Below are 144179 nucleotides of genomic sequence, written 5' to 3'. Positions count from 1 at the left end.
ACACATTCAGACATAACATACTGTATTAGAACACATTCAGGCATAACATACTGTATTAGAACACATTCAGACATAACATACTGTATTAGAACACATTCAGGCATAACATACTGTATTAGAACACATTCAGGCATAACATACTGTATTAGAACACATTCAGGCATAACATACTGTATTAGAACACATTCAGACATAACATACTGTATTAGAACACATTCAGGCATAACATACTGTATTAGAACACATTCAGACATAACATACTGTATTAGAACACATTCAGGCATAACATACTGTATTAGAACACATTCAGGCATAACATACTGTATTAGAACACATTCAGTCATAACATATTGTATTATAACATTTTCAGACATAATATACTGTATTAGAACACATTCAGGCATAACATACTGTATTAGAACACATTCAGACATAACATACTGGATTAGAACACATTCAGGCGTAACATACTGGATTAGAACACATTCAGACATAACATACTGTATTAGAACACATTCAGGCATAACATACTGTATTAGAACACATTCAGGCATAACATACTGTATTAGAACACATTCAGGCATAACGTACTGTATTAAGGCACATTCAGGCGTAACGTACTGTATTAAAACACATTCAGGCATAACATACTGTATTAGAACACATTCAGGCATAACATACTGTATTAGAACACATTCAGGCATAACATACTGTATTAGAACACATTCAGGCATAACATACTGTATTAGAACACATTCAGACATAACATACTGTATTAGAACACATTCAGACATAACATACTGTATTAGAACACATTCAGGCATAACATACTGTATTAGAACACATTCAGACATAACATACTGTATTAGAACACATTCAGGCATAACATACTGTATTAGAACACATTCACGCATAACCTACTGTATTAGAACACATTCAGACATAATATACTGTATTAGAACACATTCAGGCATAACGTACTGTATTAAGGCACATTCAGACATAACATACTGTATTAGAACACATTCAGACATAATATACTGTATTAGAACACATTCAGACATAATATACTGTATTAGAACACATTCAGGCACAACATACTGTATTAGAACACATTCAGGCATAACATACTGTATTAGAACACATTCAGACATAATATACTGTATTAGAACACATTCAGGCATAACATACTGTATTAGAACACATTCAGGCATAACCTACTGTATTAGAACACATTCAGGCATAACATATTGTATTATAACACATTCAGGCATAACATACTGTATTAGAACACATTCAGGCATAACATACTGTATTAGAACACATTCAAACATAATATACTGTATTAGAACACATTCAGACATAATATACTGTATTAGAACACATTCAGGCATAACATACTGTATTAGAACACATTCAGACATAACATACTGTATTAGAACACATTCAGACATAACATACTGTATTAGAACACATTCAGGCATAACATACTGTATTCAACACATTCAGGCATAACATATTGTATTATAACACATTCAGACATAATATACTGTATTAGAACACATTCAGGCATAACATACTGTATTAGAACACATTCAGACATAACATACTGGATTAGAACACATTCAGGCGTAACATACTGGATTAGAACACATTCAGACATAATATACTGTATTAGAACACATTCAGACATAACATACTGTATTAGAACACATTCAGGCATAACATACTGTATTAGAACACATTCAGACATAACATACTGTATTAGAACACATTCAGGCATAACATACTGTATTAGAACACATTCAGGCATAACATACTGTATTAGAACACATTCAGACATAACATACTGCATTAGAACACATTCAGGCATAACATACTGTATTAGAACACATTCAGGCATAACATACTGTATTAGAACACATTCAGGCATAACATACTGTATTAGAACACATTCAGACATAACATACTGTATTAGAACACATTCAGACATAACATACTGTATTAGAACACATTCAGGCATAACATACTGTATTAGAACACATTCAGACATAACATACTGTATTAAGACACATTCAGACATAACATACTGTATTAGAACACATTCAGACATAACATACTGTATTAGAACACATTCAGGCATAACATACTGTATTAGAACACATTCAGACATAGCATACTGTATTAGAACACATTCAGGCATAACATACTGTATTAGAACACATTCAGACATAACATACTGTATTAGAACACATTCAGGCATAACGTACTGTATTAAAACACATCAAATTATACTGACAAGACCAAACTGGTAGTGCGAGTGGGGAAGATTTTTTTTCTCCATTAAAAAAAAGAGGTTTCACAGACTTGACAAGGAGAGCCTTGGACCGAAAACAAACAAAAGACACTGCAATTAAGGAACATACCTGGGTTTAAGTAGTATTTGTAGTTTTCTTTCAAATACTTGAAAGGATCCTGAGGCTAGTCTGGCGCAACAGAGCCAATGGAATGCTGTTTTTATTTTATTAGGTCAATCAGTTATGAACAAATTCTTATTTTCAATGACAGCCTAGGAACAGTGGGTTAACAGCCTTATTCAGGGGTAGAACAAAAAACGTTTAAGTTCTCAGCTTGGGGATTTGACCTTTACAACCTTTCGGTTTCTAGTCCAACGTTCTAACCACTAGGCTACCTGAACCCAGGTCTGCATTTGTGAGACAATGAACATTCTTACTACCCAGTCTTACTAACGACATACAACACACACAACAACGAGAGTGGAGATTGACTAGGAGAACCCTTGACTAGGAGAACCCTTTGACTGAAATGTTTCTCACGTCTAGGTTCTTACAAACTTCACAAGTTTATTCAATGAGAATAACAGGACATGAAGAGACCTAAACATGTCGAGGTCTGGTGGCTTTCAGTAAGGACACAAAGACTGTCAAACTCTGTTACGCAATAGTATTAATATGACTATTTTAGCCCTAAATGTATAATCATCAACTCTGCCAGACAGACACTTGCTTTCCACTCCATAGTCTTTTTCCATGAGACCCTGACGGTTTTATAGTGTAATTATGTAAATGTCTGACAGTTAAATCACTGAAAAATGAGACCTTGAATGCTTTTTATTCTTTGTTTAACATTCTATTGGTGTGGCTTAAAAGGGTCAAGTGAGAGTTGGTTTCAGCTTTATATCAACTGTCATCACCCCAATCTGCTAATAATATTAATAATAACAACAACAACAACAACAACAACAACAACAATAAAAATATCACTAATAACAATACAAAAAATAATAATACTAATAATAACAACAATCATAATAAAAATAATAAAAATAATAACAACAATAATAATAACAATAATCATAATAATCATGATAATAATAACAACAACAATAACAATATCAATAATAACAATACTACTAATAATAATACTAATAATAACAATAATCATAATAAAACATTAATAATAATAACAACAATGATAATAATAACAACAATAACAATAATAACAATAATTATTATTATTTATTCAGCTTGTATAACGCTCTTCATTACATAAATAATCTCAAAGCGCTTTCAAGCAACAACAAAAAAGACAATCAATTTAGAAAAACAACATCATTCATAACGCTCATAATGCCATTTCAAACTCCTCTTCAGTAGCCCCGTTTATACCTGGTGCTAACATGGGTCCTTTGTCCTGATCCTGTCTACATTCTGATTGTGCCCACATTTAAAGAAATTTGATATTAAAATGTGTTTGTTATCAGTCCACTGTGTCTGCATTGTGACTAGATTTTCTGGTCGCTTCCTATATGCATTTTATATCACATTTGATGTCCCCTTCACTACTAGATATGTCTGATGTCCCCTTCACTAATAGATGTCAGTCTGATGTCCTCATCACTAATAGATGTCAATCTGATGTCCTCACCACTAATTGATGTCAGTCTGATGTCCTCATCACTAATAGATGTCAGTCTGATGACCTCACCACTAATAGATGTTAGTCTGATGACCTCATCACTAATAGATGTCAGTCTGATGTCCTCACCACTAATTGATGTCAGTCTGATGTCCTCATCACTAATAGATGTCAGTCTGATGACCTCATCACTAATAGATGTTAGTCTGATGTCCCAGTCACTAATAGATGCCAGTCTGATGTCCTCACCACTAATTGATGTCAGTCTGATGTCCTCATCACTAATAGATGTCAGTCTGATGTCCTCATCACTAATAGATGTTAGTCTGATGTCCCAGTCACTAATAGATGCCAGTCTGATGTTCCTGTCACTAATAGATGTCAATCTGATGTTCCTGTCTCTAATGATGCCAGTTTGATGTCCCGGTCACTAATAGATGTCAGTCTGATGTCCTCATCACTAATGTATGTCAACCTGATGTTCCTGTCACTAATAGATATCAGTCTGATGTTCCTCACCACTCATAGATGTCAGTCTGATCTCCCTGTCACTAATAGATGTCAGTCTGATGTCCTCATCACTAATAGATGTCAGTCTGATGTCCTCATCACTAATAGATGTCAGTCTGATGTCCTCATCAGTAATAGATGTCAGTCTGATGTCCTCATCAGTAATAGATATTAGTCTGATTTCCTCATCCACTTTAACTCATAAAGGAGCAGCAGAAACCAGATCCGTTCCCAATGCTACACGGCACTCCACACACACAGGGGGACAAAGAGATGGATACAAGAGTGGAAGAAGGGTGGGGATAGTGTAGGAAAGAAGCACAGGAAAGAAAGAATCAGCAATGAAAACTGAGAAAATACGACAATGAAAGACAAGGACGATGGTCTAAACAGAGAGTGGTACTGGAATAGTTTGGATAAAGTTTGGGGTTAATCCACTTGACTCCGGGGAAGAGTTGGAAATGTTCCTTGAAAATTCACAAACGGTGATTTGTGCCTGGATCAAATTAATGACACCAGTTACCCAATAAAGACATCAGAATGCACCTGACCATGTGCTCTCTTTGACACCTGGGTTCACTTGAGTTCAACATGGGTTCAACATGGGTTCACCTGGGTTCAACATGGGTTCACCTGGGTTCAACACCACTTTTATCTGACAACAACATTATCAGCTACTTTACTCCTATACTTTTTTTGTAATGTTTAAGATTCTAAAGCCTGACGCACCCACCATGGGTTCAACCTGGGTTCAACTTGGATTCAACAATAACATTGTCTGCGACATACTCGTTTGAATTAATATACTTTTTCTTTCTTCTTTCAAAGACAAACATACAGCTATTGGCACCAAAAATGCTTTGTAGCCAATGTACCCAATACAGACAAGCAGACAGGCAGACAGACAACGCCCCCAAAACACAGTAAGTACCAATACACACAAACGAGAACCAACTTGTTTCTTCAAAAGAGGGTTATGCGAAGGTCATCTCTTCAGTCTCAAAAGCACTAGTTCAGACAGATAATTAAATTGGTGCTGAAGTGAACACTACTATCGTGTGCATGCACCATATCTGTGGCAATACCCCAGAGACTTGCTGACGTCACAACCAGAAACACCAGATAATAGCCAAGCCACAGGGTTCGTCACAACTAGTCCTGCCACTCTATCAGGGCTGAAGTCACAACCAGAAACACCAGGGTTCGTCACAACTAGTCCTGCCACTCTATCAGGGCTGACGTCACAACCAGAAACACCAGGGTTCGTCACAACTAGTCCTGCCACTCTATCAGGGCTGACGTCACAACCAGAAACACCAGGGTTCGTCACAACTAGTCCTGCCACTCTATCAGGGCTGACGTCACAACCAGAAACACCAGGGTTCGTCACAACTAGTCCTGCCACTCTATCAGGGCTGACGTCACAACCAGAAACACCAGGGTTCGTCACAACTAGTCCTGCCACTCTATCAGGGCTGACGTCACAACCAGAAACACCAAGGTTCGTCACAACTAGTCCTGCCACTCTATCAGGGCTGACGTCACAAGCAGAAACACCAGGGTTCGTCACAACTAGTCCTGCCACTCTATCAGGGCTGAAGTCACAACCAGAAACACCAGGGTTCGTCACAACTAGTCCTGCCACTCTATCAGGGCTGAAGTCACAACCAGAAACACCAGGGTTCGTCACAACTAGTCCTGCCACTCTATCAGGGCTGACGTCTCTCTTGGTTTTAGGCCTGAACTCTATATCTGTCCCCCATTGGTGGGTGCATCAGGCTTTAGAATCTTAAACATGACCAAAAAAAAGTATAGGAGTAAAGTAGCTGATAATGTTGTTGTCAGATAAAAAGTGGTGTAACGAATCACAAAGCATTGTCCCAAAGCATTGTTTTTCTGCTGGTTGCTAAAAGCTGATAGGTCCTCTTTCTGTAGTTCTTTAATACCCAAAATCTCCCACATTGTTGCTGTTTGTAACATTGTCGATAATACAGTATCTAAGATCTTAAACTGAAAACTCAAACCGGAGTTGTGTACCAAGACACACTGAGAGGAACAGGAATCCTAGACACAAGGTACATAACAAATTGGTTCTTAGGTGTGAGCCAGCAACATGCTTTGCCCCTAACTCAGGGTTTAAAATAACATAAAAATGCCGTGACTGAATCTCAAGTCGATCTCAGATCGATTGTCTGGGGCCAAATTAACCTGCCCTTTCATGTCAGAAAGTCGTGACCATCATGCTTTTAGGGAAAATGCGCGTTTGACTAAGTCCAGTCCCCTTGCTTAGGTGATCCGGAGTCCTCCCCGGGATCATTTTTAGAAAGAAGTACCGAGAAGCTCAGTTCTGGTGACTTTTTAAAGTCTTATTACTCCAAAATGAATTAAAATGAAATGATGCCGACACCAAATGAAAATATAATTAGCATCTCCAGAAATGAGCCCAAAAACATATTGGTAAAAATGAAGGGGAGGAGACAGGTTAAAGATGCTGAAACTGTGTTTACATATTGGACCATATGGCCTATTGGTCTATTATCAGAGTTGCTATTAGTAACAAGCATTATCACCTGTAGCCCAACTGATGCAGCATAGTGGCTTAAAATGCACGTAGGGCGAAGCATGCCGTTGTTCCATCTGCATTTACCCCACTGGGAACAACATCCTGATTGATATTATTATTAGTAATTATTGTTTCATTATAAATATAAATAATAATTATTCACTCAAAGAAAAAAAAAGAAGAAAAAAAAATGGTTTCTATTACAAAGTATGTAATTCCCCTTTTAAACGCCATTGTCCCCTTGAGCTCTGTTCTGTAGTGAGTATTTTCTGTGAGCCGGATCATTTGGCTCCATTCACCTACAAGAGCCATGTTCATTTGGCTCCATTCACCTACAAGAGCCATGTTCATTTGGCTCCATTCACCTACAAGAGCCATGTACATTTGGCTCCATTCACCTACAAGAGCCATGTTCATTTGGCTCCATTCACCTACAAGAGCCATGTTAATTTGGCTCCATTCACCTACAAGAGCCATGTTCATTTGGCTCCATTCACCTACAAGAGCCATGTTCATTTGGCTCCATTCACCTACAAGAGCCATGTTCATTTGGCTCCATTCACCTACAAGAGCCATGTTCATTTGGCTCCATTCACCTACAAGAGCCATGTTCATTTGGCTCCATTCACCTACAAGAGCCATGTTCATTTGGCTCCATTCACCTACAAGAGCCATGTTCATTTGGCTCCATTCACCTACAAGAGCCATGTTCATTTGGCTCCATTCACCTACAAGAGCCATGTTAATTTGGCTCCATTCACCTACAAGAGCCATGTTCATTTGGCTCCATTCACCTACAAGAGCCATGTTAATTTGGCTCCATTCACCTACAAGAGCCATGTTCATTTGGCTCCCAAACGGCTCTTCGTTCAGTAAGGCTTAAAATGGAAGGAAAAAAAAAACATGAAAAAAGTGAAATGTGCCATTCAAATAGATTCTCACCTGAACACATTATTAGATGTCCTGCAATTGATTTTATTATGCAGTGAAAAAATGAGCGTGGACCAGAATGATGATCTCTCCTCACTATGTTGTTCCTCAAATCAAATCGAATGTTATTTGTCACATGCCCCAAATACAACATGTGTTGACCTTACTGTAAAATGCTTACTTTACAAGCCCTTAACCAACAATGGAGGGTTTAAAAAAAAAAATAAGTATGAAAAATGTGCAAAATAAACTACAGGAAAAATAGTACTACAATAAAATAACAATGAAGAGGTACAGAGGCAATGTGCGGGGGTACAGGTTAGTCATGGTAATTGAGGTAATATGTACACGTCGGGGTAAAGTGACTATGCATAGATACTAAACACAGTGTAGCAGCAGCATATGTGAAAAGTGTGAAGGAATGTGAATGTGTGCGTGTGTGGGTAGAGTCCAGGGAGTGTACATTGAGACTGTACAAGACAGTCAGTGTTGAAAATACAATAAAAAATAATAAAATAAGGGGGTCGATGTAAATAGTCCGGGTGGCCATTTAATTAACTGTTCAGCAGTCTTATGGCTTGATGGGTAGAAGCTGTTCAGGAGCTTGTTGGTCCTAGACTTGGAGCTCTGGTACTGCTTGCTGTGCGGTAGCAGAGAGAACAGTCTACGACTAGGGTGGCTGGAGTCTTTCACAATTCTTAGGGTCCTCCTCCGACACCGCCTAGTATAGAGGTCCTGAATGGCAGGAAGCTCGGCCCCAGTGATGTAGTGGGCCATACGCACTACCCTCTGCAGTTGGCATACCAAGCGGTGATGCAACCAGATGCTCTCATTGGTGAAGCTGTAGAACTTTTTGAGGATCGGAGGTCTGAGGTCTCTTTTCTTTTCAGCCTCCTGAGGAGGTAAGAGGCGTTGTCGTGCCCTCTTCACAACCGTCTTGGTGCGTTTGGACCATGATAGGTCCTTAGTGATGTGGACACAAAGGAACATGAAGCTCTTGACCCGCTCACTACAGCCCCGTCAATGTGAGTTCTTCAGTGATGTTCCGGACCAGTTTGTGAAGAAATACTTTTGCTGGGACTTTGGCAGCAGCAGCCCCAAGTGGATTTGTTATTGTATTATTTTGGTGTGCCACCACTGCTGGGAGACGGTTTCATGCTCCCAGACTTTGGTAATAAGCAGAATGTGCGGGGAGCACGGGTTTGGACATCTCAGCAGGGATGCTGTCAGGGCCAGGGGTCTTGTTGTTCTTCGGGGATTTGTCTGCAGATCTTAAAGGTTGGTGAAATCTACAGGTCTTGGCCACAAAAAGGCATAGTATAGTATACTCTAGTATTAGAACAGTACTGCATAGGGGTCTTGATGCAGGAGAGGCTCAGTGCTGACAAGGGGAGACTCACCATAAAGGCTAGTGCCCTCTGCCCTCCTTTCTCTCAACCTCCCACTCGTTTTCTCCTTTTCTATTCTTCTCTCTCTCTCTCTTCTCCTACTTCCACCTGTTTTTTTTTATACCTACCTTTCATCTCCTCTCTATTGTTCCAGTCTCCACTGCTTCTCTGTTCGCTTCGGCATGACAAAAGACTGAGGAAATTGTAGGGGTGCTGTGTGACTGTCATTTTTCATGGTTTATTCTTGTCTTTCTGAATAAAAGGCTTACTATTTGAACATCTTTCAATCAGAAGAATATCCACCAGTCCCACCACTGAAGAAAACAAAATGGAGGACGCTCCATGAGGTTGGTGAATGGTGAATGTCTTTAGAAAACATCTCTGGAAAAAATAAATATTCCAAGAACTGCTACACAATTTACAGAAACACTTAATTGAAATATACATATGCTTCTGCATATGCTTGTTTTATTGTGCTATAGTATAGGTTATATTTAAATACCCAGAACCGTACAGAAAGGACATGCATCTCTTTGTCCATGTTAAAAGGAGGTAAGTAGCCTTGACCCTCGGAGGAGCAGATATCCTGTTTCTGTAGCATGACTAATCTTGATGTACACACTCTGGACAGGATGCTAGCCTGTCGCAGGGCCTTACTCCTAATCTACATTGACACATTTTAGTCATTTAGCAGATGAGGACAATTCCTTCGACCTTATTTTGCTTTGACATGCACTGTCAACTGTGGGACCTTATATAGACAGGTGTGTGTCTTTCCAAATCATGTTCAATCAATTTAACTTACCACAGGTGGACTCCAATCAAGTTGTAGAAACATCTCAAGGATGATCAATGGAAACAGGATACACCAGATCGGAATTTTCGAGTCTCTTACCAAAGAATCTGAATACTTATGTAAATACGTTTTTTTTGTTTGTTGTTATTAATAAATTAGCAAAACATCTCAAAAACCTGTTTTCACTTTGTTATTGTGGGGTATTGTGTGTAGATTGATGAGGAAAATATTTAATTGAATCCATCGTTGAATAAGGCTGTAACGTAACAAAATGTGGACAAAGTCAAGGGGCGTGAAGTCTGAATACTTTCCCGGGTGTATCTCCTTAATGCCAAACAGAGACGTATTGGACTCCATGTTTACAGTCGTTGGTATCACTTGACCTGGGATCAAACTCACAACCTTCCAATCTCAGGGCAGACGATTTAACCACAAGGCCACCGAGTTGGGGAGCAGGGCCAGCCCTGTGTCGTAAGCAACATAGGTAGCTACCAAATTTAAAAAAAAACTTGGTGGGTCATCAGCAGTTTTCCTCTTGTTATGTCAGTCACTGACAGTCACTCAATTAGCCCGTGTCAGCTAAAATGTTTTGGATTGGTAAATTAGTCTACCCAGCTATCTAAATCATGGCTGAATTACAGACCGGACGTGAAGGACACGTGCCCAGGGGCCCTGACCTCCAGGGGACCTCCATTGATTTTGTTATTCATTCTCACTCTGCTATCATACTAACATGGCATAAGAGATAGCATCAGAAATGGCTAAATGTGTAGAATTGCAGATAATTAGATTTAAAAGTACAAATGTTTCTCTCCGCCCCATGGCAAAATGTGTAGAAGTTTAGGAAATGAACTTAACTTCTTAGGGCTAGGCCCTTTTCTTCTCCACTTCCTGTCTGAATGACGTGCCCAAAGTAAACTGCCTGAAGCCAGGATATGCATATAATTGGTAGCATTGGAAAGAAAACACTTTGAAGTTTGTAGAAATGTTAAAATAATGTAGGAGAATATAACACAATAGATATGGTAGTAGAAAATCCATAGAAAAACAAACCTGAACTTTTTTTTATGAGAGACCATCCTCTTAGAAATGCAAGAAAAAGGTCATATACAAAATTAGCTCCCTGGATGCAATTCCTATGGCTTCCACGTGGTGTAAGCAGTCTATGTTCAAGGTTTCAGGCTTTTTACTTCAAAAATAAGAGTTTAAGGGAAGATTTTCGGATTCCTTTCTCTGCAAGTTGAACGAGAGGATTACTCAAATCGATGGCGCCAACTAAACTCACTTTTTGGGATATTAAGAAGGATTTTATCTAACAAAACAACGCTACATGTTATAGCAGGGACCCTTTGGATGACAAATCAGAGGAAAATTTTCAAAAAGTAAGTGAATATTTAAATCGTTATATTTGAATGTAAGAAACCTGTGCCGGTGGAAAAATATTTTGATGTGGGGCGCAGTCCGCAAACAACCGCATGGCATGTTTTCGCTGTAATAGCTACTGTAAATCAGACAGTGCAGTTAAATTAACAAGAATTGAAGCCTTCAGCCGATATAAGACACTTATATGTACATAAATGTTTACAATCCATAAAATGTATGATTATTTATTTGAATTGCACACCGTCCAGCGGGACACAGATACTAAAAGTTTATTTTTCAACCAAATCTCGCAAACGGCTAGGGCCCTATTACGGAGCTTATAATGATCACCCTGTTGTCAGAGACTTATTGTATTTGCATTTTTAAATGTTCTGTGTATTTGAGTTATAAAAAGGCTCGTAACAATTTACATTTCCAATTAAAAATGTCAGACTTGATTTGCGAGAATATATTTTTTTCCCATCAACCCCTCCAAAAATGTCCATTAATTATAATACGCATAATAATTCACATTTCCTGTAGCTGTAGGATTATTTTCCTGCTGTGAGAAAATTGTCAAATTAAGATCCTGTGTGTCATATCTGTATCTCTCTCTCTCTATTCCATAAAATAATCTTGCATTGTAAGATCATGTGGTCATATTTTAAAATTTGTCACTCTGAGTTTCACATCCCCCTTTCCCTATTCGGTGGTGAGTGGAAAGCCCCCAGTGGTTGCTTGAGGTTTTAACCACACGTGTAATCTGTGTTTCCCCTTTTCTCCGTGGTGGGTTGACACTGTGCCAGTTCCAGCCTGTTGTTTCAATAGTGTGTCAGGAGGTCGGGTGCTGTGACAGTAAAAATAAGAGATTTGTTGTTGTACAATGGATTGATAAACATGTATGTGGGAGGGGACTTCTACTTTATAACTCCTAATGAATGATGTTCAATAAATGTGTTATGGTGGTTGTTATGAATGATACTGCAAAAGTAAATGTGTTATGACTGTTTTTTTAGAAAGGTGTTATGTAAACCACTTCATATAAAGTGTTACTCAACAAGCGTTATAATTTATAACCTATAATTGGTAGCAAAAAGCTGTGTTGAAGCAATGCAAGTTACGTCAGACTGCAGATGACAATGTTGGTTTGGTGTTTGTAGCTTAGCCGGTTCAAGAGCAGTGGCGAATCCCCCCCAAAAATGTACCATTGAAGCCATTAAAGGAGCTTTTATGCAAATGTTTGAAATGGTTCTAGTCAAAACGCATCGTATGTAGTATCAAAAAGCATTTTGAAAAACAATGTTTGACAAAATATACATACCGTACAGAACAAAAACAGAATAGAAAGTCAAGAGCCATAAAAATCAACCAAATCAAATGTTATGGGTCACATACACATGGTTAGCAGATGTTAATGCGAGTGTAGCGAAATGCTTTTGCTTCTAGTTCCGACCATGCAGTAATAGTTGTCACGAGATTCTTCCTGGGAAGGAGAGGCGGACCAAAATGCAACGTGGTTGAAGTTCATGTTTTTTAATAAGAAAACTAAACATGAACATAAACCAAAACAGCCCTATCTGGCGCAACAAACACAAAGACAGGAACAATCAGCCACAAAACCCAACACCAAACAGGCTACCTAAATATGGTTCCCAATCAGAGACAATGACTAACACCTGCCTCTGATTGAGAACCATATCAGGCCAAACACAGAAACAGACAAACTAGACACACAACATAGAATGCCCACTCAGATCACACCCTGACCAACCAAAACATAGAAACATACAAAGCAAACTATGGTCAGGGTGTGACAATAGTCTAACATATCCTCTAACCTTGCAGTAATATCTAACAAGTAATCTAACAATTTCACAACAACTACCTTATACACACAAGTGTAAAGGAATGAATAAGAATATGTACATATAAATATATGGATGAGCGACGGCCGAACGGCATAGGCAGGATGCAGTAGATGGTATAGAGTACAGTATACATATGAGATGAGTAATGTAGGGTATGCAAACATTATATAAAGTGGCATTGTTTAAAGTGACTAGTGATACATCCAATGTTTAATTATTAAAGTGGCTAGAGATTTGAGTCAGTGTGTTGGCAGCAGCCACTCAATGTTATCGATGGCTGTTTTAACAGTCTGATGGCCTTAGAAGCTATTTTTCAGTCTCTCGGTCCCAACTTTGATTCACATGTACTGACTGACCTCGCCTTCTGGATGATAGCGGGGTGAACAGGCAGTGGCCCGGGTGGTTGTTGTCTTACAACCATAGCATAGCTAACAGCAGCATCAATCAAACAGCATTAATGAACAGGCAGTGGCCCGGGTGGTTGTTGTCTTACAACCATAGCATAGCTAACAGCAGCATCAATCAATCAGCATTAATGAATACATACGGTACCACAATACAACATAGTAGAACCAGTAGCATCAAACATTGAATCAATAAACCCACAATAACAGACAATTACCATCATGAGATCACTAATACAAAAATTGGCATCCTTAGAAATCAGTCTAGTGTACATAAATCAACATATGGTCCATCTCATAGATTCATTAAAGAATCTCTCTGCACAGCACCTTAACAGAATAAGACGGCCGCTGATGGTGCTTTGCGGCTGCACCTGGGTATGTTCGGCAGCATGAGTGAAGGATGCTTTGTTGCGAAATAGGAAGCCGATTCTAGATTTAATTTTGGATTGGAGATGCTTAATGTGAGTCTGGAAGGAGAGTTCAGTCTAGCCAGACACCTAGGTGTTTGTAGTTGTCCACATATTTTAAGTCAGACCTGTCCAGAATAGTGATGCTGGACGTACGGGCATTGATCGGTTGAAGAGCATGCATTTAGTTTTACTTTCAATTAAGTTAGAGGCTACGGAAGGAGAGTTATATGACATTGAAGCTTGTCTGGAGGTTAGTTAGCACAGTGTCCAAAGAAGGGCTAGAAGTATACAGAATGGTGTCGTCTGCGTAGAGGTGGATCAGAGAATCACCAGCAGCAAGAGCGACATCATTGATGTGTACAGAGAAGAGAGTCGGCCCGAGAATTGAACCGAGGCACCCCCATAGAGACTACCAGAGATCCGGACAACAGGCCCTCCGATTTGACACACTAAACTCTGTCTGAGAACCAGGCGAGGCAATCTTTTGAGAAACCAAGGCTGTTGAGTCTGCCGATAAGAATGTGGTGATTGACAGAGTCCAAGGCCTTGGCGGGGTGGTTGAATAAGCCTGCACGGTATTGTCTTTTATCGATGGCGGTTACAATATCGTTTAGGACCTTGAGCATGGCTGAGGTGGATCCATGACCAGCTCGGAAACCAGATTGCAAAGCGGAGAAGGTATGGTAGGATTCGAAATGGTCGGTGATCTGCTTGTTAACTTGCCTTCCGAAGACCTTAGAAAGACAGGGCAGGATGGATATAGATCTGTAACAGTTTGGGTCTAGTGTCTCCCCCTCTGAAGAGGAGGATGATCGTGGCAGCTTTCCAATTTTTGAGGATCTCAGAGGATACGAAAGAGAGGTTGAACAGGTTAGTAATAGGGGTTGCAACAATTGCAGAAGATAATCTTAGTAAGAGAGGGTCCAGATTGTCTAGCCCAGCTGATTTGTAGGGGTCCAAATTTTGCAACTCTTTCAGAACATCAGCTATCTGGATTTGGGTGAAGGAGAAATGAGGAGGCTTGGGTAAGTTCTCTCTTTTAATAAATATTTTGGGGATATTTTAAAACCATGCGTCTTTTAAAGCTTGGTGTGTTATGCAAAGTGAATTTTAAACTGCATGAGTAAACTGATTTTTAATGGCTGCGTTTAGTTAGGCAGCCAAATTCTGATCTTTTTTCCACTAATTGGTATTATGTTTCACTGAACACATCAAATGTGTGGCCGTCACATTTATCACGACAAACTTATGACTGTGTTTCTTTGATGGCTTTGGTGTCTACATGGCACAGGGTCACTGAAGAACCAACCCAAAGCCTAAACCCTGGGTAAAGAGGCTTAGTGAATTTGGCTTGGAACGTGTGCAGTAGAGTTGCTGTGTCCGAGGAGATGCTGTAGAAGGACAGAGTGCCAGCCGGCCAGTCCAGATACACTCCTACTCTGTTGGAGCAAGGGACCGGTATGAAAGTACACTTATTATTGTACAAGGCAGTGTACTTCTGATCAGAGCACAACATTCTCCAGGACTTGTCATTAAATCCAAACCCACAGTCTTTCCCTACTCCTTTCCTGCTGATTTCTTTATACGTTACTGCTATATCAACCACATCCCCGCTCCACTCCGCCTCCCAGTAGCAGCGCCCAGTCAGACCTTCTCTACAAAGCACCTGTGTCCAGTCCATAAATCTGTCTGGGTGATCAGGATACAGCTGCTCTTCTATCTCCCATGTCACCTTTCTGTTGTCCTCAGACAGAGAGAGATGTCTGTATGTTGTGTTCGGGTCCAGTGTTAGCTCACATGCAACTACTGAGGCTAAACAAGGAAGAACAGAGTATGGAAAAGTCATTATGCAATGCGCTGTAAGTATCCAGAACAATCTTCTAAATATTAGTGAAGACGGACAACCGACTTCATCCGTAAAAAGCCCGATAAAAACTACATGAAAAAAATGTGTTGTTCCTTCATACACTGCAGTGAAAAATGACTGTCATGGTTGGCCGTCCGCCTTCACCAGTGTGCTGTTCTTTCATACTTTTTGGATACTTAGTAATATGCCCTATTCAAGATATAAAAGCTTCATTTAACAGCAAATAACTTACATCTCTGAAACAGCAAAAACTCTTCACCGTGGCCACTGCAAGAAAAGCACAAGGACATGAAGTGACTCTGAAAACCTTATTGTATATTGTACATTTATATACATTTTACAGATTAAAAAAACAGAACTGTTTTACCTGACTGTTTTGAGATGATATTGAGGATCCTCCAGGGCAGCAGTGAGCAACTCTACTCCTGGGTCACCTAGATCTCCTGGGTCTCCTAGATCTCCTGGGTCTCCTGGCTGACTGTAACTCAGGTCCAGTTCTCTCAGGTGGAATGAGTTTGAGCTGAGAGTTGAGGAACATTCTTCCAAGTTTTTCTTTGTGATGTTACATCGGTCCAGCCTAAAACAAAATTTAAAAAATGAAAGCTACATCCTAGTGGCTAATGTAAAGTGGAATTGTAATGTATTGGGGGCGGCCACTAACACTAGAGTTATCAGGAGTGAACTATTGTCACGACTTCCGCCGAAGTCAGTCCCTCTCCTTGTTCGGGCGGCGTTCGGCAGTCAACATCACCGGTCTTCTAGCCATCGCCGATCCACCTTTCATTTTCCATTTGTTTTGTCTTGTTTTCCCACACACCTGGTATTCATTCCCTCATTACATGTCGTGCATTTAACCCTCTGTTCCCCCCATGTCTGTGTGTGTAATTGTTTGTCAGGTTGGCACTCTTCCGGCTGGTTTGCGCCGGGTTCTATTTTACACCCATGCTTTTTGACAGCCTGTACTTTGTACCTTGTTATTTTGTACTTAGTGCTGCCTCACCTATTCTGATGGCATTTGTTTTTGAGACGCGGTTGCCTTCTATTCTTATGATGTTGCCTCAGTAAAGTTGCCTTGTCCACTCATCTCTGCTCTCCTGAGCCTGACTTTCATTGCACCAGCTACACCCCACACCTTGACAACTATTTACAGAGATATTTGTTTTCTAAACAAATGGTTTCATATTCAGGACGATATATTTGACAGTTGCAATATAATTATTATTAAATGTTTTATATTATTAGACAGTAGTTTCCATATTATTTAATTGTTAATATTATTAGACAGTAGCAGCCATATTTATTATTTAATTGTTAATATTATTAGACAGTAGTTGCCATATTGTTCTTGTTACTAAGTATTGTTTTGTTGTTTCCATTTGGACTCTTGAAAATGAGATGGCGCATCTCAAGAGATTTCATCCTGCAAAATGTCTAATAAATAAATAAAACGTTTTTTTTAAAGTCAGTTCAAGCCCTCTGATTTGATCATACATGAATTCACTTCATAAATCTGACCTGAAGGTTCACGTGCATGCAGCCTGAAATTAACATAATGACATGCCCAACATCACCATATTTGGGTAGAAGAATCCACTGTTGTATGAACAGTAGAGCAGAGAAGATATATCATGTACAGACGTTCACTTGTTCACCAGTAAAACTGACTGTACGCACATCTCAGAGCAGACGTGGGGTTAATTCGAACACACCATATGACCACGTTGATATTGATAAATGTCCATTTTATGATCAGTCACGTTCATTTAATAAATGAGGGCCAAAGTTAATATATGGTTGTAAAGTCAAGTTGCTAAATAATTCACCTCAGTGTCTCCAGTTTACATTGCAGACTCCCCAGTCCAGCAGACAGCAGCTCCACTCCTGAATCCTGCAGGTCATTGTCACTCAGATCCAGTTCTCTCAGGTTTGAGTTTGAGATGAGAACTGAGGCCAACTGTTCACAACAGCTTTCTGTGAGTTTACATCTATTCAACCTAAAAGAAAACAAGTTGGACAAAACAAATGGAATCAAAATTCACCTGTATTTGCACAGTGTAACACCAGACCTCCCTGAATTTATGTTTATTTCAAAAGCTTTCAAATAAATATTATAAATTAAGGAATTCAACAAGGTTCTGCTCTTCAACGATGCCAGTAATACTGACCTCAGTGTCTGTAGTTTACAGGTTGGACTGCCCAGTCCGGCAGAGAGCAGCTCCACTCCTGAATCCTGCAGGTCATTGTCACTCAGATCCAGTTCTCTCAGGTTTGAGTTTGAGATGAGAACTGAGGCCAACTGTTCACAACATCTCTCTGTGAGTTTACAGCTATTCAACCTAAAATGAAACAAGTTGGACAGCACAAATTGGATAAGAATCATCCACTACTTAGATTCTACTCATAAAAGTAACAGGCCATTATCACTTCCGAGGCATAACAATAGACTCATTAACCACATTTCCATTCACAGTTTTCATGTGAGAAAAGTCATACAGTATAAAAAAATAATCATAACCGCTGTAATGGAAACAGGAAGTTTTGGTACTATTTTATAAATGCCAACAGATCATTTGTTCTCGTGCTATTTGACATATTTTGCCATGAGACTGAGAAAAAAAGTTGCTGTTTGAAGGACGGGACAATCAACATTTCTCTTAAGGCCTTAAAACACTTGGTGGACTATAATTTAAAAAACGCCTTTTATGGTGTCTGACAAAGTCGACATGAATCCAGTAATTTGCGTCTTATGTGTTTTATATTTTTCTACAAAATTAAGTTGTTCCATTACATGGTATGATAGCTGATACCTTGGTCTATCAAAATATATATTTAAAATATTGTTAATATTGATTGTTTAATTCTAACATTAGATGATTCAACTATGTAATAAAAAACTCTGAACTTATATTTATTTTGTTTTATAGTACTATTAAATGCTTCAGGGTTAACCCTATTACAGGGGCTGAGTCACTGGCTTACTGGTGCTTTTCCATGCCGTGCCCAGGAGGGGTGTGTCACTTGAGTGGGTTGAGTCACTGACGTGGTCTTCCTGTGTGGGTTCGCCTTGGTTTGTGCCGTGGCGGAGATCTTTGTGGGCTATACTCGGCCTTGTCTCAGGATGGTAAGTTGGTGGTTGAAGATATCCCTCTAGTGATATGGGGGCTGTGCTTTGGCAAAGTGGGTGGGGTTATATCCTGCCTGTTTGGCCCTGTCCGGGGGTATCATCGGATGGGGCCACAGTGTCTCCTGACCCCTCCTGTCTCAGCCTCCAGTATTTATGCTGCAGTAGTTTATGTGTCGGGGGGCTAGGGTCAGTCTGTTATATCTGGAGTACTTCTCCTGTCTTATCTTGTGTCCTGTGTGAATTTAAGTATGCTCTCTCTAATTCTCTCTTTCTTTCTTTCTCTCTCTTGGAGGACCTGAGCCCTAGGACCATGCCTCAGGACTACCTGGCATAATGACTCCTTGCTGTCCTCAGTCCACCTGGCCGTGCTGCTGCTCTAGTTTCAACTGTTCTGCCTGCGGCTATGGAACCGTGACCTGTTCACTGGACGTGCTACCTGTCCCAGACCTGCTGTTTGCAACTCTCAAGAGACAGCAGGAGCAGTAGAGATACTCTTAATGATCAGCCATGAAAAGCCAACTGACATTTACTCCTGAGGTGCTGACTTGTTGCACCCTCAACAACTACTGTGATTATTATAATTTGACCATGCTGGTCATTTATGAACATTTTAACATCTTGGCCATGTTCTGTTATAATCTCCACCCGGCACAGCCAGAAGAGGACTGGCCCCCCTTCATAGCCTGGTTCCTCTCTAGGTTTCTTCCTAAGTTTTGGCCTTTCTAGGGAGTTTTTCCTAGCCACCGTGCTTCTACACCTGCATTGCTTGCTGTTTGGGGTTTTAGGCTGGGTTTCTGTACAGCACTTTGAGATATCAGCTGATGTAAGAAGGGCTATAGAAATACATTTGATTTGATTTGAGTTAGCATTTTGGCATGTTTTTTTTCTAGATTTAGGACATAATACAACATATACAAAGCAAACACTATCTCTTAAGTCTAACACAGAAAATACTTCAATTGTTTATGTATATCTTGCAGAAGAGTGATTTAAAAAAAAAATATTTAGCAGAAAATATTCTATATATTCAATAGACCAACGAAATCAATCTGAAGGTGGTTAGCCATCAGTGACGGAGTCGACAAAAAGCAATAGTGTGATACGCAGGACTCGTAATCCACGAGTGGCAGTGGTTCAGATCCAACAAAGGTGCGTGCCTGATTTATCAAAGTTTCGTATTTGACGGATCTGATTGTTAAATCAGAGTTCAATGTTTACCTGCATGCGACATGAAACTAACATAATCACACACCCTTACGTCGCGATATTTGGGTAGGAAAATCCACTTTATGATCATATCTGTGCACCTTCATTTGATAAGGGCCAATGTAAATAACCTCACCTCAGTGTTTCCAGTTTGCACTGTGGATTCCCGAGTCCGGCATACAGCAGCCCCACTCCCGAATCTTGCAGGTCATTGTCACTCAGGTCCAGTTCTCTCAGTTGTGAGGAGTTTGAGCTGAGAGCTGATGCCAACTCTTTACAGCATCTCTCTGTGAGTTTACATCTATTCAACCTGAATAGGACATCAATTGAAATTGAATCAACATAATGAACATTTTCAAACATAACTGCCAAAATATTAAGTCTAACGCACCCAGCCAAGTTATGAAACCGTTATAAGTACTTACAGAGCTGTTCTGGAGGCTTTGACCACTGGCAGCAGCCTTAGAAGACATTCCTCTGTACTGGAGAATCTATTTAGGTCAAGAACATCAAGCTCCTCTTCTGAAGTCAGCAACACAAAGGCCAGAGCTGACCACTCTGTAAGTGACAATTTGGCTTCTGAGAGACTTCCTGAGTTCAAGTAGCTTTGCATCTCCCACACTAGATAGTGGTCATTCAACTCATTCAGACAATGGAACAGATTGATGCATTTCTCTGGTGAGGGATTCTCTCTTATCTTCTCGTTTATGTATTTGACTGTTTCCACATTTGTCAGTGAGCTGCTCTCTGTTTGTGACAGTAGGCCTCGTAGGAGAGTCTGATTGGACTCAAGTGAAAGGCCCAGAAGAAAGCGGAGGAACAGATCCAGGTGTCCATTCTCGCTCTGTAAAGCTTTATCTACTGCACTGTTGTAGAAGTCGATCGTAGATTTGTGTCCGATTGATGATTCCTGGTCCCTGAATGAAGATCTCTTTTTGACCAGTGGATTCTCTCTGCTTTGGTTGAATGTGAGAAACACATATAACGCAGCCAGAAACTCCTGGATGCTCAGATGCACAAAGCAGTACACATTCTCCTGGTACAGCCCACACTCCTCTCTGAAGATCTGTGTGCACACTCCTGAGTACACTGATGCTTCTCTGACATCAATGCCACACTCCCTTAGGTCTTCCTCATAGAAGATCAGATTGCCTTTTTCCAGTTGTTTGAGGGCCAGTTTTCCCAGAGAGAGAATTATCGTTTTATCCCAGTGTGGATCTCGGTCATGGTCTTCAAGATACTTCTGAATCCCTTGTTTGGTCTGAAATACCAGGAAGTGTGTGTACATTTGAGTCTGATTCCTGGGCATCTCTCCACTCTCTGCCTGACACAACAGTCTCTCTAGAACAGTGGCCGTAATCCAACTGAAGACTGGTATGTGGCACATGATGTGGAGGCTCCTTGATGACTTAATGTGTGTGATGATTCTGCAGGCCAGGTTCTCATCACTGATTCTATTCTTGAAGTACTCCTCCTTCTGTGGGTCGTTGAATCCTTGTACCTCTGTCACCTGGTCAACACACTCTGGAGGAATCTGATTGGCTGCTGCTGGTCGGGATGTTATCCAGACAAGAGCAGAGGGGAGCAGATTCCCCTTGATGAGGTTTGTTAGCAGCACATCCACGGAGGTTGACTCTGTGACATCACAGCAGCTCTTGTTGTTCTTGAAGTCTAGAGGAAGTCGAAACTCATCCAGACCATCAAGAACAAACATAACTTTGTAGCTGTCAAAGTTGGAGATTCCAGATTCTCTAATCTCAATGAAATAGTGATCTATAAGTTCATTCAAACTGATTTTTTTATTTTTCATCAAATTCAGCTCCCGAAAAGGAAGTGGAAATATGAATTGGACATCCTGATTAGCTTTTCCTTCAGCCCAGTCCAGAATGAACTTCTGCACAGAGACAGTTTTTCCAATGCCAGCAACTCCCTTTGTCAGCACAGTTTTGATCGGTTTGTCTTGTCCAGGTGAGGGTTTAAAGATGTCGTTACATTTGATTTTTGTCCCTTGTGCTGCTGATTTCCTGGAAGCTGTTTCAATCTGTCTCACCTCATGTTCATTATTGACATCTCCGCTTCCACCCTCTGTGATGTAGAGCTCTGTGTAGATCTTATTGAGAAGTGTTGAGTGGCCTTGTTTAGCTATTCCCTCAAATATGCATTCATGTCTCTTCTTCAGGGTAGATTTGAGTTGGTACACCAGATGAAGTTCATCTATTTGATGAAACAAGTATTATAAATAGCAAAATCCTTAACTTTACAGATGTAGTTTAACAGATATTTCAATGTTCCCTGATAATTATTTTTGGGGGAATGCAAATTACAAATACATTTTCCATAATCCTGAAACCATTCTTTTCACAGTTACATTTATAATTTTCAGCATCAGTGGTCAAAGAAATGTATTAGGAGGAATGACACGCAGTCCTATGGACTCTCAACATTAGAAACACTGATATGAAGGATGATAACTCCTCATTTTGATTCGTTAGCTCTAGCAGTATAGAGGGTAATTAAAGGGATATTCCACTCAAAACACAATCTCATATGATTTGTCCACTTACCTTGGCTATTTTTGGATATGCATTTTTTTCCACAGAGGCGGTTGAGCACAAAAGTGTACATCTGATTTATCAAAGTTTTCTATATGACTGATCTGAGCGGAAACAAGTTCACTGCATAAATACATTTTACATGATCATTTGATGGCGCGCAAACTAACATTCACATAATTACAGACCCCTACATTGGCCAGATATGAGCAGAATATTCTGCTCCATACTTGAGAAATCCACTTCAGTTTGCAGAATTCTGGGTGACAGTAGAGTAGAGCGCGAAAGTCAAGCAGCACCCAGGAGTCGGGACGAGAGAAAATATAGGATAGGAGCCCTCGTCAGACTACAGTAATACAAGAGAGGAGCCCTCGTCAGACTACAGTAATATAGGATAGGAGCCCTCGTCAGACTACAGTAATACAAGAGAGGAGCCCTCATCACACTACAGTAATGTAGGAGAGGAGCTCTCGTCAGACTACAGTAATGTAGGAGAGGAGCCCTCGTCAGACTACAGTAATACAAGAGAGGAGCCCTCGTCAGACTACAGTAATGTAGGAGAGGAGCCCTCATCAGACTACAGAAATACAGGAGGAGCCCTCATCAGACTACAGTAATACAAGAGAGGAGCCCTCGTCAGACTACAGTAATACAGGAGGAGCCCTCGTCAGACTACAGTAATACAGGAGGAGCCCTCGTCAGACTACAGTAATAAAGGAGAGGAGCCCTCGTCAGACTACAGTAATACAGGAGAGGAGCCCTCGTCAGACTACAGTAATACTGGAGGAGCCCTCGTCAGACTACAGTAATACTGGAGGAGCCCTCGTCAGACTACAGTAATACAGGAGAGGAGCCCTCATCAGACTACAGTAATATCGGAGAGGAGCCCTCGTCAGACTACAGTAATGTAGGAGAGGAGCCCTCGTCATACTACAGTAATACAAGAGAGGAGCCCTCGTCAGACTACAGTAATGTAGGAGAGGAGCCCTCGTCAGACTACAGTAATACTGGAGGAGCCCTCGTCAGACTACAGTAATACAGGAGAGGAGCCCTCATCAGACTACAGTAATATCGGAGAGGAGCCCTCGTCAGACTACAGTAATGTAGGAGAGGAGCCCTCGTCATACTACAGTAATACAAGAGAGGAGCCCTCGTCAGACTACAGTAATGTAGGAGAGGAGCCCTCGTCAGACTACAGTAATACAAGAGAGGAGCCCTCATCAGACTACAGTAATGTAGGAGAGGAGCCCTCGTCAGACTACAGTAATACAAGAGAGGAGCCCTCGTCAGACTACAGTAATACAAGAGAGGAGCCCTCGTCAGACTACAGTAATACAAGAGAGGAGCCCTCGTCAGACTACAGTAATGTAGGAGAGGAGCCCTCGTCAGACTACAGTAATACAAGAGGAGCCCTCGTCAGACTACAGTAATGTAGGAGAGGAGCCCTCGTCAGACTACAGTAATATAGGAGAGGAGCCCTCGTCAGACTACAGTAATGTAGGAGAGGAGCCCTCGTCAGACTACAGTAATGTAGGAGAGGAGCCCTCGTCAGACTACAGTAATGTAGGAGAGGAGACATCAGACTACAGTAACCATTTGCTGTCCTCCACACTGACACTGTTTACTGAATAAATGATGGCATCATGTTTCACTGCACCATAATTTGTGTGAAAATGAAGTCTTTACATGATTGGGGTGTCGACTGGGGCGTCGCGACAACAGTAGGTCTTTTAGCTGCTCCACTGTGTCGTAGCAAAGTGTTATCGAAACACACACAACAACTTTCCTGGGGATCGACTACAGCCAAGACAAGTTGGAAAACATCATGAAGCTGTATTTTGAGAGAACTATCCCTTGAAAACAATGTATCATTTATCAATGATTTAATTTAAACAATCATAGTCCATTCCTTATGAATTGATACCAAGAAAGGCCTAAAGCTGGCCAATCAGTGAACAAGTGTACTGACCACTCGGAATCTCTGACTCTGACCTCTGCTCTTGGTCACCAATTGTTCTGAAAAAAAGAAGAAGCAATTCAGAATATTTTTTTGCAGAACATGTTTTGCTTTCAATTGTTTAGAAAAATATGTTTTCATTTGACTCTTATCATGAAAACAAAATGTCAGGCAACCATGGCCTATTTTACAGTACATATGGAGTGGCTGTGAGACCTGTGTTCAGGATACCCTTTCATGTGCACTAAACAACCCTGCACTCTGCACATGTAGGTGTTTCTTGAATTATGGTGGCATTTAGGCATGGCAATTTGTAGAAGCTTAATTACTTCAAATATTTTTTTGACCAATATGATAACATTGTGCCATCAGTAGGAGTAGTAACACCAACGATGGTAACACCAATGAGACATTTTAGGAAAATTAGGATTTTCTTTAATGGAGGCCACAAATTCTAAAATCTAAGGTCATCAATGTTTAAAAAATAATTGACTAAATGTTATATGATTAATCATTTTGCTCAAATTGTTATTTCACTTAATTAAATTGAGTAACACTAAATTACATTTTGCATTTAGAAAAGGCATAGTTTCAACAGAACACAAACATTTATAACACACTAAAAGGGTGTGATTAACTAATCATTTTCTTTAATACAGACCCCTCTCCTGGTAACAATTTGCACACTGGAGAAAATGCTCAAGGCGCTTGTATATTTTTGTAATGAGTGATTTTCAAGGTGGTAACACCAATTACATAAAACTGACAAACAGTGATTATACAGCATACCACCCTGCATACCACTGCTGGCTTGCTTCAGAAGCTAAGCAGGGTTTGTCCTGGTCAGTCCCTGGATGGGAGACCAGATGCTGCTGGAAATGGTGTTGGAGAGCCAGTAGGAGGTACTCTTTCCTCTGGTCTAAAGAAATATCCCAAATGCCCCAGGGCAGTGTAGGGTGCTGTCTTTTGGATGGGATGTTAAACGGGTGTCCTGACTCACTGAGGTCATTAAAGATCCCATGGCACTTATTGTAGGGGTGTTAACCCCGGTGTCCTGGCTAAATTCCCAATCTGACCCTCAAACCATCACGGTCACCTAATAATCCCCAGTTTACAATTGGCTCATTCCTCTCCCCTGTAACTATTCCCCAGATCGTTGCTGCAAATGAGAATGTGTTCTCAGTCAACTTCCTGGTAAAATAACAAATAAATACTGTACTTGTAAAGATGTTTAAATAGCCTTCTTTATTTTTATTGATCTATACAATATACTTTTATTCACTTTCTAGCATCAGAAATAGATAGATATCTCAAAATCCTCTTGTCACTGGAACTCTACACTTCTGGGGCAAGCCAATTTGCTTTCCTTAAATACTTGAGAATGCTAAGAATTGTTTTATGATGGTCATACCATGAATCATTTATGTAGCTATTTGATTTTGAATTTTAGAACCCTTGTACAGTGCATTCAGAAAAGATTCAGACTCCTTGACTTTTTCCACATTTTGTTACATTACAGACTGATTCTAAATTGTACCCCACAAAGCAAAAACAGATTTTTTGAAATTTTAGCCCAAAAAAAAAAAAAACTGACATATCACATTTACGTGGGTATTCAGACTTTTTACTCAGAAATTTGTTGAAGCATCTTTGGCAGGGATCACAGCCTCAAGTCTTCTTTGGTATGATGCTACAAGCTTGGCACACCTGTATTTGGGGAGTTTCTCCCATTCTTCTCTACAGATCCTCTCAAGCTCTGTCAGGTTGGATGGGGAGAGTAGCTGCACAGCTATTTTCAGGTCTCTCCAGAGATGTTTGACCGGGTTCAAGACCGGGCTCTGGCTGGGCCACTCAAGGACATTCAGAGACTTGTCCCGAAGCCACTCCTACATTGTCTTGGCTGTGTGCTTAGGGTCATTGACCTGTTGGAAGTTGAACCTTCGTTCCAGTCTGAGGTCACGAGCGTTTTCATCAAGGTTCTCTCTGTACTTTGCTCCGTTTATCTTCCCCTCAATCTGACTAGTCTCCCAGTGTTGCAGATGCTGCAGAGATGGTTGTCCTTCTGGAAGGTTCTCCACAGATAAACTCTGGAGCTCTGTCAGAGTGACCATCGGGTTCTTGGTCACCTCCCTGACCAAGGCCCTTCTCCCCCAATTGCTCAGTTTGGCCAGGCGGCCAGCCATAGGAAGAGTCTTGGTGGTTCTAAACTGATGGAGGCCACCGTGTTCTTGGGGACCTTCAATGCTGCAGACATTTTTTGGTACCCTTCCCCAGATCTGTGCCTTGACAAAATCCTGTCTCGGAGCTCTACGGACAATTCCTTTGACCTCATGGCTTGGTTTTTGTTCTGACATGCACTGTCAGCTGTGGGACGTTATATAGACAGGTGCGTGCCTTTCCAAATCATGTCAAATCAATTGAATTCACCACAGGTGGATTCCAATCAAGTTGTAGGATAATCAATGGAAACAGGATGCACCTGAGCTCAATATCAAGTCTAATAGCAAAGGGTCTGAATACTTATGTAAATAAGGTATTTGTGTTTTTAATTTTTAATATATTAGCAACAATTTCAAGAAAACTGTTTTTGATTTGTAATTATGTGGCATTGTCTGTAGACTGGTGAGATTTTTGTTGTTGTTGAAACATTGGATTTGGCCTTAATGCTATTAGCCTATGGAAACACATTGGATAACATATTCATACATGGAAAAACATTGTTTTTTAATCTGGATGCTGTTTTGTGGTATGTTCAACTGCGATTTAAGGAATACCACTTTACTGTAGAGGAACATTTCTCTCGAAAAATCACATTGTCAGATGTTTCCAGCCGGGTTGGGGTCAATTCAACTTGTAAGCAGTCAATTCAGGAAGTGATTTTCATTTAATTAAATAAAGTTTTAAAAAAAATGTACATAAATAGATTCTATTCCTCAGTCATTGAAAATATATAGGCTTTTTTCTAATGTTGAATTGTTACTTCCTGAATTGACTGCCTTCAACTCAAATTGACCCCAGTCCTCCCACTGGGTAACCTACATCATGTTAATGTGGATAGTTGAGTAATATTTAGTTGAAATATAAGTTGTTTTTAGATGCTTTCAACCATCTAAAAACACAACCATATTCCAATGCACAAACAATGTCAGATTTTTGGTTTAATTGTCACCCACATTTTTATCTCTGCGCTTTCAACCATTTAAAATCACAGTGAGAAGTGAGAAGACAATGTCAGATATTTTGTTTATTTCTACATCAGATTAATGTGTTATCACTGTGCTTCGTCTAATAGCAGAACCAAACAACCTGGACTGCATGGTGATCAATGGCGTTTGAGATTCTGACAGATTATTACAGCAATGTGAAGATCTCCACTGACATGCGGCGACCCTTGCATGCTGTCTTGTACATGCACGCTTTATATGATTACATAAGAAGACGTTTATAGTTACAGTAACCTCAAAATGTGGCCATGGATGTGTTACTCATTTTAAGGTTGAATGTTACATTAGTTTGTAAAACAGCCTTCATTTTAGGCTATTTACTGTCTTACAAAATAAATATTAAATTGTGTTTGGTTGACAACGCAAACAAATATCAACATTTGGAGTAGATTTATCTTCTGCTTGGATCTGAGACACTAATTTACTCTGGCTTTAATTCCAGTTTGTTAGTCTGGCTTTAATTCCAGTTTGTTAGTCTGGCTTTAATTCCAGTTTGTTAGTCTGGCTTTAATCCCAGTTTGTTAGTCTGGCTTTCATTCCAGTTTGTTAGTCTGGTTTTCATTCCAGTTTGTTAGTCTGGCTTTAATTCCGGTTTGTTAGTCTGGCTTTAATTTCAGTTTGTCTACAAATTAATAATGTATGTTGGATTCACATCTCCCTCTTTACCAAAAATCTATGTTATAGAATAGGACTAAATAAAATAAATGTTTTTAAGCACTTTAAAATACAAATTTGATTTGATTTAATCCTATTCTTTATCTTCGATTTTTGGTTGCAATGGAGAAGTGAATTCAACATATCAATTATTAATTTGTGGAAAAACTGACATTAAAGACAGACTAAGTCAGACTAAGTCAATGGTACAGATGGAACCATCCAAGCAGAAGATACATTATCTTCAAATGTTGATATTTGGTTGCGTTGACAATGAAACACAATTCAAGATCACTAAATATCATTGAATTTTAAATCAACCAGAGCTTGAAACCCAAGGCTTATGCTATTGACAATTTTTGTTGTTGAATTCTGGGTTGAATTTAACAATTGCTGTTGATGTCTTTGCAAATGCAATATTGTCCTAAATAGCATCATTGATGATTGATAAAGCATGGTCATATTTAATTTGCTCTGTTAAACCTACCCTTTGAGATTACTTCTATAGACAACAGGGAATCTATTTTGTTTTTAAGTGGAGATCTCTCAACAATCATTCTCACGATATCACGTCGGTATTGATCAGGGACAAATATCATAGCTAAGCAGGGCTGGGAATGGTTAAAGCCTTGGGTAGGAGACCAAACCGTAGCTATAGATCAATTCTCCCCTAGGAGGTGTAGCCCAACCTACTGTTTTTTTTCTTCTGATTGTAGATATAACGTTGAAAATCTGACATTGTTTTAAAGGTACACATTCAACATATTTTGTGTAAGGTTTTGTCTATGTTGAAATGTGGTTACCCTGATGACATAATCCTGTGGTTGAAATTTCACCCTCAAAACAACAGGTGATTTTTTCAAATCCAATATTTTTTCCACGTAGATGCCATGTCACAATACGTCAACAAATTAGATTGAAACAACGTTAATTGAACCAGTTTGTTCCCAGCGGTCTGGTTTTCAGAGTCTATGTCAAGTTGAGTCCATTTGTTTTGCAGTGGTGTAAAGTACTTAAGTAAAAAATACTTTGAAGTACATCTCAAGATGTTTTTTGGGAGTATCTGAACTTTACTATTCATATTTTAGACAACTTTTACTTTACCTTCACCACATTCCTATAGAAAATGATATACTTTTTTACCTGGCGCCCAAAAGTCCTCGTTACATTTTGAACGCTTAGCAGGAAAGGAAATTGGTCTAATTCATGCACTTATCAATAGAACATCCCTGTCACCCCTACTGCCTCTGATCTGGTGGACTCACTAAACAGATTACATCCCTGGTCATCCCTCCTGCCTCTGATCTGGTGGACTCACTAAACAGAGAACATCCCTGGTCATCCCTACTGCCTCTGATCTGGTGGACTCACTAAACAGAGAACATCCCTGGTCATCCCTACTGCCTCTGATCTGGAGGACTCACTAAACAGAGAACATCCCTGGTCACCCCTACTGCCTCTTATCTGGAGGACTCACTAAACAGAGAACATCCCTGGTCACCCCTACTGCCTCTGATCTGGTGGACTCACTAAACACACATGCTTCATTTGAAAAGATGTCTGAGTGTTGGAGTGTGCCCCCTGGCTAAAAAGAAAACAAGAAAATAGTGAAGTCTGGTTTGCTTCATGTAAGGAATTTGAAATTATTTTTTACTTTTGATGCTCAAGTATATTTTAGCAATTACATTTACTTATGATGTACGAAGGGCTTATCCGCTGATGTACGAAAGGCTATATAAATAAATTTGATTTGATTTGGATTTGATGATACTTAAGTATATTTAAAACCAAATACTTTAAGACTTTTTCTCAACTGGTATTTTACTAGGAGACTCACTTGAGTCATCTTCTATTATGGTATCTTTACTTATACTCAAGTATAACAATTGGGTACTTTTTTCCACCACTGCTGTTTTCGTACAACGGATGACTGAAAAAACCTGACTATGTGACTTCGATTTTTTGTGTAATTCATTCATTGCAAATATATAGTCATATATATTGTTTTACTGTACCTTGGTTCATGGGTAAAGTCTCCACCACTGAAGTCGATTGGCAGATATATAGAATTTTCACTCTTCATAGATACACAGCTGGGTACAGGTGAGCCGGGTCTCTCCTGATGGACCCTGATAAAAACAAAGACACTAGGTTCATTCTATTTGAAGTTGACACAGTGGAGACATTTTCCATCTGGATTCTGTTTTGTGCGATGTCGAATTGCAATTGGAGGAATGCCACTTCAAGTTAAAAGGCACGTTACACTGCAACATCACATTCTGCAATGTTGTGGTTGATATTTATGGTCATGAATCTTGTCCTGGAGGCAAAACTGAGCGATTGTTTTTTACGCTAAATGGGCCAGCTGCAATGTCAAAATTGGCTACATCGTAAATTTTAAGTTAGGGTTAAGCATTAGGGTTAGCAGTGTGGTTAAGGTTAGGGTAAGGTTTAAAATCAGATTGTATGTGCCAGCTAGTGACCACTCTGCAGCATGGCCACCAGGGCAAGATTCATGACAACCTGCACATTTTGAGACCTGAGTTTTGTACATCAGCGGTCTGAAAACTTCTGAATATGTGATTTTGGAGTGTAATTTATTTAGTCATTTAGTTTTACACTTCAGCATGCAACATGCATTTTTTGTTAATATATTTGAATGAATAAGTACAATGTAATGAGTAATATAATGAAAAGGGACATTGATGTGCATTTTTTTTTTAAAACAACATTCCTACCACCAACATGTCTCCTTGCCCCTAACCACAACACCACGACACAATAAATAGCTTTAGCCCTGATTTAATGATCATACTGATAGTGGCCCGGCTGTTATTATATTAAAACACACACATTTAGAAACAAGCATGGATTTGAGCACAGAAACGGCAGTGTGCAAGAAGTCTGATGTATCACCGTTTCGTAATTTAGCTCATCTGGCCATGTGAGTTTCATTTAAAGTTACATTTCTGTTTAATTAAATCTGTAATACATCCACTTTTTGGGTGACCAAATTCAAAAAGACATTTTTATTACTATTATACAGTAGATCTGTCATTCTTATTCATTTGTTCTTTAACTGACTTGCCTTGTTTAATAATTATTAAATAAAACATTATTGAAAGCAAGTCTAAGAAGTGGTAGATCTGTTTTATCTGCTCTATTTTTATGCTTCCTGTTAAGTTACATTTAGTTTTTTTGTATCTTTTACTTTCTGTTTTGTACACCAGCTTCAATCAGCTGAAAATACTATATTTTTGGTTATGGAAAATATATTCAAAAGTGGTTTAGATGGTACAATGATTACCTAGACTACAATTGCTTGTTTTGTCACAAACTGAAATTAGGCAAACTATTCGAAGTTCAGCAACAAGCAAATGAGTGATTTCTGCATAGTGTACCTTTAATAAATCGGACTGATATTGTGTCTGCATGCTACTTGAAATGATTATCAGATACGAGTAGACAATTCATGATCCATTCCTTAACATTAAAAAATATATATATTTAGTTTGGAGATTGACACAGTAGAGCAGATTATGTGTTATGGTATTTTTCATCATCTTGACTTGCCAAAAGTCTGACCAAGATTATGTTTGTTGATTTCTCACACACACACACACACACACACACACACACACACACACACACACACACACACACACACAAACTTACAGTGGAGATCTATGGCCACAACCACCTTCTCTCTTCCTCTCCATCTTGCTCCTCTGGTGAGGTGAAAGGAAAAAGAAAGATGTCACTGGAAGACCTTTTGGGGCATTTTCTCATTTTCCTGAGCATAGCGCAGATATTTGGCAACACACTTCCCAAAATCTACCCATTTTGGATTGGCGAGCGTATCTCCGAAAGTAGGTGATCCAGATTTCATACACTGAGGATAGCACACCCTCTTTACAAAAATCACACCCCTCTGGTGGGCTACAGAAACAAATGCAGGGTTCAAATTAAGATAACCTTTTGAACAGAGTCCCTGTAACTTTTTCTCAAGTAGTAAAAGCTACACTAACCAGTCAAGCTTCAAGACGGCTCACTACTGAGGTCTACCAGGGCCCGGCCCTCACTACTGAGGTCTACCAGGGCTCGGCCCTCACTACTGAGGTCTACCAGGGCTCGGCCCTCACTACTGAGGTCTACCAGGGCTCGGCCCTCACTACTGATGTCTACCAGGGCTCGGCCCTCACTACTGATGTCTACCAGGGCTCGGCCCTCACTACTGATGTCTACCAGGGCTCGGCCCCTACTACTGATGTCTACCAGGGCTCGGCCCTCTCCTCTTCTCTCTATACACCAAGTCACTCATGAAAACAATATATATATATATATATATATATATATATATATATATATATATATATATATATATATATATATATATATATATATATAAAAATGCTTTTTAATTATTTATTTTTTTATAATTTACAAATATATTGGCAACTTGGTATTTGTAGTCAACTTTGTTCTGAAGTTATCATGGTCACATAGAGATGGATAAACCATGTGATTCTATGTTGAGTGGAGATCTGTGTACAAAGTGACGCATGGAGGGCAAAAAAAGCATCAAACGACACACTTAGCTTTTCTACGAGTGGTCTGAGGTAGGTGTTAGATTACGAGCATTGGAGTTGATGACAAAGTAGAGACTGTCAGTAACCTACAAAACTTGAGACCAACACATGCAGAATTAAGCCATGGAACTAATTGATTGGCCAGTGAGTGGCCAAGCCTTCCTCACACATACAACTTGCTAATTCATCAAATCCCAGCTCCTTCACCCCACCGACAGCTATTGCACTCATAATTCCGGCTGTGAAAATAGCAAATATATTTCTTACACACCCGCTAGACCTATAGCAATACTACAAAACAGGACTACTTTCATTTTCATATCTCCTACATCCATACTATGAATACACAGGAATGTTGCCATCATGTGTTCATCTAGAAGTGATTCGAACACGATTAAAACCAACCCCAGAGTCATGCAGCCTTTTGGGGTGCCGATAACTAGGACATTGTCTGCATAAATATCAGACGAGAATATGCGCCGCAATGGAACTAATGAGACAAACCCCTGAACCAACCTCAAATCTAAGGGTTCAGACACACCAATAGCGTTTGCTGGCCGAGAGTACTTAGCACCTCTGAACAAAGTACAGTGTTGGCTATAATTTGCTAACCGAGTGCTCACAGATTTTACATGTAGAATCGGGTGAAAATGTAGGCAGTCAGATTTCTACAGCGGATGGTCCCTAAAACACGGTTTGGTGAGGAATCACAAAATATTAAAGCTTGAGATCACGAAACACAATAGTGTTGATTCAAATCACATAGCAACGTTGTTGATGTTCAGGTTAAATGGGTGTGTTTTTTCGATAACTGGGTAAACAGGATGTAAGAGAGCGGGACAGAATGTAAGCAAACAAGGGTTCACATATTCCTCACACTGGGTTCCCCTCTTATTATCAAGAACAGATACACCACAGCAGCCACCGAAAACAATCAGGAACATCAATAAACTATTAAAAATAGTATAATGGGACTGTAAAAATGTGGATTTAAAAAAACAGACTTACAGGTTTGGTGTATTTACTGTTGGTCTTGGAACCACCCCATTGCATTTGACACAGAAAATGGCACTGGTTATTAGGTAGCTTTAAACCAGAGAGGAAGAGGTATGCGAGAGGTTTCACTTCGGCCAAAATCTATCCTCAAAAATAATCGCACAAAGTGAGGAGTTTTTGTACGGAGTCAAATGAGAGTGTTGAATTTGGTAACAGTCAAATTTGGTAACAGAAAAATGTATTGCGAATTTGCTACGTGAGGCTTATTTTACCGAATATACATTTTGTAATGGTTGAGTTGTTACGAATACACTGATATAAGTAGAGGAAAGTGGCATTTCGGCAACTTTTAAAAAAAAAGACTATATCTTGTGCCAGTTGTCATAGAGAGAGGACTGGTCATGGATATAATCTGTTTTAGCATGGACATTGCCATTGAGGGCTTCCACCATTTTAAAGCAGTACAGTGGGTGGGGGTTTCCTATGATTTGGGAGCAATCAGCCAATGAAGAAGAACAACATTTACTTCTTTAAAAATGGAGATAGCCTCAATGACGCTGCCCATATTGTCAGACACTATAATGGCACAGATACAAAGATGAGCCCTCTATCAATTCAATTTTCCATTTAAGGGGCTTTATAGGCATGGGAAACATGTTTACATTGCCAAAGCAAGTGAAATTGATAAACAACAGTGAAATACAAACAAAAATGAACATTACACTCACAAAAGTTAAAAAATCTTAAATATATTTCAAATGTCCTGTTATGTCTATATACAGTGTCTATCTCCATGGCCTGCTGTTCACACACGCATCTGTCCTCTCATTGGCTAGAATAGTCCCACCTGATCTCGCCTTCTCCTGCCTGTCTTCCATCTGAGGACATGTATTTCCATATTTAGAGCGGTTACTTGACTGTCTTGTCAATTTAATAGACAATCTTTGCTTAAACTGGTTTCCTAGAAGTCTGGTTTCCTGTTAAACAGCAAAAAACAGGAAGTGGTCAAATGCGGTAAGATCACGGGTTGGTTTTAGGTCAGGCGCTGGCACAGTTAGTTGCATGCTGCATGCCTCACTTCTGACAACTTTAGAGATTCCGGTTTGTTAACAGTCAAAAGACTACAATAGCCAAAAGGCTGTTGACAACCAATTGGCAACCATGGCTGCAATTGTTTAACGCTAGAACAGCTGCCGATGTCTTTGGAACATATTTAAAATGTTAATGTCTTTACAATTTTAAAGTCATGTCCACCTCCGTCCTTGACATTTTTCTAAATAAGTCTATCAGTGGCATCCACAGTTTCACAGTCCCCCCAGAAGGTCTGAGCGACCACTGGCCCATCATAATTATAGATGTAGCCTAAATTGACAATAGTCTGATGGGTGACAATATTATAAATTGTCTCGTGATAGGAAGAGACTGATGAACAGCACAGCGTGTGTAATTGACAAAGAAGGGAACGGAGTTTACCAAAAAGCTACTCTTTAAAATCATCCTACAGATGTTCACGCAGGTCAGACGTTTTGATTTCTTTGTTTTGAACCTAACCTAATAGACAGGTTGGGTGGTCTTGGTGAGTTAGCGTAAGGGCAGACGGGGAAATTCGAACTTACTCTAACGGGCCGGGTGCTTATCATGATTGGCAGTTAGCGTCCGGGCAGATAGAGCTGACAACCTGCCCTAAAATCATTTTCATGTCATTATTTCATAACGCATTTAAAGTTTTAAAACATTTGCGAAATTGAAAACAGTGATTTTTTTTATCGAACTGAAACGTGAAGTGACCTCAAAAACACTAATCGCTCAGCACTAGTGTGTGGATGACCTTGAGCCTCTGTGCGCGTTTTAAGTGCGGGTGAGAAGGCTGTCACACTGAATCGACAAGAAAGCGGCTCTCTAATCTAAATCTGAGTTGATCGGTTCTTGTTCAATAGTTAAGTCTCAACTTTGGTAAACTCATTTTGGAATATAAGTTGAATCATTTACGGTTTCAAACTTTGGTAATTGTGAATATACAGTAGCTGTAAGCTTCAAGAAATACCGTGTTGGGTCTTAGTAGTATGTTAGATTGTGTGTTGTAGTTTAGGAGTTCTGACAGGCAAAACAAACGTATTTTCACGATTTCAATAATATCATCAAAATCAATAAATCATACCACATGTTTTGGGCTCATTCAGTAGTTTTTACTGGATTAAATAGAATGCTGTTGAAAAATTGTTACAGTTGCCGTTTATATTCTGTTGTCGTGTATTTTGAGTTATAGCCGAGTGTCAAAACACTGGTTTTAAATGTCTAAATTCATAATCAATATGCTGAAATAAGCTGTGATATTTTGAAGACGAAGGCATAAAAATGACTCCCGACACACTCATGTGTCAAACTTGTGTTCATGGGTACTGCGGGAGCAGACGTGACCGTAGAGCACCACCCGGCCTCCCACCTGGGCGAACCAGCCGAGACATGGGCGCTGGGCCAGCCGGTTGAGGCGTGGAAGCCCGACCAACCGGCAGGAGCGTAAGAGCCTGGCGAGTTGGCTGAGGCATGGGAGCCTGACGATCCGGCTGCAGAGAGGAAGCCCGATGATCCGGTGGTGCGTGATGAGGGATGGGATGCCGCGGAGCTGACGGAGGCAAGGAAACCTCTCGGGCCAGCCAGGGCGTGGATGCCCGACGGGCTGGCTTAGGTACCCCCGGTTCCATCCGTGGCGGAATGCACCCCGACGTCACCAACAAAACAAAACAAAAAAGCTCCTGTACCGGCTGGGCGAACAAAAACTGACGATCTGGCTGAGACGAAGCAGGTACGGGGAGTCAAACATTTAATAAATAACGGATATGACACGAGACAGGAACAGATACAAAAGACAATCAATACAGAGCTGGGGAACGGACAAATATAGGGAAGGAAATAAATAGATCACGGGTGAGTCCAACAACACTGATGTGCGTGACAAGGGAAGGCAGGTGTGCGTGATGCAGGGCAGCCTGGGGGTGGATACGTGACAAACAGGGGTCGGTTTTCATTTTAATGATAGCTTAAAAACATTCATACGAGGAGCCGTAAAATTAAAAAATTAAAAAGATTGCCTCCATGGTCTGAAAATCACAGCGGAGTTCAAAGATCATCTAGGTGCACATGAGAAAAACACTGGAGCTAAACCAAAGATATTGATCTGTTTTAAGCAATCGATTTCGTGAGATTGTGACGACTGTAAAACTTTTATACAAACATCACTAATCTGAAGTAAAAAGGGATCTGTATTTCCTGTAGTTATTGTGGTGAAAACGTTAGTCAGTGTAATGTAGCAACACTCTGTTCTGTCCGCCATAGGGAAATTAAAATAAACCATGTTAAAATAGTTCAGTATTTCTATTCACATGCCTTGTTCAAGGGCACAGCGGCAGTCGGTTTGGAATCGGACACCAGTATAGAGAATGTGAGGTGTCCGATTCCAAACCGACTGCCGCTGTGCCCTTGAACAAGGCAATTATCCTGTTGGATTGTGTCTAGAAAGCCCCCTCAAAAAACTGAATACGAGTGCTTAGAAAATGACAATGGTTGTAAACAAACCACAAACCAGAAGTTTCATATTGAGAACCTAAAGAATACATCATTAATACTATTATAAATTGGTGGGTTTTATTCTACAAGTGTTTGGTTTCCTTTCATCTTCATAGATAAGAACTACACATTCATTTCATTGCCTTAGTTAGAAAGTAGGGCAGGGTAGCCTAGTGGTTAGAGCATTGGACTAGTAAGCGAAAGGTTGCAAGTTCAAATCCCCGAGCTGACAAGGTACAAAATCTGTCGTTCTGCCCCTGAACAGGCAGTTAACCCACTGTTCCTAGGCCGTCATTGAAAATAAGAATTTGTTCTTAACTGACTTGCCTAGTAAAATAAAGGTAAAAAAAAAACAGACAATGCTGTTACTCTGAATTCTGTTTGTAGTCTGTATGCAAATATTCAAACTTCCTCTGTCATATACAGGTCTTCAATAGACAGGGAGTGACACAGAGTTATTACACAGACAGGACCTCAGCACCAGTCTACAGTAAATACACAATGTGGGTCTTGTTGCTCTTAATTGTGACTGTAACCTCAATAGTCTCGGGACCTTCTTGTTCAGTCAACAACAATCCTCGTCATATTTATGTCCCTGGGGACATTGTTGTGGGTGGACTTTTTCCTGTTTACCTGCAGGTGAAAACTAATGGATCCACGATTCCTCCGCAAAAGACATGCATTGAGTGAGTATACAGTGAACATCAATGAGCGTCATCAATAAGTGCTGTGTCTTTGTAGGTAATGTGTACCTTTGCTGTCAAAACTAGAATGCTATTAACTAGAATTCCATGTAATTAGAAGACTGCAACTACTGTAGCATGCTATGTAACTAGAATGCTATGTAACTAGAAGACTGCAACTAGAATGCTATGTAACTCGAATTCTATGCAACTAGAATGCCATGTAACTAGAAGACTGCAACTAGAATGCTATGTAACTAGAATGCTATGTAACTAGAATGCTATGTAACTAGAATTCTATGTAACTAGAAGACTGCAACTAGAACGTACAGTCCGCTATTCCAAACCATTCTAATTGTATAATGTTTGCAGTTACGACGTGCAGATGTTTCTCCGATCGCAAGTGATGATTTATGCCATCCAAGAGATAAACAGGTCTCAGATGTTGCCCAATGTGAGTGTCGGATACGAAATATACGACACCTGTGGGGATGTAACAAATGCCATCAGAGCAACACTGAGCATGATGGAGGACATCCAGGGGCAGGGGGTGGAGCCTAATGTAACCACACCACATGTTAAAGTGGTAATTGGGGAGAGGTATTCGGAGAACTCAATAGCTGTTGCCCGTCTACTAGCTCTACCTTTAGTGGCTCAGGTATGCTAACCCTAACCTTTCATGTAGTGACTAACCCTAACCTTTCATGTAGTGACTAACCCTAACCTTTCATGTAGTGACTAACCCTAACCCTTGATGTAGTGACTAACCCTAACCTTTCATGTAGTGACTAACCCTAACCTTTCATGTAGTGACTAACCCTAACCTTTCATGTAGTGACTAACCCTAACCTTTCATGTAGTGACTAACCCTAACCCTTGATGTAGTGACTAACCCTAACCTTTCATGTAGTGACTAACCCTAACCCTTGATGTAGTGACTAACCCTAACCCTTGATGTAGTGACTAACCCTAACCCTTGATGTAGTGACTAACCCTAACCCTTTATATAGTGACTAACCCTTTATATAGTGACTAACCCTTGATGTAGTGACTAACCCTTGATGTAGTGACTAACCCTTGATGTAGTGACTAACCCTTGATGTAGTGACTAAACCTTTATCTAGTGACTAACCATAACCCTTTATCTAGTGACTAACCCTTTATCTAGTGACTAACCCTAACCTTTTATCTAGTGACTAACCCTAACCCTTTATCTAGTGACTAACCCTAACCTTTTATCTAGTGACTAATCCTAACCTTGTATCTAGTGACTAACCCTAACCTTTTATCTAGTGACTAATCCTAACCTTTTATCTAGTGACTAATCCTAACCTTGTATCTAGTGACTAACCCTAACCCTTTATCTAGTGACTAACGCTAACCCTTTATCTAGTGACTAACCCTAACCCTTTATCTAGTGACTAACCCTAACCCTTTATCTAGTGACTAACCCTAACCTGTTATCTAGTGACTAACCCTAACCGTTATCTAGTGACTAACCCTTTATCTAACCCTTTATCTAGTGACTAACCCTTTATATAGTGACTAACCCTAACCTGTTATCTAGTGACTAACCCTAACCGTTATCTAGTGACTAACCCTTTATCTAACCCTTTATCTAGTGACTAACCCTTTATGTAGTGACTAACCCTAACCCTTTATCTAGTGACTAACCCTAACCGTTATCTAGTGACTAACCCTTTATCTAACCCTTTATCTAGTGACCAACCCTTGATGTAGTGACTAACCCTAACCGTTATCTAGTGACTAACCCTAACCCTTTATAAAGTGACTAAACCTAACCCTCTATCTAGTGACTAACCCTAACCCTTTATCTAGTGACCAACCCTTGATGTAGTGACTAACCCTAACCCTTTATGTAGTGACTAACCCTTGATGTAGTGACTAACCCTTGATGTAGTGACTAACCCTTGATGTAGTGACTAACCCTTTATCTAGTGACTAACCCTAACCGTTATCTAGTGACTAACCCTTTATATAGTGACTAACCCTTTATATAGTGACTAACCCTTTATCTAGTGACTAACCCTTTATCTAGTGACTAACCCTTGATGTTGTGACTCACCCTTGATGTAGTGACTAACCCTTGATGTTGTGACTCACCCTTGATGTAGTGACTAACCCTTTATATAGTGACTAACCCTTGATGTAGTGACTAACCCTTTATATACTGACTAACCCTTGATGTTGTGACTCACCCTTGATGTAGTGACTAACCCTTGATGTAGTGACTAACCCTTGATGTAGTGACTAACCCTTGATGTAGTGACTAACCCTTGATGTAGTGACTAACCCTTGATGTAGTGACTAACCCTTGATGTAGTGACTAACCCTTGATGTAGTGACTAACCCTTGATGTAGTGACTAACCCTTGATGTAGTGACTAACCCTTGATGTAGTGACTAACCCTTGATGTAGTGACTAACCCTTGATGTAGTGACTAACCCTTGATGTAGTGACTAACCCTAACCCTTCATGGAGTATAACTTTGCTTATAAATGATTTATGAAGAGTTGTGTTGTACTTATGAAAACGTAAATAATCTTAATAGCCTTTATGAGTGCTCTATAAAGCCTTTATTAATGCTCTATTAAGTCTTTATTAATGCTCTGTAGAGCCGTTAATGCTCCATAAAGCCGTTATTAATGCGCTATAAAGCCTTTAATGCTCCATAAAGCATTCAATGCTCTATAAAGCCTTTATAAGTTAGGTTTAATTTCAAGTGGGAATACATAATGACCAATTGTCACTGTAACTTCTGCTCTAGCGCTGTTCAATGCTTTGTTCCTCATTTTTGCAGATCAGTTATTCATCAACAAGTGAGTTGCTCAGTAGGAAGTGCAAGTTCCCCTCGTTTCTGCGAACGGTCTCCAGTGATGAGCATCAGACCATTGCGATCGCTGAGTTGGTGAAGCATCTCGCCTGGGAGAGCGTGGGAGTGATAGGCAGTGACGATGAGTTCGGCAAGTATGGCGCAGAGAGGCTGATCGATCACTTCAATGACAGGAAACTGTGTGTGGACTTCAAGGAGATCCTATCAGCAAACTTTTTACTCAACGAGACCAGAACACAAACAGAATTGGCCATGCTCATGTCAAAGATTCGCAATTCGTCTGCCGAGGCCATTGTCATTTTCACAGCTGAATTGAAAGTTAGGATCATCCTCAAAGAGGTCCTTAGAATGGGGATCAGCAGAATTTGGATCGCATGTGACACTTGGGCCACCAACAAGGAGCTTTCTGAAATGGCCGATATTCAAAAGGTTGGGAGGGTATTTGGATTCATTCCAAAGAGAAACAAGGTGCCGGGTTTTCATGAGTACGTCCGTGACTCTATGTTCCAAAGTAAAGCCCATAACAGCTTTATCCATGAATTTATGTGTCATTATCCTCCATGTCCCGATTCCTTGGTAGATGAAAGTGTGCTGAACTGTACATTACCCGACACCAAATCCCAGTCGGAGAGTGGTGGAAGGACATGCCTGGACAGAAGGTGCTTGTTGAAGTACATTGACGAGGATGAGTCTTATTACATCTATCTAGCGGTCAAAGTCATTGCTCAGGGGCTGAGAAGCCTGCTGAACTGCGACAATGTAAGGTGTAAACGAAATGCCAGTTTTGCTGTTTGGGAGGTAAGCCACTGCACTGTGTGGGTTGACGTAATCACTAACACTTTAAAATCACTAATTACAAAATCAGTTCCAAAAAATAGGTCTTGGTTTTCAGACCTCTAAAGATTCTATACTATCTGTAGGCTAGTGTAGACGCAGCTATGTGCCTCGGCCCCAAATTAATGGAAAAGATTGGCACTAATTTCCTCGTTGTATTCGGTGTCTATCTTTTCCATTAATTTCAGATTGATGCATATACTGTACATACTTTTATTTGATTTATTTTTATTTCACCTTTATTTAACCAGATAGGCTAGTTGAGAACACCTTTATTTAACCAGATAGGCTAGTTGAGAACACCTTTATTTAACCAGATAGGCTAGTTGAGAACACCTTTATTTAACCAGATAGGCTAGTTGAGAACACCTTTATTTAACCAGATAGGCTAGTTGAGAACAAGTTCTCATTTATAAACTGCGACCTGGCCAAGATAAAGCATAGCAGTGTGAACAGACAACAACACGGAGTTACACATGGAGTAAACAATAAACAAGTCAATAACACAGTAGAAAAGTCTATATACATTGTGTGCAAAAGGCATGAGGAGGTAGGTGAATAATTACAATTTTATAACACTGGAGTGATAAATTATCAGATGGTCATGTACAGGTAGAGATACTGGTGTGCAAAAGAGCAGAAAAGTAAATAAATATAAACAGTATGGGGATGAGGTAGGTAAATTGGGTGGGCTATTTACCGATGGACTATGTACAGCTGCAGCGATCGGTTAGCTGCTCAGATAGCAGATGTTTGACTCCTCTCGATATTAGTCTACTTTGGGGATCTGGAAATTTACATTTTCTTTTTGTTATTCTAGAAAAATAATCTTACATTTGAATGGACCTTTTATTGTGATACTGTTGTTAATTAGGATTGATTCATAGGGTTGACTGTATTTTAGACATACAATCTCTCCTACATAACACCACAGAGTAAACTATAAAGATGCTGCCCACTGTTCATATTTAGCTGGTTGTGTCCACAGCTTCTTGAGGAACTCAAGCGGGTTAACTTCATAGTGGACAATACCACACACATAGCTTTCAATGAAGATGGTGACCCTACTACAGGATATGACATCGTAGAGTGGAACATGTCGGTTTCAGAAAATCGGATAATAACCGTCGGAGTGTATAGGCCTGATGAACCCATCCGCATCAGAGAGCATCTCATCAGAGAGTTCGAAAATGTTACAGTAAGCCATCCTATCTTAAATCAGTATTCTTAACTTTACAGTAAGCCTTCCTATCGTAAATCAGTGTTTTAAATGTTATAGTAAGCCTTCCTCTCTTAAATCTGTGTTTTTAAATGTTACAGTAAGCCTTCCTATCTTAAATCAGTATTCTTAACTTTACAGTAAGCCTTCCTATCTTAAATTAGTATTCTTAACTTTACAGTAAGCCTTCCTATCTTAAATCAGTATTCTTAACTTTACAGTAAGCCTTCCCATCTTTAATCATTATTCTTGGATGTGGGTTCACTTAGCCTCCTATTAATTTGAGGTTGGGGCAAAGATCTACAGTACACAATAGATAGCATTGGACATGAAGTGTACTTGACATTAGTTGTTACTCTACTATTACCATATTATTACTACTTTATTCCATGATGCAATGTAAAGTGCTACCTAAAATCTTCTCTCTTTTTTAGGTGACTTTTGCCAACTGCTGTAAGACATGTAATCCGGGATATGAGTTCATTTTAAAGATAAACTCATGCTGCAAGGAGTGTTCTCTTTGCAGTCGTGGATACATTTCTACCGGAGGTGGTAAGTACAGTAAAATATCAAGATGCTTATTGATTTTGATGTAAATAGAAAAATCATCAGACAATATCCAAAGCAGGTCAGTTTCCATACCATTGTCTGAGGGGATTTTTGCAACTAATCTGATTACAGTTCTATATGGCCACAATTTATTTTTACTTTAGGTCTGTAACTGATCTGAGGGCATGTTGAGTCTATTGTCTAAATGTTTAGTCTGTATTTTGTTGAATGTACAAATACAAAACATTAAGTACACCTGGTCTTTCCATGACATAGACTGATGTCCATGTCGCTTGTTAAATACGCTTCAATCAGTGTAGATGAAGGGGAGGAGACAGGTTAATAAACAGGGATTTTTAAGCCTTGATACAATTGAGACATGGATTGTGTGTGTGTGCAATTCAGAGAGTGAATGGGCAAGACAAAATATTTAAGTGCCTTTGAACGGGCTATTGTAGTAAGTGCCAGTCGCACCGGTTTGTGCGACAAGAACTGCAACGCTGCTGGGTTTTTCACGTTCAACAGTTTTCTGCGTGCATCAAGAATGGTCCACCACCCAAAGGACATCCAGCCAACTTGACACAACTGTGTGAAACATTAGAGTCAACATGGGCCAGCATCCCTGTGGAATGCTTTAGACACCTTGTAGAGTCCATGGCCTGATGAACTGAGGATGTTCTGAGGGCAAATTGGGTCTCTAAGCAAATAGGTAATTTGCATAAGTGTGGTTACTGTGGACTGCGTCAAATAGTGTCATAATACCAGACAACGCCTGTTTCTCACACAACTCTATTCAAAGCCAAACGTCCTCATGTAAATATATCCTGCATACTCCTCAAACAAGTACATGATTATTATCACAAATATCACATGCTGTCTATTTGATTCAACCCTCAGGTAAGAAGTGCGTGGCCTGTCATCCACAAAGGGAGTACACATCCTCAGACATGGACAGATGTTTGATGAAAACCATTGAGTACCTGGGGTGGACTGACGCTTTCACCACTGTTCTGGTCTCATTTGATGTCTTGGGGATTGTTGTCAGCCTTCTGGTGGCCATTTTGTTTGCTGTGGATCGAAGAACACCCATAGTGAAATCCACTGGAGGCTACCTCAGCTTCCTGGAGCTGCTGTCCCTGCTGGCCTGCTTCTGCTGTATCATTATGTTCCTGGGGGAGCCAACAAAGACCACCTGCATGGCGGGTCTCCCACTCTTTGGCATGGCCTTCACTGTCTGCGTCTCCTGCATCCTGGCCAACCTGCTCCAGATCTTTGTGGGCTTCACTTTCGATTTGAGGGTTACAGTCGGCGAAACACTGAAGCGCCTCAACCGACCTATCGCCGTGGTAACGTGCTGCTCGGCGGTCCAGGTGGCCGTGTGCGTGCTGTGGATGACCTACGCCCCACCGTTCATGGTCGAAAGCAGCAGGTTCGACGAGGCCACCATCCTTCTGGAGTGCAACAAAGGTTCCAAGATGCTCTTTGGCGCCATGTTGACTTACATTGCCCTGCTGGCAGTGGTCTGCTTCCTGTTTGCGTTCAAAGGGAAGCAGTTGCCAGATTTGTATAAGAACGCCAGTTTTGTCTCCATCAGCATGATGATTTTCCTGGTGGTTTGGATCGTCTTCATCCCTGTCTACATCAACATGTCGGGGAAGTACCAGCGGGCCATCGAGGCGGCGGCCATCTTGGTGTCCAATTACAGTGTCCTCTGTTGTCACTTTGCTCCCAAGTGCTACATCATGCTCTTCAGGAAAGAGCTCAACAACGAGAATGCCATCACAAATTACATCCGGAAACACTATGAAAAGAAGGGCATGGCTGTTGTCGGCAAATAGTTTGTTGATAGTAGCGATACGAGGTATTTGAGGCAGATATGTACATGAAGGTAGGGTAAAGTGACTAGTCATCAGGATAGATAATAACAAGGTATTTGAGGTAGATACGTACATGAAGGCAGGGTAAAGTGACTAGGCATCAGGATATATAATAATGAGGTATTTGAGGCAGATATGTACATGAAGGTAGGGTAAAGTGACTAGGCATAAGGATAGATAATAACAAGGTATTTGAGGTAGATACGTACATGAAGGCAGGGTAAAGTGACTAGGCATCAGGATAGATAATAATAAGGTATTTGAGGTAGATATGTACATGAAGGCAGGGTAAAGGGACTAGACATCAGGATAGATAATAATAAGGTATTTGAGGTAGATATGTACATGAAGGCAGGGTAAAGTGACTAGTCATCAGGATAGATAATAATAAGGTATTTGAGGTAGATATGTACATGAAGGCAGGGTAAAGTGACTAGGCATCAGGATATATAATAATGAGGTATTTGAGGTAGATATGTACATGAAGGCAGGGTAAAGTGACTAGACATCAGGATATATAATAATGAGGTATTTGAGGTTGATATGTACATGAAGGCAGGGTAAAGTGGCTAGGCATCAGGATAGATAATAATGAGGTATTTGAGGTTGATATGTACACGAAGGCAGGGTAAAGTGACTAGACATCAGGATATATAATAATGAGGTATTTGAGGTTGATATGTACATGAAGGCAGGGTAAAGTGGCTAGGCATCAGGATAGATAATAATGAGGTATTTGAGGTTGATATGTACATGAAGGCAGGGTAAAGTGACGAAGCAGAAGGATAGATAATAATAATAATAAGAGCTTCTACAGAAGGACAATCTGAATTTTTCAAAGTGTGACCCATGATAAGACTGTCAAGCACCAGTGAAAGTTATTGGAAGCATGGAACTTGGCATAAACCTATTTGTATTATGGGAACATGAACCCAAGCAATAGAGGAATCATTTTTCTCCAGAATACAGTACATACATTATGTCCCCCTAGCTATGCTATACAGTAATGCTATACTGATTAGTAGTTGTTTATAATTTATTTCAAATCAAATCAAAGTTTATTTGTCACGTGTGCCGAATACAACAGGTGTAGTAGACCTTATAGTGAAATGCTTACTTACAGGCTCTAACCAATAGTGCAAAAAAGGTATTAGGTGAACAATCGGTAAGTAAAGAAATAAAAACAACAGTAAAAAGACAGTGAAAAACAGTAGAGAGGCTATATACAGTAGTGAGGCAATAAAAGTAGGGAGGCTACATACAGACACCAGTTAGTCAGGCTGATTGAGGTAGTATGTACATGTAGATATGGTTAAAGTTGCCATGCAGTAGTAGAGAGAACAGTCTATGACTGGGGTGGCTGGGGTCTTTGACAATTTTTAGGGTCCTGGATGGCAGGAAGCTTAGCCCCAGTGATGTACTGGGCCGTACGCACTACCCTCTGTAGTGCCTTGCGGTCGGAAGGCCGAGCAATTGCCGTACCAGGCAGTGATGCAACCGGTCAGGATGCTCTCAATGTTGTAGCTGTAGAACCTTTTGAGAATATCAGGACCCATGCCAATTAGTTTTAGTTTCCTGAGGGGAATAGGATTTGTCATGCCCTCTTCACGACTGTCTTGGTGTGTTTGGATCATTCTAGTTTGTTGGTGATGTGGACACCAAGGAATTTGACGCTCTCAACCTTCTCCACTACAGCCACGTCGATGAGAATGGGGGCTTACTTGGTCCTCCTTTTCCTGTAGTCCACAATCATCTCCTTAGTCTTGGTTACGTTGAGGGATAGGTTGTTATTCTGGAACCACCCGGCCAGGTCTCTGACCTCCTCCCTATAGGCTGTCTCATCGTTGTCGGTGATCAGGCCACTGTTGTGTCATCTGCAAACTAAGTCATGGTGTTGGAGTCGTGCCTGGCCATGAGGTCCTGGGTGAACAGGGAGTACAGGAGGGGACTGAGCACGCACCCCCGGGGGGCTCCAGTGTTGAGGATCAGCATGGCAGATGTGTTGCTACCTACCCTCCCCACCTGTGGGGCGGCCCGTCAGAAAGTCCAGGATACAGTTGCAGAGGGAGGTGTTTAGTCCCATGTTTCTTAGCTTAGTGATGAGCTTTGAGGGTACTATGGTGTTGACCGCTGAGCTGTAGTCAATGAATAGCATTCTCACATAAGTGTTCCTTTTGTCCAGGTGGGAAAGGGCAGTGTGGAGTGCAATAGAGATTGCATCATCTGTTGATCTGTTTGTGCGATATGAAAATTGTAGTGGGTCTAGGGTTTCTGGGATAATGGTGTTGATGTGAGTCATTACCAGCCTTTCAAAGCACTTCATGTCTACGGACGTGAGTGCTACGGGTCTGTAGTCATTTAGGCAGGTTGTCTTTGTGTTCTTGAGCACAGGGACTATGGTGGTCTGCTTGAAACATGTTGGTATTACAGACTCAATCAGGGACATGTTGAAAATGTCAGTGAAGACACCTGCCAGTTGGTCAGTACATGCCCAGAGCACACGGCCTGGTAATCCGTCTGGCCCCGCAGCCTTGTGTATGTTGACCTGTTTAAAGGTCTTACTCACGTCGGCTATGGAGAGCGTGATCACACAGTCGTCCGGAACAGCTGATGCTCTCATGATGCATGCCTCAGTGTTGCTTGCCTCGAAGCGAGCATAGAAGTGATTTAGCTCGTCTTGTAGGCTTGTGTCACTGGGCAGCTCGGCTGTGCTTCCCTTTGTAGTCTGTAATAGTTTGCAAGCACTGCCACATAAGACGAGCATCGGAGCCGATGTAGTATGATTCAATCTTAGCCCTGTATTGACGCTTTGCCTGTTTGATGGTTCGTAGCAGGGCATATCAGGATTTTGTGTAAGCTTCCGGGTTAGAGTCCCGCACCTTGACAGCGGCAGCTCTGCCCTTTAGCTCAGTGCGGATGTTGCCTGTAATCCATGGCTTCTGGTTGGGGTATGTAAGTAGAGTCACTGTGGGGACGACGTCCTCAATACACTTATTGATAAAGCCAGTGACTGATGTGGTGTACTCCTCAATCTCATCAGAAGAATCCCGGAACATGTTCCAGTCTGTGATAACAAAACAGTCCTGTCGTTTAGCATCTGCTTCATCTGACCACTTGTTTTTATAGACCGAGTCACTGGTGCTTCCTGCTTTAATTATTGCTTGTAAGCAGGAATCAGGAGGATAGAGTTGTGGTCGGATTTACTAAATGGATGGCGAGGGAGAGCTTTGTACGCGTCTCTGTGTGTGGAGTACAGGTGATCTAGAATTTTTTTTCTCTCTGGTTGCACATTTAACATGTTGATGGAAATTTGGTAGAAGTGATTTAAGTTTCCCTGCATTTAACCAAATTCCAGTGGCTTCAAGAGTTTGTTAATAACAGATTTGTACTAATAATATATACTGAACAAAAATATAAACGCAACATGCGACAATTTCAAAGATTTGACTGAGTTACAGTTTGCATAAGGAAATCAGTCAATTTACATAAGTAGGCCCTAATCTATGGATTTCACATGACTGGGAATACAGATATGCATCTGTTGGTCACAGGTACCTTAAAAAAAAGTAGTGGGGCGTGGAACAGAAGACCAGTCAGTATCTGGTGTGACCATCATTTGCTCCATGCAGCACACATTTGCTTGATATTGGCAGGAACTGGAACAGGTTGTCGTACACGTCAATCAAGAGCATCCCAAACATGTTCAATGGCTGACATGTCTTGTGAGTATGCAGGCAATGGAAGAACTGCCACATTTTCAGCTTTCAGGAATTGTTTACAAATCCTTGTGACATGGGGCCGTGCATTATCATCAGTGGCGACCTGTAATTCAGGGCAGGTGGGGCTCTGTTTTGAGCACCAGAGTTTTTGCAAAAATGTTTTTTGTTTGTTATTTTTGTTTTTTTGGGCTTGCCTGTTTTGCATGTTATTTTGTCATTAATACTTGTCACATATTAGTTTGCAAACAGGGTAAAAAAAAAAAAGATTTATATAATTGAGTTAATAAAGCTACATACAAACATGGTCTCTATTTTGTTTTCCTGAGAAAGGCAGCTCCAAAATGCAGATGTTTCAGCCTAGCTCAGTGCTTTCTGTGGTGGTGGAGCAAGCCAGCAGAAAATACAGAGCATTGCACCGTGATTGGCTCAGTGTTCTGTCACTTATGGGGACACCACGTCACCTCCAAGTCTAAGGATAGAGATAGAAAATTCTAGCCTCTGGGTGCTGCCATAGAGTTACAGTATAAGTGCCCATCCAAGAAGGCTCAAGGTCATTCGCCACAGATAAAATGATGTCAAATCATGTTTTATGTACAGTAGCTTTGATTGGACTGATCATGTCATCATCTTACTTTCAAAATCTAGCAGTCATCAATAATCCTTGTCATATGAAGAGAAAGAATGAAGAGAAAATATTGAAAAAACGATAAACATTACACAACAAGTTGGAAATCGCAAATTCAACAATGAGTGGTTTGGAAGGATCAGTGACAGTAGCTAACTGCAAGCATTGCAATGTAATCACTAGCCTGCTATTCAGTCGAGTGGCTGTGTGGTCCCAAATCTGGGATTAATAACCTCTTAAGGATCTAACCCTTTTTTTCAATTTTCGCCTAAAATGACATACCCAAACCTAACTGCCTGTAGCTCAGGACCTGAAGCAAGGATATGCATAATCTTGATACCATTTGAAAGGAAACACTTTGAATATAATTTTCTATATCATATTTGAAATGCAAGAGAAAGGCCACACAGTATTCTTGCAGTTCAGGCGCAATGTAGATTCTGGCCACTAGATGGCAGCAGTGTATGTGCATCATTTTAGACTGATCCAATGAACCATTGCATCACTGTTCAAAATGTCTGCCCAAATGTGCCTAATTGGTTTATTGATACATTTTCAAGTACATAAGCATGGTATTATTTCACTGTAATAGCAGGGGTGTAAAGTACTTAAGTACTTTTAAGTAAAAATACTTGAAAGTACTACTTAAGTCATTCCTAAAGAAAATGATGTACTTTTTACTCCATACACTTTCCCTGGCACCCAAAAGTACTTGTTATATTTTGAATGCTTAGCAGGACAGTAAAATGGACTGATTCAAACACTTATCAAGAGAACATCTCTGGTCATCCCTACTGCCTCTGATCTGGCGAACTCACTAAACAAATGCTGCATTTGTAAAGTATGTCTGAGTGTTGGCGAAAGCCCCTGGCAATGCTTAAAAAAAATATATGAAAATAGTGCCATCTGCTTTATTTAATATAAGGAATCTGAAATTATTTATACTTCTACTTTTGATACTTACGTGTATTTAAAACCAAATACTTTTAGACTTTTATTCAAGTAGAATTTTACTGCAGGACTTTTACTTGAGTCATTTTCTATTAAGGTTTTTTACTTTTACTCAAGTATGACAATTGGGTACTTGTTCAACCACTGTGTAAGCTACTGTAAATTGGACAGTGCAGTTAGTTTAACAAGAATATAAGCTTTCGGCCCATATAAGACATGTCTATGTCCTGGGAAATGTTCTTGTTACTTACAGTGTCATGCTAATCATATATCTCCCATGGGAGAGGACATCGATCCCGTAGAGGTTTTAAGGGGTTATTTTCCAAGTTTTGAATAATAAACTTTCAACATTGGCCATGCTGTCAATGAAGCATGAGTTGTGCCGCACTCAAAATACTATTAACTCAGAACTACGAAAACGTGACTTCAGTGAGTTCAAGACAACTGTGAAGTCGGGAAAAAACGAGCTCCAACTGGAAAAATACATTCAACTCGGTCACTCAACAGTCATTCAACTCGGAATTCCAAGTTGGGAACTCGGGCCTCCTCCTAGAGCTCCAAACTGAAGATCAATGACCTTATTATTCAACCATGTTTTTTTCCGAGTTCCCAGTTGTCTTGAAAGCACCATCAATCCAGAGAATGCCAGACTTTGATGACAAAGTTTGATGACAAAATTTCCCCACCTTCCTGTTCAAGTGAGCACAGCACAATAAGGTGAGTCCAAAAATGTCTTGGAAGCTGCTGCATAAATTATGTAATATGCCAGGGAGATATGTATACTGTTGCTAAGAAAGTAATACTAAGTGTATGCTGTGAAGTAAGCTGTTAGTAGCCCATGTGGCTCACCCTAATCATCGTGTCCCCTTTCCTCTCCTAACTTAGCCAACTGTTCTGACTTACTGGTGCATATGTAGCCTATAGCCTGTTTTAGAGAAATGTCATCATTGAATATTGTAAGAGCTTTTATGGTCTACTTTTAAGCCCCCTTTATTTATCCTACAGTTCTGACTTGGTGTACAGTGTTGAACAAGATCAAGTAAAACTTGACTTTACTCCTCTGTTTGGTCTGAAAAACCAGGAGGTGTGAGTACATTTGTTTCAGAGTCTTGCCATCTCTCCACCCTCTGCTTCAACCAACAGTCTCTCTGTACCAGTGGCCGTAATCCAACTGAAGACTGGTATGTGGCACATGATGTAGAGTCTCCTTGATGACTTAATATGTGTGATGATTCTGCTGGCCAGGTTCTCATCACTGATTCTATTCTTGAAGTACTCCTCTATCTGTGGGTCGTTGAAACATCGTACCTCTGTCACCTGGTCCAAATACTCAGAAGGGATCGGATTGGCTGCTGCAGGTCGGGAAGTTGTCCAGAGTGGAGCAGTTTCCCCTTGATGAGGTTTGTCAGCAACATCTCCACTGAGGTTGACTGTTTGACATCACAGCAGCTATCATTTTTCTTGAGGTCTAGGGGCAGTCAGCACTCATCCAGACCATCAAGGACAGACATAACGTTGTACTTGTCAAAGTTGGAGATACCAGAATGCTTCACATACACAAAACAGTTTTCCACAACTTGAATCAAACAGTGTTTTTTCTCTATCATCATGTTCAGCTCCCGAACAGGAAGTGGAAATATGAAGTGGATATCCTGATTAGCTCTTCCTTCGGCCCAGTCCAGAATGAACTTCTGCGCAGAGACTGTTTTACCAATGCCAGCGACTCCCTTTGTCAGCACAGTTCTGATAGGCTTGTCTTGTCCAGGTAAAAGCTTGAAGGTGTCATTGCATTTGATTGGTGTCTCTTGCGTAGTTTGGTTTTTGCATGCCATCTCAATCTGTCTCACCTCATGTTCACGACTGACCCCTCCACTTCCACCCTCTGTGATGTACAGCTCTGTAAAGATCTTATTGAGAAGACTTGGGTTTCCTAGGACAGCTATTCCTTCGAACACACACCAAAACTTCTTCTTCAGGTTGGATTTGAGTTTATGTTGTCAAGAAGCACATCTAAAGACAAAACCGTTTATAAAACATTAATAAACAGACTTCTGTTTCATGTTCCTCAGGAAGTGAATTGTGATCTTCAGAGCCCCCTCTCTGGCCCTGCTCTCCTGCTTCTCATCTTCAGCATCCTCTCTCTGACTCTCTAAGCATTCTGGGAGATCTGGACTCAGAATCCTCTTGAAACTCTTCAGTTCTTTCTTCACTAAAGTGATGACAGTCTCTTCAAGTGACTGAGAAAGAGATGTTAAGATAAGTGTTTTATTTTTAATTTTTTTACATTTAGGTGTAATTCATTCTGCACAAGCAACTGAAACCAACCAATACAAAAAAAAGTTAATTAAAATTATATTTGGCCTTCTTTTCAGCAGTTTTTACATTTAGGTAAACCCATTGGGAATTCAGACAAAAAAATTAATTTCAATTCTATTTTTATGTATGACATCTCACCATGAATGTTTTATTGTACCTTTATTTAACTAGGCAAGTCAGAACAAATTCTTATGTTCAATGATGCCTTGTTCAGGGGCTGAATGACAGATTTTTACCTTGTCAGCTCCAGGATTCGATCTTGCAACCTCTCAGTTACTAGTCCAACGCTCTAACCACTAGGCTGCCTGCCGCCCCATGAGGAATATCGAGTCCAGGTCTGTTGTATGACTTTGGGAAGACTGACCACTGGAAATATCTGCTTCCGATCTCTCCTGTTGGTCTCTGTAAGAAAAAGAAGTTGACTACAACTGATCAACCAGCTTCACCCCAAAACAATGACACAATACTTCTTATCCCTGTTTAGTAGAGAAGTCTCCCTCTCTGAGGTTTACTGGTTTTCCCATAGACTGTTCACTCTTCATCAACAGACAGCTGGGTACAGGGGAGTCTGGGCTCTTGTGTCTGTGCATCAAAGCTGGGACCGAGTGACTGAAAAACAGCTTCTATCTCAAGGTGATCAGACTGTTAAAACAGCCATCACTAACATTGAGTGGCTGCTGCCAACATACGGACTCAAATCTCTAGCCACTTTAATAATACAAAAATTGATGTAATAAATGTATCACTAGTCACTTTAAACAATGCCACTTTATATAATGTTTACATACCCTACATTACTCACCTCACGTGTATATACTGTACTCTATAGCATCTACTGCATCTTGCCTATGCCGCTCATCCATATATTTATATGTACATATTCTTATTCATTCCTTTGTTATTGTGAAATTGTTAGATTACTTGTGAGATATTACTGCATGGTCGGAACTAGAAGCACACGCATTTCACTACACTCGCATTAACATCTACTAACCATATGCATCCAATAAGATTTGATTTGATTTGTTCTTGTTGCTCTGTATATGTCATTCTGTATTATGTTTTGTGTTCTGTGTGGACCCCAGGTAGAGTATCTGCTGCTTGTGCAACAGCTACTGGGGATAATAAAATACCAAGTCGCTCTTTCAGTTTTAATTCTGAGTGTTGTTTTTCTTTGACAGTGATTTTTATTTTCAATAAGACCAAGTTCTTACCATGCAACATCAGTTACAATATATATATATATATATATATATATTATTTAACCTTTATTTAACTAGGCAAGTCAGAACAAATTCTTGTTTACAATGACAGCCTACTGGGGAACAGTGGGTTAACTGCCTTGTTGTCACGGTTTTCTTCCTGGGAAGGAGAGGTGGACCAAAACGCATATAGTTCATGGTTTTTTAATATGAAAACTAAACATGAACAGAATACAAAATAATAAACCTGAAAACCGAAACAGTCCTAACTGGTGCATAAAACACAAAGACAGGAAACAACCACCCACAAAACCCAACACAAAACAGGCTACCTAAATATGGTTCCCAATCAGAGACAATGACTAACACCTGCCTCTGATTGAGAACCATATCAGGCCCAAACACAGAAACAGACAAACTAGACATCCAACATAGAATGCCCACTCAGATCACACCCTGACCAAACAAAACATAGAAACATACAAAGCAAACTATGGTCAGGGTGTGACACTTGTTCACGGCCAGAACAAAATATTTTTAACTTGTCACCTCAGGGATTTGATCCAGCAACTTTTTGGTTACTGGCCCAAAGCTCTAACCACTAGGCTGCTGCTTGAAATTATACATGTCAATACCACAGGCGGTCTGCTGGTAACTTAATTGGGGAGGACGGGCTCGTAGCAGCATTACTAGGAGCCGTCCATCCCTCAGCAGCCTTCTGTGGTTATTATTCATGTCAATACCAAAAGACCCGGACCCTTCAGGTCTTACCCTTGCTAGTAGAGGAGTCTCCAACACTGAAGTTTATTGGTTTCCCCATAGACTGTTCACTCTTCATGGATACACAGCTGGGTACAGGGGAGTCTGGTCTCTCCTGATGGATTTTTGCCAAAACACCTTCGATCACTGATTTGTTCCCGATTGAGAAAAATTGGCTGAGCACTTTAAGTGGATACATTTCAGCACAGGAAATTGCCTAATAATACAATAGAAATCTCTCACCCCACAGCTTCAATGTGTAGGTCGTTCTCATTTTAGAGGCAGTGGTCCCCTCCTCTCTCTCCCCAAAGACACTCATTTTAGAGGCAGTGGTCCCCTCCTCTCTCTCCCCAAAGACACTCATTTTAGAGGCAGTTGTCCCCTCCTCTCTCTCCCCAAAGACACTCATTTTTTTTGCCAACCTTTCTAAAAATTAAGTTCTTAAAAAGGATAATCCGAGTTATTTTCAGGGAGTAGCCATTCCATAAGGGAAATATGCAAATACATGCTGAAACAGGCCAATAGAATCTGGCTTCCTTGTGCTTGGCTCTGCCCACCTTCTTCCTAGTTTGGCTCACTGTGTGAGAGTCGAGGTGCAGGAACCAGTTGGTCCACATTGTGTCACCACTGATACACTTCCTCCCTGTATGAACGAACACAAATCAGACCTGCAGCGCTCAAATGCGACCACTTGGGCAGCCCGGTCTCATAGAGTTGACGTAACATAGTAAATGTAAATATGGGACATTCAAATCAGTATGATATGTTATGTTTGGTATGGTTACATAAGACAGATGGTTACTTAAGGCAAAATGAAAGAAGAGTGGTTGGCTGGGGTGGATTGGTAGGTGTATAATGCTAATGTCTAGCAACTCAAAGACTGTGAGTTTGAATCTCATCACAGACAAGTTTAGCATTTGAGCTAATTAGCATCCCAAAAGTTGTGAGTTCGAATCTCATCACGGACAACTTTTGCATTTTAGCTAACTACTTAGCATGTTAGCTGAACTCGAACTCTTTTAGCTAACCCTAATCTTAACCCTAACCCTAACCTTAGCCAGCCAGCTAACATAAGCCACCTAGCTAGAATTCGGAACATATTGTACATTTTTCAAATTCTTAATATGTAAGATGAATCATAATTATTAACATAACATAAGAAATAGGTGATTGAAAACAACAAATGAATACATACCATATGAAACATAACATACAAAATAAATTAGCTCGCTCAGATTTACGTAAAGAATAATACGAAATTCTCAGACATCAGGTTGCAGCCAGCTAGTCAGCCAGCTGATGACGCTATGCCAGTGCAAGAAAGCGCAACACAATTCAATAATAAATCAAGAGCAGCCTTGTAACTTTGCCCTCCCTAAGATCCTCATCCCTGCCCACCTCTACCGTCTTGCTTTCTGCTAAAATAATAATATGCATTATGGGAAAGATTATTTGAATTTGGTTCAGGATTTTCCATAAACAAAGTAAAATGATACAGTTGTTTTAATATGAGTACAAGCATTTCAGAGGTACAGTTTTGGCCAGAATACATTTGTTATGTTCAACTAATGATTTTAGTCTTTATTTTATTTAACCAATTTAACCAAATTCCAATGGCTTCTGTTTTTGTGAACAAGTTTGTTCATGATTTACACTATTAATATTCATTAACAATCGAAAAATGTCAGCAAATACATTTATAGTGTTTTAAAAATAAAACGTTTTTATTTTTTTATTGTAACGGCAAAGTATTTCAGTTTTTAATTACAACTGTCGGTTTTAATAACCTGTAATAAAGCTGAAAGACCAATATACTAAAACGAATATTATTATACATCAATTGTAGCTATACTAGATGTGTTTTAGTTGTATTTGTTATAATAAAAATAATTTATGCATATCAAATTGAGAATAAAACTGATCTCACGAATACGCTTGTATTTGATTGTATGTGACGCTCGGGGTCGCAGTTTGCATGAACAATGGGAAACAAAATTGCATCCTCTCCAAACCCATCGCATCGTTTGCCTAGCCTAGTGTGCGTAAAGCAGGTCACACACCTGCCCCGAACCAACACCGAACTGCGATCCTTTCTTCCCACGTCTAATTTTCGATTGGACAACTTTCTCCCACGTGTGTTGGCCGGAGATGCTTAAATATGCCCCCAGAGAGCAAATTATTGTACTCGTGGTTTAGTATTATGAATTGCTTCTTGATACGGACCTATTAAAAGAACCAACTGCCTGCCACAGGATGACATCGTTAATCGGAGGACTCGTCTGTTGTATTTCCTTCCTTTCCCTGGAAGTCCAAGCAACATACCGACTTTATGGAGGATACCATCCTCGGCAGCATCAGGCAGACAGCCCTATCGTGCCACGGCAAACGTTTCAGCAGGGCTTCCAACAGCAACAACCATTTCAAAGTGTTCAGCAAGGTCAGCAACAATCATTTCAGAGTGTTCAGCAACCAGCTCAGTTGTCTCAGAATCAAAGAACTATTGATTTGGGAGGTTGGTTCATTTTCATGCATTGTCTATTATTCTGTAGACAGGCTTATGCTTTCTGTCTATAGTGCGCAGACAGCGGTAGCCGATATTTGGAATAGTCAGCGCAGACTGCTGTTTATATTAAACTATATTTGAGATTATAGTATATTTAAATTAATAGTTTGCAATTGACGTCCATGTATGATGTGCATTAAAGTTTCGAATGTAGTCTAATCTCCCGTATTGGCCAGTCGTCTGGAATTACAGAATAAAGGATTCTCTAAATGATTTGATACTGTACATATACATTCTTACCTTGACAGACAATAACATACATGTAGAAATGCATTAGTAGGAACATGTTACCAAATAGCACATCAAAGGAAGGACTGTCAAAGGAAGGACTGTCAATGTGTAGGCTTGTCAATGTGTAGGCTAATTTACTCAGTCCTTTGAGCTAAATTAAACATTCCGGCTATTATATTTCAAAGTTAAATGTTCAGAACCCATCAACGTTACATTGTGAGAAATGGAAAACAAGATACTGTATGATGTCGATTACTACTGTAGAAGTTGTATTTTTTATGTTTATTTTTCATCAGCTTTTTTGCATCTGTACTCAATTGCTAGCAGACAGTATCGATTCTTAAGGTTAGCAGCCAGCCTCTTACTGATGCTTAAGGCTATAAGCGTTGTTTTTGTACTTCATGTCATCACCATGTAAGCCATAGGCGCTGGACCAAAAACAATAACCAATGCTCTACTGCACCTTCCTCCCTCGTGGTGGCCCAAAGCACATGGCAATGATCACTAGTACTAGCAGCCACACAGGAAATGGCCACCAGTCATGTACCTCCAGCTCACTGCACCACCCCTTCGACCTGCACCCCCACCCCTCCCTTCTGTGGGTGCTTTTACACCATTATTTTCCCAATCTCTTATCTTGTTCAATGATTGAGCACGTGCTGTGGTAAAAGTCACTATTGTTTTTTTAATGTCCTCTGTAGGTGAATCTTGAGAGAAATAGGATAAACATGTGCTTACTATACTACATTTGATGAATTGCCTTTCAAGTTCAAATGTAACCTTCATTTAGCTAGGTAAGTCAGTTAAGAACAAATTCTTATTTACAATGACGACCTACCCGGGGAACAGTAGAACGACAGATTTGTGTTTTTTTACTTTGTCAGCTGAGGGATTCAAACCTGCAACCTTTCGGTTACTGGCCCAATGCTCTAACCGCTAGGCTATCTGCCGTCCCAAGTTACCATGTTTACTTCCCTGAGAATAGGTCAGAAACAAAGCTTTGTTTCATCTCGTATCCATTCCTAATCCACTTTACTTCAGATTCAGATTCCTTTATTACTTCAGATTCCTTTATTACTTCAGATTCCTTTATTACTTCAGATTCCTTTGTTACTTCAGATTCCTTCATTACTTCAGATTCTCTCATTACTTCAGATTCCTTTATTACTTCAGATTCCTTTATTACATCAGATTCCTTTATTACATCAGATTCCTTTATTACATCAGATTCCTTTATTACTTCAGATTCCTTCGTTACTTCAGATTCCTTCATTACTTCAGATTCTCTCATTACTTCAGATTCCTTTACTACTTCAGATTCCTTTATTACATCAGATTCCTTTATTACATCAGATTCCTTTATTACTTCAGATTCCTTCGTTACTTCAGATTCCTTCATTACTTCAGATTCTCTCATTACTTCAGATTCCTTTATTACTTCAGATTCCTTTATTACATCAGATTCCTTTATTACATCAGATTCCTTCATTACTTCAGATTCCTTCATTACTTCAGATTCTCTCATTACTTCAGATTCCTTTATTACTTCAGATTCCTTTATTACTTCAGATTCCTTTATTACTTCAGATTCCTTTATTACATCAGATTCCTTTATTACTTCAGATTCCTTCGTTACTTCAGATTCCTTTATTACTTCAGATTCCTTTATTACTTCAGATTCCTTTATTACTTCAGATTCCTTCATTACATCAGATTCCTTTATTACTTCAGATTCCTTCGTTACTTCAGATTCCTTCATTACTTCAGATTCCTTTAGACTTGTATTTCTACTGCTTTGTTTTGTAGCATATCGTTGCTGTGTGTAAAGAAGCGTGCACGATCGCCCGCTTAAAAACTAACGTTCCCGTCCAATCTTTTTTTTAAATAGTAGCACATGTTAAGGTGACTTGCTAAAACCTTAAGCAACTCCAGGCCTGAATGTGAAACCTGAATGTGTTTGATATATACTGAATGTACAAAACATAGGGAACACCTGCTCATTCCATATCATAGACTGACCAGGTGAATCCAGGTGAAAGCTATAAATCCTTATTGATGTCACTTGTTAAACCCACTTCAACCAGTGTAGATGAAGACTTGAGACAATTGAGACATGGATTGTGTATGTATGTGTGCCATTCAGAGGGTGAATGGGCAAGACAAAATATTTAAGTGCCTTTGAACAGGGTATGGTAGTATGTGCCAGGTGCACCAGTTTGAGTGTGTCAAGAACTGCAACGCTGCTGGGTTTTTCCATGCTCAAAAGTTTCCAGTGTGTATCAAGAATGGTCCACCACCCAAAGGACATCCAGCCAACATGACACAACTGTGTCAACATAGCATCCCTGTGGAACACTTTCAACACCTTGTAGAGTCCATACCCCGATGAATTGAGCCTGTTTTGAGGGTGGTGCAACTCGATATTAGGAAGTTGTGCCTAATGTTTTGTGCACTCAGTGTATATGACAGAGGAACTCTGGCTAGCAGTTCCCAGTTAAAGTGTGTAGAGCAAACCATTTCACCCTCTGTGGTAAAAACCTATGTCACATTCTTTTCCCTTGCAGAAACCCACTGCAAAAGCCGCCCCCTAGATCTGGTGTTCATCATCGACAGCTCCCGTAGCGTACGCCCCCAAGAATTTGAGAAGGTCAAAATATTCTTGGCTGACATGGTCGACACCCTTGAGATTGGCGCAGACGCCACACGGGTGGCCGTTGTGAACTACGCTAGCACAGTGAAGATTGAGTTCCTGCTCAAGACGCACTTCGACAAGCCGGGCCTGAAAGCAGCGTTGGCACGCATCGAATCCTTAGCGGCTGGCACCATGACTGGGCTAGCCATCAAGACGGCCATGGAGGAGACCTTCACCGAGGGATCGGGCGCCCGGCTAACCAACAAGAACATCGCCAAGGTGGCCATCATCGTGACGGACGGGCGGCCCCAGGACACGGTGGAGGAGGTTGCCGCGGCGGCGAGGGCGGCAGGCATCGAGATCTACGCAGTCGGGGTGGACAGGGCGGACATGAAGTCCCTGCGTCTCATGGCCAGTCTGCCATTGGACGAACACGTGTTCTACGTGGAGACCTACGGCGTCATCGAGAAGCTCACGTCCAAGTTCAGGGAAACGCTGTGTGGTAAGAGAATGAGGCTAGTGCTAAGGCTTAGGTGAGAGATAAGACATGTTTGCAAGACCTCCTATAATAGGGGTGCACAATTGAATAAGAGCCTCAGTCCTTCTGGTTTCAGTTTCTTTCAGTCCTTGACACCTACTAATGTTACTGACCACCCAGGAAACATACCTGGTTTCCCAGTTCTAAACTAGTTGTTGGATTCCCAGGTCTAAGCTAGTTGTTGGATTCCCAGGTCTAAACTAGTTGTTGGATTCCCAGGTCTAAACTAGTTGTTGGATTCCCAGGTCTAAACTAGTTTTTGGATTCTCAGGTCTAAACTAGTTGTTGGATTCCCAGGTCTAAACTAGTTGTTGGATTCCCAGGTCTAAACTAGTTGTTGGATTCCCAGGTCTAAACTAGTTGTTGGATTCCCAGGTCTAAACTAGTTGTTGGATTCCCAGTTCTAAACTAGTTGTTGGATTCCCAGGTCTAAACTAGTTGTTGTTTAAAAATCAAGAATGGAAACCAGCAGATGCGGCTCTCGAGGACTGGTGTTGTGCACCTGTACCCAAAAAACATTGACTAATAATAATACTTCTTTCAATATTTAATGTGAAACAGTGATTAAAAAAAGATTACGTATGATAACCCTCAATTGACCAATTAGAAAGTAATTCATAATTTACCTGAATTTATTCTAACCTGATTAATCCTGTTCAAGGTGACGATGTTGTCAGACTAAACCAATCAGCTGTGAGGATGTTTGTTTACAGGTGTGGACGCCTGTGCCCTGGGACACGACTGCGACCACATATGTGTCAACAACAACAACAACAACTCGTACGCCTGCAAGTGTCGGGAAGGCTATACACTGAATGCAGACAAGAAAACATGCTCACGTAAGGACCACAAGCCTCTATCGGGAATGTGGATAGCACTTTGTTCGATAGGTACCTACATAAGGACTTCATAACACATTCATAACCCATGAATAACCCATATATAAGCAAGCATTTCCCAACAACCACAGGTTGATTTTTGTGATACTTATACTGCAGATTTCAACGATTGTTGACATAAGTATTTATGAAATGCTCATGTACTGCTTGTGAAGGTGTTATGTTATGTATGAGTTATGAATGTATTGTGAAGTCCTTATGTAGGTAGCCTTCAAATAAAGTGTTACCGGAAAGTTTTTGTGTGTAGGGGACATATTTTTACTGTATTTATTGTGTAATACAGACATGGGAGGATAACAAAAACAAGCCTTGTATTTAGGGGCAAAGGTCAATATTAATGTGAAAGATTTTGTCTTATGTTTACACTTGGCAGCAGGTTCTTTGCAAAACCAAAACCAAAACCAGAACCAGAACCAAAACCAAAACCAAAACCAAAATGGATCAGGTTCCAACGGTTGGTGCACCTTTATTTCAGAATTCATAGGCTAGAAATCCTAAGTGATGCTGTTATGGTATGCATGCCCAGTGCTTGAAGTGGACTGAAATAGATGCCACAGTCATTCTGGCTGCTGGTACTGTTATATTTATTATTCTACAAGAGGTGCAGAAACTCATGATGTGGAACATTTAAGGTGCCCCCCCCCGGGAACTCAGTCCCTGTGTGTTCCTGCCAAAGTCAAGCACTGTGCATGCCACTATCCAATGCGTTTACGCCATCTTCGCTAGCTAACATTGCTTTGTCCCCTCTTCACCTTATACGGCCAATAGATGGTGAGTTTGTTGTGATGCGTCGGCTTGGCTTATTCAGCATTAAAACCCACAGAGCTGCAGAGTAGCCCATGGCTGCAGAGCTAAAGCTCTCGACCTGCCTTGGTTATCGACGGTTCCAAGAGCGTCCGCTTGGACAACTTTGAGCTGGTGAAGAGTCGGCGCTGGCACTGTCCAGGTTGGCCTGATCCGGGTACACCAGCTGAGTCCGGACCTAGTTCACCTTAAACCACCACCAAGGCTTTGAAGAAGGCAGTGAGAGGTGTTCAGTACATGGGTTCCATGACCGTGCTGGCCCTGCTCCACCTGCTGGACAGGAGCTTCGCACAGGGAGAAGGCACCAGGCCAAAGTGCCCCGGGTGGACATCGTGCTGACGGATGGACAGTTGCAAAAGGACATCTCGGAGCATGCCAGGAACCTTAAAGAGCAAGGTGAGAGACCTTTTTCTTAAACAGTATAATGTAACACCATTTTATTGAGTTGAACATATCTGAAGTGGTAAGATGACAACTCCAAACTCTAAAATGACTCACTTTTTTTTTGTTTGTTCATCCAGTAAAAGTTCATTATATGAATGCATGTTTCCTCCTACCGTAGCTGTGTAATACTTAAACATCCAATCCCATGTATATCATGCACCCTATCGCAGTTTTGAGTTTGTCAAAAGAGTGACCTTTGCCCTGTCCTGTCTTCCTTCTCTCTTTCCTCAGGTGTGGAGATGTACGCGGTGGGTAAAACGGAGGAGAACGAGCTCCTGGAGATAGCCTCTGAGCCCCACAGACAGCATTACGTTCACTCGGCTGACTTTAGCACCGTGGAGCAAGTTCTGCCACTGTAAGGAAGAAGGAAATGTATGAGCGAAGGTGCAGCTGCTAGGGAAACAACAGCTAGATCCAGGAGAAGGACCCAAAGGAGCCTGGTCGACTGACTTGTGTTTGGCCTCATACGTTTGTTGGACTGATGCCTGGGTATTTCAAATTGCATGCAGTCACCTGTGGTTTGTTTCACATCTACGGGAGACCTTGAAAATCAAAGTATACATGATGGGTTTGTGTTATGATGAACAAGTGCTTGATTGAAGGGCTTGTCTACTGCCTTGGTTAAAGCTTGAATGAATGGCTGGCCTACTGCCTTGGTTAAAGCTTGAATGAATGGCTGGCCTACTCCCTTGGTTAAAGCTTGAATGAATGTCTGCCTACTGCCTTGGTTAAAGCTTGAATGAATGGCTGGCCTACTGCCTTGGTTAAAGCTTGAATGAATGGCTGGCCTACTCCCTTGGTTAAAGCTTGAATGAATGGCTGGCCTGCCTTGGTTGAAGCTTTGAAGTGATTGTTAACCTTTTGCAAAACCCAATTTATTTACCATTGACTTCCCTTCAATGATCTAAAAAAACTTCACCTGATCTTTGACTAACTACTTGACATCACTTGACTGTATGCATTGTCTGTATTGGAAGTTTTGACTTTACATGAAGTCAACTAGTTGTAACACTTTACATTAGGTTGCTCACAGTAACAGGGAATTGTAATATTTGATTGCATTGTGCAATGTGCAACTACACAATTTGTTTCCTTGTATCCACAATGGAAGATGATTTTAATAGATCCCTAAGTGTGGAAGAAGTGACACTTTATGGGGGGCTGCTGAGGGGAGGACGGCTCATAATAATGGCTGGAATGGAGTGAATGGAATGGCATCAAACCCATGGAAACCATGGAAACTATGTGTTTGCTCTATTTGATACCATTCCACCTATACCGCTCCGGCCATTACCACGAGCCCATCCTACTCAACCAACCTGTGCGTAATACTGAGTAGCCTATCCTATTTAGACGACCCAAATAATACAGGAAAAGCTAACAGATAAGTTGTTTATTGGTAACAGCAGTAACTTAACGTCAAGTTTTTTTCATAAAAAATATATAGCATTTATTCATTATTGCCATTGATGTCTTTTTTCAGAGGACGCGAATGAGATGAGTGGGAATGAGCTGAGTGAAGACGCCTGTATGTGTGAGGCTCAGATTGCGTTCCAGATGAAGATGCAGTCCACCATAAAGCAGCTGACCAACAAACATATCCTTTTAAACTCACCAGTCCTTTTTATAATGGGTAAGGGTGGTATTTACATAGGGCTTAACACAAGATCTCAAAGCCACTACCACCAGCTAACAATGTTGTATGGCCATGTGTATACTGGTCTACTTTAAACTGTTACACTTTCCCTATTACACTTCAGTATATGCATTGAAGAAGACAAGTCATTTCCTTGACTGTTATTTCCACTTGATGACCTATCGAGGAAAGTGACCCGGTTTGGAGGCAGGCGTTGATTCTAAAGAAGAGGACGCTGCCAAGAGACCATTCAGAGCTCACCCAGTTAACCTCAATCTAAAGTGGCTGTATAGTTTCCCTCTTTTATCGACAACAGTCCATTTTGGAGTCATCGTACTGTATAACCTCCTTCAATATATGTGTTTTTTTTTTAGCTCTAAAACAATGTATTTAAACAATAATGTTCAATTTGCTCACAACAGATGTCCCCATTTCATTTTTAAAGTTAGGAACAAAGACCAAAGTTGACTTTTTTTTTTTGCACAATATTTGTCTCCCCATGGTGGCACCTTTCCAGTTTAACAACATACCATCTTCCACCACATCAGCTATAATAAAGAGGAAGCAATAGAGGCTCCGTCACTGACCAGTGATTTGTTTTCTTATTGTGGTGCAGGATAAATGTGGTGCAGGATAAATGTGGTGCAGGATAAATGTGGTGCAGGATAAATGTGGTGCAGGATAAATGAAAGACAAGACACACGAAATGTCATTTCTGTCAATATATGGTGTTCTATTGTTCTATTTTCTAGTGTTCTATTTTGGATATTTGTACAAATGTACACATTAAATACATATTTTGAACAAATCTCATATTAACATTGTTTCTGTCTGTATTTTTTTGTCATAAAGATTAAAGTGCTACATGCATGTGCTGTATATATACGTCAAGCACAATATAAAAAAAACATAAGAAATACATTTGCTGGCTGTCTCCAAGTCCACCAGCTACTAAACAATTTGTATGGAGAATAATTAACCCCCCTAAAAAAAGGAGAGACTGAAAAGTGATTGTCAAGTGTATATATGGCATTTCGCAGACACTTTTATCCAAAGCAACTTTAGGTCATGCTTGCATACTTACATCCAAAGTGAATACAGTTGTAACTACATTTTCATGTATGGGTGGTCGTGTGAGTCAAACCCTCAACCCTGGTGTCAAGCACCATGACCTACCAACTGAGAGCCATACATGACCAAGGAATTTTACAGACTAGCTGAATGATTAAAAAGGATGCACATAATGTTGCCAAACATTTCCCAGACTGAGCCATACTGTAGATATTCTAATACATGGCTCTGGCATTTCCCGTTTCAGAAGTGTTAACATACACAAATGGGAACAGTGCATGGAGATAATAAACTTGGAATAAAGAGACAAACATGCCGAAGGGAGCGCAACGAACAAGGACTACAACACAACACAGATATAAATAATGATGGACTACAATTACCACAATGTTGAGAGCGGAAGCCCCGATGAAGAGCTTTCCGGTGTGTGGTTACCAGGGATACCGATGAAAGCGACGTCGATGTTCTGCAACGAAAGCTGGCTTGTGAATTTAGTTTATGAAGGAAACCCATAGTTATGAGATGCAATATATTCTCACCTATGAATGTATTTTGCGCGGAGTTTGCTAGCTATATTCTACAATAGTTTGTTTGTCAACGGTGACTGAATCTCCAGCTAGCTAACGTTACTTCAATAAGCTAGCTAGCAAGTTGCTATCGTTTGCTCTCTAACATTGCTAGCTGGCTAATGTTAGCTTTAGCAAGCAAATTCTAGTGAACGTGTGTTGGGTCACTTGGCAGCAACGATGTTTATTTATCTCAGTAAGAAGGTAGGCATCCATTTCGGTGACATTTAGCTGTCAGATAGTTTTGTTGATACGCGTGAAGCTTCCATACGTCTCTCACTTGTTGTTGCCTATCAAGACGAGAACCGCATCAACATGCCATTATGATTAATATTCTATTCATCACCATCATGCACATAGTCTCTTGCATGCTTGAGCCAGCCATTTACTGCTAGCTAGCTAGTTATGAGACCGGCAAACTAACGTTAGTCATACAAACTAACGTTAGTGCATGTTACTACTTACTACCTGTGATAGCAGACACATTTTTCAGAGCCTGTTGGCATAAGCAATACAATCAATGTCCCTTTTGCCTACAACAGTAACAACCAGTTATAATCAATTTGATCTAAATGTACAATCCTCTTCCCCTCTCAGATTGCCATCCCCAACAACATACGGCTGAAGTGTGTGTCATGGAACAAAGACCAAGGCTTTATAGCCTGTGGAGGGGATGAGGGTCTTCTCAAAGTCCTGAAGCTGGAGACACAGACAGGTGAATTGGCTTTCCAACACAAGTTACCTCAAGTTGAGATTGGATAGTACCACCTGAGCTATGTTATGCAATGTTTACAAACCCATTTGATTCAGATTAATTTTAGTTATTTAGCAGACACTTTTATCCAGAGTGACTTACAGGAGCAATTAGGTTTAGTGGCTCAATGCTCTCAACCGTGATGCTACCTGCCTCTCAGATTCCAAATGTTTGTGAAACAGAGCTAGAGTAGCTAATTGTGTGTGAAAAACAATTTAAAACCGAAATGAGCTTGGCAACAGTAGACATACTCTGCCAGCAGTATTATGTCAATTAGAAAGTAGGAGGGTGAGTTTCTATCTGAGCTTTACCCCCGTGTGTTACCTAAAGGGCTCAGACGTTTCTGTTTCCATTGGCACGAATGTCTCATGGGACCATGGCCCTGGCGGACTTGCTCTGACTTGGCTAACTGTGGACTTTTAATGCCTTGTCACAAAGCAACTGTCTTTGTGATGCAGAGGTTGTTGATTCTACTCACCCCAAGTCTTTAGTGTCACACTCCCGATGGAAACACAATTATACTAGAGCCCACAATAACATAAAACACTGGTGTGGGGTAAGTCTTAGGTGGAAGTGCAGCATAATGGTGTTAGGAACTAATTTGTTCGGGCTTCTCTGTATTAGGCTACTTTAGAGCTATGGTATGATTCAAGCAGCTTGTGATGTTGACAGGCTTATTTAACTCACTATAGGCTAGATAATCAAATCAAATGTTATTGGTCACATACACGTGTTTAGCAGATGTTATTGCGGGTGTAGCGAAATGCTTGTGCTTCTACTTCCGACAGTGCAGTAATATCTAACAATTTCACGACAGATACCTAATGCACACAAATCTAAGTAAAGGAATGGAATTAAGAATATATAAATATATGAATTGGATATGTAAATATATGGACGAGATTGGCTTGGTTTAGGCTTGAGCATTTCAAATCATGCAAAAATGTGCACCTTTTGTATCCAGAGAAGAAGAAACACTTAAGGAATAATTACTTAGTGTTAGGAATTACTGTACTAGTATCCTATAAAGGAATTAGGAGTGTCCTATATATGTAATTAGCCTAAACAATAGTGTTGTAATTGTACAAACACACACAAAAAAAAAACATGACCTCTTGTTCTCATTGGCGCTGTGAACTTTCAACAGACGATGCCAAACTCAAAGGACTTGCAGCACCCAGCAATTTGTCAATGAATCAGACACTTGAAGGCCACAGTGGTAAGTAAAGCGCTATGTATGCCTCTTTCTGGGAGCCAGTGGGACCTCTGAACTCTGTTTGTTGTTTGGTATGACACAGGTGCAGTCCAGGTTGTGACGTGGAATGAGCAGTACCAGAAGCTCACCACGAGTGACCAGAATGGTCTCATTATTGTGTGGATGCTCTACAAAGGTAGGCTACACTGTATAGTCACATTTACTGATAATAATGCATGGGGGGGGGGTTGGTAAAACACAAGATCCATCAGGATGCCTGTGGTCAGAAAGACTGTAGGCGTGTTACACTTGAAGGATATGTCAAGTCAGAGAAACACTTCAGCCATCTTGAAGCCATCTCAGTGTTGTCCATTTCTGTTGACTATTATGACATAATGATATGGTGTGGGACTATGTGATGATTATAATGATTGTGGGACTATGTGATGATTATAATGATATGGTGTGGGACTATGTGATGATTATAATGATTGTGTGACTATGTGATGATTATAATGATATGGTGTGTGACTATGTGATGATTATAATGATTGTGGGACTATGTGATGATTATAATGATTGTGGGACTATGTGATGATTATAATGATTGTGGGACTATGTGATGATTATAATGATATGGTGTGGGACTATGTGATGATTATAATGATATGGTGTGGGACTATGTGATGATTATAATGATATGGTGTGTGAATAGGCTGCTGGTACGAGGAGATGATTAACAACAGGAACAAGTCCGTGGTGAGGAGCATGAGTTGGAATGCAGACGGCCAGAAGATTTGTATTGTTTACGAGGACGGGGCAGTCATTGTTGGATCTGTAGATGGTAAGTGCTCCTCTCTTTAACACGTCTGTCTGGACAGTTTGGTTCGTTTTCCCAAACAGAGATTAAGCCTAGTCTTGGGCTAAGAAACACTTCCATAAAGAGGATGACCTAAGAATTGTTTTTCTAATTCATGCACTGGGCCCATCGGGTTATTTCAGTTTTAACAGTCAGAACAAGTTGTCATTGGATTGCCGTTGCTTTCTCACACCCATTGTATTTATTTTTAAAAATTGTACCTTTATTTAACTAGGCAAGTCAGTTAAGAACAAATTCTTATTTTCAATGACGGCCTAGGAACAGACGGCCTAACTGCCTGTTCAGGGGCAGAACGACAGATTTGTACCTTGTCAGCTTGGGGGTTTGAACTTGCAACCTTCCGGTTACTAGTCCAATGCTCTAACCACTAGGCCACCCTGCCGTATAATGGTAATGAGAAAAGCATCATGACGAATATGGCACGTGGTTGTTTTATAATGGATCTGTTTTGTCTTTTTAGGTAACCGAATCTGGGGGAAAGAGCTCAAGGGAATTCAGCTCGCTCACGTGGCCTGGTCGCCAGATAGCAAGATCCTCCTTTTTGGGATGGCCAATGGAGAAATCCACATCTACGACAATCAGGGAAACTTCATAGTAAGTCTGGTAGCCTTTGAAAAAGATAGCAACTCCCCAAAAGTAACGATGGATAGCGCTTTTTGTACACTTAGTAAAGGTGCACATTTTAATTGTTCTAGAGTGTTTAATGCAACCCCACTTCTGAAGAGTGGATAACATAGTTCTAGGAGACTTAGAGATACTCATTATGTTGCAGATGAAGATGACGGTCAGCTGTCTGCACAACGTGACTGGAGCCATCAGTATCGCAGGGATCCACTGGTACGCAGGGTCAGAGGGCTACGTGGAGCCAGACTGCCCCTGCCTGGCCATCTGCTTCGATAACGGACGGTGTCAGGTCATGCGATACGAGAGTGATGAAAGTGAGTGAATTGGTCAAGAACTTTTGTGAAACAGCACAGTTAAAAATATATGGCAAATAGAAATCAAACTGGATGGACATCAGAAAAAGATGGTTGAGGGTAGAGGAAGGACAAAATAGAACTATTGTTAAATAGATTGTGTTCATAAAATATATATAGTATGTATAAGCTGGAAGTAGAAGCCTGGGTGTTGTTGTTCATTAGTTTGTTCCAATGGGTAGAAGGGTGGTTAAGGTAGTGGAAAATAATTAAGGAAAATATAATAAATACGTTTAAAAAAAAATATATGTATGTGTGTATGTACAGTTGAAGTCGGAAGTTTACATACACTTAGGTTGGAGTCATTAAAACTTGTTTTTCAACCACTCCACAAATTTCTTGTTAACAAACTATAGTGTTGGCAAGTCGGTTATGGCATCTACTTTGTGCATGACACAAGTAATTTTTCCAACAATTGTTTCAATTCTAATTCACTGTATCACAATTCCAGTGGCTCAGAAGTTAACATACACTAAGTTGACTGTGCCTTTAAACAGCTTAGAAAATGATGTCATGGCTTTAGAAGCTTCTGATAGGCTAATTGACATAATTTGAGTCAATTGGAGGTGTACCTGTGGATGTATTTCAAGGCCTACCTTCAAACTCCGTACCTCTTTGCTTGACATCATGGGGAAATCAGCCAAGACCTAAAAAAAAAAAGATTGTAGACCTCCACAAGTCTGGTTCATCACTGGGAGCAATTTCCAAACGCCTGAAGGTACCATGTTCATCTGTACACACAATAGTACACAAGTATAAACACCATGGGACCACACAGCCATCATACCGCTCAGGAAGGAGACGCGTTCTGTCTCCTAAAGATGAACGTACTTTGCTGCGACAATTGCAAATCAATCCCAGGACAACAGCAAACGACCCTGTGAAGATGCTGGAGAAAACAGGTTCAAAAGGATCTTGGTACAAAAGTATCTATATCCAAAAAATAACTATTTGGCCATAATGACCATCGTTATGTTTGGAGGAAAAAGGGGGAGGCTTGCAAGCTGAAGAACACCATCCCAACCGTGAAGCACGGGAGTGGCAGCATCATGTTGTGGGGGTGCTTTGCTGCAGGAGGGACTGGTGCACTTCACAAAATAGATGGCATCATGAGAAAGGAAAAGTATGTGGCTATATTGAAGCAACATCTCAAGACTTCAGTCAGGAAGTTAAAACTTGGTCGCAAATGGGTCTTCCAAATGAACAATGACCCCAAGCATACTTCCAAAGTTGTGGCAAAATGGCGTAAGGACAAGTCAAGGTATTGGAGTGGCCATCACAAAGACCTGACCTCAATCCTATAGAAAATGTGTGGGCAGAACTGAAAATGGGGAGGGGGTGGAATGGGGAGTTAGAAAGGGAAATGGGGTGGAATGGGGAGTTAGATAGGGGGAGGGGGTGGAATGGGGAGTTAGAAAGGGGAATGGGGAGGGGGTGGAATGGGGAGTTAGAAAGGGGAATGGGGAGGGGGTGGAATGGGGAGTTAGAAAGGGGAATGGGGAGGGGTGGAATGGGGAGTTAGAAAGGGGAATGGGGAGGGGGTGGAATGGGGAGTTAGAAAGGGGAATGGGGAGGGGGTGGAAAGGGGGAGGGGGTGGAATGTGGAGTTAGAAAGGGGAATGGGGAGGGGGTGGAATGGGGAGTTAGAAAGGGGAATGGGGAGGGGGTGGAATGGGGAGTTAGAAAGGGGAATGGGGAGGGGGTGGAATGGGGAGTTAGAAAGGGGAATGGGGAGGGGGTGGAATGGGGAGTTAGAAAGGGGAATGGGGAGGGGTGGAATGGGGAGTTAGAAAGGGGAATGGGAAGGGGGTGGAATGGGGAGTTAGAAAGGGGAATGGGGAGGGGGTGGAATGGGGAGTTTGAAAGGCGTGAGGGGAAAATTGAGGGGGTGGAATGGGGATGAGGGGGTGGAATGGGGAGTTAGATAGGGGGAGGGGTGGAATGGGGAGTTAGATAGGGGGAGGGGTGGAATGGGGAGTTAGAAAGGGGAATGGGGAGGGGGGGGAATGGGGAGTTAGAAAGGGGAATGGGAGGGGGTGGAATGGGGAGTTAGAAAGGGCAATGGGGAGGGGGTGGAATGGGGAGTTAGAAAGGGGAATGGGGAGGGGGTGGAATGGGGAGTTAGAAAGGGGAATGGGGAGGGGGTGGAATGGGGAGTTAGAAAGGGGAATGGGGAGGGGGTGGAATGGGGAGTTAGAAAGGGGAATGGGGAGGGGTGGAATGGGGAGTTAGAAAGGGGAATGGGAAGGGGGTGGAATGGGGAGTTAGAAAGGGGAATGGGGAGGGGGTGGAATGGGGAGTTAGAAAGGGGAATGGGGAGGGGGTGGAATGGGGAGTTAGAAAGGGGAATGGGGAGTTTGAGTGGCGTGAGGGGAATATTGAGGGGGTGGAATGGGGATGAGGGGGTGGAATGGGGGGTGAGGGGAATATTGAGGGGGTGGAATGGGGATGAGGGGGTGGAATGGGGGGTGAGGGGAATATTGAGGGGGTGGAATGCGGAGTTAGAAAGGGGTGAGGGGAATATTGAGGGGGTGGAATGCGGAGTTAGAAAGGGGTGAGGGGAATATTGAGGGGGTGGAATGCGGAGTTAGAAAGGGGTGAGGGGAATGGGAAGGGGGTGGAATGGGGAGCGAGCTGAATGCGGCGGGAGCAAATGGAGCTATGTAGAGATTGCAGAATCCTTGACAGTCAAATGTCGGCTGTAATGACTTATTGTCAAATTATGCCAGAACCTCAAGGTCTAAACTGTAAAAGAGATATTTACATGTTTTCATTTTAACATCATTCCAATCAGTTTTGCCTGCTGGGTGGAAACCCCTGGCTAAGTTGGTTACATTTGAGTAAGTTTGGGGTAATATCGTGATAATGACAATGAAGGTCCTCGCTCCACCGCCAATTCCCCTTCCTTGTAAACCCTTTCTCCTGACCATCTCCAGGCCCAGTGTTCATAGACACACTGATGAACGTGGCCAGTATCCAGTGGAACCAGTGTGGCAGCGTGCTGGCTGTGGCAGGCTCCCTGAGGGGCATGGAGAAGGAGGTCAACGTGGTGCAGTTCTACACCCCATTCGGAGAGGTGAGAGAGCCAGGACATCCTAGACGCCAACCTCTCTCATAGCATAGCTTTCAGATGTTCCCTGGCAATGTGGAAAGTTGCAGGCAAACATGACTTGTTTTTAGTTTAAGTCAACCGGCTTTCTGAGTTAGACTGAATGATACTCACCGAAATAAATTAAGTTTGTGTAAATAAAAAGTTATTTAATAAGTTGTATGAATACAAAGTTGTGGCAGATTGGCATTGATGTCAAAAGGATTCTATGTGACTCCAGTTGCGTAGATCTCCAGTTAGGATTCGGCCCCTACAGAGTACACAATATTGTCATTAGGCTATATGGCGTTTGACCAAAGCAATTTTTACTCCCTTTTGCATAGCATTTGCGAACATTGAAGGTACCTGGCAAGCAGATGACAGAGGTGGCTTGGGAAGGGGGAGGACTGAGGATTGGACTGGCTGTTGACTCCTACATTTACTTTGCCAACATAAGGCCCGATTACAAGGTAAAACAATCATCTGGTTAATAATCGGCTCTGCTCGAAGGGGTAACAGGGTTTCTTGTACTTTGGTTAAATTCTCTGTGTTTTAAAAACTGTTAACACAAGCCGTTAGTAAATGGAGATTAATATGAAAATGAAAATGATTTTAGTGTGAGAGGTAGGCCCGTTTAGGGTCTCATAAAATCGGCGATGCGGAGAATGCAGACGGAATCACAGAATACAGACGTTAAAACAGAATTCAACAGTTTAAGCAGTTTGATGCTTAGAACACATAGTGTGGCTGTTTTAAAACATTTATTAAACGTATTGCAACATTTTTATTTAAGTTTCTCATAATACATGAACAGAATGCATCAGTGATTTAGTATTTGATACCATTGAGGAAGCAACGTCATGCCATGAGAATGCTATCTAACGACAATGTCTTCTGGTAGATGGAAAGGCTTTCCTGAAAACCTTCTCAATTAAATGTTAACTACAACAACAACAAAAAAGCCTTCATGTCAGAATCATATCATGATTATATGCATCAATCCGGTAGGCATTTACAGGAACACCTCTAGCCAAACACAGCAGTCGACACAGAATGATAGAGAAACGCCCTTACACCACACAGACGGAAATGGGAAATATTGTATTAGGTTTAGCTTTTTAAGCCACTAAGCCACAACGTCAATGTTGTGTTGATTAGATAGTAGCTGAGAGCTTGCGGAGTCTTGATACTTTTGAGATGTATTTATGACAGTTTGCGGTAGAACAAGTGAAAATTGCATGCACTTTCAGAATTGTTTGGGGAGCGACTCATAGGTGGTCTGCGAGCTACTGGTAGCTATCGACCTGTTAGAGACCCCTGAGTTAAAGATACTAACAAAATGAACACTAGCAGAGATGACACAGCTCTGTTGTAACCAGTACTTACTGTACCTACTGTAGTATTCTTTTAAAAATGCTTTTATTCTGTCCAGTAGCAGTGCATGGGTACAATCACTGGGGAAGCCAAGCCATATTGCAACCTGTGATGTGATAATTGTGTTGTTTGCTCTGTAACCCGTTCGTTAATACGCCACCGTGATATACAACAAGGCAGAATAAATTCAACCACACATTTGTTTCATCACAAAACCGGAGAGTCCGGTGAAGTCCACAAAGCAACTATAGCATTTAACGAATAGTTGCATGACCTGCAGCATGGGCAAGCAAGTTAATCCGTTAAACAACTGATTTACAACCCCGGAGAGTTATTGCAAGTCAGCACATAAACAACAGGAGCACTACCTCCAGCACCGTTTCAACTTCAAACATTATTACATTTTTTAATCCTTTATTTAACTAGGCAAGTCAGTTAAGAACAAATTCTTATTTTCAATGACGGCCTACCGGGGAACAGTGGATTAACTGCCTTGTTCAGGGGCAGAACGACAGATTTTTACCTTGTCTGCTCAGTTACCTTTCGGTTACTGGCCCAATGCTATAACCACTAGGCTACCTGCTGCCCCAGGTTAAAGAGTGACTGCCTTTAAAAAGCAACAAATCACTTTGAAAATGGGCTATGTGGCATCGATATGAGTCAGGAAAAAGTTATTCTAGTTGACAAAATTGACTACAAAGTGTAAATAGGATAATTTAGGTCATAAAGTCAGTCTCGTCTAAACTCATCTGACTCTGTCGTACAGTAGTACACGCTTTAACTTTTTGTTGTGATAGGCTCCCTAGATAAAATGCCTACTAGCCTAGCTTCCTCTCATGGGAAACAATGAACCAGCTAAGTTAGCTAGCTAGTTAACGTGGGTCTACTAGGCTAATCGTCTCAGGCCGGTGGCACAATATATTAATTTATAGTTAGATCAGAATCACCTTTATACTCATTGGCCTGTATGGAGAATTCAGTCCAAATCGCCATCTCCGTACATGGCTTGGGAAAGGGACGATTTAGCTAGCTAGCTACTGCAGGACATCAACACAAGCACACCAGAAACAATTATGTTTTGCTTTTCATGTGATTTGGTTGGTGTAGTGGTTAAATTGTCCAATACAATTGTCCCAATACAATTTCCATTCTGATCCTTTAGCCACAATGGAGAGTGGTGAAATGTTTGTCTTGACGCAGACATATCCAATGTCCAGAGTTTGATTCAAGTTGAAAATAATAATGCATCTATTTGTTGTTCTTCTGGATACAAAACATTTATAGAATTCTACCAAAACATATTCTGATCATTAAACTAAAGAAACAAACAGCATGGTAAAAATGGTGTTGTATGGTCAAAAGACTGTGCTGCCATTCCAGTCACTCCCAGTAGGCCATGGAGCAGGTAACTGTATTCTCCATTGGCCAGAAGAGGGGGAACACAGACTTGACAGGGGATCAATGGCAAACACACAAACAACAGGAATGCATCATGAATTGGAAACATGCAAATATACAATATGATCTATTTGGCTCCTACAGTTGGTGTGACTCCAAATCCAAAATGGCCTCCCTCTGGGGTGTTTTGCAGCACCAGGACTAACCACAGTTGAGCTAATAGGCTAATAGTTTATTTATTTCAATGTTAAGGGAGGTCAAATGCTTTCTGGCATCAATCAAATGTGACGATGGCAACATGTCATGTTCTTTTTGTCCAGACAGCATCAGATACATGATCTACACATACTGAGACAGAGAGGTGCTGTTTCACTGTCCAGATAGCATCAGATTCATGGTCTACACATACTGAGACAGAGAGGTGCTGTTTCACTGTCCAGATAGCATCAGATACATGGTCTACACATACTGAGACAGAGAGGTGCTGTTTCACTGTCCAGACAGATACATGGTCTACACATACTGAGACAGAGAGGTGCTGTTTCACTGTCCAGACAGCATCAGATACATGGTCTACACATACTGAGACAGAGAGGTGCTGTTTCACTGTCCAGATAGCATCAGATACATGGTCTACACATACTGAGACAGAGAGGTGCTGTTTCACTGTTCAGACATATACATGGTCTACACATACTGAGAGAGAGAGGTGCTGTTTCACTGTCCAGACAGCATCAGATACATGGTCTACACATACTGAGACAGAGAGGTGCTGTTTCACTGTCCAGACAGCATCAGATACATGGTCTACACATACTGAGACAGAGGGGTGCTGTTTCACTGTCCAGATAGCATCAGATACATGGTCTACACATACTGAGACAGAGAGGTGCTGTTTCACTGTCCAGACAGCATCAGATACATGGTCTACACATACTGAGACAGAGAGGTGCTGTTTCACTGTCCAGATAGCATCAGATTCATGGTCTACACATACTGAGACAGAGAGGTGCTGTTTCACTGTCCATATAGCATCAGATACATGGTCTACACATACTGAGACAGACAGGTGCTGTTTCACTGTCCAGATAGCATCAGATACATGGTCTACACATACTGAGAGAGAGAGGTACTGTTTCACTGTCCAGACAGCATCAGATACATGGTCTACACATACTGAGACAGAGAGGTGCTGTTTCACTGTCCAGATAGCATCAGATTCATGGTCTACACATACTGAGACAGAGAGGTGCTGTTTCACTGTCCAGACAGCATCAGATACATGGTCTACACATACTGAGACAGCGAGGTGCTGTTTCACTGTCCAGACAGCATCAGATACATGGTCTACACATGCTGAGACAGAGAGGTGCTGTTTCCTTCTCTTGTGTGATTTCTACTGTGAGATACTGTAGATTCAGCAAAGTAATGAAAACACAGAAAGACGAAAGATCATTTTAAAAATATATATATATTTGTTTTATTGGTCAAGTATTTGGGGAAAGCCTGGCTTCCATTGGCATTCATGAATACACACCACTGATTTACTCTCCGTCTCATCTCTCTCTGTCTCTGTTTCTCTGTCTCAACAGTGGGGCTACTGCTCCAACACAGTGGTGTATGCCTATACCAAGCCTGACCGGCTGGAGTACTGTGTGGTGTTCTGGGACACCAAGAACAACGAGAAGTTTGTCAAGTACGTCAAGAGCCTCATGTCCATCACCACGTCTGGAGACTTCTGCATCCTGGCCACCAAGGCAGATGACACACACCCACAGGTACACACACTGGTACACACACTGTCTGGTACACACACACTGATACAGGTACACACACTGTCTGGTACACACACACTGATGCAGGTACACACACTGGTACACACACTGTCTGGTACACACACACTGGTACAGGTACACACACAGAAGTACATACCCTGGTACACACACTGTCTGGTACACACACACTGATACAGGTACACACACTGGTACACACACTGTCTGGTACACACACAGAAGTACATACACTGGTACACACACAGGTACACACATTGTCTGGTACACACACACACTGATACAGGTACACACACAGAAGTACATACACTGGTACACACACTAGTACTGGTACACACGCACACACCCAGGTACACACACTGGTACACACACACTGGTACACACACTGTCTGGTACACACGCACTGGTACAGGTACACACACAGAAGTACATACACTGGTACACACACTGTCTGGTACACACACTAGTACTGGTACACACGCACACACCCAGGTACACACACTTGTACACACACTGTCTGGTACACACACTAGTACTGGTACACACACACCCAGGTACACCCACAGGTACACACACTGGTACTGGTACACACACACATCCACAGGTACACACACTGTCTGACACACACAGGTACACACACACTGGTACATACACAGGTACACACTGGTACAGGGCTCCCGAGTGGCACAGTGGTCTAAGGCACTGCATCTCAGTGCCAGAGGCGTCCCTACAGACACCCTGGTTCGAATCCAGGCTGTATCACAACCGGGCCGTGATTGAGAGTCCCATAAGGCGGCGCACAATTGGCCCAGCGTCGTCTGGGTTTGGCCGGAGTAGACCGTCATTGTAAATAAGATTTTTTTTTTCTTAATTGACTTGCCTTGTTAAAATAAAAGTTACACATACACATCTACACACACCGACACAGGCAGAAGGACTGGCAGCCTCGCCGGGTCGCTAGGCACTAACTTACAACTATGTTGAATGGAATCAAGATGACATTTACAAAGGGAGTAGTTGTTGATATAGGAGAGGCCTAATACTGGACTTGAATGACCCGTCATAATGAACTTGGCTTGACCAAACATCCACATTATTATGTTCAAAGCATCCAACCGTTTTGAACAGTTCCAAGTAAAGTGTTACTCAAATCTGACAAGCAGTAAGAGAAAGTAGAACTTGGAAGTACTGTAAGAAACAACTTGTAGCTTGATCAGTCTCATGTCAGTATCTCTCTGCGTGTCATGCCTTCTCTTGTTTTCAAATTCATTGCCACAAAGGAGGATGCTGACGTAGAGTCGGGAAATAATGCCATGGTAATGTACACCCTCTAAATATGACCCTGTATGTCAATGTACACCCTCTAAATATAACCCTGGATCGTAATGTAAATCTCTCTAACTATAACCCTGTGTGGTAATGTAAATCCCTCTAAATATGACCTGGTGTGGTAATGTAAATCCCTCTAAATATAACCCTGGATGGTAATGTAAATCCTCTAAATATAACCCTGGATTGTAATGTAAATCCCTCTAAATATGACCCTGGTAATGTACACCCTCTAAATATTACCCTGTATGTCAATGTCCACCCTCTAAATATAACCCTGTGTGGTAATGTAAACCCCTCTAAATATGACCCTGGATGGTAATGTACACCCTCTAAATATAACCCTGGATGGTAATGTAAATCCCTCTAAATATAACCCTGGATGGCAATGTAAATCCCTCTAAATATAACCCTGGGTGGCAATGTAAATCCCTCAAAATATAACCCTGGATGGTAATGTAAATCCCTCTAAATATAACCCTGGTAATGTACACCCTCTAAATATAACCCTGGATGGTAATGTAAATCCCTCTAAATATGACCCTGTGTGGTAATGTAAATCCCTTTAAATATGACCCTGTGTGGTAATGTAAATCCCTCTAAATATAACCCTGTGGTAATGTAAATCCCTCTAAATATAACCCTGTGTGGTAATGTAAATCCCTCTAAATATAACCCTGTGTGGTAATGTAAAGCCCTCTAAATATGACCCTGTGTGGTAATGTAAATCCCTCTAAATATAACCCTGTGTGGTAATGTAAATCCCTCTAAATATTACCCTGTATGGTAATGTAAATCCATCTAAATATAACCCTGTGTGGTAATGTAAATCCCTCTAAATATGACCCTGTGTGGTAATGTAAATCCCTCTAAATATAACCCTGTGTGGTAATGTAAATCCCTCTAAATATAACCCTGTGTGGTAATGTTAATCCCTCTAAATATAACCCTGTGTGGTAATGTAAATCCCTCTAAATATAACCCTGTGTGGTAATGTAAATCCCTCTAAATATAACCCTGTGTGGTAATGTAAATCCCTCTAAATATAACCCTGTGTGGTAATGTAAATCCCTCTAAATATGACCCTGTGTGGTAATGTAAATCCATCTAAATATAACCCTGTGTGGTAATGTAAATCCCTCTAAATATAACCCTGTGTGGTAATGTAAATCTATCTAAATATAACCCTGTGTGGTAATGCAAATCCCTCTAAATATAACCCTGTGTGGTAATGTAAATCCCTCTAAATATAACCCTGTGTGGTAATGTAAATCCCTCTAAATATAACCCTGTGTGGTAATGTAAATCCCTCTAAATATAACCCTGTGTGGTAATGTTAATCCCTCTAAATATAACCCTGTGTGGTAATGTAAATCCCTCTAAATATAACCCTGTGTGGTAATGTAAATCCCTCTAAATATAACCCTGTGTGGTAATGTAAATCCCTCTAAATATAACCCTGTGTGGTAATGTAAATCCCTCTAAATATGACCCTGTGTGGTAATGTAAATCCATCTAAATATAACCCTGTGTGGTAATGTAAATCCCTCTAAATATAACCCTGTGTGGTAATGTAAATCTATCTAAATATAACCCTGTGTGGTAATGTAAATCCCTCTAAATATAACCCTGTGTGGTAATGTAAATCCCTCTAAATATAACCCTGTGTGGTAATGTAAATCCCTCTAAATATAACCCTGTGTGGTAATGTAAATCCCTCTAAATATAACCCTGGATGGTAATGTAAATCCCTCTAAATATAACCCTGTGTGGTAATGTAAATCCCTCTAAATATAACCCTGTGTGGTAATGTAAATCCCTCTAAATATTACCCTGTATGGTAAAATACACCCTCTGAATTTGACCATATATGATGAAGGTGATTGAGTTTTGTATGACTGTTGAAGAAATGAATGACTTTGTCTTGTTTTCCAGTATGTGCTGGTTCTCTGTAACTCCATTGGGACCCCACTGGATTCAAAATACATTGACATTGGTGAGTGATTTTTTTTAGAAAGATAAGAGAATATTATGTTTAAAGCAGGTTTTAATAAACTGGAACAGTGTGTTGTTTCACAATGTATCAACGATAGTTTAGTTCAATTTCCCTGATAACACTTCAAAAGTGTAGATGTCAGAAATGTCAAGAAGTGCACGTCAGTGGAGAGACACCTTGCCGTTTTGGACAATGTGAATACTTTAAACACTTTGGCAGGTTTTGTACCAGATTCCTCTGGAATGAGAAAGCCCGGCACTTCCTACCGCTGATCTGTCACCCAGTTTCAAAGAGCTGCTGTCTCGTCTGGGGTTCTACCCGCCAACAATCCTTCCCTTTCATGGGTTTGTTCATGACATACACCCTGAAGATTCCCCCCCATCTATAGGTCTCCTACACATTCTGTAATATTCCTTCTGCCCGCGTTGCAAGCCAAGTCTGTGCTACTGGCCAAACGTTTACCCAAAGACCATAGCGGAGGCAGTTCAAAGTCTGTCACCTGAGAGGGCTGGGAGAGCCTCAATGAGATCCAAGTGTCTGAGCATGCTGAATCAACAGTAAAGAATGTATACTTCCTCTTTGTGGTGAATCTTCCTCACTGACCCGAGGAGACCTCTTCGTGGGCCTGGAGCGTTGCATTGAAAGAATGTGCCTGTCACTATTTTTGTTTCTGGAAATTATAATGTAATTGTTTATTTAGTCAGAATATTATTTTAGCTGTGAAGTTTTTCACTGATTTTATGAATGATATAATTACATTTTTGGTTTCTGTTGCTACGTTTAGCTCCGGTGTGTCCCACTGAACACGACCCTTGGTTACAGATTTTGATTGAATTTAGGATCCTTAGTTTACTGAAATAACCTTGGACCATGTCACCTCGGACAGATCCTCTGTTCGTGACCATGACTAAGACCCATGTGATCGCTGCGTCCAAGGAGGCTTTCTACACCTGGCAGTACCGCGTGGCCAAGAAGCTAACTGCCATGGAGATCAACCAGGTGTCCAGGACCAGGAAGGAAGGTAGGGAGAGGTGAGTGCTGCCGGTACCGGGCCTGTTCAGAGGATAGAATAGGGAATCATGTCAACTCTATTCATTCTGTTTCTATCCATAAAGTTCAGGTGGCAAGGTTCAGACACTTTGCACAAGAGCAACAAACCAGATTAAGATCTTCTGTCATTTATGAGAAAATATCCAGAATGAAACCAAATAAACTGAACGGAACCACCCCTCGACATGACGTTATTCTGAACTGTTGATTTGGCCTGTGGCACTAATATCATGAAACAAGTGAGTTTTGCAGATTTTTAAGGGGGTCAGAAGATGGTTAAGATTAAAACCAATCAATAAAATTTATTTATAAAGCCCTTCTTACATCAGCTGATGTCACAAAATGCTATTACAGAAACCCAGCCTAAAACCCCAAACAGCATGCAATGCAGGTGTAGAAAATCACTTTATTTGTGAATTGTACACGAGGTCCAACCAAAATTGTACTTCTGCTTAATCCCAACCCCTCTAAAAAAGACACATACAGTGACTTGCGAACATATTCACCCCCCTTGGCATTTTTCCTATTTTGTTGCTTTACAACCTGGAATTAAAATAGATTTTTTTAGGGGTTTGTATAATTTGATTTACACAACATGATTTACACAATAAGCTTGGCACATCTAGCCACTAGGATTTTTGCTCATTCTTCAAGGCAAAACGGCTCTAGCTCCTTCAAGTTGGATGGGTTCCGCTGGTGTACAACAATCTTTAAGTTATACCACAGATTCTCAATTGGATTGAGGTCTGGGCTTTGACTAGGCCGATCAAAACATTAAAATGTTTCCCCTTAAACAACTCGAGTGATGCTTTAGCAGTGTGCTAGGGGCATTGTCCTGCTGGAAGGTGAACCGTCCCAGTCTCAAATCTCTGGAAGACTGAAACAGGTTTCCCTCAAGATTTTCCATGTATTTAGTGCCATCCATCATTCCTTCAATCCTGACCAGTTTCCCAGTCCCTGCCAATGAAAAACATCCCCATAGCATGTTGCTGCCACCACCATGCTTCACTGTGGGATAGTGTTCTCGGGGTGATGAGGTGTTGAGTTTGCGCCAGTTTTTATTGATGGCCAAAAAGCTCAATTTTGGTCTCACTTGACCAGAGTACCTTGTTCCATATGTTTGGGGTGTCTCCCACATGTCTTTTGGTGAACACCAAATGTGTTTGCTTATTTTTTTCTTTAAGCAATGGCTTTTTTCTGGCCACTCTTCTGTAAAGCCCAGCTCTGTGGAGTGTAGTGTTTAAAGTGGTCCTATGGACAGATACTCCAATCTCCGCCTTGGAGCTTTGCAGTTCCTTCAGGGTTATCTTTGGTCTCTTTGTTGCCTCTCTGATTAATGCTCTCCTTGCCTGGTCTGTGAGTTTTGGTGGGCAGGTTTGTTGTGGTGCCAAATTCTTTCAATTTTTTAATAATTGATTTAAAGTTGCTCCGTGGGATGTTCAATGTTTCTGATATTTTTTTATAACCCAACCCTGATCTGTACTTCTCCACAACTTTGTCCCTGACCTGTTTGGATAACTCCTTGGTCTTCATGGTGCCGCTTGCTTGGTGGTGCCCCTTGCTTAGTGGTGTTGCAGACTCTGGGGCCTTTCAGAACAGGTGTATATATACTGAGATCATGTGACAGATCATGTGACACTTAGATTGCACACAGGTGGACTTTATTTAACTAATTATGTGACTTCTGAAGGTAATTGGTTGCACCAGATCTTATTTAGGGTCTTTTTTTAGAATTTATTTAAACAAGTAATTTTTTTCCATTTCACTTCATCACTTTGGACTATTTTGTGGATGTCCATTACATGAAATCCAAATAAAAATCTATTTAAATTACAGGTTGTAATGCAACAAAATAGGAAAAACACAAAGGGGGATGAAGTTGGAGTGGAGGACTGCCGGATTGTGCACTCATGAAGAACTTGTTGTGGAGGTTAAGTGCCTTTGCATGGCAGTCAATGGCATCTTGGATTGCCAGCTCACTTCCCGACAGATTTTTCTGGTCAGACCCGGGATTCGAACTGGTAACCCTCCGGTTGCTGGCTCGCCTCTCTAACCGCTAGGCTACCTGCCACCCTAGTCTCTGGCTTGTTTGATCCTGTGCAAGGTGTTGACATTGAAATGAAAAATGTCCATTCATCTGCCTGAACCAGTAGACAGACAGTAGACGGCGGGTTGACCAGTGAGTCAGTGATACTGACCTCAGACAGACAGGCAAGAGTAGGGCCTACTGTCCTGCCAGGGATGTTCCTGTCGGCATGCCAACACATCAGCTTGAAGGAAAGTCTAATATGCTCTCTCTCTGTCTCTCTCTCCTGCTGTCTGTCTCTGCCCACCCAACGCCCTCTCTCCCATCTCTCTCTGCACCACTATATCTACCTGAACCCGCCCCACCCATTTCTGTCTGGCTGTTTCTCTCTTTCTCTCCCTGTCTGTCTGTCTCTCTGACCCTCCCCATCTCTGTCTATGTCTGTCTGGCAGTCTCTTTCGCATCCTGTCTGTCTTTCTCTTCCTGTCTGTCTCTCTTTCTCTCCCTTTCTGTCTCTCCCTGTCTCTCTCTCTCTCACGCTCTCTCTCTCACTGTCTCTCTCTCACTGTCTCTCTCTCCCTGTCTGACAGACAGACAGACAGACAGACAGGATGCGAAAGAGACTGCCAGACAGACAGAGATGGGGAGGGTCAGAGAGACAGACAGACAGGGAGAGAAAGAGAGAAACAGCCAGACAGAAATGGGTGGGGCGGGTTCAGGAAGATATAGTGGTGCAGAGAGAGAGGGCGTTGGGTGGGCAGAGACAGACAGCAAGAGAGAGACAGAGAGAGAGAGAGCATATTAGACTTTCCTTCAAGCTGATATCAGGAAGATATCTCTCTCTCTCCCTGTCTGTCTCTCTCTTTCTCGACATGTCTGTCTGTCAATTCAATTCAAGGGGCTTTATTGGCATGGGAAACATATGTTAACATTGCCAAAGCAAGTGAAGTAGATAATATGCAAAAGTGAAATAAACAATAAAAAATGAACAGTGAACATTACACTCACAGAAGTTACAAAATAATAAAGACATTACAAATGTCATATTATACATATACAGTGCCTTGCGAAAGTATTCGGCCCCCTTGAACTTTGCGACCTTTTGCCACATTTCAGGCTTCAAACATAAAGATATAAAACTGTATTTTTTTGTGAAGAATCAACAACAAGTGGGACACAATCATGAAGTGGAACGGCATTTATTGGATATTTCAAACTTTTTTTAAAAGTTCAAGTATTTTTAGCCAGATCCTAATTGGCATGTTCAATTTTATGTTACTTTTGATGGCATAGAATGCCCTTCTTGCCTCTCAGATTGTTCACAGCTATGTGGAAGTTACCTGTGGCGCTGATGTTTAGGCCGAGGTTTGTATAGTTTTTTGTGTGCTCCAGGGAAACGGTGTCTAGATGGAATTTGTACTTGTGGTCCTGGCGACTGGACTTTTTTTGGAACACCATTATTTTGGTCTTACTGAGATTCACTGTCAGGGCCCAGGTCTGGCAGAATCTGTGCAGAAGATCTAGCTGCTGCTGTAGGCCCTCCTTGGTTGGTGACAGAAGCACCAGATCATCAGCAAACAATAGACATTTCACTTCAGATTCTAGTAGGTTGAGGCCGGGTGGTGCAGACTGTTCTAGTGCCTTCGCCAATTCGTTGATATATATGTTGAAGAGGGTGGGGCTTAAGCTGCATTCCTGTCTCACCCCACGGCCCTGGTGAAAAAATTGTGTTTTTTGCCCATTTTAACCGCACACGGCTTTTATAATGTCGTATGTTTTACCCCCAACACCACTTTCCATCAATTTGTATAGCAGACCATCATGCCAAATTGAGTCGAAGGCTTTTTTGAAATCAACCAAGCATGAGAAGACTTTGCCTTTGTTTTGGTTTGTTTGTTTGTTAATTAGGGTGTGCAGGGTGAATACGTGGTCTGTCGTACGATAATTTGTTAAAAAGCCAATTTGACATTTGTTCAGTACATTGTTTTCACTGAGGAAATGTATTTGTCTGCTGTTAATGTTAAAACAGGGGATTTTCTCGGTCTCTCTCTGTAGGGTTTATCATATTGATGATAGTCCATCTGGGACCACTGAGGGCCCCCTGGACTTTGCCAAGGCCTTCACTGTGAGTTGCATTTTTGGAAGCACACAAACACCCACTTTGTTAACACAAGCTGAATATGTCACCCTCGGTTACAATGCCTGTTAAAACTCCCAAGATAGAGCTCTCAAAAATACATTCAATAAAGTTGCATGGAAATTGTTAATTCTTAACCTAATGCCTCATATATTTTCTTTTTTTGTTTTAGGCAACTCGAGACCCCATTTGTTGCATCACAGCAACAGACAAGACACTGATTGTGGTAGGTATTTCTCTCAGGATTTTAATTGAGTATTAAGTTCTATCAATGATCAGAAAAGTTCAGTTTGGAAATGTTTTTTTTTTTTACCGTGTTTGTCTGTTTGTGATCAAAGGGCCGTGAGTCTGGTACCATCCACAAATACAGCCTCCCTAACGTTGCTCTGGTGCAGAAATACTCCTTGAACTACCGGGCCTACCAGCTCTCACTCAACTGTACCTCCAGGTCAGGACTGTTGGCTGGTTACTGTAATATGACACCATACGTGGTGTTTCAGTAGTAGATCTTGATAAGAGATTATAACAATGAAGCTTATTGCTTGCAGTACAGAAGTACAACCGACATAGCATTGCTATGAACCATCTGAACAGTTATTGCCTGGTTCAAAAGCTGTTTGGTGAACTTAATGCAAGAAACAAAGTGACGTTATTTTTTAAAAATTATTGTAAAATCTTGTATTGATAAAAACCCATGTTTTTCTTTAGCCGCCTGGCTATTATTGATATTTCGGGAGTGCTGACGTTTTTGGACCTGGAGGTGCGTTCGTCTTCGGATGATGGCTCTGGAAGCCAGGCGGGGACAGGCGACCCCTCCAAGTTTGAGCGTAAGGACGTCTGGGACATGCTGTGGGCCAATGACAACCCTGATCTGTTTGCCATGATGGAAAAGACCAGGATGTACGTGTTCAGGAACCTGGACCCAGAGGTGTGTCCCTCTGACATACAGTACCAGACAAAAGTTTGGACACACCTACTCATTCCAGGGTTTTTCTTTATTTTTGATATTTTCTACATTTGTAGAAGACATCAAAACTATGAAATAACTCATATGGAATCATGTAGTAACCAAAAAATATATTTTACATTTGATATTCGTCAAAATATCCACCCTTGAAAGCTTTTCACACTCTTGGCATTCTCTCAACCTGCTTCACCTGGAATGCTTTTCCAACAGTCTTGAAGGAGTTCCCACATAGGCTGAGCACTTGTTGGCTGCTTTTCCTTCACTCTGCTGTGTTTTGTTTTGTTGACATACAATTTCTCATGATTTTAATATTCCATATTAATCAGGAACCCATTCAAACGTCTGGATACATTTGCAACTTTGAAGACCTGGAAATCAAATCGGTCCTGCTAGATGAAATCATGAAGGTAACCTTCTTTTCTTCATATGCAAAAGTCACACTTTCCGTAATACCGGTAATATGACAGCAAATAAAGTTAGGCAGTTAGCTGTACGGGAACAGATGTTTACTATTGCTATTGGAATACATACAGGCTCCCAGCAGAACACAAATGAATGTGCACAACAACAGCAAAGACGTGTCTATTTCTGTTAGTTATGTAAAGTATACTTTGCTAAATGAAGTCGGATGCCAAAAGGTCCGGAATATCCATGATGCAATGGGAATGTGGAGTGATCTTAGATTTCCTCTTAGGATCCGGAGAGGCCGAACAAGGATTACCTCATCAACTTTGAGATCCGCTCCCTCCGCGACAGCCGCGCGCTGATCGAGAAAGTGGGCATAGAGGACGCCTCCCAGTTCATCGAAGACAACCCTCACCCCAGACTCTGGTAAATACATGGACAGTCATCTTGTTCCCGGCCCCCTTTGGGGAAAAAGCCTGCGGATGAGGTTACATAGACAGTAACCCTGCATGTCACGGAGTCACTTAAAGGGACAGTTCATTCCAAAATGATAGTTTCAGAACACCTCATAAGTTGTCTTCGGTTGAGATATGTCCAGGTCCCTGGCCATCTGATGTGTGCATCCAGCTATATGCTGACCTTGCCATCTGATGTGTAGATCCAGCTATATTCTGACCTTGCCATCTGATGTGTAGATCCAGCTATATGCTGACCTTGCCATCTGATGTGTAGATCCAGCTATATGCTGACCTTGCCATCTGATGTGTAGATCCAGCTATATGCTGACCTTGCCATCTGATGTGTAGATCCAGCTATATGCTGACCTTGCCATCTGATGTGTAGATCCAGCTATATGCCTCAAAAATAAACACAATATCCAGTTTTTTTTTGTGTTTAATTTGGTTTTGAGGCATGCAGCTGGATCTACACGATTGATGGCTTGTGATTCTTCTTGACATTAGACTACTTTTAAAGTCTGAAAATGACTTATCATTTGATATTGGAGTGAACAGTCTCTTTAAGGCCTTTCAATAATCTATTCTGTCAGTCAGTCCTCCATTCTTACCCAGTTTGAATGAACTCTTGTATTGACATCAATGTCTACCCTGAGCCTTTGCAGCCTTTCCAGTAGGCGCTCACACCCAGCAAGCATCAGTTTGCTCAGAAAACGTGCCACACAGACGTTTGGGTCGGGGGTCAAAATATATTTGTAGGACCTATGTGACGTCAGAAAGTGGGAACTCAATGCTTTTTACAAGTGTATGGTCTGTTTAATGATGTTCTCCTCAAAGAACAAACAGAGGAGAAACTGTGGCATGTGTAACATGTGGAATGTCTTGCAACACAGAGATTTACAGAAGGAGATTTGGCCTATTCTTAAAATATCAGTCCTAGTCACATTTTCAGTGTAGTTGTATGCTCGTATTTGAAGAACATAATTTAAGGTGAGCCTGGGCTTTCCATCCCTGATACAGGTTGAAAGCATCACTGTCCTTTTTTATATTTTTATCAAAGGCTAATATTCATCTGGTTATGTGGGAGAATCCCCACACTGGCGCGACGGAGTATGGTTGATTTATCTCGCTGTTTTGGTAGCACTCGGCTAAAGGATTCTGGTTGAAAGAGGACTTCGGCTCCCCATGTCATTTTTCACACCGACTCGAGGAATTTTGGAACTTTTGGGGAAGAAATGTCCCTTTCCTCCCCTTGGTGCTGAAACCAACCTGTCAGGGGTGAGAAGTCCCTTCGATTGACTGAACAAGGTGTAGTGGTTGAGACCTGATGTGCCACAGATATTTTGACATGCCTGTATTGCCCGCAAATGTTCCATTTCTAAGGTGCTCCGTGTACAAGATGCATGCCAACGGTAACGAGTCATTTTCAGGATCAGGAGTTCAGGTGGAGCAAAAGTTGTAAGAACAACCTTCGTCACTCACTCACGCGCGCACACACACACACACCATCCCATCACCCCCAGTCTGATTCAGGATACTCCATCCCAACACTCCAGTCTGATTCAGGATACTCCATCCCAACACTCCAGTCTGATTCAGGATACTCCATCCCAACACTCCAGTTTGATTCAGGATACTCCATCCCAACACTCCAGTTTGGTTCAGGATACTCCATCCCAACACTCCAGTTTGATTCAGGATACTCCATCCCAACACTCCAGTTTGATTCAGGATACTCCATCCCAACACTCCAGTTTGATTCAGGATACTCCATCCCAACACTCCAGTCTGATTCAGGATACTCCATCCCAACAATCCAGTTTGATTCAGGATACTCCATCCCAACACTCCAGTCTGATTCAGGATACTCCATCCCAACACTCCAGTCTGATTCAGGATACTCCATCCCAACACTCCAGTTTGATTCAGGATACTCCATCCCAACACTCCAGTCTGATTCAAAACACTCCACCTCAACACCCCCAGTCTGATTCAGAACACTCCACCCCAACACCCCCAGTCGGATTCAGACCACTCCACCCCAACTCTCCCCAGTCTGATTCAGGATACTCCATCCCAACACTCCAGTTTGATTCAGAGCATTCCATCCTCTGCCATCTCCTCATTGGTTATACCCACGTGGGTGATTGAAAGACTACATTTTTTGACGGTTGTCGTGGTACAAGTGTAGATGCCAATCACCATATAAGTTCAAAGATGAAGAAGCCTGGAAGGAGGAGAGATGACTATAAACGATTCGGTTGGCCGTTTTATGTGTGGATTAATTGTTGGAGTAGAAGACCTTGTGCATTTCAGGTAAAATAACAACTCTATGTTTATATCCCAATACAAATTAGCTAGCAACAGCAAGCTAGCTAAATAGGACAAATTAGCTAGCAAGTGCAAGCTAACTAGCTAAATTGCCATACATGTTTAATGATTTTCGACCTGTCCCCAAATTAATGTCATTGGTTCAGAGTTTGTTTTGATATTTTAACCTGCTTGTCGTGACCGCGTTTGGTGTAGGGGACAAAATCAATGTATGCACGATGGCGCACACGCGTAGCCGGTTTGTGTTCCGACAGCTGCGCCACTCTGGAGTCTTATTTTGACATACAACTGAAGTCGGAAGTTTACATACACTTAGGATGGAGTCATTAAAACTAGTTTTTCAACCACTCCACAAATTTCTTGTAACAAACTAGTTTTGGCAAGTCGGTTAGGACATCTACTTTGTGCATGACACAAGTAATTTTTCCAACACTTGTTTACAAACAGATTATTTCACTTATAATTCACTATATCACATTTCCAGTGGGTCAGAATTTTACATACACTAAGTTGACTGTGCCTTTAAACAGTTTGGAAAATTCCAGAAAATTATGTCATGGCTTTAGAAGCTTCTAATTGACATCATTTGAGTCAATTGAAGGTGTACCTGTGGATGTATTTCAAGGCCAACCTTCAAACTCTGTGCCTCTTTGCTTGACATCATGAGAAAATCAAAAGAAATCAGCCAAGACCTCAGAAAAATTGTAGACCTCCACAAGTCTGGTTCATCCTTGGGAGCAATTTCCAAACGCCTGAAGGTACCACGTTCATCTGTACAAACAATAGTACGCAAGTACCATGGGACCATGCAGCCGTCATACTGCTCAGGAAGGAGACGAGTTCTGTCTCCTAGAGATGAACGTACTTTGGTGCGAAAAGTGCAAATCAATCCCAGAACAACAGCAAAGGACCTTGTGAAGATGCAGGTACACAAGTATCTATATCCACAGTAAAACAAGTCCTATATCAACATAACCTGAAAGGCCGCTCGGTAAGGAAGAAGCCACTGCTCCAAAATGCCATAAAAAAGCCAGACTACGGGTTTGCAACTGCACATGGGGACAAATATCGTACTTTTTGGAGAAATGTCCTCTGGTCTGTTGAAACAAAAATAGAACTGTTTGGCCATAATTACCATTGTTATGTTTGGAGGGAAAAGTGGGAGGCCATCCCAACCGTGAAGCACGGGGGTGGCAGCATCATGTTGTGGGAGTGATTTGCTGCAGGAGGGACAGGTGCACTTCACAAAATAGAGGACATCATGAGAAAGGAAAAGTACATGGATATATTGAAGCAACATCTCAAGACATCAGTCAGGAAGTTAATGTTGGTCGCAAATGGGTTTTCCAAATGGACAATGACCCCAAGCATACTTCCAAAGTTGTGGCAAAATGGCTTAAGGACAACAAAGTCAAGGTATTGGAGTGGCCATCACAAAGCCCTGACCTCCATCCTATAGAACATTTGTGGGCAGAACTGAAAAAGCGTGTGCGAGCAAGGAGGCCTACAAACCTGACTCAGTTACACCAGCTCTGTCAGGAGGAATTGGCCAAAATTCACCCAACCTATTGTGGAAAGCTTGTGGAAGGCAACCCAAAACATTTGACCCAAGTTAAACAATTTAAAGGCAATGCTACCAAATACTAATTGAGTTTGTGTACACTTCTGACCCACTGGGAATGTGATGAAAGAAATAAAAAATAATTATCTCTACTATTATTCTGACATTTTACATTCTAAAAATAAAGTAGTGATCCTAACTGACCTAAGATAGGGAATGTCTAGGATTAAATGTCAGGAAATGTGAAAAACAGAGTTTAAATGTATTTGGCTAAGGTGTATGTAAACTTCCGTCTTCAACTGTGTGACAACACTAAAGTGTGGACCTTTTTCAAATGTGTGTTTTTTCAGGAGGGGTTTTGTTGGTTTACCACAGGTTATGATTGTATTGCATTTGCATGTAGGGTTGCAAAATTACAGTAATCGTGGTTGGAAGATTCCCAGAATCAGGAGCGAATTCGGATTCCTTCAACCACGATTTCTGGTAAACCTGGGGATTTTGGGTAAGTTACTGAATTTTACAACCCTAATCACATGTAGTGAGCCTGTGTAAATGTTCTGAACCTTCTCAAGAGACATTTCACAACATTATAGTCTTCGCCATGCTATTGATCTGCTCCCAGGCGCCTATTGGCCGAGGCAGCCCTCCAGAAGCTGGACCTGAAGACGGCTGAGCAGGCTTTTGTCCGCTGTAAGGACTACCAGGGCATCGAGTTCGTCAAGAGCCTGGGCAACCTGCAGAGCGAAGCCATGAAACAGGCCGAGGTGGCGGCCTACTTCGGCAGGTTCGAGGAGGCCGAGAGAATGTACCTGGACATGGATCGCAGGTAAGGTGTTGGATGTCATGTAGGATGTTGTGCTTTACCTGTATGGCTTATGCTAAGTATTGAAGATAACAAAAAACAAGGGTATCCTTTATTGTTTAGTATGTTTTAGAATGTTAAAGCAATGTTCACTTGTTGATTAAAGTTGGTAAAATGGTGTTGAAGTTTTTCACTATTGACTTAACTTCCATGATGTGATGCTGTCCTAATATGGATGCTGTACCTTACAGCTAACGACAGATAACATCTCTCTCTTTAGGGACCTGGCTATCAGCCTGAGGATTAAGCTGGGGGACTGGTTCCGCGTCCTTCAGCTCCTGAAGACGGGATCAGGTGACTGTGATGATGCCCTGCTGGAGCAGGCGTACAATGCCATCGGGGACTACTTTGCAGACCGACAGAAGTGGTACGGGCCTTTCACTATTTATATTTCAAGATGGTGAATGGTATTTTACCCCTTTTTCTCCCCCAATTTCATGATATCCAATTGCGATCTTGTCTCATCGTTGCAATTCCCCAACGGGCTTGGGAGACACGAAGGTTGGGTCATGCATCCTCCGAAACATGACCCGCCAAATTGTGTTTCTTAACACCCGCTCGCTTAACCTGGAAGCCATCTGTTGGGTGAAATACTGTTCAACTGATGACCTAAGTCAGCCTGCAGGCGCCCGACCCCGCCACAAGCATTCACTAGAACACGATGAGCCAAGTAAAGCCCCCCCGGTCAAACCCTCCCCTAACCCGGATGTCGCTGAGCCAATTGTGCGCCGCCCTATGGGACTCCCGGGTCACGGCCGGTTGTGACACAGCCTGGGATCCAACCCGGGTCTGTAGTGACGCTTCAAGCACTGCGCTGCAGTGCCTCAGAACGCTGCGCCACTCGGGAGGCCATCCTTGCACGTGTAATTCTAGACAACAGAACAGAGTCCAGTGGTCTGCCAGGATCCTTTCCCTCAGCATTTTGTCTCTTATGTCGACATTTACAATTTTGACACTTGTGGTTTCATAATATCGTGTGAGTGTACTAGTATTGTAGTCTGCAAATGCTTTGTTGCCAATGTTCCTCTCCAGGGTTAATGCGGTCCAATACTACCTTCAGGGGCGCAACCAGGAGAGGCTGGCAGAGTGTTACTACATGCTGGAGGATTACGACGGACTGGAACGACTGGCTAGTTCTCTACCGGAGAACCACAAACTGCTACCGGTGAGGGCTGTAGAAAAGAGAGGACATGAGATAAGTGTCCAGTAGTGCTTTTATACCTACGTTACAGTTAAAAAAGCGAGTGCAGGGGCCACTTCTTGTCCTCAGTATTCAATGAGGTCTGGAGGGCCGCACTGAAAATTGGTGCTATTTCGTCACCATCAAAATGTGCAAAAACATAGTCCTCTATCCATTGGTTAATTGTTTTGGGAATGTTTGAAGTTTCTCTGATTTGTTAACGAGCTGGATAGAGTGAAGAGACTGTAAATGTCTGTCCGCCACCCCTCAGCTAGTGTTTTGTGTTGGTTCTCCACTTTCTCTGACTCACCTCTGCTACCCGTCCGTCTGGCTTCCATCAGCATGTCAATAAATACAGTGTGTTTAGTAGGTTTCTACCACGGTTGGGTTCAATTTGGTTTTCGTTTTTAACCCAATCAATTCAGGAAGTGATACCTGAAATTCAAGAACAATGGGCAATTTTCAATTGATGAGTTGAATTTCACTTCCTGACTAAATGGACTCAAATCCATAAATATCTCCTTAACTTTAAAGGCTTCAATTGTAATTTCCCCCATTCTGCCATTTCCACGTGGACAAAGAAAACCTTTTCCCCTCATCTGTCTTTTATGTTTGCACGTCGTAGGACATCGGCCAGATGTTTGTCACCGTAGGCATGTGTGAGCAGACGGTGAACGCCTACCTGAAGTGCAACCAGCCCAAGGCTGCTGTCGACGCCTGCGTTCATCTAAACCAGGTGAGAGACGGACAAACGAGACGGTCAGAGACCTCCAGAGGGGCTGTGGTTCTGAGCTTAGGACAGTTTATCTATTCAGTGCTGATTCCAAATTGGAAAGTGTAAACTGGCAGTCCCCGCTGTCCTCCACCAACTAGGTTTTGACATCACTACACCAGATGATATCACTGCACCAGTGGCAGACCACAGTAGGACTTTCTGTTCTGAGGATTGCACTGTCAATTCTGTTGTCATTGCACTGTGAATGGTTTTTACTACTGAAGTGTGGTTTTTTCAGATGTCTTCGGCATGAGCACGACAGACATGAGCAACACTATTTTCTTTAATGTGCCACGTTTCTTTTGAGGCATCGTACTACTTTGCTGATTTTGAGTGTAACTGAAGCTTGGCATCATAACAGAATTGCTTGATGTAAATGTGACCAGGAGAGAAGTGTTAGGATATGTGATAGATCATTTAGCTCAAGGGCAGTTTATTAAAAGCATGTTATTTTGGACACAGTTTTCCTGATACACATGCTTTAATCATGATGCTTTTCTCCCCATTTCCTGTTGTGTTGAAAACCACGTATGGCCAGGACCTCCAGCATTAGGCTCACACCAATAGCTTTTAAATTATCTTTCAACTGGTTATTTTTTCCAAAGCCCAAACATATTGTTTTTTCAATCTAATTTCTACATATTAGAAAATATACAGTACCAGTCAAAGGTTTGGACACACCTACTCATTCCAGGGTTTTTCTTTATTTTTTGTATTTTCTACATTTGTAGAATAATAGTGAAGACATCAAAACTATGAAATAATACATATGGAATCATGTACTAACCAAAAAAGTGTTAAACAAATCAAAATATATTTTATATTTGAGATTCTTCAAAGTAGCCACCCTTTGCCTTGATGACAGCTTTGTACACTCTTGGCAGGCGTGTCCAAACTTTTGACTGGTATTGTATATTAAACAATTATTTATTCACAAAACATACCAACCTATCACAATTACCCAACAACAAAACACTACTTTCCACCCCACATGTAAACACAAAGACACAACATTGTTCTGACTCACACTTATACATTCATATCAGGTGCATTTATTAGTGCATAACTGTTTCTGCTTTTTCACAGTGGAACAAAGCTGTGGAACTGGCCAAAAACCACAACATGAAAGAGATCAACTCTCTTCTGGCCAAGTATGCCTCTCACCTGCTGGAGAAGAACAAGCCTTTGGAGGCCGTGGAGTTGTACCGTAAAGCCCATCATTTCCTAGAAGCAGCTAAACTCATGTTCAAGGTACTGCCAACGATTATGCCTTAACACCATGCAAAGTCACATTCTTGTTTTGAAGTGGCTTCAGGCGTTAAGAAGGCAAATGTTGGAATGTAATTGGTAGGGCACACATAAAGGGACATGATCAACCAATAGAATATCTGCAACACTTCCATTGATGAATACCACACTTCACCACTACAGTCAATACCATACTTCACCACTACAGTAAATACCATACTTCACCACTACAGTAAATACCACACTTCACCACTACAGTAAATACCACACTTCACCACTACAGTAAATACCATACTTCACCACTACAGTAAATACCTCACTTCACCACTACAGTAAATACCACACTTCACCACTACAGTAAATACCACACTTCACCACTACAGTAAATACCACACTTCACCACTACAGTAAATACCTCACTTCACCACTACAGTAAATACCACACTTCACCACTACAGTAAATACCACACTTCACCACTACAGTAAATACCTCACTTCACCACTACAGTAAATACCTCACTTCACCACTACAGTAAATACCTCACTTCACCACTACAGTAAATACCTCACTTCACCACTACAGTAAATACCTCACTTCACCACTACAGTAAATACCACACTTCACCACTACAGTAAATACCTCACTTCACCACTACAGTAAATACCCACACTTCACCACTACAGTAAATACCACACTTCACCACTACAGTAAATACCTCACTTCACCACTACAGTAAATACCACACTTCACCACTACAGTAAATACCACACTTCACCACTACAGTAAATACCACACTTCACCACTACAGTAAATACCACACTTCCCCACTACAGTAAATACCTCACTTCACCACTACAGTAAATACCTCACTTCACCACTACAGTAAATACCACACTTCACCACTACAGTAAATACCTCACTTCACCACTACAGTAAATACCACACTTCACCACTACAGTAAATACCACACTTCACCACTACAGTAAATACCACACTTCACCACTACAGTAAATACCTCACTTCACCACTACAGTAAATACCACACTTCACCACTACAGTAAATACCACACTTCCTCACTACAGTAAATACCACACTTCACCACTACAGTAAATACCACACTTCACCACTACAGTAAATACCACACTTCACCACTACAGTAAATACCACACTTCCCCACTTCAGTAAATACCTCACTTCACCACTACAGTAAATACCACACTTCACCACTACAGTAAATACCTCACTTCACCACTACAGTAAATACCACACTTCACCACTACAGTAAATACCTCACTTCACCACTACAGTAAATACCACACTTCACCACTTCAGTAAATACCACACTTCACCACTACAGTAAATACCACACTTCCCTACTACAGTAAATACCACACTTCCCCACTACAGTAAATACCACACTTCCCCACTACAGTAAATACCACACTTCCCCACTACAGTAAATACCACACTTCCTCACTACAGTAAATACCTCACTTCACCACTACAGTAAATACCTCACTTCCTCACTACAGTAAATACCACACTTCACCACTACAGTAAATACCACACTTCCCCACTACAGTAAATACCACACTTCACCACTACAGTAAATACCACACTTCACCACTACAGTAAATACCACACTTCCTCACTACAGTAAATACCACACTTTCCCACTTCAGTAAATACCACACTTCACCACTGGGGCGGCAGGGTAGCCTAGTGGTTAGAGCGTTGGACTAGTAACCGGAAGGTTGCGAGTTCAAACCCCCGAGCTGACAAGGTACAAATCTGTCGTTCTGCCCCTGAACAGGCAGTTAACCCACTGTTCCCAGGCCGTCATTGAAAATAAGAATTTGTTCTTAACTGACTTGCCTGGTTAAATAAAGGTAAAATAAATAAAAAATAAAAAATACCACACTTCCCCACTACAGTAAATACCACACTTCCCCACTACAGTAAATACCACACTTCACCACTTCAGTAAATACCACACTTCTCCACTACAGTAAATACCATACTTCACCACTACAGTAAATACCACACTTCACCACTACAGTAAATACCACACTTCCCCACTACAGTAAATACCACACTTCCCCGCTACAGTAAATACCACACTTCCCCACTACAGTAAATACCACACTTCACAACTTCAGTAAATACCACACTTCCTCACTACAGTAAATACCACACTTTCCCACTTCAGTAAATACCACACTTCACCACTTCAGTAAATACCACACTTCCCCGCTACAGTAAATACCACACTTCCCCACTGCAGTAAATACCACACTTCACCACTACAGTCAATACCACACTTCACCAAATACCACACTTCCCCACTACAGTAAATACCACACTTCCCCACTACAGTAAATACCACACTTCCCCACTACAGTAAATACCACACTTCCCCACTACAGTAAATACCACACTTCCCCACTTCAGTAAATACCACACTTCCCCACTACAGTAAATACCACACTTCCCCACTACAGTAAATACCACACTTCCCCACTACAGTAAATACCACACTTCCCCACTACAGTAAATACCACACTTCACCACTACAGTAAATACCACACTTCCCCACTACAGTAAATACCACACTTCCCCACTACAGTAAATACCACACTTCCCCACTACAGTAAATACCACACTTCCCCACTTCAGTAAATACCACACTTCACCGCTTCAGTAAATACCCACACTTCACCACTACAGTAAATACCACACTTCCCCAGTACAGTAAATACCACACTTCCCCACTACAGTAAAATCTAATACTTATCTTCCAATTCAGTCCTTAGCTAATAACCTTCAGAGGTATTTAACTATATTGTGCTTCGGAACAGATTAGACAAAGACCCCTGGCTGAGCTCTTATTATTCTCCTGTACACTGGTGTCAAGAGACCCATCTGTCATCTGCTGTGTTAACTTGTCAGATAGCGGATGAGGAGGCTAAGAGGAGGACCCGGCCATTGAGGGTGAAGAAGCTGTATGTGCTGGCAGCCCTGCTAGTGGAGAACTACCACAGCCAAGTGAAGACCTCCCAGCAGAACAAGGCCAAAGGGAAGACGTCAGAGGTACACAACCCACACAGTCATTAAGACATACAATCCTTTAGGTCCTATGTGTCGTTGTGGTTTGTTGGCTGCTATCAAATCAAATGTTATTTGTCACGCGCTTTGTAAATAACAGGTGTAGACTAACAGTGAAAGGCTTTCTTACGGTTGCTTTTCCAATAATGCAAAGTAAAAAATAAAATAAAAATGCTATTTAATGCTAACAGTAATGTCATTTACAATTTGTTGGAGTTGTTGGCTACAAGGGTCTGATTTATATAGTGTTTACACCAGTGCAAAGGGAGCTCTTGTTATTTTCCAAAAGTGAATACAGATTAAGCATATCAATAGTTTGGTGTTTAATTCCCCTCTGATAACAGATGTACTGATACTATAGCTTGGTGTTTAATTCCCCTCTGATAACAGTAAATTCCCCTCTGATAACAGATGTACTGATACTATAGCTTGGTCTTTAATTCCCCTCTGATAACAGTAAATTCCCCTCTGATAACAGATGTACTGATACTATAGCTTGGTCTTTAATTCCCCTCTGATAACAGATGTACAACAGTGTTCATTCATCAGTCACTCCCTTCTCTTCCGTCAGGCTACATCTGCTCTAGCTGGCCTGCTGGAGGAGGACGCCACCTCCTCAGACAACCGGATGGTGGACAGCGCCTGGCGTGGGGCCGAGGCCTACCACTTCTTCCTGCTGGCTCAGAGGCAGCTGTACGAAGGCTACATGGTGAAAGCCATGAAGACAGGTACCCCTCTCTCTATATGTTACATTTTCTATCCTTCTTTCTTCTCTCTGCTGTTCCTGACAACCTTCTCGCTTCACCAGGTATGAATAGACACGGGAAAAATAACAAAGACAGCCCTCTCTTTTAACAAGTGTCTATTAAAGGGTATGTAGGCCTATGCCTTCTCCGAGGTATGACTGTGCCCTTTAACCCTTTCTCATTCATCCTTGAGGGGGTGTTTTTTTTTTACTAGCCCTCTTTTCATACATTCAAACTGTTAAATCACTCTGTAGCTCAGTTGGTAGAGCGTGGTACTTGCAACGCCAGGATAAGTGGGTTTGATTCCCGCGACCACCCGTACGTAAAATGCTCTGGATAAAAAGCGTCTGTTAAATGGCACATCATATTTCTTATTAGATTGTTTATCTCCCCTCTTTCTGAAGGCACACAAAATTAGCAAACTAAATCTCAATGGAGACCATGACAAAAGCCTATACCGGAGTAAATGTCTGTTTTTATTAAGACCACCTTGATATGCTTCTTTTTTTTAGGAGCTTGGTTTAACTGAACAGGTTCCTGTATTCCCTACCAATAGGTGCACTTCTTTGCAAGGCTTTGGAAAACCTCCCTGGTCTTTAATTTAATTAGGCAAGTACGTAACAGTTCTTAACTGCCATCTCTTGGAGGAGGGAACGCAACTGTTATATCTCAACTCACCGTGGAGTGAAAAAGTATGTGATCGTAGGTGCGGGGAAGGACGACAGAGGCAGAGAAAAATAGTTTACAGGGAATTTATTATTCTTTCACACGGTAAAGTGGGGAAAAGGGTCTGGACGGAACCAAAGAAAGTTAAAGTTAAAGAGTCCCCTCTCCTACCTTACCTGCCTTCCTACTTCTAACCTAACCTTTAGCACCACCTGGTGCACTAACCAAAATACAGGGGGTGGTCCGCCCAGGTCTTACCTAGTGTGCATAGACAGATTAAATACTACTGGTTATGTATGCCCGTAGGCCTCTCGCCTAAACACTCCCAAGGTGCATTCCCCTCCCCCCCTGGGAACAAATTACCAATAATTTACGTGAACAATTTAAATGAACCAAAAACACTAAATCCTATTGGCATACACATACCTCGGAAGGAGCGGCTACAAAATAATAGCCACAAAACTTTTACTGACCGCCACGGGGAAGGAATGCTGGCTTTTATCCAGCTGGAGAAGGAGTTGGTTATTGCAAAGACCGCTGTATCCCCTGACGAGAGGGAGGGTTCAGAGCTCCAATCAGCAATGGGGCTGACCAATCAGGTACTTCAGGAATCCAGGAAACCATTTCCTGAAATACACACACATACAACGTAACAACGTAACAAGAACACACACATAGAATGTAACAAGAACAAATTCTTATTTACAATGACGGCCTAACAAAAGGCCTCCTGCGGGGACGCGGGCTGTGATTAAAAATATATAAGTATAGGACAAAACACACATCACGACAAGAGAGACAACGCTACTTAAAGAGAGACCTAAGACAACAACATAGCAAGGCAGCAACACAACATGACAACAACATGGTAGCAACACAACATGGCAGCAGCACAAAACATGGTATAAACATTATTGGACACAGACAACAGCACAAAGGGCAAGAAGGTAGAGACAACAATATATCACGCAAAGCAGCCACAACTGTCAGGAAGAGTGTCCATGATTGAGTCTATGAATGAAGAGATTTGAGATAAAACTGTGTTTGAAATTCACCGCTCGACTGAGGGACCTTACAGATAATTGTATGTGAGGTTACAGAGATGAGGTAGTCATTCAAAAATCATATGCAACTCATTATGTGACTTAAGCACATTTTTACTCCTGAATTTATTTAAGCTTGCCATAACAAAAGGGGTTGAAAACTTATTGACTCAAGACAGTTCAGATTTTTATTTGTAATTAATTTGTAAAAACTTTAAAAAAAACGTTGTTCCACTTTGACGTGACAGTGACACAAAATCTCAATTTAATTCATTTTAAATTCAGACTGTGACACATGAACATTTGGAAAAAGTCAAAGGGTGTGAATACTTTCTGAAGGAAATGTATTCAGGGTGTGATTAGCTTGGTGTAGCTGAACAGCTATCTGTATTCAGGTTGTGATTAGCTTGGTGTAGCTGAACAGCTATCTGTATTCAGGTTGTGATTAGCTTGGTGTAGCTGAACAGCTATCTGTATTCAGGGTGTGATTAGCTTGGTGTAGCTGAACAGCTATCTGTATTCAGGGTGTGATTAGCTTGGTGTAGCTGAACAGCTATCTGTATTCAGGTTGTGATTAGCTTGGTGTAGCTGAACAGCTATCTGTATTCAGGGTGTGATTAGCTTGGTTTAGCTGAACAGCTATCTGTATTCAGGTTGTGATTAGCTTGGTTTAGCTGAACAGCTATCTGTATTCAGGTTGTGATTAGCTTGGTTTAGCTGAACAGCTATCTATATTCAGGGTGTGATTAGCTTGGTTTAGCTGAACAGCTATCTGTATTCAGGGTGTGATTAGCTTGGTTTAGCTGAACAGCTATCTGTATTCAGGGTGTGATTAGCTTGGTTTAGCTGAACAGCTATCTGTATTCAGGGTGTGATTAGCTTGGTTTAGCTGAACAGCTATCTATTCGGGTTGTGATTAGCTTGGTTTAGCTAAACAGCTATCTGTATTCGGGTTGTGATTAGCTTGGTTTAGCTAAACAGCTATCTGTATTCAGGGTGTGATTAGCTTGGTTTAGCTGAACAGGTATCTGTATTCTAAGGGTGTTTGCGGAATGTGGTCACATGTCAGTTTCTTGGAAAATAGTTGTGTAGGTTACCTATTCATGTATAAATTACTTGTACAATGTTTTACCAGCACTGACCTTAACCCTTGTGTTGTCTTAAGGGTCAAACATGACCCGCCACTATGTTTAACAGCAGAGAAATCCCCCTAAATTATATTTTTTCAACAAAAAATTGATGTCTTTTCCTAGAGTGACCCCAACATTAGAAAAAGTGAAACATCGCCTTGTTCATATTTCCATGAAAGCTGTACACCACCAGGGTACAAAGATTATTTTTTGACCCGGTAGTTATAAAGAAATGGACTGAGGTGGCACAATGTCACGTGTGACAATTTCTTCGCCTCTTTTGAACTCAGCCAGCAGCTCCTGAAGAGGAAGATCGCCATGGTTGGCACAGTTCGAAAGAACAAGCCTGAGCTCCCCCCTGCACTCCTCGCAACAAGGGGGAGTGAAGCCTTCTCATCAAAGTTTGCCTTCACCCCCACCACTACTCTAGTTTCTTACCTCCCAAAGAGGAACAAGAATGTGGTCCTCCTGAGCACACTGCACAAAACGTCTGAGATCGTTGATCGTGAGGACAGGAAGCCAGCCATCATCCTGGACTACAACCACAAGAAAGAAGGCGTGGATAACCTGGACAAGGTGATTGGAACTTACAGCTGCAGGAGGATGACTGCCCGCTGGCCCCTGGTCATCTTCCATAACATCATTGATGTGTCCTCATACAATGCCTTCATTATATGGAACAAGATCAACCCTACCTGGATGCCTGATAAGCAGAACAAGAGGAGGGTGTTCCTGGAACAGCTGGGAAAGGCACTTGTAACACATTCAATGAAGGGAGCGCCTCCCCTGTACAGCAGCCTCTGCAGCGCTTGTGAAAGCTGTTCAGGGGGCTGAATCTTGTCCTGATCCACCTGAGGCTGCAGCTGGGGCAGGCAAGTGGAGGAGATGCCAATTATTCCCCCCAAAGGACTGTAAAACAAATACTATGTGCTGTACATGTGAGAAATACATCTGCAAAGTCCATGCACACACACTTGCATATTGTTCTACATGTGCTAATTAGAGTGGATTGATTTATGTTCTTCACGTTTTTGTTTTGTATCTATATATCTTATTTTATTCTTATTTATTGTTGTTGTTTATACACCTTGTGGGTGAGGGCAATGGTTTTTTTTTTTAAATGGGAGAAGACTAGTATTTTGTAGTTGAATTCCTCATTGTACAGTACATAATAATATATCACTATGTTGCCAAAAAAGTAAGACTGTTATTGTTTCCCTTCAATAAAATTAATTAAAAACTACTTTCTGCACATTTCTGCTACTTTCTTAGGCTATACAAGTGCTATCTCTTTCTAAAAAATAAATGTTTACACCTATGCAGTACCTTTAGCAATAATAATAGTAATAAACCTCTACCTTAGTAAAGAAAACAATTATGGCAGGTGTGTTGTAATAAAGTGTCCACTGTGTCCACTAGTGTCCACTGATTAAATGCAGTTTTTCTGCATTGTGAAGAGGGGAAACCCTCAGATATTCACACAGTTTTGTGATGAATGACAGGTTGTTTCTTCATGCAAAATAGATTTGCGGTTTAAAATTCAATTAAGCTGCTTTATTTTAGGGGTTTAGTGAAGGCGGGTAAAAAATGTTTACCCTTAGGACAAGGGGAGTATACACAAGGTGTTAAAATGAACTGTAAATACTCAACTAATCTCCCCTCCAGCTCTCCACCTACGGGACTACGAGGACATCATCCCAGTGGTTGAGATCTACTCCCTGCTGGCCATCTGCTCGTCAGCCAACCGGGCTTTCAGTACGTGTTCCAGAGCTTTCATCAAGCTGGAGTCCCTGGAGAGCCTGAGCCCTGAGCAGAGACAGCTCTACGAAGACCTGGCTCTGGAGATCTTCACCAAACACAGCCCCAAGAACAACCACATGTCTGGACTGGACAACGCTCCTGAGGGGTGAGGGCCATGACCACTGCATTACAGGCCTGGGTTCAAATAGGATATATATTTAACTTCTTATGGATCAAATCCCTTTAGCGGGATCGATTTGACAACATGAAATCACATGAAATCACACATGCAATACACCAAATTAAAGCTACACTTGTTGTTATTCCAGCCACAGTGTCAGATTTCTAAAAGGCTTTACGGCGAAAAACCCTGCTATTATCAGCACCCCATCAAACAAACACAGACAATCATAATTAAACCCGCCAGCCGCGACACAAAACTCAGAAATAAAGATATAATTCACGCCTTACCTTTGACGAGCTTCTTCTGTTGGCACTCCAATATGTCCCATAAACATAACAAATGGTCCTTTTGTTTGATTAATTCCATCGTTATATATCCGTGCTTCTACACCTGCATTGCTTGCTGTTTGGGGTTTTAGGCTGGGTTTCTGTACAGCACTTTGAGATATCAGCTGATGTACGAAGGGCTATATAAATACATTTGATTTGATTTGATATCCAAAATGTCAATTTATTTGGCGCGTTTGATCCAGAAAAACACTGGTTCCAACTCACACTACATGACTACAAAATATCTCATAAGTTACCTGTAATCCTTGTCCAAACATTCCAAACAACTTTTGTAATACAACTTTAGGTATTTTGTAACGTAAATAATCGATACAATTTAAGATGGGATAAACAGCGTTCAATACCGGACGAAAACAAAGAGGTCGTGCGCACCAAATCATTAGAGTGCACCTGGGGTGACACAGGAAAATAACAGGGCTACTTCTTCATTTCTCTAAAGAAAAACATCAACCAATTTCTAAAGACTGACATCTAGTGGAAGCTATAGGAACTGCAAGGATATTTCTATTAAAACGGCCTTGCCATAGAAAACCAATGGAAAACAGATTGACCTCAAACAAAAAATTTCCCTGGATGGATTGTGCTCGGGGTTTCGCCTGCCAAATCAGTTCTATTATACTCACAGACTTTATTCAAACAGTTTTAGAAACTTTAGAGTGTTTTCTATTCAAATATACCAATTATATGCATATCCAAGCTTCTGGGCCTGAGTAGCAGGCAGTTTACTTTGGGCACACTTTTCATCCGGATATGAAAATAGCGCCCCCAAGCCATAATTAATGAATATTTTAGCTGTGCTTGATTGAGCTTGCCTGCCGGCTGGCTTAATGGGTGAGAGCTAAACCCTGTCCATCTTGAACCCTGGTCTGGACTGCTAAACCCTGTCCTTCTTGAACCCAGGTCTGGACTGCTAAACCCTGTCCATCTTGTACCCTGGTCTGGACTGCTAAACCCTGTCCATTTTGAACCCCGGTCTGGACTGCTAAACCCTGTCCATCTTGAACCCTGGTCTGGACTGCTAAACCCTGTCCATCTTGAACATAGATCTGGACTGCTAAACCCTGTCCATCTTGTACCCTGGTCTGGACTGCTAAACCCTGTCCTTCTTGTACCCTGGTCTGGACTGCTGAACCCTGGCCTGGACTGCTAAACCCTGTCCTTCTTGTACCCTGGTCTGGATTGCTAAACCTTGTCCTTGAACCCAGGTCTGGATTGCTAAACCTTGTCCATCCTGTACCCTGGCCTGGACTGCTAAACCCTGTCCTTCTTGTACCCTGGTCTGGATTGCTAAACCTTGTCCATCTTGTACCCTGGTCTGGACTGCTAAACCCTGTCCATCTTGTACCCTGGTCTGGACTGCTAAACCCTGTCCGTCTTGTACCCTGGTCTGGACTGCGAAACCCTGTCCATCTTGTATCCTGGTCTGGACTGTGGTACCCTGGTCTGGACTGCTAAACCCTGTCCATCTTGTACCCTGGTCTGGACTGCTGAACCCTAGTCTGGACTGCTAAACCCTGTCCATTTTGTACCCTGGTCTGGACTGCTAAACTCTGTCCATCTTGTACCCTGGTCTGGACTGCTGAACCCTAGTCTGGACTGCTAAACCCTGTCCATCTTGTACCCTGGTCTGGACTGCTAAACTCTGTCCATCTTGTACCCTGGTCTGGACTGCTGTACCCTGTCCATTTTGTACCCTGGTCTGGACTGCTAAACCCTGTCCATCTTGTACCCTGGTCTGGACTGCTAAAACCTGTCCATTTTGTACCCTGGTCTGGACTGCTAAACCCTGTCCATTTTGTACCCTGGTCTGGACTGCTAAACTCTGTCCATCTTGTACCCTGGTCTGGACTGCTAAACTCTGTCCATCTTGTACCCTGGTCTGGACTGCTGAACCCTAGTCTGGACTGCTAAACCCTGTCCATTTTGTACCCTGGTTTGGACTGCTAAACTCTGTCCATCTTGTACCCTGGTCTGGACTGCTAAATCCTGTCCATCTTGTACCCTGGTCTGGACTGCTAAACTCTGTCCATCTTGTACCCTGGTCTGGACTGCTGTACCCTGGTCTGGACTGCTGTACCCTGTCCATCTTGTACCCTGGTCTGGACTGCTAAACTCTATCCATCTTGTACCCTGGTCTGGACTGCTGTACCCTGGTCTGGACTGCTGTACCCTGTCCTTCTTGTACCCTGGTCTGGACTGCTAAACTCTATCCATCTTGTACCCTGGTCTGGACTGCTGTACCCTGGTCTGGACTGCTAACCCTGTCCTTCTTGTACCCTGGTCTGGACTGCTAAACCCTCCTCCTTGAACATAGAGCTGGACTGTTGTACCTCTGATAGCTACAGTTACACTCTTTTTCTCTCTCTCTTTCCTTTTCTCTCTTTCTCTCTTTTGCTTTCTCTCCTTTCTCTCTCTCTCTCTCTCTGCTGATCATCAGGGATTACTAATATACATTGTGGTCATTTCCCCTTCTTGGAGAAAGCCCTGCGCGGGTTCCAACCGTGTCTTGTGTAATTGCTCTGTCCAAGTAATATAACAGGCTGTCTCATTGTAGTACTTACTTAGTTAAATGGTAATTACCTGATCATTCTACACTTGGGTTTATTTTGAGCTTCAGTGACACAAGCATCCCTGGGTAACAATTGGTACTATGTAGATACTGATTGAGTTGAATCCTTTCAGGTAAGTACCAGATAGTATTTATTGTTGCCACATAGTGTCTTAGTTAGTACTATATACATACCAGGAAGGTACCAGCTTTAACCGGTCAAACAGGGTATTAGCAAAATGTACACTGTTCCACATGACAGGCCTGTAGTTAGTAAAGCTTAATCTTCTCCAACCATCATTCTGCTCTCTTCCAGGGCTGAGGGGAAGCTGCCCACCTGCATCGTGACCGGCTGGACCATCTCAGAGTACCAGTTCTGGATGTGCAGCGTGTGTAAGCACTGTGCACTGGAAAACGAGATTGGCAGCCACAACTTCTGCCCTCTGTGCCACAGCTCACTGGCATAAAGTCCAAGATCTTTAAGTCAATCAGTACTGCAAACTTTTGAGTTTCCAAGGATAAGCCCCAAGAACAGGGCAGGTACGACGCATACATTGGCTCACACTACACTCAGGCTAACTAAATACGGTGCTTTCAGAATTAATTTATAGCCCTTGATTTATTCCACATTTTGTTGTTACAGCCTGAATTCAAAATGGATTTAAAAAATTCTCACCCATCTACACACAATACCCCATAATGACGAAGTGAAAACTGTTTTTTTTAGACATGTTTGCTAATTTATTGAAAGTGAAAAACAGAAATATCTAATTTTACATAAGTATTTACACCCCTGAGTCAATACTTTGTAGAAGCACCTTTGGCAGTGATTACAGCTGTGAGTCTTTCTGGGTACGTCTCTAACAGCTTTCCACATCGGTACTGTGCAGCATCTGGCCATTTTTTAAATTGTTATTCTTCAAGCTCTGTCAAAATGGTTGTTGATCATTGCTAGACAACCATTTTCAGGTCTTGCCGTAGATTTTCAAGTAGATTTGAAGTCAAAACTGTACCCCGGCCACTCAGGAGCATTCAGTGTCTTCTTGGTGAGCAACTCTCGTGTAAATTTGGCCTTGTGTTTTAGGTTATCGTCCTGCTGAAAGATTCATTAATCTCCCAGTGTCTGGTGGAAAGCAGACTGAACCAGGTTTTCATCTAGGATTTTGCCTGTGCTTAGCTCCATTTTCTTTTTTTTTATCCTGAAAAACTCCCCAGTCCTTATCGATGACAAGCATACCCATAACATGATGCAGCCAGCACTATGCTTGAAAATATGAGGAGTGGGACTCAGTAATGTGCTGTATTGGATTTGTCCCGAACATAAGGCTTTGTATTCAGTACAAAAAGTGAATTGCTTTGCCACATGTTTTGCAGTATAACTGTAGTGCCTTGTTGCAAACAGGATGCATGTTTTAGAATATTTGAATTCCTTCTTTTCACTCGGTCAATTAGGTTAGTATTGTGGAGTAACTACAATGTTTTTGATCCATCCTTTTCTCCTATCACAGTCAATAAACTAACTGTTTTAAAGTCTCCATTGAACTTATGGTGAAATCCTTGAGCAGTTTCCTAGCTGTCCGTCAACTGTATCTTTGTAGTGACTGGGTGTATTGATACACCATCCAAAGTGTAATTATTAACTTCACCATGGTGAAAGGGATATTCAATGTCTGCTTTTTGATTTTAAACCATCTACCAATAGGTGCCCTTCTTTGCGAGGCATTGGAAAACATCCCTTGGTCTCTGGTCTTTGTGGTTTGAAATTCCCTGCTCGACTGAGGGATCTTACAAATAATTGTATGCGTGGGGTACAGAGATGAGGTAGTCATTCAAAAGTCATGTTAAACACTATTATTGCACCCAGAGTAAGTCCATGCATCTTATTATGTGAATTTTAAGCAAAGTTTTCCTCCTGAAATGATTTAGGCTTGCCATAACAAGGGGGTGAATACTTATTGACTCGAGACAGCTGTTCATTTTTTTTTTATTGATTTGTAAAAATGTCGAAAACACAATTCCGCTTTAACATGATGGGGTATTTTGTGTAGGCCGGTGACCCAGAAAATCTTAGTTTAATCCATTTACAATTCAATCTGTTACACAACTAAACGTGGGAAAGTCAAGGGGTGTGAATACTTCCTGAAGGCACTGTAATTCCGTCCTTATTGCAGTGTATTGGAGATCTGTGTATCTGACACACACCATCCATGTCAGCCAGTCCAGTAGTCAGTACTTCATTTGTTTTGCATAACAAATGTATTGATTATGGATTGGCATGGGGTGTCAACATGATGGAGCTCTGTCTATTAGATGAAATACTTCAAATAGTAGCCTGATACAGAACTCAAAATGTTATTATATTCATCCATTTATTTAAACTTGTTTTCCATTTATCTAGCACTAAGGTTTCCAGGGTGTTTTTTATGTTCATGTGGTTTGCTACATTTGTTTGTTGACAGTACATATCACACATCTATTTTTTGTATTACTCTTATTAAGCAGTGATGTTCTCTTCATTTTAAAGATTTTAAAGACTAAAATGTTTTTTGTGACATGTCGACGCATACACATTTTGTGCAACTGGTTTCATAAAACTGTTTCTCTTCATTTTTACTGAACAAAATGTTGAAAAGGGACCAATTTTAGTATATTGTCTTTACATAATTACATGGAATGTCATTTTTATATTGATAAAAATGTATATTAAATGAAATAACATATGAGTCTTTTTGTTGCATGTTTTATTTGTTCCACTTTTATTTGTTAATTGGAAAGAGGTTTATAATGGACTTACCAGGAGACTTTGAAATCCACCTTTACCTGCTGGTAGAGCACTTATGCTAATCAGAGAGATTGTCTTAATGTCAATGATATTAACCACCATTGTTGAAGGAATTTCATCTCCCGGAATGAGCTTGGTCTGAGTTTGCCAAACTTTCTTATAAACTCTGTCTAGGGTGGCAGGTAGCCTAGTGGTTATAGTGTAGAGGTGGCAGGTAGCCTAGTGGTTATAGTGTATAGGTGGCAGGTAGCCTAGTGGTTATAGTGTAGAGGTGGCAGGTAGCCTAGTGGTTATAGTGTAGAGGTGGCAGGTAGCCTAGTGGTTACAGCATTGGACCAGTAACCAAAAGGTTGCTGGATCGAATCCCCGAGCTGACAAGGTAAAAATCTGTTGTTCTTCCCATGAACAAAGCAGTTGTCATTGTAAATAAGAATTTGTTCTTAACTGACTTAAATAGAAATTTGGTCATGTAATTAATGTCAACAAGCACGCAATGGAAAATGATTGTTTCATACAGGTACTCCCTCCCTGTTTTCTTTTGTTTGTTGCCTTGGAAACACAGCCAACTTCAAATCGGGTTGATCAAGGTCAGGCTGGCAACAGGAGTGGGATGTTTCGCTTGTGTACAGTCTATTTCTGCCATCTATGGTCCACAATTGGTATCACACAGAGAGCAATAGATAACATCATTTTTTTTAAGCAGGAGAAAGGGGGATATCTAGTCAGTTGTCCAACTGAATGTAATTCAACTGAAATGTGTCTTCTGCATTTAACCCAACCCCTCTGAATCAGAGAGGTGCGGGGGGCTGCCTTAATCGACATCCACGTCTTCGGTGCTCAGGGAACAGCCTATATTTGAAGTGTATATCCACTAATGTAGAAGACTAGGTCAAATCATTTTAATTGTTGAGTCCATTTTCCTCCAGGTCTCAAAAAGCAGAAATCAGTCACGAGAGTATTTCTGGAGAGAGATGTGCTTTTTCTTTATCCTACTGGGTGAGGAAAACATGAAATGCATAAAATATGGTTAATTGGTATTTGATTGTGTGGGTAAATTTGATTTATTATTTACATGGGTAAAAATATGACCAGGGTTATTCAATTCCACAGAACAGAGACCACACAAAAAGCTAGAATCAAAAATGATTGCCCCATGCAGCACAAGAAGATCTGGAATATCAAGTAAGTTAAACATAACATTATGACACAGACAATAATACTTTTAAAAGTGAAAAACATACATTTATACATACAGTACCAGTCAAAAGTTTGAACACACCTACTCATTCAAGGGTTTTTCTTTATACTGTGTTCTACATTGTAGAATAATAGTGAAGACATGAAAACTATGAAGTAACACACATGGAATCATGTAGTGACCAAAAAAAGTGTGTTAAACCAATCAAAATATATCTTATATTTCAGTTTCTTCTAAGTAGCCACCCGTTGCCTTGATGACAGCTTTGCACACTCCTGTCATTCTCTCAACCAGCTTCATGAGTAATGATTTTCCAACAGTCCTGAAGGAGTTCCCACATATGCTGAGCACTTGTCAGCTGCTTTTCCTTCACTCTGCGGTCCAACTCATCCCAAACCTTCTCAATTGGGTTGAGGTCAGGTGATTGTGGAGACCAGGTCATCTGATGCAGCACTTCGTCACTCTCCTTGGTCAAATAACCCTTACACAGCCTGGATGTGTGTTAGGTCATTGTCCTGTTGAAAAACAAATGATAGTCCTACCAAGCGCAAACCAGATGGGATGGTGTATAGCTGCAGAATGCTGTGGTAGCCATGCTTCTTAAGCATGCCTTGAATTCTACAGTGGCAAGAAACAGTATGCGAACCCTTTGGAATTACCTGGACTTCTGCGTAAATTGGTCATAAAATGTGATATTATCTTCATCTAGGTCACAACAATAGACAAACACAGTCTGCTTAAACTAATAACACAATAACAATTATACATGTTCATGTCTTTATTAAACACACCGTGTAAACATTCACAGAGCAGGGTGGAAATAGTATGTGAACCCTTGGATTTAATAACTGGTTGACCCTCTTTTGGCAGCAATAACCTCAACCAATTGTTTTCTGTAATTGCGGATCAGATCGGCACAACGGTCAGGAGGAATTTTGGATCATTCCTCTTTACAAACTGTTTCAGTTCAGCAATATTCTTGTGATGTCTGGTGTGAACCGCTTTCTTGAGGTCAAGCTACAGCATCTCAATTGCGTTGAGGTCAGGACTCTGACTGGGCCACTCCAGAAGGCGTATTTTCTTCTGTTGAAGCTATTCTGTTGTTGATTTACTTCGGTGTTATGGGTCGTTGTCCTGATGCATCACCCAACTTCTGTTGAGCTTCAATTGGCGGACAGATAGTCTTAAATTCCCCTGCAAAATGTCTTGATAAACTTGGGAATTAATTTGTGCAGGTCCTGAGCCAGCAAAGCAGCTCCAAACTACGATGTTCCCTCCACCATATTTTACAGTTGGGATGAGGTTTTGATGTTGGTGTGCTGTGCCTTTTTTTCTCCACATGCAGAGTTGTGTGTTCCTTCCAAACAACTCAACTTTAGTTTCATCTGTTCACAGAATATTTTGCCAGTAGCGCTGTGGAACATCCAGATGTTCTTTTGCGAACTTCAGAAGTGCAGCAATGTTATTTTTTTGGACAGCAGTGGCTTCTTCCGTGGTATCCTCCCATGAACACCATTCATGTTTAGTGCTTTACGTATCGTAGACTCATCAACAGAGATGTTAGCATCTTCCAGAGATTTCTGTAAGTCTTTAGCTGACACTAGGATTCTTAACCTCATTGTAACCCTTTCCAGCTTTATACAAGTCAACAATTCTTAATCTTAGGTCTTCTGAGATCTTTTTTGGTCGAGGCATGGTTCACATCAGGCAATGCTTCTTGTGAATAGCAAACTCAAATTTTGTGAGTTTTTTTTAATAGGGCATGGCAGCTCTAACCAACATCTCCAATCGCATCTCAATGATTGTACTCTAGGTTAGAAGTCATTAGCTTAGGGTTTCACATACTTTTTCCAACCTACACTTTGAATGTTTAAATGATGTATTCAATATAGACAAGAAAAATACAATAATTTGTGTGTTATTAGTTTAAGCACACTGTGTTTGTCTGTTGTTGTGACTTAGATGTAGATCAGATCTAACTTTATGACCAATTTATGCAGAAATCCAGATAATTCCAAAGCATTCACATACTTTTTCTTGCCACTGTTAATAGGATTCAAGTCAGCACAGCATCCCCACACTGTCACCTCCTCCTCCAAGCTTCACGGTGGGAACCACACATGCGGAGATCATCCGTCCACCTACTCTGCGTCTCACAAAGACACAGCAGTTGGAAACAAAAATCTCAAATTTGGACTCATTAGACCAAAAGGACAGATTTCCACCGGTCTAATGTCCATTGCTCGTGTTTATTGGCCCAATCAAGTCTCTTATTATTATTGGTGTCCTTTAGTAGTGGTTTCTTTGCAGCAATTCAACCATGATTCACACAGTCTCCTCCGAACAGTTAATGTTGAGATGTGTTTGTTACTTGAACTCTGAAACATTTATTTGGGCTACAATCTGAGGTACAGTTAACTCTGATTAACTTATCCTCTGCAGATTAGGTAACTCTGGGTCTTCCTTTCCTGTGGTGGTCCTCATGAGAGCCAGTTTCAATAGCACTCAATTGTTTTTGCGACTGCACTTGAAGAAACTTTCAAAGTTCTTGACATTTTCTGGATTGACTGAGCTTCATGTCTTAAAGTAATGATGGCCTGTCGTTTCTCTCTGCTTATTTGAGCTGTTCTTGTCAGAGTATGGACTTGGTCTTTTACCAAATAGTGCTATCTTCTGAATACCACCCCTACATTGTCACAACACAACTGATTGGCTCAATCGCATTAAGGAAAAAAAAATCCACAAATTAACTTTTAACAAGGCAAACCTGTTAATTGAAATGCATTCCAGGTGACTACCTCATGAAGTAGGTTGAGAGAATGCTGTCATCAGGGCAAAGGGTGGCTACTTTGAAGAAACTCAAATCTAAAATATATTTTGATTTGTTTAACACTTTTTGGTTACTACATGATTCCTTGCGTGTTATTTCATAGTTTTCATGTCTTCACTATTATTCTACAATGTAGAAAATAGTACAAATAAAGAAAAACCCTTGATTCAGTAGGTGTGTCCAAACTTTTGGTGCTGTACGTTAGGCTGACCTGCTTAAGTTTCAAATGTCTTTTTGGAGGTATGTTTTCACAATAGAATTTATTTTCTGTAGTTTTTCAACAGTATTTGGATGAATTGTTTTCATTAACCTCTTGCTCAGCCTTAAAATAAAATGTCCAGTGTTTATCTTTATGAAATATGACCTGTAATAATTACAATAAGTTAAATAGTTTTGTAATTAAGTATTTTAAAAAGCAGCTTTTCTGTGTTTGAATGGTGTGGGCGTATATCAGCCAATTAATGTATTCAACTAAATAGCTGATTGGCCAGCTCAGCCAATGATACAACGTTATGTCAAATGATATGAGGACATACTGTAGCTAGCATTTTTTTTTTTAAAGTCTGAGATACAAATTTGAAGTGTGTTTTGTCTTCAATTTATGCTTTGGCAATAAATACGAGTATAGGATGTCAACATCATTATTTGGGTGGGAGTCAACAGAATATGAACTTTTAAACGTGAGATCTTCACTGGACAATTACTTTATAGTGCTTCTTTTGCGTGCTGAGAAAATGGACACCGTCTCTCCTTATAAACAATCCTGTTATTGTGTGGTATGGTTGTAGTGTTGTGGTATTATTATTACAGTCGATGGGGAGATGATGCACCTGTTAAAACAACCATCGCTTGTGGATACCAGAGTCTTTTTGTTGACTGTAGAAGGCTCTGGTAGATACCATTGCATGTCCCATGTTAAACCTATAGATGGAGATAGAGGCTAATTTTATGGAAGCTGCCTTCTCTAGAGGACAATACACTAACCGCTCTTGCACTGCCCTCCACTCCTACTCTCTGTATTATCAAGGACCAAGGTCATAAAATGTTTTCAACAGACCAGATGATGATGTTAGCAAATAGGAAAATAACAAACCTGCTGCCTGCCACATGCTTTGGTAAACAGCTGAGGGATAGTGCAAGAAAAATGTAACCGCTCAAATTTATAGACATAGTTTTGAAAGCAAAGGCTGGCCATCCATGAGATCAAACTTATAGTTTCAACCATGTTTTGAAGCTATACAGTGTTTGTTTACACCCCAACCGTTGTCATGGTTTTTGTTGCAGAGCTGTGGAGCATCTCGCAGCATGATAAAAACGCGTTGTGCAGCAACACATATTGTGCTCGTCTGTCGAACATGCGATGATGTCCCTGGGGAGAAATTGTTCATTTGTTTGCAGTAATTTCTTTGCTATTGTAATATCATCAAATGGATGTGGCTGTTTCACCATTAAGAACTCCAGCTTTAATTAACCTCTACAGGATCGGTGCCCCCCCCCCCCCCACCGGGACGGTTGAGCTAATGTAGGCTAATGTGATTAGCATGAGGTTGTAAGAAACAAAAAGAAAATCCCTGGACAGAAAGCTTAAATTCTTGTTAATCTAACTGCACTGTCCAATTTACATTAGCTATTCCAGTGAAAGGTTACCATGCTATTTTTTTGAGGCGAGTGCACAATTATGAACTTGAAAATGTATGAATAAACCAATTAGGCACATTCGGGCAGTCTTGATAGAACATTTGAACAGATATGCAATGGTTCATTGGATCAGTCAAACGTTGCACATATACAGCTGCCATCTAGTGGCCAAAGCCTAAATTGAGCCAGGGCTGGAATAATACATTATGGCCTTTCTCTTGCATTTCAAAGATGGTACAAAAAAATAATACAAAATGTTTTTCCTTTTATTATCTCTTTATCAGATCTGATGTGTTATTTTCTCCTACATGTTCACCTTTTGTGGTGAAAAATGTATTCTGATTGGCTGGGCCTGACTTCCCTGTGGGTGAGCCTATGTCCTCCAAGGCCCACCCATGTATGAGCCCCTGAAAATTCACATTTTCACAAACTTCAATGTGTTTCCTTTCAAATTGTATCAAGAATATACATATCCTTTTTTTTTATATATATATATATATTTTTTGATTGTTTTTATTTCACCATTATTTAACCAGGTAGGCCAGTTGAGAACAAGTTCTCATTTACAACTGCGACCTGGCCAAGATAAAGCCAAGCAGTGCGACACAAACAACAACATAGAGTTACACATGGACTAAACAAACATACAGTCAATAATACGATAGAAAAAAAGAAAGTCTATGTACAGTGTGTGCAAATGGCTTGAGGAGGTAGGGCAATAAATAGGCCATAGTAGCGAAATAATTACAATTAAATGAGCAGATGATGATGTGCAAGTAGAGATACTGGTGTGCAAAAGAGCTTCAGGCTTCAGGTCCTGAGCTACAGACAGTTAGATTTGGGTATGTTGTTTTAGGCACATTTTTTTTTAATGGATGGATCCATAAGAGGTTATAAGGCCCATGAGATAGTTTCTACCCACAGGCAGTGTGGATACTAGCTGACTGAAAGTCTGATGATGCATAGGCCTGCTTCACTTTGGTACTTTATTTATCAGCTTGTCCAATCTGTTCTTTACACATGACACACGAACTGGAAACTTGATTCAACCAAAGATACAATTTCTATTGGTTTACTTTTCCCAGTTGACAGTTATCCCCAGTCTTGCCACGGTTAGTGCTGGCTTTGCTGTCAGTAGATTGTGGAACGCCCCCAGATGAGTCTATAATAGGCGATTCACTCATAAACAGAATATATGTATATCTTAATGTTATGATAGAAACATAGGTCGGCTCATGTCATGAGAAATATGTGGAAAATAGGAGGGACTAGTAAGGGAATAGCATTTAATATTATACAGCATAATATTGTCCTACACTATGGTATTGGTCATGTTTTTGGGGTGAATAAGTAGTCGAACATATAAGTAGCCTAAACATGAAAGATTTGTCAATGTCAACTAATAATAAGCCCTCGTGCAAAACGCTTTGTTTATCTTGTTTTTGGAGTTGTAAATTCAGCATTTCTTGCACGTTACGAGTTTCAAATTGAATTTAAACTGAATATCCTTGAAATGTGAGATCTCACTTCGATTTCTACTCAGTTTATTTGCCGCGTGCGTCGGCTCATGGGACGCAGCGCGCACGCCACTAGAAAATGGACCAGTGAGTGACGCATTGATCCTGCCCTTGGCCACTGAATCACTTAGCTCCTCTTCTAAACGCCCGGAGCATCCCGGCTGAAACAGTGTGATGAGACATGAAAGGAACAGGAGCGCGAGTTGAAGTGCCTTTCAGCAAAATAAGTTTGCCAAAATGTATATATTGCCTCTGGAATAATGTCATTTAATATAAAGACAGGTAGGCTATGTGACTCTTGAGTTTTTGTTGTTTGTGGGGAGTCTATCATTAACTTTCTTAGATAGTGAACTGTGCTGTTGGTTTTATTATAGTTTGTATTGTGTCGTATTAACTTCAGATGCAATTCTTCTGAATATTTCGAATTATTCATTATTAAATTGATTTAGGTACGTTCTTGGTCTGAACTGCTTGTTATACTTTTCTCTCTGCAAGGTAAGGGTATATGGGTCTGTTATATATATTTTTTAAGATAAAATTAATAAACGAAGAAACTGAAAGAATGTATCTTTTATACTTTTTAAATCTGATTTTTTTTAAAATGTTGGATAACGTGCGTTTATGAAGCACATTGATTGTAGCATGAATATGGGATATTTGTTTAAAAATATTTTGTTGTTGCATGATATCTCAATTTGGGTTTAAATTAACCCAACACTGTGGAACGTATATCAAGGTATCATTATCATATAAAGAAAACACTGTAATGTATGCACAATGATAAGGCACAGTACTATACTGAACAAAAGTATAAACGCAACATACAACAATTTCAATGGTTTTACTGAGTTACAGTTCATATAAGGAAATAAGTCACTTTAATTAAATTCATTAAGCCCTAATATATGGATTTCATGACTGGGCAGGGGCGCATACGTGGGTGGGCCTTGGAGGACATAGGGGAGTCAGGCCCAGCCAATCAGAATACACTTTCCCCCACAGAGGGAAATACTCAGTTTTATCAGCTTTCTGGTCTCAGATGATCCCGCAGGTGAAGAAGCTGGATATGGGGGTCCTGGGATGGCATGGTTACACGTGGTCTGCAATTGTGAGGCCAGTTGAACGTACTGCCAAATTTTTTAAAACAACTTTGGAGGTGGCTTATGGTAGAGAAATTAACATTAAATTCTCTGGCAACAGCTCTGGTGGACATGTTTTTCGTCAGCATGCCAATTGCATGATCCCTCAAATCTTGAGACATCTGTGGCATTGTGTTGTGTGACAAAACTGCACATTTTAGAGTGGCCTTTTATTGTCCCTAGCACAAGGTGCACCTGTGTAATGATCATGCTGTTTAATCAATTTCTTGATATGCCACACCTGTCAGGTGGATGAGTTCTATTGGCATAGGAGAAAGGCTCACTAACAGGGATGTAAACACATTTGTACACAACATTTGAGAGAAAAATTCTGAGATCATTAATTTCAGCTCAGGACCAACACTTTACATCATGTGTTTACATTTTTGTTCAGTGTATAATGTTTTATAAGACACAATTATTTATGATACAGTACATCAATAGTGTACTATTTGTTTGGTGAGTTTCAGAACCAAACTCTATTGTGCAACAATAATTAATTCACACAATGTATGAAATGAGGGGGCCTTCTTCTAAAAGTGTGCAAATAATGTTTTCTTCTTGATCTCACGGTTTGAAACAGAGATAGTATAGTAATGCTGTGATTCGTGTCGGTTAGTGACGTCTACATCCTGTTTCCTTGTGTAGGTGATGGATCCTCAGCTGGGAAGTGACCTGAGCCAGCATTGAGCACTGACCTCCTCTCCCTTCTTGTAAAGGCACCACCCATGCCACAGTTCCACCATGCAGTACGGCCAGATCCTTCACAGGTGTGGCCCGGACGATAGCTTCCTCAACCTGAACGTGGGTGGTTTTAAGCAGCGCGTGGAGCGCAGCATCCTGCAGCGCTTCCCCAGGACCCGCCTGGGACGCCTGCTGTACTGCGTCTCTGAGGAGGCCATCCTGGAGCTCTGCGACGACTTCAGCCCCACCGACAGGGAATACTACTTTGACCGCAACCCGTGCTTCTTCCGCAATGTCCTCAACTTCTACCACACGGGCAAGATCCACCTGATGGAGGAGCTGTGCGTCTTCTCCTTCAGCCAGGAGATTGAGTACTGGGGCATCAAGGAGCTCCACCTGGACTCCTGCTGCAGCAACAAGTTTCAGGAGCAGAGACAGTTTGCAGAGGACAAGGACTGGGACCGGAGGAGCGGTGAGCAGCAGCAGTTTGGGAGCATTGATTCGTCCATGGAGGAGCTCTCAACTATGGACAAGGACCTGGAGAAGTTCGAGGGTACCTGGTGCTCGGAGGTCCGCAAGAACATCTGGCTGCATCTGGAGGACCCAGGCTACTCATGTTTGGCCAAGGGGATCGCCGTGGCTTCGCTGGCTGTGGTGCTAACCTCCATCGTGGCCATGTGCGTCCACAGCATGCCCGAGTTCCACCAGGTAGACCTCAACGACAAGGAGATTGAAGACCCGGTGCTGGCCATTTTCGAGGCTGTGTGCGTCATCTGCTTCTCTGTGGAGTTCCTGGTGCGGCTGGCAGTGGCGCCGTGCGCCCGTAATTTCATGAGCAACGCTCTCAACATCATTGACTTTGTTTCCATCGTTCCCTTCTACGCCACGCTGGCCTTTGAGACAGTGGACGAGGAGAACGAGGAACTGGAGAACGTGGGCAAGGTGGTTCAGATCCTGCGACTGATGCGAATCTTCCGCATCCTCAAGCTGGCGCGTCACTCGGTGGGACTACGCTCACTGGGTGCCACGCTAAGGCACAGCTACCACGAGGTGGGCCTCCTGATTCTCTTTCTCTCTGTGGGTATCTCCATTTTCTCGGCGCTCATCTACTTTGTGGAGAAGGAGTCAGAAGAGTCGGACATAACGACCATCCCCGTAGGCTGGTGGTGGGCCACTATTAGCATGACGACAGTGGGCTACGGCGACACCTGCCCGGTGACGGTTGTAGGGAAGCTGGTGGCCACCATATGCATCGTCTGTGGGATACTAGTGGTGGCACTGCCCATCACCATTATCTTCAACAAATTCTCCATGTACTACCAGAGGCAAAAGGCCATGGATGCCAATCAGAGCAATAACGAGACCGACCAATGCAATAATAACGATATTAAAATCCCCGACCCCAGTCTAACATACTTTAACGTCGGCAACCAGTACACCTTAAAGACGAACTCATTCATCACCAATATCTCTGTCAGGAGCAGCGTCGGCAGTGATGAGGACACGGACGCATCGAGCATCCAGGGTGGAGAGACGACTTGTATCCTGAGGGACACCTGAGAGCTTAATTTACTTGACTTAAACCTTTTTTACTCATTGAGGAGCATACTGTAGGTCATCCACAAATGATCTTATTATTTTTTTGTTCATTCCATGAGTAGTTCCATCTCTGCATTACAGATCTTCTCCAGGTGTTCCTTAGTCTCCCACGATTTCCTTTGCCTTGTGGGTTCCATGTCGGGGACTGGAACAGTGGATGCTGTCTTTCTTACAGTGTGGCCACAGTTGAGAGCAGGGAGGTGAAATAGGGCCACCCTGTTTTCACCCGAGGCTTCTTAAAATACGCTGGACATGGCAATAAGCACTTTATGGTTCTCAGGGTGAAAGTGAGCTGTATCTCTCCACGCTCTCCTCCTTAGAGACTATGATCCATTAGGCCTAAGAATTGTCCTGTTTTTCATCCATGACTTGAGAACCTATTTTGAAGTTGAGCCGTTTCTGTTAACATGTTTTTTTTAATCAATGTTTTTTTTTTTTCCGTCCAATCATATGGAACGAAACAGACATTGTTTGAAACAACCCACTGGGCACACCACGTCATTTCAACATGGATAATTAGGTCATATTTGGTTGAGACGTTGATCAATGAAATTACAAGCTATATTCACCCACTCAAAAAGACAGACAAAAAATGTGTTGCATTTCCAATGTGTGTTAGCACTATGCTTTTAACCATCTAAATTCACAACCACTGTCTGGTTTTTCATTTATTTTTCACCCAAATGTTTTATCTCTGCGCTTTCAACCATTTAAAAGCACAGCAAAGTTAAAGTGAGAAGACAATGTCAGATATTTTGTTTATTTAAACATCAGATTATTGTGTTATCACTGTGCTTCGTCTAATAGCAGAACCAAACAACCTGGATTGCAGTTGAGATTACAATAAAAGTACATAGTGCAAGTGATCAATGCCGTTTGAGATTCTGACAGATTATTACAGCAATGTGAAGATCTCCACTGACCTGCGACGACCTTTGCATGCCATCTTGAACATGCACGCTTTATATGATCACATAAGAAGACGTTTATAGTTACAGTAACCTCAAAATGTGGCCATGGATGTGTTACTCATTTTAAGGATGAATGTTACATTAGTTTGTAAAAAAAAGCCTTAATTTGAGGCTATTTGCTGTTTTACAAAAGTAATATTAAATTGTGTTTGGTTGACAACGCAAACAAATATCAACATTTGAATTTAATAATTGATATGTCGCATTCACTTCTCCATCTCAACCAAAAATCCAAGTTAAAGAATAGGACTAAATCAAATCAAACTTTAAATGCAATTTTGATTTGATTTAATCCTATTCTTTAACTTAGAGTTTTGGTTGAGATGGAGAAGTGAATGCGACATATCAATTATTCAATTTGAGAAAAACTATAATTAAAGCCAGACTAAGTCAGTGGTACAGATGGAACCATCCAAGCAGAAGATAAATATCCTTGACAACCAAACACAATCCAATATCACTAAATATCATTACACTTTAAATCAACCAGAGCTTGAAACTCTAAGCCTATTGTATTGTCTATTTTTTAGTTACATTTTCTGTTGAATTGAAACAATTGCTGTTGATGACTTTGCAAATGCTATACAGTATAGGCCTAACTAGCGTAATTTATGATATGAGTATGCTCAGATTGAATTAAATTTACCCTTTGGAATGACTTAAAAAAAATGACTTTTTAAGTAGAGATCTCTCAACAATCATTCTCATGATAGCACATTGGTAATAATCAGTGACAAATATCATGGCTGGGCTCAGTTTAATACCCTGGATGGGAGACCAAAGGCTAGCTGTAGATACAGTAGATCTCCAGTAGGAGGTGCTGCACAACCTGATAGTTGATATAACGTTGAAGATCTTGTATATTTTTAGGTTTGAGGTTTGACTATGTTGAAATTTGAATACCTTCAAAACAAAAGTTAATGACAAAAATATAAATGCAACATACAACAATTTCCAAGATTTTGCTCAATGAAAGGTCATAAAAGGAAATCAGTCAATTGAAATAAAACATTAGGCCATAATCTATGGATTTCACATGACTGGGCAGGGGCGCAGCCATGGGTGGGCCTTGGAGGGCGTAGGCCCACCCACTTGGGAGCAAGGCCCGCCCACTGGGGAGCCAGGCCCAGCCAACCAGAATGAGTTTTTCCCCACAAAAGGGCCTCATTACAGACAGAAATACTCAGAAGCTTTTTGTGCATATGGAACATTTCTGGTATCTTTTATTTCAGCTCATGAAACATGGGATCAACACATTACATGTTTATATTTTTGTTCAGTGTATTTTCCACGTAGATTCCACGTCACAATACATTGACAAATTATGTTGAAACAACGCTGATTCAACCAGGAAGAAAGTGACTGAAACAAAAGTAAAAATGTTGAAAAATCTGGCTAAATGTACTTCATGGCATGCTACTGCATTTCTGTTCTATGCTAATATTTGAAAGAGACGTTTGTACGTGTGCTTTAAGGATAAAGTCAGCATAGGGAGATTGCTGTAATAAAGTATGAGATATAATCAAGTAATATAAAGTATGACCTTTGAAATTGTACAGCTGTGGCTCGTATTTAATACACCATTGCATCAATCCAGAGTCCTCTACTGTGGCATGCTACCTACAGAGCATTCGGAAAGTATTCAGACCCCTTGACTTTTTCCCAAATGTTCTTACATTACAGCCTTATTCTAAAATGGATTAAATCATTTTTTCCCCCTCATCAATCTACACACAATACCCCATAATGACAAAGCAAATACAATAAAAAACAACCGAAATATCACATTTACATAAGTATTCAGACCTTTTACTCAATACTTTGTTGAAACACTTTTGGCAGCAATTACAGCATTGAGTCTTCTTGGCTATGACGCTACAAGCTTGGCACACCTGTATTTGTGGAGTTTCTCCCATTCTTCTCTGCAGATCTTCTCAAGCTCTGTCAGGTCGGATGAGGGGCATGGCTGCACAGCTATTTTCAGGTCTCTCCAGAGATGTTCAGTCGGGTTCAAGTCCGGGTTCTGGCTGGGCCACTCAAGGACGCTTCAGAGACTTGTCCCAAACCCACTCCTGCGTTGTCTTGGCTGTGTGCTTAGGATCATTGTCCTTTTGGAAGGTGAACCTTAGCCCCAGTCTGAGGCCCTGTCATCAAGGAACTCTCTGTACTTTGCTCCGTTCATCTTTCCCTGGATCCTGACTTGATGCTGCCACCACCATGCTTCACCGTAGGGATGGTGCCAGGTTTCCTCCAGACGTGACGCTTGCCATTCAGGCCAAAGAGTTCAATATTGGTTTCATCAGACCAGAGAATCTTATTTCTCATAGTCTGTAGAGTCTTTAGGGGCCGTTTGGCAAATTCCAAGTGGGCTGTCATGTGCCTTTTACTGAGAAGTGGTTTCTAACTGGCCAATCTACCATAAAGGCCTGATTGGTGGAGTGCTGCAGAGATGGTTGTCTTTCTCCCCCGATTGCTCAGTTTGGCTGGGCGGCCAGGTCTAGGAAGAGTCTTTGTGGTTCCAAACTTCTTCCATTTAAGAATAATGGAGGCCTCTATGTTCTTGGGAACCTTCAATGCGGCAGACATTCTGCCCTTCCCCAGATCCGTGCCTCAACACAATCCAGTCTCGGGGCTTTAGGGACAATTCCTTGGACCTCATGGCTTGGTTTTTGCTCTGACATGCACTATCACATGTTGGATCTGATATAGACAGGTGTGTGCCTTTCCAAATCATGTCCAATCAATTGAATTTACCACAGGTGGACTCCAATCAAGTTGTGGAAACATGTCAATTTCGAGTCCCATAGCAAAGGAGTACTTATGTAAATAAGGTATTTTTGTTTTTTATTCGTCATAAATGTGCAAAAATTTTGAAAAACCTGCTTTGTCATTGTTGGGTATTGTGTGTAGAAAGATTAAATACATGTTGTCCTAATCAATGTTAGAATGACGCTGTAAGCTAACAGAATGTGGGAAAGTGAAAGGGTCTGAATACATTCCGAACGCACTGTAACAATCAGTTTACCTATTTACCTATTATAGGTCCTAAAATATTTCCCATATCAGTTAGCCATGCCAGAAAAGGCACTGCTCAGCAAATATGACAGGCAGACATACAGTCATACAGAAAATGTGTTACACATGACTGATTTCTACAACCTCTGTGAAGCTTAAGAGTTTTGAACACATTTTTCATCTATCGCAATTTCAACAACTTGATATTTGTTCGTCAGGTGCATAAAAATGTGCTTTGCCTGTCTATTTCTCTCTCACTCTCTCACTCTCTCTTTCACTTCTCCTCATCCCACCCATCTGATCTCCCAGAATGCACTCAGAGGGACGTCTCTCTCTTTTCTCAGATTAAGATGTGTATATCAGATCGATCAGAGAGAGAAAGGCCAAACATTGGGGCGGTCATCCAAGAATTACAGTGTAATGACCCAGACAAAAGTGCTTTCCCAAGTGCCACTGTTAATCCAATTGATTTGATCTTATTTTGGAGGCGATCATTGATCAAAGTGTCTCTGTTCAAATCAAATTAAAAGTGTCTCAACTCAATTTCAAATCACACCTGTCGCAGCAGGTAACTCTCTACAAGTATAAAAGTCATCTGTATTTACTAGTGTCGTCTGTCAATTATGTTTTTCTCTACGCGAACGTGGCAGAAGCGGAACCACTTAAAATATTGTAATTGAGGTTGGTTTGGTATAGGTACATCCAAAATCTGTATTTCTTAGATTTTTGACAATGCTTATCACCTAGAATAGCACATTATTAGTCCATCTGAGACTTTGTCTTCAGGTCTGCTTCCCAAAACACACAAACACAACTGTTGTGATGCCTGAAAGCTCTGGTCATCAGAGTAGCTGGGCTGTATTACTCATTATTACACACAGATTATTTGTCTTTAAAAAGGAATTCTGGAAGTATTCCATGAATGCAACAAAGTTGGGACTTTGAAAGAAAAACCATTAAAATGGTTACTGTTTAGTAGGCACACACATTCACATAAAGAATGTCTATGTTTTTTTGTTAGCAGATGTTTTCATATTTATCAAATCAAATTTTATTTGTCACACACACATGGTTAGCAGATGTTAATGCGAGTGTAGCGAAATGCTTGTGCTTCTAGTTCCGACAATGCAGTAATAACCAACAAGTAATCTAGCTAACAATTTCAAAACTACTACCTTATAGACACAAGTGTCAGGGGAAAAAGAATATGTACATAAAGATATATGAATGAGTGATGGTACAGAATGGCATAGGCAAGATACAGTAGATGGTATTGAGTACAGTATATACATATGAAATGAGTATGTAAACAAAGTGGCATCCACCACAGCAAACAGTGAATACAGACCACGAGAAGCATCTACTGAAATGAGGACAAGCTAAGTCAAGCACAAACTGTTCTACTGATGTGAAAGTGTATTGAAAGGACGTTGGCCTTTTTTTTGGCAGCAAACTGCAGCTGTCAGAGACGGCTAAGTAGCCTGGTGGTGAAACTGACATTCTAACAAACGTTGACATCAGCACTGCAGAGTGTGTGTCATTCCCCTTTCGAGATATCCATGACGTTACCTTTTATTGTAGGCCCAGAAGTTGGTCGATGATTATCACAGTTACTACAGCTGTAGTAAACTGTTATTGTCATCCACAATATTATAGGCCTAATATATTTACCAATATATGTATGTAGCAGATATAATCGACAATGTCCTCATACCAGCAACACTATGTCTACTGTGACTTGTTACATTTTGACTCCTGAACTTATTTAGGTTTGCCATAACGAAGGGGTTGAATACTTATTTAGAAATTTTATATTTAAATGTTTTAATTAATTTGTGAACATTTCTTAAAAACATAATTCCACTTTGACATTATTGGGTATTGGGTATATGCAAGTGACAATTCTCAATTTAATCCATTTAAAATTCAGTTTGTAACACAACAAAATGTGGAAAGAAAACCATCGGGTATGAATAGTTTCTGAAGGCTGGTAGACTTTCACATTAGACCTATACCTTAGTAGACCATATAGCAGAGGTGGGACCAAGTCATTGTTTTACAAGTTAGTATAAAGTCTTAACACTCAAGTCCCAAGTTAAGATAGGCAAGTCCGAGTCAAGTCTCAAGTCAAGTATCAAGTCAAGACCGTCAAGTATCAAGTCAAGTCTCAAGTCCTAAATTTGAGTTTTGAGTCCTAAACAAGTCACAATGTGCCCTTCACCAAATGTATTACCATTTCATATTTTTAACATGTAATAGTATATTACATTTACACAAATCATGAATGCTTTTAAAAATATCTTTATATTTATTACTTTCCAAATAAATGTTACATTTCCATGGAAATACATGGGTAGCCATGAGAAATACACCCCCCCCAATAGTGATTGACTATCGAGGATCACTATGGGGCGCAGTCGGGCGATGTAGGCTTGTACACAATAGCCCAACCTTAACACACACACACACACACACAACACACACACACTGTGGGGTTACAGTAGGCTAACATATGTCAATGGTTTCAGGAACAGCAGTAACATCTGACAGGATTTAGGCTACCAGCTGCCTAGCCAGTTGTAGCTCAATCGTGGGTGCAATGATCACCTTTCCACACTAACTGACTGTGTGGAGGCTCATTGAATTAACGTTACGTTAGCCTACATTATACACTAGTAAAGTAATAAATATATAGCTGTCGGCTATATTAGTCACGACTTACCGTTCTTTGTGCAGCTTCAAATGTTGAACAAATTTTGAAATTGTTGCGCCTCCTTCTAATTTTCTTCCCGCATGTTTTGTAAGTTGCAATATGTTTTTTGTTGATACAGTGTAGTCTTTATATCCGAAAATAATAATTTGGCATTTCTTCTTTCCAAGGGCTCCATCTGAATTCACCCGCCTACGTTCCTCTGCACTGCCACGCACAACTTTTTCTCAACTGGCACAATTTGATTGGCTGCTGTCCGATTCAAACTGTAATCCCTTAAATGAAGAGTTGATGCGCCGCACTTTTTTTTAATAGCATCATTTTTTATATTTGGGCTTGGGGAGGGTATCAAGTCAGGTCGAGTCATAAGGCTCACGTCCAAGTAAAGTCAAGGGTCATCGGTGTTAAAAGTCAAAGTCGAGTTGCAAGTCATCATATTTGTGACTCGAGTCCAAGTCACGTGACTCAACTCCACACCTCTGCCATACAGCCCATCTATCCTATTTAAAAAGGACTGAAGAAAGAAACTGATCATTTGGTTCCATTTCAACATATTTATTAGTGAAACCAAGGTGTTGTAACATATATAAATTATATCAAAATTAAAACTAAAACTTTTCAAATGTTCAAATCAAAAGGCTATTGCACAGAAAAACGTGGAAACACTGGACAGCATGTGGTTAATACATAATAAACTAAAGCACTGATCATTGGGAACAAGATCAGAATGATTGTTAATGCTCGACCCATAAATTAAATAAGGAGCCTAGCCTACAAAACTAAAACAATCAGTTCAAATCAAAAGGTCTGATCAACATGACATCAGCGATGCAGCCACATGCCGAGTCCCCGGAACCGAAATATTCAGAAGTCAACAGATGGTTTATTATTTAGTTTTAAAAGCTCCGGACGAAGGCCAAAAAAAAAAAAACAATAAACACTTTTCAGTGAGAAAATAGAAATCCACTTTGGGTATAACATTTAAACATTTTCAAAGATGTAGCCTACGATGCGATACTCGTTATCATTTTAAGGAGAACCAAAACTACTTAACCTACATTTGAACATCAGCGCAGACGTTTCGGGCGTCTTCCCAATTAGGTAACCTAGTTTTGTTGTTGGCTGCTTGAAGAGAACTAGGGCCAACCACTCGCAGCCAATGCATTGTGGGAAAGTGTGCATCGAATCCTACTAGATGGACAGCCTACACGAGTTTAACATCCTGGCTTTTAAACCATACTCAGTTTTCTAAACGTTACAATTGCGTTTTCTTTTTTGGTCATACCTGATTGCGTTGTTTCTCGCTATTCGTTGACTTCGGTAACACGTCCCAATATCTAATTGATCAGCTGTTGTCAAAGCCAAAAATGACTATGACATCCGGGCATTTAAAGAATACTCTATTTTTGAAATGTTGCATATTATTATCTTTCCACACTCTCAAAACGGCCTACTATTAGGATGCAAGTATGTGTATTCGGACACACCCACTGTGTGATACACTTTAGATTAGATTTTTTGTAGTTGTAAATACAGCATTTTAACTGCATATACTCCCTTATCTAATACTGGCTGATGAGTTTGTTCTTCTGCTAGTTAGCCATTATTTAAAGCCATGAAACTGTAGAAATGATGCATCATCATAAAAAATAATTTGTTCATTTCTAATGCAGAATCATCTTTATACTCATATATATATATATATATATATATAGATTTGGAATCACTAGTCACTTTAGTAATGGAACACTAGTCACTTTAATAATGTTTAAATAATGTTTGCATTCTGCTTTACTCATCTCATACGTATATACTATATTTCTACTTTACCATATTTTAGTCAATGCTCCTCCGACATTGCTCAATATTTATATATTTCTAAATGCCATTCTTTTAACTTTTAGATTACTGTGTATTGTTGTGAACTGTTAGATACTATTGCACTGTTGGAACTAGGATCCCAAGCATTTCGCTACACCAGCAATAACATCTGCTAAATATGTGTATGTGACCAAAACCATTTGATTTGATTTGATTGCACTGCAGCCAGGCTCAAATGACAAAATGTCAATAAACGACTAGCAATGTCTTGAAAGAAAAACCCATGAGAGGTCATTTTTGGCACACAAGCAACCAGAGCCCTTTTCAGCTGACTCATACCACTGCGTCTTAAGTGTTCTATGTAGACAGTCAGTCAGTCTGTCTTTCTCAAACTTCCATTATCCTAGAATGACTGCTTTAGATTGCCCAGTTATCTCCATTCTAAATGTTTTAGCAAATCCATGAAATTGGGCCCTGCTGCAAATAGGTATAACACATGCAAGTAATAAGGAACTATGTGTATCTATACTGTAACTATCTGTCTAATGTAGCCAACCATGCAAATACACAGTTTTTACAAATACCACTTGGTGTACTGTGGGACCACAAATACACCTGGAAGAAGAACAACCAGATTCTATAAGCATCTTAAAAAGGACGCCAAGTGACATGTTCACAGAGACAAATGTCTACGTTAGTGCCTCCGAGGCGTTCCCTCGAGCTAAAGAGATATTGATTTTGTGTCCACTGTTAATGTCGGGCGATTCTGACGCCCCACAGCATTGGAAACATCTGTGCGATTTGCTTGCAGTGGAGACGAGCGTGAGCAGCAGGCTTTGGACTAACGAAGAAGTGTGTTTGAGATGCACTAATAGTTCAGACACCTTTCACTGAGGATGGAGGGGTGGGGTGGGGTGTCCCCCCCAGTTTTATAATTGGACTGTGATACAAAACGAGGCAACAGTGTGTTTTATGACCATACAGATGACTCAGTCAGTTAGGCTGTTTGGAGTGTTTATCTATATATATATATATTCACCCCCCCCACACTTCTAAAAACAAAAGTTGCGCCCCTGAGTTCAGATGTCAAGTTGACAGCCTTTCAAAGATGCTTCCATGTGTAGCAGAAATAAATCAAGTTCAGATAAAGTTTGACAATCAAAATTCATCATACTACTGACTCCCTTATACTTCCTCCTGAAATTCACGTTTAGTGAAGATACTCTATGGCAACATGCTCTTCTGTGTGGTATAGTTGGAATAACTTCTAGATCAGGCTGTTCAATTGCGGTCCTGGAGGGCCGAAACACTTCTGTTTTTTGTTTCTACCCAGCCTGGCTGGTCTCATAGACTAGACGTAACACAGATGACGGAACATAGATAGACGTAACATAAATGTAAATCCGAGGACATTCAAATTAGTATGATATGTTACGTTTGGTATGTTTACATAACATAGATAGTTATTTAAAGGAAACCTTCACCCACAAGTTATCTTTTGGTATTTGTTTCATTAGTCCGTTGTTGACATAGTCCCAAAATGTTTTGCTTGTCAACACTCAAGATATGTAATTTACATAATACAGAAATCATCCCAGGTATGACGCAAAACTCAGCATTGTACGATACAAAAACGCAGCATCGTACGATGCAAAACGCAGCATCATATGATACAAAGCCCATCATACAGGGATCATTTCTGCATTTTGAATGTTACACAACTTGAAAACAGGGAATTGTATTGATTTATTGCCATCTCACTCGCTGACATCCCTTTTTATCATATGTCAGGTATTTCCCCACTTTTACAAGCGGCATGCTTGAGATATCCCCCGAATGCAATAGATTAGACATCTGGAGGGATGGCTCACAGGCTGATGGTTAAAGGTTGCGTGGTTTTATGGTTATTGGTTATCGGTTATGTCACTCAATCCAGAGGCAGTAAAGAGATTCCTAAGTGTGTTAGCTAAGACCCAAGCAGCAAATACGTCAAATGGCATTGAATGGCATCAATCACTTTGTCTATTACGATTGTTTGAATTGCTGAAGAATCTTAAGGCACTATTCCTGCAGATGTCTTACTGATCAAGGAAAAATGTAGTTTAATCATCAAATTGAATCTGGAATCTAATGCTATGATTACACATGCAGATGTACAGTGATGTGTGACTGTCCTAATATGGATACCACACGGCTGCACACAATTCATGTCTGTGTGTCTACCATTACCAGAGATCTGTATATAATGATGAGATGCTCATGTCTCCTCCCTAACAATGGGAATCATTGTCCCAAAGGCAGGAAGACAGGTTGATAAGCTTAGGTTTAAAATAAGCCCATAGAAGCACATTGGACACATTTTTTGAAAGATTTTTGGCAAAAGTGAAAACTCTCGCTTCACATCTTCCTCTCTGCCTTTACTCTTGCTGTACAGATGTAGGATCTTAATTTGATCACCTTGTTGTTGTAGGAAATGTCCTGCACAGCAGAAAATGCAAACTTGAATATACTACAAGGTTTAAAAAGGCTTCTAAAGTTTGTAACTTCCCCTTTAACATAGACTTGATTTGCTCCAATGAAAAATGTATCAACCCCAACAATTATAATCCACACAACAATTCAAATGTCTTATTGCTGCAGGATTATTTTTATTTCTGTGAGAAACTGGTCAAATTCAGATCCTATATCTGTAGGTTCATTTGCAGTTGTCGAAAGACAACAGCCACAGAGATTTCTTCAACAATTCCAGACCTTCAAGGTCACGAGAACAATACGGACACCTCTGATTTATCCCTTGGTGGATAAAGATATCTGTCAACAAACCTTGTGAGTGGAAATAGGCCATCGTGGGCTGAGAATATGATTTTGGATTTCATACGACACACGAAATTCACACCATAAATGGAAAGTTAGCTCCAACGAGGGATCATAGCCTGGGTGTCATGCTGTGAGCTAGATCTCCTGTATCTATTTTCTAGAATCGCAAACAAAAAGCAATGTGAAAATCATCTTCTTATCTCTGCACCTAATATAACACATTTTAGTGGATCAGAACAAAATGGATGGGAATGCCTCTGACTTGATCATGTGAAAAAAATGTATTACTTTTGACAGGTCCGTCTGAAACAGAGCAGTCATCTGGTTGCCCTTGAATGGTAACTCTGTGATGAAAGTGCCCTAAAATAGGCCTGCGTGAGTTCAGTGGAAGTGTTCTTTCGATTTGCAAAACACTGTCATTTAAGTCTATAAATATTGATTGAAATTGAGCAGAAGAAGTACATCCCTTTAGTGAGTGCTGTACAAAAAAAAAAGAACCTCATAAATTATTTTCACGTTTGACAATTAACATATGAGAAAATTGGTTAAAGTCCAAAACTCTGAATTAATGTAGGGAGACCAGGCCAGCTGCTGCTCCCCTACCACCCAACCCCATTGAGGGATCACCATCACTGTCTGGCATTCATCTCTATTTACATGGGCGTCACATCCCCCCCCGATTCAACTCAAACCAACATACAGAGGTAGCGTGGAGAGAAATGTTGTTATAGAATGAAAAAAAAAAAGTTGTTTTTTCTATTGAAAGAAAGTTCAATAGAAATGATGAAGTCATCTGTGGAAATCCAGACACGCTTAAATAATTATAGGATTATATAAAAAAGACTGGCAGTCCATCTGTGTAATGGCATGGTTTAATTCTACACGCCCTGACAGATATTGGATATGTAACAAAATTATAAATATATTATTACACAGTTTTATACAAAGAGCATGTTGTCCACTGTTGTTACATGCTCAAGTGAGGGAAAGGGTGTAGAACTGACCACTATCTGGGATAACAACAGACAAAAAGAGTTAAACTGCTCAACCATTATATGGCACAAACATGTAACTACACCCACAGATGGGCTATCCAAAGTCGGTTGCACACCAGCCCGGCTGAATCTAATTGCCGAAAGATGTTGGCTAGCTTACTAGCTAGTCTCGGCTAATTCCAGACACAAGACCAAGTTATCAAGAATGATGAGTGACTAACTGTGTACTGTTCCCTTTCAGTCGGTCATTCAGTATAACAGTCAACGACCAATCATATTCACCTGAAAACTGAAATCTCACCCAATGGGACAATGGATGCTGAGCCCGCCCTCGGAAGCACTGCCTTCCTCGCTATAATACCAGGGCCTGTATTCATTTTCTAAATTATTTGATCTTCTGCTGGCCTGAAGTAAGAACGTGTCACGTAATTTACAAACTTTTCAAGCACACGAAGACTATGACAGTCGACTCTGACTTAGGCGTCAGTTAGTGGGGCGAGAATACTAGTCCCCTTAGATGTTGCAGTTTTTGGTCTTGGTTTTTGTGCTTCTGCTCTGCTTGAGTAGTAGCTAATGCTTCTTTGCTTGGGTAGGATTAAGAATAAGTGTCCAGTGGTAAGAGTAAGTTCAAAAAGGCTAACCAGCCAAGTTTGAACCTCCAAATGTGCCCTAGGATGCCAAGAGTGTGCAAAGCTGTCATCAAGGCAAAGGGTGGCTAGTTTAAAGAACCTCAAATATAAAATCTATTTTGATTTGTTTAACACTTTTTATGGTTACTACCATATGTGGTATTTCAGAGTTTGTTTTCACTATTATCCTACAATGTAGAAAATAGTAAAAATAAAGAAAAACCTAGAAACTTTTCACTATTACTGTACGTGGATATCCACGTTTATGATCAGCTTTTGTTTCGCTAATCCAGCTCGGGGAAGGGCGCTTTCTGAGCAGTGTCTTACTCATTTCTCCCTGGCGTATGACAGCAAAGGACAAGGGTTTCCAACAAGTCAATTTGTCAAATTTCTTCCCTGCTAGAACTGCCCAGGTCAACTTTAAGTGCTGTTATTGTGAAGTGGAAATGTCTAGGAGCAACAACGGCTCAGCCATGAAGTGGTAGGCCACACAAGCTCACAGAACGGTACCGCAGAGTGCTGAAGCAAGTAAAAATCCTCAGTCTTGGTTGCAACACTCACTACCGAGATTCAAACTGCCTCTGGAAGCAACGTCGGCACAAGTTTCACGAAATGGGTTTCTATGACTGAGCAGCTGCACACAAGCCTAAAATGACCATGTGCAATGCCAAGTGTCGGCTGGAGTGGTGTATGACAATGCCACAACCTCAAACAGTCACACTCCAAACTCCACTATGACCAAGACCAAAGAGCTGTCAAAGGACACCAGAAACACAATTATAGACCTGTACCAGGCTGGGAAAACTGAATATGCAATAGGTAAGCAGCTTGGTTTGAAGAAATCAACTGTGGGAGCAATTATTAGGAAATGGAAGACATTATCACAAGAACGGTGAGCAAAAATCCCAGAACCACATGGGGGGACATAGTGAATGACCTGCAGAGAGCTGGGACCAAAGTAACAAAGCCTACCATCAGTAACACACTACGCCGTCAGGGGCTCAAATCCTGCAGTGTCAGACGTGTCCCCCTGCTTAAGCCAGTACATGTCCAGGCCCGTCTGAAGTTTACTAGAGAGCATTTGGATAATCCAGAAGAAGATTGGGAGAATGTCATATGGTCAGATGAAACCAAAATATAACTTTTTGGTAAAAACTCAACTCGTCGTGTTTGGAGGACAATGAATGCTGAGTTGCATCCAAAGAACACCATACCTACTGTGAAGCATGGGGGTGGAAACATCATGCTTTGGGGCTGTTTTTCTGCAAAGGGACCAGGACGACTGATCCGTGTAAAGCAAAGAATGAATGGGGCCATGTATCAGCAAGGGCATTGAAGATGAAACGTGGCTGGGTCTTTCAGCATGACAATGATCCCAAACACACCGCCCGGGCAACGAAGGAGTGGCTTCGTAAGAAGCATTTCAAGGTCCTGGAGTGTCCTAGCCAGTCTCCAGATCTCAACCCCATAGAAAATCTTTGGAGGGAGTTGAAAGTCCGTGTTGCCCAGCACCAGCCCCAAAACATCACTGCTCTAGAAGAGATCTGCATGGAGGAATGGGCCAAAATACCAGCAACAGTGTGTGAAAACCTTGTGAAGACTTACAGAAAACGTTTGACCTCTGTTATATACACCCTTTGTTGGCAATGACAAAGTACTGAGATAAACTTTTGTTATTGACCAAATACTTATTTTCCACCATAATTTGCAAATAAATTCATAAAAAATTAAAGAATGATTTTCTGCATTTTTTTTCTTATTTTGTCTGTCATAGTTGAAGTGTACCTATGATGAAAATTGCAGGCCTCTCTCATCTTTTTAAGTGGGAGAACTTGCACAATTGGTGGCTGACTAACTACTTTTTTGCCCCACTGTATGTCCCTCATAGTATGTTATACAGAGTGAAATGGAACGTACAGTTATTAATATAACTACTGTTCCCTGAAGAAGGGAATGAGGTATTACATGTTTTGGCTCCGCCTAGTCAGAATTAAGGAAATGAATGTGAGCCCCGGTATTATAGACAGGAAGGCTGGGCAGGAAGGCGGGGCTTCGCCATCCATTGGACCGTTGGGCGTGATTTTAAGTTTTCAGGTGAATACGATTGGTCGTTGACTCCCCATAGTGTCATGACAGAGATGGCGCCGACAGAGATGGCCGCCTCGCTTCGCGTTCCTAGGAAACTATGCAGTTTTTTGTTTTTTTACGTGTTATTTCTTACATTAGTACCCCAGGTCATCTTAGGTTTCATTACATACAGTCGAGAAGAACTACTGAATATAAGATCAGCATCAACTCACCATCAGTACGACCAAGAATATGTTTTTCGCAACGCGGATCCTGTGTTCTGCCTTACAAACAGGACAACAGAGTGGATCCTATGCAGCGACCCAAAAAAACGACTCCGAAAGAGAGGGAAACGAGGCGGTCTTCTGGTCAGACTCCGGAGACGGGCACAGCGTGCACCACTCCCTAGCATTCTTCTTGCCAATGTCCAGTCTCTTGACAACAAGGTTGATGAAATCCGAGCAAGGGTAGCATTCCAGAGGGACATCAGAGACTGTAACGTTCTTTGCTTCACGGAAACGTGGCTTACTGGAGAGACGCAATCCGAAGCGGTGCAGCCAACAGGTTTCTCCACGCATCGCGCAGACAGGAAAAAACATCTTTCTGGTAAAAAGAGGGGCGGGGGCGTATGCCTTATGACTAACGTGACATGGTGCGATGAAAGAAACATACAGGAACTCAAATCCTTCTGTTCACCTGATTTAGAATTCCTCACAATCAAATGTAGACCGCATTATCTACCAAGAGAATTCTCTTCGATTATAATCACAGCCGTATATATCCCCCCCCAAGCAGACACATCGATGGCTCTGAACGAACTTTATTTAACTCTCTGCAAACTGGAAACAATTTATCCGGAGGCTGCATTCATTGTAGCTGGGGATTTTAACAAGGCTAATCTGAAAACAAGACTCCCCAAATTTTATCAGCATATCGATTGCGCAACCAGGGGAGGAAAGACCTTGGACCATTGTTACTCTAACTTCCGCGACGCATATAAGGCCCTGCCCCGCCCCCCTTTCGGAAAAGCTGACCACGACTCCATTTTGTTGATCCCTGCCTACAGACAGAAACTAAAACAAGAGGCTCCCACGCTGAGGTCTGTCCAACGCTGGTCCGACCAAGCTGACTCCACACTCCAAGACTGCTTCCATCACGTGGACTGGGAGATGTTTCGTATTGCGTCAGATAACAACATTGACGAATACGCTGATTCGGTGTGCGAGTTCATTAGAACGTGCGTTGAAGATGTCGTTCCCATAGCAACGATTAAAACATTCCCTAACCAGAAACCGTGGATTGATGGCAGCATTCGTGTGAAACTGAAAGCGCGAACCACTGCTTTTAATCAGGGCAAGGTGTCTGGTAACATGACCGAATACAAACAGTGCAGCTATTCCCTCCGCAAGGCTATCAAACAAGCTAAGCGCCAGTACAGAGACAAAGTAGAATCTCAATTCAACGGCTCAGACACAAGAGGCATGTGGCAGGGTCTACAGTCAATCACGGACTACAGGAAGAAACCCAGCCCAGTCACGGACCAGGATGTCTTGCTCCCAGGCAGACTAAATAACTTTTTTGCCCGCTTTGAGGACAATACAGTGCCACTGACACGGCCTGCAACGAAAACATGCGGTCTCTCCTTCACTGCAGCCGAGGTGAGTAAGACATTTAAACGTGTTAACCCTCGCAAGGCTGCAGGCCCAGATGGCATCCCCAGCCGCGCCCTCAGAGCATGCGCAGACCAGCTGGCCGGTGTGTTTACGGACATATTCAATCAATCCCTATACCAGTCTGCTGTTCCCACATGCTTCAAGAGGGCCACCATTGTTCCTGTTCCCAAGAAAGCTAAGGTAACTGAGCTAAATGACTACCGCCCCGTAGCACTCACATCCGTCATCATGAAGTGCTTTGAGAGACTAGTCAAGGACCATATCACCTCCACCCTACCTGACACCCTAGACCCACTCCAATTTGCTTACCGCCCAAATAGGTCCACAGACGATGCAATCTCAACCACACTGCACACTGCCCTAACCCATCTGGACAAGAGGAATACCTATGTGAGAATGCTGTTCATCGACTACAGCTCGGCATTCAACACCATAGTACCCTCCAAGCTCGTCATCAAGCTCGAGACCCTGGGTCTCGACCCCGCCCTGTGCAACTGGGTACTGGACTTCCTGACGGGCCGCCCCCAGGTGGTGAGGGTAGGCAACAACATCTCCTCCCCGCTGATCCTCAACACTGGGGCCCCACAAGGTTGCGTTCTGAGCCCTCTCCTGTACTCCCTGTTCACCCACGACTGCGTGGCCACGCACGCCTCCAACTCAATCATCAAGTTTGCGGACGACACAACAGTGGTAGGCTTGATTACCAACAACGATGAGACGGCCTACAGGGAGGAGGTGAGGGCCCTCGGAGTGTGGTGTCAGGAAAACAACCTCACACTCAACGTCAACAAAACTAAGGAGATGATTGTGGACTTCAGGAAACAGCAGAGGGAACACCCCCCTATCCACATCGATGGAACAGTAGTGGAGAGGGTAGCAAGTTTTAAGTTCCTCGGCATACACATCACAGACAAACTGAATTGGTCCACTCACACAGACAGCATCGTGAAGAAGGCGCAGCAGCGCCTCTTCAACCTCAGGAGGCTGAAGAAATTCGGCTTGTCACCAAAAGCACTCACAAACTTCTACAGATGCACAATCGAGAGCATCCTGGCGGGCTGTATCACCGCCTGGTATGGCAACTGCACCGCCCTCAACCGTAAGGCTCTCCAGAGGGTAGTGAGGTCTGCACAACGCATCACCGGGGGCAAACTACCTGCCCTCCAGGACACCTACACCACCCGATGTCACAGGAAGGCCATAAAGATCATCAAGGACATCAACCACCCGAGCCACTGCCTGTTCACCCCGCTATCATCCAGAAGGCGAGGTCAGTACAGGTGCATCAAAGCTGGGACCGAGAGACTGAAAAACAGCTTCTATCTCAAGGCCATCAGACTGTTAAACAGCCACCACTAACACTGAGTGGCTGCTGCCAACACACTGACACTGACTCAACTCCAGCCACTTTAATAATGGGAATTGATGGGAAATGATGTAAATATATCACTAGCCACTTTAAACAATGCTACCTTATATAAATGTTACTTACCCTACATTATTCATCTCATACGCATACGTATATACTGTACTCTATATCATCGACGGTATCCTTATGTAATACATGTATCACTAGCCACTTTATACTATACTATGCCACTTTGTTTACATACTCATCTCATTTGTACATACTGTACCCGATACCATCTACTGTATCTTGCCTATGCTGCTCTGTACCATCACTCATTCATATATCCTTATGTACATATTCTTTATCCCCTTACACTGTGTACAAGACAGTAGTTTTGGAATTGTTAGTTAGATTACTTGTTATTACTGCATTGTCGGAACTAGAAGCACAAGCATTTCGCTACACTCGCATTAACATCTGCTAACCATGTGTATGCGACAAATAAAATTTGATTTGATTTGATTTGATTTGAACCGGCTCAAAGCCCGTAACAAAAGGGAGACAACGTGGAGATAAAGAGTAACAAAACATATATTTACTAAATAAAGTAAACTAAGTACAATATACAGTGGTGTGTGTAATCAGTAATCAGTAGTGTAAGTGAGTGTTTTGCATACATGAATGTGATAATGCAGGGTGTTGAAAGGTGCCAAAGCAGACAACCAAAAGGCCACCAAGATACACAACAACATCTGTAGAGGTGTCTGCATGGAGAGAGTCTCCTCCATGAATGGGGAAGTGGTGTATTTATCCTGGGAGACACCGGGCCCAGGTGTTTCCCATGTAGCTGACGACCCTCCCAACTCCGCCCACCGGTATCCTTATAAGGAAACAAGAACAAAGAGAGAATAGTAGTTATATTCATAGCTGTACGTTTTACCAGAGTGAAAGTACAAACGCTTCTCACGTTCAAACATACACACACACACACACACACACGAGACACCCACATCAAAGCACGCCTCCAAAACACACATCTCGTTCTAGGTCGCATTTCCTGAAGAGGATCATTGAAACCGTTCAGCCCTCCTTTAATTACAGACTGTGCACCAATATTACATTTTAAATTCCTGTTTTATTAAATTAAGTGCTCTTTAATATCCTCTTTGATCTCTAGGGGCGCTATTTCATTTTTGGATAAAAAACGTTCCCGTTTTAAGCGCGATATTTTGTCACGAAAAGATGCTCGACTATGCATATTCTTGACAGTTTTTGAAAGAAAACACTCTGAAGTTTCAGAATCTGCAAAGATATTGTCTGTAAGTGCCCCAGAACTCATTCTACAGGCGAAACCAAGATGATGCATCAACCAGGAAATGAGCAGAATTTCTGAAGCTCTGTTTTCCATTGTCTCCTTATATGGCTGTGATTGCGCAAGGAATGAGCCTACACTTTCTGTCGTTCCCCCAAAGTGTTAGCAGCATTGTGACGTATTTGTAGGCATATCATTGGAAGATTGACCATAAGAGACTACATTTTCCAAGTGTCCGCCTGGTGTCCCTGCGTCGAAATTGGAGCGTAAAGCCAGGTGCAATTATTTTTCCATTTGAGAGCAAGGAGAAACCAGGCTTCCACGAAGGATATATCATTGAAGAGATATGTGGAAAAACACCTTGAGGATTGATTCTAAACCACGTTTGCCATGTTTCAGTCGATATTATGGAGTTAATTTGGAAAAAAGTTTGCGTTTTGAGGGCTGAATTTTCGTTTTTTATTTATTTATTTTTTTTTTTTTTGGTAGCCAAATGTGATGTACAAAACGGAGCTATTTCTAATACACAAAGAATCTTTTTGGAAAAACGGAGCATCTGCTATCTAACTGAGAGTCTCCTCATTGAAAACATCAGAAGTTCTTCAAAGGTAAGTTATTTTATTTGAAGGCTTTACTTGTTTTTGTGATAGTTGCCTGCTAAATGCTAACGCTAATGCTAACGCTAATGCTAACGCTAAATGCTACGCTAGCTAGCTACTGTTACACAAATGATTGTTTTCCTATGGTTGAAAAGCATATTTTGAAAATCTGAGATGACAGTGTTGTTAACAAAAGGCTAAGCTTGAGAGCTAGCATATTTATTTCATTTCATTTGCGATTTTCATGAATAGTTAACGTTGCGTTATGGTAATGAGCTTAGGTCTATAAATAGAATCCCGGATCCGGGTTTGGTCGTCGCAACAGGATATGTACCACATGGAGAATTCAATAAATCAATTTTTTTTCAACGAGTTAAGATGTCAAAATGCTGAAATTTGGCACTTTTGCATGTCCCTCCGTGCACTCTAACTTTTAGGAAGATTTTAACCCACCTAACCACCAACATTTCTCAAAGTTTTCACCATCATAGTCATTTTGTTGCTTTGACAAAGTAATTTTAAGGTCAACCCTGTTACGTGAATTGAAAAATGTAACATCTAATAGTCAAATCACAGTGTAAAAGCCGGTGAGCTGCTTCTACTCTCTTATGCCATTTTCTGTTGTTTTGAGCGGGTGGAGAATAACAAGTCAACCCTGTTACTCATAGACAGACAGGCTAGAAATTGTTTTTGTGAAGCATCAATTGCCCCTCCCTGTTGCATACAACAAGCTTCCATTTCCCCCGTCATGAAGGGATTTATGGCTGATTTAAGATGAAAACATCAACCCTGTTACGGTTAACCCTGTTACGGTTAACCCTGTTACGGTCAAACCTGTTACTTTATTTGGCACTTAAAACCTGTTGCGACAAGCAATCCCGGATCCGGGAGCGTAATTATAGCTTCAAGCTCATTACCATAACGCAACGTTAACTATTCATGAAAATCGCAAATGAAATGAAATAAATATATTGGCTCATAAGCTTAGCCTTTTGTTAATTAACAACACTGTCATCTCAGATTTTCAAAAAAATGTTCAACCATAGCTACACAAGCATTTGTGTAAGAGTATTGATAGTTAGCATAGCATTAAGCCTAGCATTCAGCAGGCAACATTTTCACAAAAACAAGAAAAGCATTCAAATAAAATCATTTACCTTTGAAGAACTTCGGATGTTTTAAATGAGGAGACTCTCAGTTAGATAGCAAATGTTCAGTTTTTCCAAAAATATTATTTGTAGGAGAAATCGGAAAAAAACCCGAAAATTCAGTCATTACAACGGCAAACTTTTTTCCAAATTAACTCCATAATATCGACAGAAACATGGCAAACGTTGTTTAGAATCAATCCTCAAGGTGTTTTTCACATATCTATTCGATGATAAATCACTCGTGGCAGTTTGGTTTCTCCTCTGAACAAAATGGAAAAATGCACGCACCTGGAGATTACGCAATAGTTTCGACGGAGGACACCGAGCGGACACCTGGTAAATGTAGTCTCTTATGGTCAATTTTCCAATGATATGCCTACAAATACGTCACAATGCTGCAGACACCTTGGGGAAAAGACAGAAAGTGTAGGCTCATTCCTTGCGCATTCACAGCCATATAAGGAGACATTGGAACACCGCGCATTCAAAATCTGGCTCACTTCCTGTATGAAATTTAATCTTGGTTTCGCCTGTAGCATTAGTTCTGTGGCACTCACAGACAATATCTTTGCAGTTTTGGAAACGTCAGAGTGTTTTCTTTCCAAAGTTGTCAATTATATGCATAGTCGAGCATCTTTTCGTGACAAAATATCTGGTTTAAAACGGGAACGTTTTTCATCCAAAAATGAAATACTGCCCCCAGAGGTTCAAGAGGTTTAGGGATTTACTATAGGCACTTTTTATTTAACCTTGAGATTGGAAAATTAGTTTTTAATTGAGTTGGAAATGTCCTAAATGTCATATCCTAATGTCCTAATGCCCCATTATTTTTATTTCTCCTTTGCACATTCTTCCATTGCAAATCTGCCATTCCAGTGTTTTACTTGCTATATTGTATTTACTTTGCCACCATGGCCTTTTTTTGCCTTTACCTCCCTTATCTCACCTCATTTGCTCACATTGTATATAGACTTGTTTATACTGTATGTTTGTTTTACTCCATGTGTAACTCTGTGTTGTTGTATGTGTCGAACTGCTTTGGGTCGCAATTGTAAATGAGAACTTGTTCTCAACTTGCCTACCTGGTTAAATAAAGGTGAAATAAATAAATAAAATAAATTTATGATGTAAAAAGTATGTGAAATCATGCATTTTTTTTACCAAGTTACATTTCTCAAAGGACACCGAATTTGTGGAATGACCCAAATACTAATAACATTTTTCCCAGTAACAACAGATGGAAAACGTCATTGCCTTCTGAACATACGGAACGCATATCGTGGCTATTGTTCTCCATGCTGTGTTTGCTGTAAAAGCATTGCAAGTAGGACGTTCATCCATGCAACACCAAAATCAATTCCTCTCGAATTACCTTCCAATATCGACAACCTTTCTGTGCGCTGAGCAGATGCAGCAATGGCAATTTGTATATGTGTTTTTTTTTAGCACTCCACAAGATTGAGTGAGGACTTGGAAAGATACGTGTTCAAATTAGGACAGGACGCCTGTCC

General features: G+C 41.1%; 5 protein-coding genes and 1 pseudogene across 10 annotated transcripts; 4 read left to right on the top strand and 2 right to left on the bottom strand.

Annotated features, from left to right (window-relative positions):
* Positions 1-15201: 15201 nt before the first annotated feature.
* On the bottom strand, positions 15202-34432 carry LOC139375427 (NACHT, LRR and PYD domains-containing protein 3-like). Its single transcript, XM_071117207.1, has 11 exons — positions 34355-34432; positions 32433-32485; positions 30773-30886; positions 24892-24938; positions 20796-22584; positions 20507-20680; positions 18206-18376; positions 17864-18034; positions 16408-16617; positions 16273-16307; positions 15202-15985 (listed from the first exon to the last, which is right to left on the bottom strand). Exons 1-11 carry the CDS (start codon positions 34397-34399, stop codon positions 15420-15422), a joined length of 3375 nt encoding a protein of 1124 aa, XP_070973308.1. The 5' UTR covers positions 34400-34432; the 3' UTR covers positions 15202-15419.
* A 2517-nt stretch (positions 34433-36949) lies between these two features.
* LOC139374533 (G-protein coupled receptor family C group 6 member A-like) lies at positions 36950-45883 on the top strand. The gene is made up of 8 exons (XM_071115524.1): positions 36950-37028; positions 38451-38592; positions 38962-39247; positions 41411-42066; positions 42103-42241; positions 43266-43475; positions 43931-43949; positions 44943-45883. Exons 1-8 carry the CDS (start codon positions 36950-36952, stop codon positions 45881-45883), a joined length of 2472 nt encoding a protein of 823 aa, XP_070971625.1.
* Positions 45884-52695: 6812 nt separating this feature from the next.
* LOC139374532 (NACHT, LRR and PYD domains-containing protein 3-like) lies at positions 52696-56111 on the bottom strand (annotated as a pseudogene).
* A 1413-nt stretch (positions 56112-57524) lies between these two features.
* LOC139374371 (matrilin-3-like) lies at positions 57525-65875 on the top strand. Of its 3 annotated transcripts, XM_071115410.1 has the most exons (7): positions 57672-57917; positions 57951-58006; positions 60853-61422; positions 62172-62297; positions 62731-62811; positions 65089-65202; positions 65413-65875. In XM_071115410.1, the coding sequence occupies exons 1-7, from the start codon at positions 57748-57750 to the stop codon at positions 65457-65459; spliced, it is 1164 nt and encodes a 387-aa protein (XP_070971511.1). In that variant the 5' UTR covers positions 57672-57747; the 3' UTR covers positions 65460-65875. The 3 variants fall into 3 exon arrangements, with proteins under 3 accessions (XP_070971512.1, XP_070971511.1, XP_070971513.1); XM_071115411.1 differs by lacking the exon at positions 57951-58006 and having other exon boundaries at positions 57525-57931; XM_071115412.1 differs by lacking the exon at positions 62731-62811.
* Positions 65876-66734: 859 nt separating this feature from the next.
* LOC139375426 (WD repeat domain 35) lies at positions 66735-110893 on the top strand. Of its 4 annotated transcripts, XM_071117203.1 has the most exons (28): positions 66735-67082; positions 67476-67593; positions 68780-68851; positions 68931-69023; positions 69543-69671; positions 70168-70301; positions 70480-70645; positions 73621-73760; positions 74117-74242; positions 78137-78322; positions 79615-79650; positions 81599-81659; positions 82546-82690; positions 86791-86860; positions 87045-87098; positions 87211-87320; positions 87581-87800; positions 88166-88246; positions 88534-88670; positions 93214-93417; positions 93674-93820; positions 94486-94618; positions 95259-95369; positions 96495-96659; positions 99608-99748; positions 100335-100491; positions 105014-105254; positions 108487-110893. In XM_071117203.1, the coding sequence occupies exons 1-28, from the start codon at positions 67059-67061 to the stop codon at positions 108635-108637; spliced, it is 3552 nt and encodes a 1183-aa protein (XP_070973304.1). In that variant the 5' UTR covers positions 66735-67058; the 3' UTR covers positions 108638-110893. The 4 variants fall into 4 exon arrangements, with proteins under 4 accessions (XP_070973304.1, XP_070973305.1, XP_070973307.1 ...); XM_071117204.1 differs by lacking the exon at positions 79615-79650; XM_071117206.1 differs by lacking the exons at positions 79615-79650; positions 105014-105254 and having other exon boundaries at positions 108487-110891.
* Positions 110894-120018: 9125 nt separating this feature from the next.
* LOC139374370 (delayed-rectifier potassium channel regulatory subunit KCNS3-like) lies at positions 120019-121518 on the top strand. The gene has a single exon (XM_071115409.1). It carries the CDS (start codon positions 120019-120021, stop codon positions 121516-121518), a length of 1500 nt encoding a protein of 499 aa, XP_070971510.1.
* Positions 121519-144179: the final 22661 nt, after the last annotated feature.

Source organism: Oncorhynchus clarkii, chromosome 19 (genome assembly GCF_045791955.1).
Source record: "Oncorhynchus clarkii lewisi isolate Uvic-CL-2024 chromosome 19, UVic_Ocla_1.0, whole genome shotgun sequence".
Taxonomy (NCBI): Eukaryota; Metazoa; Chordata; class Actinopteri; order Salmoniformes; family Salmonidae; genus Oncorhynchus; species Oncorhynchus clarkii.
The sequence above is the reverse complement of the archived record's forward strand: the minus strand, read 5'-3'. Positions and strand labels throughout refer to the sequence as shown.

Excerpts from the sequence above, each read along its gene's own strand:
- LOC139374370 (XM_071115409.1), top strand. The coding sequence starts at position 120,019 with ATGCAGTACGGCCAGATCCTTCACAGGTGTGGCCCGGACGATAGCTTC.
- LOC139374533 (XM_071115524.1), top strand. The coding sequence starts at position 36,950 with ATGGGATGCCGCGGAGCTGACGGAGGCAAGGAAACCTCTCGGGCCAGC. Across the intron at positions 37,029-38,450 it reads TGCCCGACGGGCTGGCTTAG|TCTCGGGACCTTCTTGTTCA; the intron begins GTACCCCCGGTT and ends TAACCTCAATAG. Across the intron at positions 38,593-38,961 it reads CCGCAAAAGACATGCATTGA|TTACGACGTGCAGATGTTTC; the intron begins GTGAGTATACAG and ends TAATGTTTGCAG.
- LOC139375427 (XM_071117207.1), bottom strand. The coding sequence starts at position 34,399 with ATGCAATGGGGTGGTTCCAAGACCAACAGTAAATACACCAAACCT. Across the intron at positions 18,377-20,506 it reads TGCAAACTGGAAACACTGAG|GTTGAATAGCTGTAAACTCA; the intron begins GTGAGGTTATTT and ends GTTTCATTTTAG. Across the intron at positions 15,986-16,272 it reads GTTTTTGCTGTTTCAGAGAT|CCTCAGTAGTTGCATGTGAG; the intron begins GTAAGTTATTTG and ends TTCCTTGTTTAG.
- LOC139375426 (XM_071117203.1), top strand. The coding sequence starts at position 67,059 with ATGTTTATTTATCTCAGTAAGAAG. Across the intron at positions 69,672-70,167 it reads CATTGTTGGATCTGTAGATG|GTAACCGAATCTGGGGGAAA; the intron begins GTAAGTGCTCCT and ends TTGTCTTTTTAG. Across the intron at positions 78,323-79,614 it reads CAGATGACACACACCCACAG|GAGGATGCTGACGTAGAGTC; the intron begins GTACACACACTG and ends ATTGCCACAAAG.
- LOC139374371 (XM_071115410.1), top strand. The coding sequence starts at position 57,748 with ATGACATCGTTAATCGGAGGACTCGTCTGTTGTATTTCCTTCCTTTCC. Across the intron at positions 58,007-60,852 it reads AAGAACTATTGATTTGGGAG|AAACCCACTGCAAAAGCCGC; the intron begins GTTGGTTCATTT and ends TTTCCCTTGCAG. Across the intron at positions 62,298-62,730 it reads AGACAAGAAAACATGCTCAC|CAGGTTCTTTGCAAAACCAA; the intron begins GTAAGGACCACA and ends TACACTTGGCAG.